Source organism: Primulina huaijiensis, unplaced genomic scaffold (genome assembly GCF_012295235.1).
Source record: "Primulina huaijiensis isolate GDHJ02 unplaced genomic scaffold, ASM1229523v2 scaffold32625_ERROPOS102951, whole genome shotgun sequence".
NCBI classification, from domain to species: Eukaryota; Viridiplantae; Streptophyta; class Magnoliopsida; order Lamiales; family Gesneriaceae; genus Primulina; species Primulina huaijiensis.
The window spans coordinates 1,537-102,951 of NW_027357650.1; the positions used below are offsets into that span (position 1 = coordinate 1,537).

Sequence of the window (101,415 nt, forward strand, 5' to 3'; positions counted from 1 at the left end):
ATTTATGATAAGAAAAGTTTGTATCCGATCGCCAAGATTTTCGGTAATCCCGTTAAGGTTGATGAGATTACTGCTGATGGTTCCCGAGGTTCTTTTGCTCGGGTGTGTATTGAGATGGATGTACTTCAGCCTCGTCAGGAGAAGATTTGGGTAGGCTGGGGAGATCATTGTCAGGTTGTTGAGGTCATTTACGAGAGGGTTCCTTATTTCTGCTCTAATTGTAAGATGTTGGGTCATTCGCTTGCTTTTTGTACTAGGAATGGTCAGCCATTTAGGTCGCGGTGGCGTGAGCCTCAGCGTCAGGCTGATCAAGCACCTCAGTCTTCTGATCAACAGCACCAGGGTCCACGTCCTCATGGTAAGGGTATTGTATCGGATTCCCCACTTCAGACTCCTAGTCAGCCGTCTCAGGGTGTTACGTCTGATCAGCCACCGTCCGGTGATACTGATTTTATAAGGCATGTTTCTACGCGTACACGACGTCGGCCTGTTCTGAGGAAAGATCCGGCTCGGCCTATTTCTACGAAGAATTATTATGAGATACTGCAGGATATTCCGACTGAATCTGGTCCCGGTGAGTCTTCGGGTACTGTGAAACCCCGTAGCCAAAAGTTTAAGAGTCTTCTTAGTAAGCTTGCGGCGGAGCAGAGACTCTCGGCTCAGGCCAATGATCTTGGTGAGGTCGTGTTGTCTTCTGCTGCAGTTGTTCCTGTTTCTACGGTCGTTCCAGTTCCGGTGGTTGAGGTTGTTCCTGTTGTTCATCATTCTCTGGTTGATCTTCCTGTTCCTACTACATTGCCTTCATTTGATTTGGGTTCCGAGAGTGTGGGCGGTGCGGAGGCTATGGTGCTTTCTTCTACCACTGCATGTTTATCTTTACCTCTCCCTGGACGTACGCGCTCTCAGCAGAGAAGGTATTACCGATCTAAGGCGCTTCAGTCGAGTTTGCCCTACGGGCGTCCTCCTGACTCCGGTTGATCTTGTTTTTTCCGCCTTTCTTGGGCGTTCGGTGGTGGGCGTTCACTGCAGAGTTCTCCTTGCCCACCCTTTTGTCTTATTTTGTTTGATATATTCCGGGGCACCCACTGGTTTGTTGGCTGTTGTTCTGATGTTTTTCTGGCTGCCCTGTTGTAGTATGTCTTTATTTATGTTTTGATGTTGTCATTGTATAGCCTTTTGCGGAGGTCTTGGCCTAGTCCCCCTCCCATTGGGTGTTATTTGTGCTGCTCTTTGGTTGTATAAAAATAAAATAATAATTTAAAAAAAAAAAAACCCTAAACCCTAAACCCTAAACCCTAAAACCCTAAACCCTAAACCCTAAAACCCTAAACCCTAAACCCTAAACCCTAAACCAAAACCCTAAACCATTAGCCCCCAATATTTTTTCTCTCTAGTGAATAGTGCCCCAAAAAAACCCATATTTACGCCCAAAAATCGCCGCCAGTACGGCCGGCCTTTCGCCGCCGGTTCCCGGCCGGTTCGCCGGTCCATCTGAAACGCCTAGTCGAGGCGACCAACATACTCAAATTTCAGCTCAATCAGAGTTGATTTGCCCGTCCAATTTTATGTCTGAAGATACGAATTTTCCGGCCAAAAAGTCGTCTCCGACGCCTTCAACTCAGTTTTTTGCAAATGATATACCGTTGGATTCGTCTCTTCAAGAAGAGTCTCCTGTTCAAATTTCATGCCAATCGGCGTTGATTTACCCTTCCGATTTAACTTCCAAAATGCCGACAGCACTGTTCATGAGAGCGCCGCCCACGATTTCGCCGATTCCGGCTCGCTCCGACCTCCGTTCGTCAAACCAAGGCCCGATCTGGATTGCCCACTCCAAGACGCATCCATTGGTTCCGTTGCCGTCGTCTGATTCAACTCCGGTGGACGGCAATTTTAGATCTACGAATGCACATCCTGTACACACGCCTTCGCCGGAGTTTTGCTTCAATTCAGCCGCCGTCGCCGGGCCAAAATTCAATTCCTTTGGTCAGATTACTCCTCACGTTATGGGTCATCGTCTGATGTCTTCAATTTCGGGAGATACATTGCCGATCATAAACGCCCAAATTGGTGGATTTGGCTCGAGTTCATCACCGAGTTCACTCGATTTGGGGTCACTTTCTTCCGGTTTTCAGGGTTTGGTGGCCGGTTCCGAGTTCCCTTCATGTTCGCCGGCCGACGGCTGCTCTCCGTTACCGTCGGTCCGAGTTGACTCGGTTGAGTCACCCAGTTCACCCAACCGAGTTGACTCGGCAGTTGGCATTTCTTGTTCTCCTGTTCGTGTTGCTCCGAAGGCTGTTTCTGTGCGATCTGTTCCTCCTACGGTTTCTTTTCGAGACATTTTGAGTCGTTCGTCTCCACCTTCACAGGATCAGACCTTTGCTGATGTTGTTGATTCGATGGATGAGGTGCCTGCTCCAATTGATCGTGATGGGATGCCAGGTATTTTATTTCCGGATCATGTTATTTCCTCCCTCTCTGCTCCTTTTAAATTTGCATTGGTAGGGCGCATATCTGGGAACCGGGGTTTGCCCCCGAATAAGGATATTTTATCTGCTCTTTCTTGCACTGGTTTGCTGGGCTCCCACACTGTTAGATTTCTTCCTCGTGGGTCTATGGTTCTTAATCTTTCTTGTGCGGAGGATTATTTGCAGTTTTGGGAGAGGCCTGAGATTTCCATTAGGACTGTGGTGTTTCAGTTTTCTCAGTGGGCCCCGGAGTGCAAGTATGAGGTGGATTCTTCTATTGCCCCGGTTTGGGTCAGGTTTCCTGATCTACCTCTTCACCTTTATGATAAGAAAAGTTTGTATCCGATCGCCAGGATTTTCGGGAACCCCGTTAAGGTTGATGAGATTACTGTTGATGGTTCTCGAGGTTCTTTTGCTCGGGTGTGTATTGAGATGGATGTACTTCAGTCTCGTCAGGAGAAGATTTGGGTAGGCTGGGGTGATCATTGTCAGGTTGTTGAGGTCATTTACGAGAGGGTTCCTCATTTCTGCTCTAATTGTAAGATGCTGGGTCATTCGCTTGCTTTTTGTACTAGGAATGGTCAGCCATTTAGGTCGCGGTGGCGTGAGCCTCAGCGTCAGGCTGATCAAGCACCTCAGTCTTCTGATCAACAGCACCAGGGTCCACGTCCTCATGNTCGAGGTTCTTTTGCTCGGGTGTGTATTGAGATGGATGTACTTCAGTCTCGTCAGTGGAAGATTTGTGTAGGCTGGGGTGATCATTGTCAGGTTGTTGATGTCATTTACGAGAGGGTTCCTCATTTCTGCTCTAATTGTAAGATGCTGGGTCATTCGCTTGCTTTTTGTACTAGGAATGGTCAGCCATTTAGGTCGCGGTGGCGTGAGCCTCAGCGTCAGGCTGATCAAGCACCTCAGTCTTCTGATCAACAGCACCAGGGTCCACGTCCTCATGGTAAGGGTGTTGTATCGGATTCCCCACTTCAGACTCCTAGTCAGCCGTCTCAGGGTGTGACGTCTGATCAGCCACCGTCCGGTGATACTGATTTTATAAGGAATGTTTCTACGCGTACACGACGTCGGCCTGTTCTGAGGAAAGATCCGGCTCGGCCTATTTCTACGAAGAAGTATTATGAGATACTGCAGGCTATTCCGACTGAATCTGGTCCCGGTGAGTCTTCGGGTCCTGTGAAACCCCGTAGCCAAAAGTTTAAGAGTCTTCTTAGTAAGCTTGCGGCGGAGCAGAGACTCTCGGCTCAGGCCAATGATCTTGGTGAGGTCGTGTTGTCTTCTGCTGCAGTTGTTCCTGTCTCTACGGTCGTTCCAGTTCCGGTGGTTGAGGTTGTTCCTGTTGTTCATCATTCTCTGGTTGATCTGCCTGTGCCTACTACATTGCCGTCATTTGATTTGGGTTCCGAGAGTGTGGGCGGTGCGGAGGCTATGGTGCTTTCTTCTACCACTGCATGTTTATCTTTACCTCTCCCTAGACGTACGCGCTCTCAGCAGAGAAGGTATTACCGATCTAAGGCGCTTCAGTCGAGTTTGCCCTACGGGCGTCCTCCTGACTCCGGTTGATCTTGTTTTTCCCGCCTTTCTTGGGCGTTAGGTGGTGGGCGTTCACTGCAGAGTTCTCCTTGCCCACCATTTTGTCTTATTTTGTTTGATATATTCCGGGGCACCCACTGGTTTGTTGGCTGTTGTTCTGATGTTTTTCGGGCTGCCCCGATGTAGTATGACTTTATTTATGTTTTCATGTTGCGATTGAATAGCCTTTTGTGGAGGACTTGGCCTAGTCCCCCTCCCATTAGGTGATATTTGTGCTGCTCCTGGGTTGTATACAAACAAAATTTTTATTAAAAAAAAAAAAAATTTAAAAAAAAAAAAACAAACAAACAAAAAACAAAAACACCAAACCCCAAACCCCCACCCCCACACCCCAAACCCCCAAACCCGTAAACCCTAACACCCTAAACCCCTAACCCCTAACCCCTAAACCCAAAACACAAAACCCAAAACCCCAAACCCCAAACCCCAAACCCTAAACCCCAAAACCCCAAACCCCAAACCCCAAACCCTAATACCCTAAAACCCTAAAACCCTAAACCCTAAACCCTAAACCCTAAACCCTAAACCCTAAAACCGTAAACCCTAAAACCGTAAACCCTAAAACCCGTAAACCCTAAAACCCTAAACCCTAAAACCCTAAAACCCTAAACCCTACACCCTAAACCCTAAACCCTAAAACCGTAAACCCTAAACCCAAAACCCTAAACCCTAAACCCTAAACCCTAAACCCTAACCCCAACCCCAACCCCAACCCCTAAACCCTAAACCCTAAACCCCTAACCCTAAACCCTAAACCCTAAAACCTAAAACCCTAAAACCCTAAACCCTAACCTTAAACCCTAACCCCTAAACCCTAAACCCTAAACCATTCGCCCCCAAAAAATTTTCTCTCTAGTGAATAGTGCCCCAAAAAACCCATTTTTTCGCCCATAAATCGCCTCCAGTACGGCCGGCCGTTCGCCTCCTGTTCCCGGCCGGTTTGTCGGTCCATCGGAAACGCCTCGTCAAGGCGACCAACATACTAAAATTTCAGCTCAATCGGAGTTGATTTGCCCGTCCAATTTCATGTACGAAAATTCGAATTTTCCGGCCCAAAAGTCGTCTCCGACGATTTCAACTCATTTTCTTGCAAATGATATACCGTTGGATTCGTCTCTTCAAGGCGAGTCTACTGTTAAAATTTCATGCCAATCGGAGTTGATTTGCCTGTCCGATTTACCTCCCAAAGTGCCGACAGCACTGTTCATACGTGCGCCGCCCACAATTTATTCGATTCCGGCTAGCTCCGACCACCATTCTTCAAACCAAGGCCCGATCTGGACTGCTCACGCCACGACGCGTCCATCGGTACCGGTGCCGTTATCGGATTCTTCACCAATTGACGTAAATTTCAGATCTAATATCTCGCCCCTCCAAACCCTCGCTGCGCCGCCTTGTTCCGTCGATTGCGCCGCCGTCACTACTCCAAATTCAAATTCCTTTGTACCGTATACTCCTCAAGACATGGGTAACCCTTCGGTGTCTTCAATTTTTGGAAATACATCTCCAAGCGAAAAAGCCCAAATTAGAGTAAGTTCATCGATTTCAAGCGAGTTTCCCGTCGATTTCGGCCGTCTCCCGACCGATTCTTTCCGTTTCACCACCGGTTCTGTGCTCCCCCCACCTTCGCCGACCCACGCTTCAGCTCCGACCGGTCGCCGCCGAGTCAACCCGGCCGAGTTACCGAGTCCACCCGCCAGCACAGCTCACCCGACAACTCGCACGACGTCTACCGGCAATACAGGTACTTTTCTTTCACCTACCGTCTCTTTTAAGGATGCTCTCACGCCTCCCTCTCCCCGATCTATTAAAAAAAGTTTTGATGATGTTCGACATGGTATGTCTGATATCCCAGAACCGATTTACGTCAACGGGAAACCAGGGATTCGGTTTCCCGATTCAGTTATTTCATCCCTGACAGCTCCCTACAAGTTTGCCCTTGTTGGTAAAATCAATGGGAATCGGTCGATTGTTCCTAATTCTTCTATCTCTGCGTCCTTGGCGACCATTGGATTCTCGCGACCTTATGATTTAAAATTCCTTCCTCGTGGTTTTCTTGTCATTATTCTATCTTGTGAGGAAGATTATGCGCGTATATGGTCGCGTGGATCCATGCACATCGGTCCTCTCAGCGTTCGGTTTTCCAAATGGACCCCTGAATTCCAGTTCCAATCGGAATCTCCTATTGCCCCAGTCTGGGTCCGCTTCCCTGAACTCCCTCTTCACCTTTTTGACAAGAATAGTTTATTTGCGCTAGCAAAAATTATAGGGAACCCAGTTAAACTTGATGATTTTACTGCTGATGTATCCCGGGGTGCCTTTGCCCGGGTTTGCGTTGAAATAAACGTTTTGGATACTCCAATCAAACAGATCTGGGTGGGTTGGGGAGAACATACTCTGGATATCGATGTTGTTTATGAAAAGATTCCATACTACTGTACTGATTGCAAGATGCTGGGGCACTCTACTTCTGTTTGCTATTCTCATGGCAAGAATCCTAGGTCGCCTCGTCCCACTCGATCCAACGCCTCTGCCTTTCAGCCTCCCCAAGAATCAAAGGGACCCCAACCAGTTTCCTCCCCTTCTTCTTTCCCTTCTGAGGTTCCCTATCAGAAGGAGGGTCTCCTGCCTACCCATATGATCCGCCTTTGAGGCCTCAGGCTCAGGCAAGACATGCTGTTAGACGACACCGTCGTCGGAACAGAAGATCTGCACAGCCTGCTTCTTCCACTCCATTACACGCTTCTGAAAATGCCTTCGAGGTTCTTAGGAACTTGGACGAATGTGATTCACTTGCTTACCCTCCACCTGTTCAGGTCCCTCAGGAGGTTGATAAACAGTGTTCTGAGCATACCCCAGCTTCAACTTCGATTCCCCTTGTCATCCCTCACCTTGTTGTCAGTGAGACTTCGATTCCTAGCCCTGTCCAGTCATCCATCTCGATTAAATGTGCCCCTCTAGCTCAGCCATGTGCCAAGGAGGCGGAGGAGGAGGATGACGTTATCTTTGTGGATTGTGCGGGGGATCTCGGTTCCCCACTGGTCGGTGTTCCCCTGGGTGTGGATCAAATTCCTCTTTGCGTGGAAAATCATAGCAGCCATTCCATCCCTTCTAGTCCCTCTTTTCAGGCTGATGTCTCTTCCACACTTCTTGTGGACTTAATTTCCCAGCAAGGATTAGTCTCCTCCGAGATCAATCTCTTGGTTTCTGAGTCAGAGAGGGATCATGACATCCAGTCACCCCGCCGATCTGCATCTTGTGATGCTAGGAACTCTGTCGATCTTGATAGGGACTCCGACATGACGGATCCCACCAAAAAACGTCCGCTGTCCCGAGTCTCTGACAAGTCAGCGAAGAAACGGCACCCCTCTCGTGGTCGTTCCCCATGAATTGCCTCATTTGGAATGTTAGAGGTCTTGGGAACCCGGGATCTCAACAACGGCTACATACCTATGTTAAACAACATCGTATTAAAGTCCTAGTCGTCTTGGAGCCCATGATTCCGCTTGATCAGCGTTTCATTTCCCGTAGGTTAGGATTTCGCAGTGTCATTTCTAATATCTCTGGGCACATTTGGGTCTTTTCTTCTGAGGATGTTAACGTTGAGTGTGATCTTGATCATGTCCAGCTATTACACGTCCGTATTTCTGCTCCTTTCCTCCCTTCTGTTCTCTTTTGCTCCTTTGTCTATGCCAAATGTGACTATATTGAAAGGCGCGATCTTTGGGCTTCGTTGCTCCATATCAAACCTGAAGTGGGTCCTTGGCTTGTTGGGGGAGATTTCAATATTGTTCGCGATGCCAGTGAGTGCCTTGGTACTTCTGGTGGGCGACGTCTCCCTATGGATGATTTTAATGAGTTCGTTCTTGAGTCTGGATTAGTTGATGCTGGGTTTGAAGGGTCGTCCTTCACCTGGACGAATAAAACCATCTGGAAGCGTCTTGATAGAGTCTTCGTTTCGACTGACTGGTGTGATCATTTTCACTCTATCCGAGTCCAGCATCTTCCTCGTATTGTCTCGGATCATTCCCCCCTCCTTATTTCCACCCCCATTAGTGCTCGCAGGCCGTGTTCCTTTCGGTTCCAGAGCATGTGGACGAGACACCATAATTTTCTTCAGACCGTGCGATTGAACTGGCACAATCCCTGTCATCTGACAGGTATGACTCGGCTCTTCGTCAAGCTCAAGCGCCTCAAAAGTCACCTCAAATGGTGGAATCAAGATGTCTTTGGAAACATCTTTGATAAAATCACTGATGCTGAGTTCGCTGTGAAACTCGCTGAAGTTGCTTGTGAGACTGATCCATCAGATTTGCACTGGACTCGCTTATCCAAATGCAATGAAGATCTTGCTAGAATCACTGCCATGGAGGCGGATTTTTGGAAACAAAAAGCTGCCTGCAGATGGTTAGAGGATGGTGAGAAGAACACCAAACTCTTCCATAATATGGTCAAGAAGAGGCGTGTGGTCAATAGGATCTTTCGTATCTGGGAGGATGGGGTCTGTCTCACTTCTCCTGCTCTCATTCAAAGCTCCGGTACAGCCTTCTTTCAGAACCTGCTTAATGGAGAGCCTTCTGTCCTGAGTTGTCCTGATTTTTCTGACTTCACTCCTCTGATCTCGGATTCAGAGAACCGTTGTCTCACTGCCGACCCTTCCTTGGAAGAGGTTCGTGCTACAGTTTTTTCCATTCATCCGGATAGTGTTGCAGGACCCGATGGGTTCTCCTCGACTTTCTTCCAGCACTGCTGGGACATTATCAAGCAGGATGTTCTTGATGCGGTTTTGGATTTCTTCCATGGGTCCCCGATGCCCCAGGGCTTCACTGCCACCACCATAACTTTGATTCCGAAAGTTGACGGGGCTCAATCCTGGTCAGATTTTCGTCCCATCAGCCTTTGCAATGTCACGAACAAGATCATCTCAAAATTGCTTTATTCTCGTCTGTGCAAGGTTGTCGAGAAGATCATCTCACCGAATCAGAGTGGTTTTGTTCCTGGCCGGATTATCTCTGACAATATCCTTCTTGCCCAGGAACTTACACATAATCTCAATCTTCCCTCTCGTGGGGGTAATGTCATTATCAAGTTGGATATGGCCAAGGCATACGACCGGGTCCAATGGCATTTTATCCTCCAAATTCTCAGTAAGCTTGGCTTCTCGGCTTCTGTAGTTGCTATGGTATCGGCTTGCATTTCCCATTGCAAGTTCTCTTTGAATATCAATGGCACCCCCGCCGGTTTCTTCAGTTCCTCCAGGGGTCTCCGTCAAGGAGACCCTATTTCTCCGCTCCTCTTCATCCTGGGGGCGGAATATCTCTCTCGGGGGTTGAACCGCCTCTCTTTACAGTTCCCGCATACTCGTTTTCGATCAGGATGCGACACCTTGGTCTCCCACTTAGCCTATGCTGATGATATCATTATTTTTGCTAACGGCGGGTCCAGTGGCATACGTTGCATTATGGATTTTCTTGGGCATTATGCCAATTGCTCGGGACAGATGGTCAATGCTTCTAAGAGCGCTATTTTCCTTGCTCCTAGTTGTCCTGAGCGTTCTAGACTTCGACTTCTTCGTTTGACTGGCTTCAGAGAGGGACATCTTCCCACCAAATACCTTGGAGTTCCTCTTTTCCGAGGAAATCGCAAGTGTTCTCTTTTTGAGCCCATTCTTAAAGCCGTTCGGAAGAAATTAGAAGGTTGGGATTCCCGCACTCTGTCTCCCGGGAGTCGTATGACTCTAATTCGCAGTGTGCTCCTTTCTCTCCCCATCTATCTCTTCCAGGTGATCCATCCTCCTTTGGCGATCATCGAGAGACTTGAGCTGATTTTCAATGGTTTCTTATGGGGGTCTCGACCTCTTGAGAAAAAGTGGCATTGGGCCAGATGGTCTCGTGCTTGCCTCCCCGTCTCAGAAGGGGGCCTCGGGTTCCGCAAGTTGAAAGACTTGGTCGATAGTTTCTCGATCAAGTTATGGTTCAGATTCAGGCAGGGCATTTCCCTCTGGGCGAAATTCCTCATGAATAAGTATTGTAGGGCAGAGCATCCATCCTATGTCCCCATCCGGGGGCACATTTATCCTACGTGGCGCAGAATGCTTCAGATTCGGTTTAGAGCAGAGTATGGCATCCGTTGGCGGGTCGGCATCGGGGACTTATCCTTTTGGGATGACGCCTGGTTCGGCGACGCACCTTTATCCACTCTGCGTCAGGTCCGTGGTGATCGTGGTACTCGCGTCTCCTGCTTCTTCTTGGATGAGGGGTGGGACTTTGATAGGCTCTCATTGGCTGTTGGCCCAGCACTTGCTGAGGATATTACCCTGATTCCTATTGCTCAGGGGGAGCCTGATGTTGCTCGTTGGACTCTGAGCCCTGATGGCGCATTTTCTTTTCGTTCTGCCTGGGAGTCCGTTCGTGCGAGAGATGCCATTCAAGACATTCTTACCCCCTGTTGGGGTAGCTGGCTGAGGCCCACTATGTCTTTCTTCCTTTGGAGATTTTGGCATAAGTGGCTTCCTGTTGATGAGGTGCTTCAGCAGCGTGGGGTTACTTTGGTGTCTCGGTGTCAATGTTGCGACATGGCCGAGACCTTTTCCCACATATTCATCGATGGTCCCATTGCCCGTTCTGTATGGCATTACTTTGGGGCCATCTTCAGGGTTCGTATCCCTCGAACCCAAGATTTTAGTTTCTTTCTTAGTGCTTGGAAGAAGAACCTACACTGGTCACCTGGTGGACATGTGGTAGAGTTTCTCCCCTTCATCATTATGTGGTTCCTTTGGACTGCTAGAAATGATGCCAAGCATCGACAGTTGCCTATCTCTGCGGCAACTGTCAGATCCCAAATCACTTCTTACCTTAAACTGGCTCATTCTGCTCATATTATCAAGCCTAGCCATTGGCTGGGCTTCTTTTATGCTGCCAGTCTCATGGGCATCTCGGTGCATCATCGGAGAACCCGCAAAATGACGATTGTCAGATGGCTTCGTCCCCCAGCGGGTTGTTTCAAATTGAATGTGGATGGGAGCTCTCGAGGTAATCCTGGTGATTCTTCAGCTGGTGGCATTGTTCGGGACTCGTTCGGCAGGATCATCCTCTCCTTCAATGAGTTTATTGGTGCCGGGACCAATGTCAGAGCCGAGTTGTGGGCCGTTTGGAGGGGTCTCCTTATCTGTACTGATTTCAGCCTTTTTCCTCTGTGGATTGAGACAGATTCTCAGATTTCTATCCAGACTCTCAGATCTAGGAGGTGTAGTTGGCAGGTAGACCACATTGTTACCAGGATTGTTTGTCTTTTGAGGGGTCGACAGGTTCATATCTCCCATATCTTCCGTGAGGGGAATTCGGTGGCGGATGCGTTGGCACTGGAGGCTCATACGCATAGGCGTTTTTCTCTAGTTCTAGGATCCTCCCTCTCCACCCTTGTTTACACCTTTGCCCGATCTGATCTCTATGGGCTCCCCTATCTCAGAGCCAGATGATACTCGCCTTTGTACCAGTTAAAAAAAAAAAAAAGAAAGAAAGAAAAAAGTGTGGGTGTGTCTGTGTGTGTAGGCGTTTGTGTGTGTGTGTTAAGATCTTGTTTTTCTGGGTGTGTGCGTTTTTTCGTGTGTTTTTCGTGTACTCTTATTTTTGCAGGTGTGTTGTTTCATTGGATGAGCTCGGACATCTGTCTTACTTCCGGTGCTCTGGATGCTCTCTTTTTGCTCCAGCTGGTGCGTCCACTCTTGGATTCGCGGTTACTATCGGTTTTCATACTTGGGGCGTTGACTATTTGCCCCAGCTATTTGTTCTATCATCTCCTGGGTATCTCAGCGGTTCCTCAGTACCAGACTATCGAGATTCACTTTGGATGTTGAGCTGGATCAGGGCTGCATGGCTTCTCCTTGTCCACTGGGCTAGTTGGATGATCTGTTTTTCACTTTTATATGATACTTCAGTGCTAGGGGGTCCATACATTCTCATTGTCTGCGGGTCTTGGTTTTTAGATGGGCCAGCCACTATCTCTCCTTTGCGGCCTTTGGATTCTCGTGATGTGGATTATGTTCTATACTTTTCCTGCGTCCATTGCTGGCTATGGGTATTCTCTCTTGATTACCTCTTATATCAGAGTTCCAGTCATGCGTGGACTTATGACTTTAGTCTTCGATTTGTTTTGATTTATCTACCGCTGCTCTTTTATGTTATTTCTATTTTGCGCTTTTCCTAGTTGTTAATTTTTGGCACATGTATTTGCCAATCTAGTTTATGTTTTGTTTTTATGTGTTGTCGGACTAGCCTTTCGAGAGGTCTTGGTATAGTCTCCTTCTCTTTAGGTTTTATCTTGTATTTCTTNCTAACCCCCTAACCCCTAACCCTAAACCCTAAACCCGAAACCCCTAACCCCGAAACCCCGAAAACCCCTAAACCCCCGAAACCCCAAACCCGAAACCCTAAACCCTAAACCCCCGCATCTGGCGGTGTTTTCCGTTAAAAAAAACCCTAAACCCTAAAACCTAAACCCTAAAACCTAAACTTACCCGTTAATAACATACCTTTTTGACAAGTAAGATGCTAGTAATTATTTTATATCAACTCTTCGAACTTCGATCACGCTACAAAGTTCATACATACTCATCGTTATTGTATTTAAATTGGTTTAGCTTAATAAACTAAAACCTTTTTATCACGGTAAGTAAATTTAAAAGAAATTTTCACTAAAAGTTATAAAGGTTTTATGTAAATATATTGACTACAATACAAAAATTTTTGAAAGAAAAACTGACTTAAAATATATATGATCTATATCCTGTGCGTTAAAGATTATCATAGTCTTGGTTAATAAATTCTCCATGAAATCCAAATATTAAAATTTCATATTTAACAGTTAATATGACTTTAACGGTTTTTTTAAGTAAATTAATAAAAAATAATAATAATAATAATAATAATAATAATTAGGCTGAATAATTACCTCAACACTACAGTGGAAGGTTGAAAAAAAAGACTAGGCTTTTGTGACTTCTGAAACGAATCGTCTTTCTTTTTATAATAGGATTGAGTCTAGTATATAAGGAACAAGTAGTGTCTAGCCTTCATCATTACAGAGACAAGTAAATATTTTGATGGGACTAATTTTTGGTTATTTATTATTTAATTTCCTTTTTTCTTTATATATATATATATAAAATATTTCTTTACAAATGTATTATAATATTTATTTGCATTAATACGTGTGTGTGTATATATATATAGACGTGTATCATATATATAGTTAAACAATATGTATCAATAATCAGGGGCGGATCTAGGATTTCCACTTTGTGGGAGCCGTTTAAAAAATCGAACAAAATATTAAAGAGGAAAAATAAAAATTTCATTGGTTATATTCAATTAAACATAAACAATACGTTTTTAACAAGAAAATTTCTAACTAAAAGGAATTCAACGTTCCTTAAAATTTTCAAAGTTTTCACTAATAGTATTTATACAAATATTTTTAGCAATTTATCTTTCAATAAATATCATCAATGCATCCGAGAGAAAATCATCCTCCATTTTGCTCCGAAGTCTACTTTCGACGATATTCATAACTGAGAATGACCGTTCTGTAGTAGTGGTAAAAACTGAAAGAGTCGGCACAAGCACGATCAGTCTAAAAACAAGGTCATATGTAGCAGCTTTTTTAGTCTTCACCAACCATTGACACACTCGAGAAATAGTTGAAAGACTTTTGTAATATGACCCTTTGACTACATTATGCTCATAGTGCTTTAACTGCATTTCTAACCGTTCTTTTTCTTCACTAGTAAAATCTTGTGGATAAAATTTTAAAACCAATTTGCATATATCCAGATATTTCAATGAATCACTTGCATTTTGAGGATTTAAAGCAGAAATAAGCATGAGTAACTCTATCGCATTTTCACTAATACGCACATTAATTTATTGCATTTGTGAATCTATCGTGGCATAAAAAAAGTTTATCCTATAATGATGCTCAATGGTGAAATTGCCTTGATGACGGACTCGACCTCGCTTATCAACATATTGAGCACTAATAGGTGATAAATTTAAAAGTAGTAAAATATTAAAAAAATTAAAAGTAAATCAATTATTAAAAAGGAAAAAAAATCTAAGATTGAAATTGATGATTCGAACCCATGTTTACACGTACAAAAACTCTTTCCTTACCATCAATTAATTGTCCCACCACAATTATATGTATATATATACTCAATTATATATACATCCACAGCCGGCAACAGCACTCGGACAACGTAACTTGTATATACTCAATTTTTCAAAAATCAATATAAACTAAAAAAATGACAAATTTTTGGGGGGCTGTGGCCCTTGTTGGCCATAACATAAATCCGCCCCTGTCAATAATTATATGTGTGTGTGTGTGTGTGTGTCAATAATTATATATATGTGTATATATTTATATTATGATAAATATTGGGGTCTTACAGGGAAACTTTTTTTGCGCTTCCCTTGTCATCAGCTTCTTGCCTTGCACACCTCTTCTCTTCTTCCTATAATTTGAATGAAAACACGTAGCGCTTAGTGGAAAAAACAGCAATCAATCTGAGTTTGAGGTAGAGTTGAGATAACAGCACACCAAACAGTAACAAACCAAGAAAAGGGTGGAGTGAAGTCATTTGCCTGAATGCATTGAAGGTATAGTTTATTGAAAGTACGGAGAGTTTCGGTGACCATGGTGTATATTGGTGGACTCGGCAATGACATTGCGAACCACAGGAGCAGGGTCTGGCATTTGGAGCTTTCTTTTGTTAGGGATCTTGCTCATTTTGTCTCGCGCAGTGGTTTTTTTCAAAGGATATATTCTGGAACTGGCAGTCGGAAACCTCATCGTTGCAAAGGAGCACCATGGTGGCGGAGGGTATGTTTGAAATTTCTCAAGGTTCTCTGAAAATTTTCGGAGACCTATCCTCTATCTCACTCAATTGCGGTCATAAATGCTTTGCTTTCTCGGGAGCGGCGATCCATTTTCCTTTTTTAATTAAACATAAACATTTCTTTTCTGTGCTGACTGTGCACAAGGTGATTATTTAAGTAGAAAAATTAATTTATGTATTATTGATTAAATGCTAAATTGATACATAAATTTTTGTTAATGGTCTAACTAATTACGATATTTATTTACTAAAAACTGTATTTTGTCTTTTATCATACAAAATGCACTGATAATTATTGTTTTAAGTTAAGAATATTTTTATATTATATTTTAGAAGTAACAAAACTTGGTTAAAATTTTGATTTATACATAGTTTTTATTATACTAGATTAGATAGATTAAATAGATTTTACATTTTTTTGAAAAGATTATCATTTAAGTATTTTTAAATAAATAAATTGCTCATACAAAAATAATTTTTTTATTTATATATGAGAGTTTATATGTACAATCTATTTTAAATAAATTGAGAACAAATNAATAATTATGTGTTGTAGTTGTCTATCAAGTTAAGCCCAAAATAGAGTGATCAACTAAGATTTCTAGTTATTGGGCTTTAATGAATATAATAGGTCGTGGGTCTTTAATGTGTAGAGACTTAAGTGTAATTTCTGTTTTTATAATGGGCTAAAACAGAAATATCATAAGAAAATGATAAACATTATCTATATATATATATGTCATGGTCCCCAAATCACACTCTATCACATTCTCTATTATCTTCCCATTAAGAAAATAGTTTAGAAGAGAAAACTAAAGTATTCTATCAAGGAAAGAGCGTGTAGATCTAGAAGATCAAGACACATTCTAAAGAATTCAAGATTATGGCTTCAGGTACGCTTTTGCTTAAGTTTTCAGTCAAATTCTGAATAATTTAGCATGATAGATTCTACGGTTTATGAGTTTTCCCAAACAAGTGGTATCAGAGTCACTCATGCTTGAATCATTGAGATTTGTTTAAAGTTTTGGATATTATTTGGATCCAGATCTGGAAAAGAAAATTTTGTTTAAAACCTTTTTGATATAGTTTCAGATCTGAAAAATATTTTCATATGCTTTCAAATCTGAAAAATATTTTGGATGAAAATCAAATATTTTAAAATTTCAGTTTTGGTTGAAAATTTTAAAGTTTTGGTATAAGATTTCGATTCTCCTTCCAGTTTTGTTCAACAAAATATTTTACAGGAAAACAGAAAATTCGGGTAAAAAAATACGGATTCGGGTCGGGCCGTACGGAATTTCGAAAATAGAAATTTAAAAACGTTATTTTTTTCGGTTCGGGTTTATTCGGTTAAGGTTAAATATTTAATTATTCAAATAATTATAAGGTTATATGTATTTTTAAAATAGATTAATTGAAATAAAATGTTGCCAAAGTGACTTCTTTATGGAAATTAATTTTATTTTGAAATACAAAAAGATTTCGGTATATGCGATTTATATGAACATTGATCGGCCCAAAAGAATATTAATATTTAATATAATTACACATGTTCTTGTGGTGGTAAACATGTGATAGTTGTTCGATTTTTCATGTGAATAATAAATCGGCCCAAAAAAAGATTGTTATTTGACATGATAGTTACTATCAGTGTTTGACTGCTGCACCAGGATATCACTTACAAGTTAATCTTTTGTCCAAAGATGAAACATTAATGGAGTGCTCGATATTATGTTTGTGGGGTTTACATTATTTGAATTTATTGATTATTTTATTTGGATATTTCGTTGAGCATGTATATTTGGTTTTTTGTTCTCTGTTCAGATTTGACTCCTGCAAATATTCATTCCAACATAAATTATATTCCTATGTTAAATGGCTCGAATTTTAAATCGTGGCAAGAGAATTTATTGATAGTTCTCAGAGTCATGGATTTGGATCTTGCGATAAGGGTTGGCTCTCCTCCCGTCATTACGGATAAGAGTACCTCTAATGAAAAGATGGAGTTTGAAAGGTGGCAGAGGTTGAATCGCATGTGTATGATAATTATGAAGAGGGTTATTCCATAAACATTCATGGGTACAAAGTCTAATGACATTGCTATGGCTAAGGCTTTCCTTCAGGACCTCGAAAAGAGGTCTGCGAAAAGTGAAATTGGTACACTTTTGACAAACCTGGTTTTAATGAGGTACAAAGATAAGGCCAAGATCAAGGAGTACATTATGGAAATGTCTCATCTTGCTTCAAGGTTGAAAGCACTGAAGCTTGACCTCTCTGAGGACTTGCTAGTGCATCTGGTTTTGATATCTCTTCCTCCTCAGTTTAACCGGTTCAAGGTGAGCTATAACTGTCAGAAATATATTTGATCTCTAAATGAGCTCATCTTGCACTGTGTTCAGGAAAAGGAAAGGTTGAAGCAAGAAAAGACAGAAAGTCCTCATTATGCCTCTGTCTCGAAGGATAAAAGAAAGAAAAAGAAGGATAAGGAAGCTATGGATACACAGCCTCCGAGAAAAAAACAGAAGAATCCCAGTGATTCTCAAAGTTCTTGTTATTTTTTCGGTGGCGGTGATGGGCATATAAAGAAGCAATACAATAATTATCACGCTTGGCATGTTAAGAAATATATGCTTTTGAATATGGTTTATTCTGAGGTTAATTTAACAGTGGCTAGACACACGTGGTGGATAGATTCCTGTGCAACAACTCACATCAATGTGTCACTACAACAAAAATAGTTTTTCGCAGCGCACTATTAACGGCGCACATTAAAAGCACGCCGTTAATAGTATTATTAACGGCGTGCATCCATACGTGTGCTGTTAATAATATTGCACTTGACAGTATTAACGGCGTGCAGTAAAGGCACGCTGCGGAAAGTAGTATCCGCAGCGTGCATTTATGTGTGCTGTAAATACTATATACTTTCCGCAGCGTGCTTTTAATGCGCGCCGTTAATAACATATACATTAACGGCGTGCAGTCAAAGCACGCTGCGGAAAGTAATATTATATACTATCCGCAGCGTGCAATAATGGGCGCTGTAAATTTAAATGTGTGATTTTTAAATTAGCGACGGGTTTTTTATAACCGTCGCTAATTTACATTTGCGACGGTTATTCAGAGACCGTCGTCGATCTAAAATCGGCGACAGTTAAAAAAGATTCCGTCGCTGTTAGCGACGTGTTTTATATAACCGTCGCTAATAGACGTAAAGCAGCGACCGTTATATAAAAACCGTCGCTACTGGCGACGGTATAGTGGATAACCGTCGCTAATAGTCGCAAATTGTCTATAAATATCCGATTTCCGTTCAACTTTCTTCCCCACCACTTCACAACACTTAAATTTTTTTTCTCAAATACGTTTTTAATTTCGATCTAAATAAATTTTTTTTTTCAATTTTAGGTTTATTTTTTTAAGTGTTAGTAAAGCTCATCAGTCAATTTATTATAGTTGTATTGTAATTTTTTTAAAATTAATTAAATTACAAAAAGTACAAAACCGTCGCTAAATTAAATTTCGTCGTTAATTTAGCGACGGATTGTAAACTGTCGCTAATTTAGCGACGGCATTCTCAGTTTCAACTCGTCGCTAATGGGCGACGGTTGTGTCAAAAACCGTCGCTAATATTTAGATTTTTTTGAATATTTACAGCGTGCATTGCACGCTGCGGATAGTTGTATTAACAGCGTGCATATGCACGCCGTTGATAGTAATATTAACAGCGTGCAAATGCACGCCGCGGATAATCTTGAACTTTCAACGGCTTGCAACTTCGCAGCATGCAATGCGCGCTGCGGAAAGCCCGTATGCGCGCTACAGAAAGCCATTTTTGTTGTAGTGTGTCTATGCAGGGTTGCCTGGATTGCCGAAAGCCAAGTGATGCTGAAAGATTCATCTACGTTGGTGATGGAAACAAAGTCGAAGTTGAGGCAATAGGAAAATTTAGATTATTGTTAAAGACTGGAATATATTTGAATCTTTATGAAACATTTGTTGTACCGTATTTTATACGGAATTTGATATTCATTTCTGCATTGGACAAATTTGGTTATTCTTGTTCTTTTCGAAATGGAATATTCAGTTTGTTTCTCGATTCAAAATTGGTTGGTTCAGGTTCTTTATCAAGATACGATAATCTTTATTCGTTGAATGTTATTGCTTCATTTAGTGAATCCCTGCAAACAAGCAGAGGCACTAAAAGAAAATTAACCAATGAGAATTCAGCTGCATTATGGCACAAAAGATTGGGTCATATCTCTGAAAAGAGAATAAGGATACTTGTGTCAGACGAAATTCTCAAACCTTTAGATTACACATATTTTAATAATTGTGTTAATTGTATAAAGGGAAAACAAACTAACAAAAAGAGATTTGAAGCCAACAGGTATTCAGGCATCTTAGAACTGATACATACTGATATTTGTGGACCATTCTCTTAGGCTTCTTCGAATGGTCAACAGTATTTTATAACTTTCATAGACGGTTTTTCAAGATACGGTTTCATTTATAATGATAATTGAGAATATAAATTAATTTTTAGAAATAGATATGAAATTTTTTTGAAGTAAAGCTAAGTTGGGAATTATAAACTAATTTTAATTATTTAATTGTTTAAATACTAGTATTGCTACATTTGAACTAAAAAATATTGATTTTGAGAATTTTATTTTATAAGTCGCAAGTTTTAGAAATTTTAAAGCCTAAATGGTTATTTTGGAATTTTAGGCTAAAGTGTTGGATTTTTGGAAATAATTATGATTTGATGTGAAATGATGGTTTGCCACGGGTTTGGATTCGTCAGGATGCCCTTAAAATAATTATTGTGTTATTGTAATTTTTTGGTTGAGTTACGCTCAAACTTATATTGTTATGACATTTATATCGACGTGTAAGAATATTCAGTGGATATTGTTTGTTATTATGTTACTAGAATGTTTTATCTGATGCATTCATGCATTAATTGGAATGGCATAGCATGTCGAGCTTTGACTTTTTTGATGATACTTTATGTTGATTCTGTTCAGATATACTAAGTAATCAGGTAGACGAGTAGGATAGGATTAGTCATATTAACATATGACATCTAGGGACGAGTGGCTTTGCAAATTGCATTCCCGATGTACATGCATGGACGAGCGATGATTTGATGTCGCATTCCTGGTACGGGGTACTCTATTTTCTTTTATGTTGTGATTGTTTTTATGCCATAACGGGTTATCCAAGATGATGTGTTTTTTTTTTGAAATTTTTGGGATATTCTACTTATGAGGAGATCATGTCAAAAATTTTGTAGGCCATAAAGAAAAATTTTCAAATAGTTTATGTCGTTTACGTTAATTAATCATTGTTGATTGGTCATTATATGCTATATAGGAGCACGTCTTCATAGTTGGTTTTAGAGCGTACACAGAGATACTCTCAAATTAGAGTATATGGCACTCGAGTATAGACAAAAGTAGAATGATTGTGTCGTGTTTGATTACTTGCTCGTACTTGTTTATATGCTTTTAGTTATTTGACTTAGCATCGTTAGAGCTTGCAGTTGATTAAGTTTTGACATTTAGTTTAGTATTTTATCCATTAGTTTAAGTTTTTGTTTTTCTTATCTATGTTGAACCGATTATTTTATTTTTGCACTAGGATTAGATACTTATGTCTTTTATATAGAATTTGGAGGTAGGGACAGAAAAGGAAAAGGAGATCATATATCCGTTTGTCAATTTATAAATAATTCATATACCAATTAAATTGTTTACTATAGTTCATATACAAAACAAATCAATAATTTGTGTATCAAAATTAATTTTATTTTTAATAATAATAGAGGTAAGGTAAGGTTCGGGAAAAAGGTAAAATAAATTTTTGCGGATTTTACCAAATGCTTTTGAAAAACAAAGCTCGATATTATAAATAGAATATAAATATTTTGCCTTAATAAATAAATCAGAAATCCATATAGTATTGTAGTGACCTCCTCCTCCTCCACTCCATCGCCTTACGTTCCGCTGCATCTTCTTCGCCGGCAGCTGCTGATTTCCCCGTTAGTCATGGAAGTGAAGAGTATTGATTGAATTCTTTTGTCTCATTGCTATGAAATTCAGCCAGCGTCCAACTCATGGAATTTTATGATCTCATTGCCAGTCCGTTTTTCTTCCCCTCTCCACATGCCGAATTTCTAGATTATTTTGCATTTAGGGTCAAATCTGTTTTTTTCCCCGAAAAAAAGGGTTATCCAGGTTTTACATTTGTGTGTATTCTCCATTCCCAAATCAGCAGTGATAAATTAATAATCTCTTTGTTGTGTAGTTGATTGGTCTGGTGGAAGAGCATGCATATGTTATAGACTAAAGTCACCATAGAGGCGAGACATGTTATTTTTTTATGTTTTGAGTTTGATTTGATTTTATTATTTATTTTGATTCATTTATTGATGCCGTTAATCATGTGTTCTTTTAATCTGATCAATTAAATTGCATATTTGTTAGTTAATAAAAAACCAAAAGGCGGTAGATTAATATTTGTTTCACTACATCAATCAACACATGGTTAAACCGACTAAAAATAGTATTCGTTTCAATACGCGACTTTAGGTCGAAAAACTTAAATTCTCTGAGACTTAATGCGATTGAATCTTATTAAATTCATTTAGAAAAAAATTAGACTGTAAGATTTAATTAGGTTTACTAATTCGAGAAATCGTTTAATAAATAATTTTGAAAATTTTGTCGTGAATTAAATAATTAATTTATTGAATTTGATACATATATTATAAACTTGTCTCGGTACCGTTATACACCTTAGTCACTTTTAAAATTTTGAATTTTCATCTAAATTAACCTTCTCTCGTCTCTAGTTTGAATTTTCTTAGCTTTAGTTAATTTATTTTAATTTTTTAAATAATTTATCTCGTCTCACTTGAATTTGATTAGCCTAAATTAAATAAAATAATTCATATTCTAATAATTCTAACAAGCGGACTAGGTCAAGTAGTAATAATTTGATGATGAGTCCAAGTATCGTACCCACATAAATCAACTTTAAATACAAGAATATGAACACTATTTCTTAATTTAGACTATTCAAATTCAAGTTGTTGATAATATTGTAGATATTTTATTTTTAAAAAGTGAAACTTCATCTCTATCAAGATTTGCCCAGATTTTTTTCCTAAACTTTAAGATTTTCACATTTCACATTATGTACAAAATAACAGATAACAATATCATATAAGCATGAATGTGATGATCGATACTTTCCTAATTCAATCTTAAATGTAACGGAATAATGCTACATATACAACCAAATTTGTACAACAATTCTTACAACACAAAAAATTCAATATAAAAATTTCATTTATCAACATCTCATGACAAATTCAATATTAAAATCTCATGATATAATAACAAAATATCATGATTTAATTGTTGTAAATATCGTTGTACGATATTTTGGTTGTACATTTAACATTATTCAATGTAACGTTCCAGGTTTTGTCCCAAAGATTTTTAAAAAAAAATTCAAAGTTAATTTTTCTATCTATTTGATAGATAAAACTAACAGGAATAACTCACGCGTGATGCATATGATACAGGTACGTAGAATGGTAAGCGAAAATAATAATTGAGAAGAATGAGTAAGCGAAGGCAGCTTGATGGAACAAACTTTTGGGCTAAACTTCACTTCTTTGCCTTAATCTTGCGCTTAATTGCACTCCTACTCCTACATAGTAATCTGATGCGCGATCCCTAATGTGAGTCCATTGGCTACCTGTTTCTTCCATGTGGAGTTAGGGGCAATTAAGGTTTCGACACGCGCGGAGGAAGCTAACAGGGTTGCACGTTTAGTTGAAGACGTCCATGCTCTTTTCCTGAAAAATGAGAAATGATATAATAAATATATGTGTGTGTGTGATCAGCCTGGGCCAAACAAGCCAATCTCAAACACCACGTTCATTTTTGTTTTCTTCAAACCTCCAGCCCCACCCTTCTTCCTCCAATTACTCTCCCAAAAAAAATGTACATGTCTGAAAAACCCCCACAACAAGACTCCATCGATTTCTACAACAATAAACAAGAATCCCACCCCACTAACAACATGATAATTCAACTCCCCCCTCACCTGCACCTCCTCACTGATGGACCCGACACCACCGCCGCCACCATTTCCAGCGGCGGGGATGACACAATCAATACGCCGGCTGCCGCCAATAACCCATCGTCCTCATCTGCTCCCAAGAAAAGAGCCGAGACTTGGATTCAAGAAGAAACCCGGGCCCTTATATCTCTCCGTAGGGAGATTGACTCTCTGTTCAATACCTCCAAATCCAATAAGCATTTGTGGGATAATATATCCTTGAAGATGAGGGAAAAAGGGTTTGACAGATCCCCCACTATGTGTACCGATAAATGGAGGAATTTACTGAAAGAGTTTAAGAAAGCTAAGCAGAATCATGATGGAAACGGAAACGGAAATGGATCTGCTAAGATGTCTTATTATAAGGAAATTGAAGATATTTTGAGGGAAAGGAGCAAGAATGGTCCTACCTGGAAGAATCCCATACCTCATACTAACGCTGCTGCTGCTGCTGCTGCTGCTGGTTCTAAAGTTGATTCTTTTATGCAGTTTGCTGATAAAAGTATTATTTTTCGTTTCCTTGATATGAAACTCCTCTTGTTAATTTTTATGCTTAATGTTTTAGAAATGGAAACATGGAATGTGCTATTCTACAATTTTTAGGGCTTGTTGTTTGACCCAATTTGCAGTGTTTCGATAATGTGGATTTTGTTTATGTATTTATGGAGTTCCTAGTCGCAAAGGTGTCTGCTCTTGGTGTCATCGCTTGCCACAACAAGAATTTAGTTTTGTGAGTAGTATTGCTCAAGTGATGTACTCGGCACTTACTTTGGGTGTGTTATCTACATACTCTGTTTATCTGTATCCTTCACCTGCGTATTTTATGGGAAGATCATGTTTAGTAATCTCTTATTTTCAAGTTTCTGCTGCTATGCACAGTTGAAAATTTTCTAAAGACATGATTTGATGTAAATTTTTTGGAAATTATCCTTTTGTGTGTTTATGAAAGAAATGAATGGATTCGGGCATTTCAAGTGGTAGGTATGTGTATGCTCGAGACCGAGCCCATGCATACAATTGCCTGTTTCTTATGGGACTTTTTTTGGTTGTTACAATTTTGGCATAAAATAATTCTTGGAAACCAGTTTTTGTTGCATTTTGATTTTATTTCACAACCTTTTGATAATGCACTGTCTGGTTTTCATTGTTGGGAGTCATGGAAACGGGTATGAAAGAATTCTCCAATATTTTCTAGAATAATTTGCAAGTGTCCATATGTGGAATAATTTATCCATGTATATATTGACAATTCCCTACCTTCAACAATCGTACAATATATGTGTTGAATCTTGGTATTAAATTTGGTTGGGAATCTGTTTTGCCTTTCCATGGATGTGTTGTCCTTCGATTGTACATTTTATATTTATTATTCATGAATTTTGTTTCTTATCTAACAAAATCACGTCCAGGCTATTTGGGGTGTGTCCTTGATTTCTCCATATTCATTTTTTAATGTTAAATACCCGTGAACATTTATTGGTTAAAGACATTTTTCCTATAATTTCAGATCTTTCTATATCTGGGTCAATTGATCCAACTTATTTGGCTACTGCAGGTATTGATGATAACAATCTTACTTTTGGACCTATGGAAGGTGTGTTTACCAATCAAAGGCTTTTAGTTTGACGCGTTTAGATTAAAAACTTACTCGTAGTTGAATTTTGGTGGTTAATCATATATGATATCTGCATGTTAGGCGTTAAGACATGCAAAGAGTTCCATGTAATTTGATTGTTTAACAAAGTCTGTAGTAATTGTGTGGTTTTATCACACAAGATGAGTAACTCTGTTTGAAGGATGCTATCATAATGATTTGGATTCCAACTTAGCTTACTTTACTTCATGAGATATTGAGGTTTGTTTGATGATACAAGGAGTCAGGTTCATCTCTTTTCTGTGAGAGCATATTCATTAAAATGTAGAATTTAGTAAAAAAAAAAATTGACCGACTTTGCCAAAAAGAAGGGATTGATTGTTTGTCTTGTCTCTGACATTCTTCCCCATAGATGGCTGAAGTGTTTTGGGTTTAATGAACTTCCTGACATTGTCAAACCCTACCCTAGAATAAAGTGATAATTTTCAGTTATTCCATGATCATTGTATAATATTGATAGAAAATATGTCATGTTTCATTTTCATCATGATTATTAAAGTTTGCAAATTTTTTTATGAATACTGAAAAAAATTATGAACTGTCAAAGAATTAGCACAGATTTGTTACTAAGTTATGCTCTTTTAACTTGTTTTAATATATTGACAGCGTAAATATGTTATTTTCATCAAGGTTGTCTATTGAGACAATTCTGATTATAAATGGAAGAAATTTAGGTAGACCTTTTGTATACAGCTAATGGCAGGTCAACCCTCAATTTAGAAAGACGTTTAGATCATGATGGACACCCTCTCGCCATCACGACGACGGATCCTGTTGGAGCAAGTGGTGTTTCTCCTTGGAATTGGAGAGAGACTCCTGGAAATGGTTAGTCAGCAAAAAGAATGTGCATAACCTCTGAACGTTAAATATATTAGAAGTTGTGTGTCCATTTATAGTTCTCTGTGTTTTAAGTAGTTACAGTTCCTTGACAGTAAAATTGGAAGTTGAGTGTCCATTTATAGTTAGGATTTTTTTGCTGTCTGATTATTATATTTTTCGGCAGGTGAACAGAGTAACACTTATGACGGGAGGGTTATAACCATAAAGTTGGGGGATTATTCTAAGAGGATAGGGATTGATGGGACTGCAGATGCCATCAAAGAAGCCATCAAATCTGCTTTCAGGTTAAGGACGAAACGTGCATTTTGGTTAGAGGATGATGATAATGTAGTTCGAACTCTTGACAGAGACATGCCTTTGGGAAACTACACTCTTCATGTTGATGAAGGCCAGTTGTGTGCAACATTTTCCTGTAACTCTTGAATAGTGTCACAGTTATAGTACTGTTAATATAAACTTACAAAATATATTCCTGACTTTGCAGGCCTCACAATAAAAGTTTGTTTGTACGAAGAGTCGGATCACTTGCCAGTACACACTGAGGACAAAACATTTTACACTGAAGATGATTTTCGTGACTTCCTGTCCCGCCGCCGGTGGACCTGTTTGAGAGATTTCAATGGCTACCGGAATATTGATACATTGGATGAGCTTTGTCCGGGAGCTGTATACCGTGGTGTCAATTAAGGACTGACCACAAACTGTTGTGGCCCTTAGATAACAAATGGATGGGAGGTGTGATTGACTCTGTGTGTGATTTGCTAAGAAACTCTAGGCAGTCATGTTTACAAAAACACATTTGCAACTGTTTGTCCCATCCCAAGGATTTGTACAAATATTTCTTACAAGCTGCATGCAGCATATGCCGACCAATGTACCCACTGCTCCAAAAAGCGGATATACCTGCATGTCATACTAATTGTGCAGCTAGCACATACCATCTATCGACGAAGAAATAACTGCAAAACTAAGATTACCTCAGGCCTCATCCATCCACCCATTTTCTTGAGAATAACACGCACACCCTTTATTTACACGGAAAATGTGTGTTATCTTAAATATGTGCCCAAGAAAATGGGATTCAGAATTTGTCTAGTTTCGTTGGTCCATTCCATATGTTTATTGTTTGAATCCCGCTAATGAGAGAGAATTTTCGTGCACCCAAAATGTGACGATTATTGGTCGTTAGTATTTTTTTTTTCTGCAGTAGCTCTCATTTTATTTTTTTCTAGTAACGGAATGTGGGTTTCTAGCTGTAGAATTTCAGTTAATAAATGACATTCATGGCACAAATGTTGCGAAGGTGTTATTTATATTTCATTTGTTGTCATTTACACTCCGTTTGTGAATAAATTTTACGCGGTGTTTAGATATCACAAATTATATTTTCATGTAGATTTGCTCACATTCCATGTTGCTGGGGAAATTATAAAAAATTATGGTTTTTTTAAAAGTCTCGATAGTTCAAAAGTTTATAAAATGAGTTATAATATTGAAAAAGTTTATTTCCTACCTGACTTTTTTTAGTGTTAATGTAATTTTAAAAAAATGTCTTGATAGTTTAAAAGTTTATAAAATGAATTATCATATTCAAAAGGTTTATTTCCTACCTAACTGATATTTTTTAGTGTTAATGTAATTCCATTATCAAAATAACATGTCTACATGGACACCTTTTGTCAAAAATAAGGGAATACATTATGATACACTAAATTCCTCCTAAGCTGCATACATCCACAAACCATAGTATACACTACTTGGTTAGCTGTTTTTGGGAAATATTAAATTTTGATCCTTATTGGTTGGAGAAAGGGATGATGAAAGTTGGTTGGAGAAGTGGATTCTAATTTTCTCAGCATGAGTTCCTCAAAACTACTAGTATTATAAATTGATCGTCCAGTTTCAAAGTTATTTTCATTATGTTTTTTATATTTATGAACACAACTTTATTTTAATGCATTTCAAAAGAGAAATCCGTTTTCTCTAAGAATATTTTTGTTTTTAGTGAATAAAAATATCTTATACCTTGACGATCTATTTTATTTATTTAAACCATTATTATATGACCTATTTGAAGTTGTGTCATGGTATGTACATTATGCATTATTATTTTCGTACATAAAGGGTAGACCTAGCCAAGGGTCGGGTCAAAACCATACCAAAATCAGAACTGGTCTGTGGTCAATGGGTTTGATCCAGAACTGTGGCCGGAACCGTCCTAAGGCGGTCTGGTTACGGTTTATGGTTGTAAAACCCATCGACCCTTCAGTTGGATGGGACCCAGACTGGCTGGTTGACCATTGCAGTTTTTTGTCCGAAACTTTTTCTATAAATAACCCCACCCCATTCATATTTTTCTCACAATTTCTTCTCAATATCTAATTCTCAATTGTTTATTGATTATCAAAATATTAAGTCTCGATTTTTGGTTTATTGTCACTTGTTGATTTATTTTCATAATTACTTCAATATCATATTAATACAAATGGTCAGAGCCGATCAAGACGTAGGGATGGCAAAGGAATGGAAAAAGACATCATGACACCCGAGTTTGAGAATCGCGATTTTTCTTCATTCAATGTCGATGACTATTATCTCAAATTTCCGATGAGGAATGTCAAAAACGTGGACAAGAAGCTCAACAAACACGTCATCATCAAAGTCAAGAAAGTATGAGCAATCGGATGGTGCCTAAAAGTAAAACTCGAGCGGTGCCTCGCAAGACATCCGATATCTTCACCAAAAATTTCGAAAAGACGACGCTTCTCTCAGGTGATATGCAAGCCAAATGCAAATGTTGTTCAAAACTTTCAAATGTCAACAAGGAGGTGGTTATGAAAATTTGATGTCATACATGGAGAAAAACCATCCGATGGAAATTGGTATTGATCGTTCTCAAACTCAAATTTCGGCATTCTCTTCTCAATCGGGTAATGATTCTCAACTTCTTAAATTTGACGAATCTAAATTTAGAGAAGAAACAGCTACATTTTGTATGATGGAACAACTTTTTTTTGGTTTTAGTGATAAATTATCTTTTGAAATTTGGCTTTCTACAAGTCCTAATCCTTCTATAGACATATCCCACGAAAAAATTTCAAACGCACACTTAAATTAGTCGTTGATAAAAAAAATAATTAAAGAATTTTCTAGTTTAAATAATAAAATTTCTTTGTGTTTCTATATTTGGTGTGATCATTAGTAAAATTGTTCATATATAAGTACTACATTTCAATGGATTGATAATTCTTGAAACGTTAATAAAAGATTGCTTGCATATAGATATTTGAACAAAACACGCACGACACAAAAACTTATATTTGTTATTTTAGAATAATGTGATCTAACTTCTCAAGTTTTTTCCATTTTTTTTATAATGCTAGTACACATACTTCTAGTAGTAGTGGGCTTATTGAAATATGTAAATCATCACTATGTGGTAAAATTTTTCATATTAGGTACACATGTTCTATTTTAAATTTGTGTGTTTAAGATTAACTAAAAAATTTATCATCACATATTCAACCAATTAGGAATGCAATTCATTATTTATGGACGCATCCCCAAGTTATGAAACATTGAGACAAATTTTGCAAAATAAATGGTATGATATCTAAACTGTTTTCACGAGACGTTCCAACTAGTTGAAATTCAACATATAAATTGTTATTATTGTCTTTTGAATATAAAAATTATTATGTATGTTTTTCGTCAGCGTGTTCAAACTCGTGATATTTATTTGTTTTCAAATCAATAGAACATTACAGTATTTGTGAAATTTTAAAAGTTCTTAATTATACAAGTGACCAATTATCTGATATTTATTATCATACTTCTCATTTAGTTTTGACACATTGTTGAAACATTGCATGCATCTTTATTGAACATATTAAATCTAATGATGATGTTTTAGTTCAATGTATTTATGTCATGAAAGAAAAATAAGAAAAATATTTTTTGCAAATTCCTGAAATATTTTTATGTGCTTTTGTTTTTGATCATAGACTTAAATTAGAGGATTTACAATAAATGTTAATTATATTATAAATATTTAGACTATGTTAAGGAAACGGTTCCTGATATCTCATTGGTTTTTTAAATATTAGAACTCATTTATATGATATTTATAATGAATATAACACCAAATATGGTGAATAAATTGTTCCGCATGAAACATAATCCACTACTACTAGTAATATTATTTCTAAACTTATTAAAGCACAAATTTTATTAAAAGAACGAACAAAACGTCCACGAGGATCTTCAAGTTCCGGTAAAGAACTTGAGAATTATTTTACCACTACTTTTGATTTTAAAGATGCAGATATGGAAAATTTGGACATTTTGCGATGGTCATGGCAAAAACCACAAATATATCACGTTTTGTCTATAAAGGCAAAAGAAATTCAAGCTTGCCTCGTTTCAACGGTTGCAATGGAGCAAAATTTTAATATTGGAGAAAATGCATTGGATGAGAGATGTTCTAGTTTAAGCTCGAAAAATTTGGAAGCCCAATGCTTGGTCAATGATTGGTCAAAGGTCGTTAGCCAAACACAACATATTAAAAGTGATGAAGGAGACCAAGACGAAACCAAGGGAACGTCCGGAACAACGACGAGAGGAAATGCGAGTGAATATGCTTGAACATAATGGAATGTAATATATTTTTTATATAAAACGTTGTAAGTTGAAATGTAATAGAACTTTTATTGAAAAAATGTAATAGATTTTTTATTGAGATAAGAAATATTCGATAGATTTTTATAAGTTCAATTGTGCAAGCTTTATTTTTTAATTTTTTTTTCTATAAATGTTTTTTTAAAAAAATATTTTTTAAAAATAAAAATGTTGAATCGAACTAGGAACCGACAAGTAACAGGGCCTGGACCTGAACCGTTGGTTCCGTCACTCAACCATAACAGACCATGGGCAGACCGTTTAAGGGTCAGGGTTTTCTCGACCCAGAGGGGTAGCTGCTAATAGTATTTGATTATATATATATATATTAAAGAAATATTAAATGTGCTAGAAAAATTCTAATATTTATACAAATAACACTTTTCCGGCGGGAATTAAGTATGTTACAATATTTGCGATTTAATTTGTTTTTAGTTCAGGAGACGTTCATGCCAAATATATATTTCATTGGCCATTTGCAATTTTATACCCCTCGAAAACCAAATAATTTTCCCTGAGAAAATTGCATTTAACCCTCATAAAAAGTCAAAGTTGCATAATGCCCCTGTAAAATAGTGTTTAACCCCTATGTTTTCAAAATAGGAGTCCACAGAAACAAATTCACATACTTCAGATAATATGCAGAATACAATTTCATTCACTTCTTATATCAAATTGCGTTGTCAGCATTAGAGATTTTTTTTTTTTCGAATATCGAGTACCTGACATGATAGGTCCGGTAAATTTTTTTTAGAAAAAACACGTTCGGGCCCAATTATTAATTTCATGTTGGTGTCGATTTTTTCAGTACCCAATCGGTTATTGAGACCGAACAAATTTCATAGATTTTTTGTTGTTATCATGCAATGGAGGATTCTATTTTATTTTTTTTTTTGCTATTTTTATGCCTAAAATCTAACCTATTTTTTTTCAGCTACCTGAAAGTCGGATGGTGAATTTTTTTCAGTTCATATTTGGGTAGTAAAAATGCTTCCGATAGTTACATAAAATGTAATTACTTTTACAATTTAGCTTAATAAAGTCTTCAAATAAATAACTTTAAATAGGCAAAAATGAGTAATAGAATGAAGCTAGATAGTTTTTTTTCTTTCAAATGTAAACAATTCATATTACATTATTTGAATATATTTAATTATTTTACTATGTTAAATTGTAAAGTTTATAATAATTTAAATTAACAACATAATCAATATAGGAGATGAATAAATGTTAAATTTTAAAACTTAATAATTTATATTTACAAAACGATCAATATAAAAAATAATCAAATTACAATTTATAAATATGATATTTGTCTTTTTTAATACAATGAGGTGGATAGAGAACTCGAATGAAAACTCCAAGGCGTATCAGCATCTCACTATAAAGTGCCTATCTGATTAAGTCCACGCCCTGTCTCGAGTTCATTAATAGCAATCAAATGTGCAATATCATCCGCATGAGCATTCTTCAATTCACCGTTGCGTTTACATGAAGAACCAATTCGTTAATAGCAATCAAATGCGCTATATCATCCGCATGAGCATTCTTCAATTCACCGTTGCGTTTACATGAAGAACCAATTCATTAATAGCAATCAAATGTGCTATATCATCGTGTGAGCATTCTTCAATTCACCGTTGCGTTTACATGAAGAACCCACAATATTAACTGTGAAAGTTAATATATCAAAAAAAATGTTGAATAGATGTCACATTTTTTTATGTTGCAACTAAAGCCAATTGTAACCAATGAGCAAAGCAAAGAACATTATAAGCACTTTTATAATCTTTTACAATCAGATCTTGTAATCCATTAAACTCCCACTCATATTACTAGTATCATCATAACCTTGACCTTTAATAATTTTAACATCCAAATTGTAGTGACGTAAAACAGAATATAGCATTCTTTAAAGTCAAAGCGACAATATCAGATACATGAACAAGCACAAAAAGACGTTCTTGAATGAATCCATTAGTGTCCACATACCTCAATACTATAGACATTTGCTCTCTTTTTGACTTATCTCCAACTTCATCAACAATGATGCAATACTTTACAACTCCAATTTGTTCATGAATTGCATTTTTTACTCTCATTGAAAGCACGTGAAGTATTTGTTTTTGAATATCATGACTTGTATATTTGGCATTTTTTGGAGCTCTCGCAATTGCCTTTGAAATATCATCATTGTACATGGTTAGCAAATCCAAGAATTCAACAAAATTACCACGATTAGACGAACTAGATTTCTCATAATGGCATCTAAATGGAATTCCCTGAAGTGCAAGCAATCTTACCACATGTATATAAGCCTTTAACCTAAGACGATTATTTGCAACTTGTTCAACATTAAAGTTATTGAATCTCTTTGATATATGTTGTGGTTAGTTCATTAAATCATCACATGCCTTTTCAGCATTACGATGGGGTGAATATACAGTATCTTTCCCTATATGATCTAAGAAAGCAAAAGCTTTTCCATTTCTAACTTTCTTCCAATTATCAAATCCATCAACAATAAATGAATTTTGATTTGAGCATCCTAAAGGCTTGTTGAAAATAAAACATGGAAAGCAATAAAACTTATCTTTAGCAGGTGAATACTCCAACTAAAGAAATTGCTCACACCAAGCGTACTGAAATCTTCGAGAGTGGCTAAATGAAATAAGATAATATATAAATATTAATAAATATATTTTTTATAGCAAATTTTTTGAATTTTTAAAAATGACAAAATTTTTATACATATGAATCTTCCCTCGAAAAACAGAAAACCAAAGAATCAATCAAGAACCCTGGCCTTAGTGTCCTTATCCCCAAAATCTCCATTTAGGGTTCCCAAATGTTCGGAGCGCAGTCCTCGTCCTCCGCCACCACGGCCTTCGGCACCCCCGGATTTGGGACATCGCTCTTTTCGACACCTTTCTCTCAGCAATCTCATCCTCAGCACCAGCAGACTCCTTCGATATTTCAGACTCCTCAACTGCAGCAACAGCTGCAAACTCCTTCGATTTTCCAGACCCCTCAGCCACTGCAAAGCTCCGGAACCCCTTTCGGATTGGCGAATCCATTTAACACAGCCGCTCAATCGCAGGTTACTCCTTTCAATAATGCTCCGCCTGCATTTCAGTTTTCTAATTCGCAGCTGACTACGCAAATGGCCCCCGTCGCCCCTCTCCCATTCTCACTCCCTGATCGTGATATCCAAGTGAGGATTTTCCTATTTATCATAGTTCATCTACTGTACTAGTTTGTTCTTTAGCTATTCATTATACTTCTCATTTTCCCTCCCCTCTTTGCGATGTGCCTTATATTTTAGGCCATTGTGGATGCGTACAAGGAAGAACACGGGAACCCCAAGTATGCCTTTAAGGTATTGTTTTGTCTGAGAATAGTGGTTTTTATCAACATTCCAAGAAGTTCTAGTGCAGTTTTTGTGTAATTATATTGGCATCAGACTTTTAAGTGTAAATGCCAAGTTGGAGTTGTCTAGCTTTGCAGCTGATCATTCTCACTTGTAAAAGATTGCATTTTGTTGCTTGAAATCGTATCCTCGAAGTAAAGTGGAGTTAATCTGTACTGATATTTTGAACGTGCATTTCTATAGCACAGATAATATTCCAGCCTTACGTTTAATTTTCCACTTTTAATGTCTTTTTGGTGAAAAATTGACATTAGTTTGACCATTTTTTAAATTACACTGTTGTTGTTGATTTTGCAGCATCTATTGTATAGTGTGACTGAACCTCAACAGAGGATAAAGCCTGCAGGTGTATCAGATGTAAGTGTTGTTTAATCACTGAACTTTTAGATATTTTTATACTTCATTGATTATTTCAAATATATTTTTACATATGAAAGCTATAGGCAAAGTTTAGTAAATTGTTTGGCTGGATGCCAGATTTTGTGGGCAGATGCAATGGGGAAGCTGGAAGGCATGGAAAGTTCCCTATGGCCCCAGCTTGTGCAGGGGTTTAAAGATCTTTCCAACCGTCTCAAGGTACTTGAACTGGTTTTGATTAATCTTGAATTTGAAATTAGTTTCATAGGGTGCATTTAGTGTCCTGGCTCACAGGCCTGAATAGCAAGCTCGATTCATAATCAATCAAAGTTGAAATTTTTGAACTCGAATTTAGTTATAGTTGGATCAGATAAAACTATCCTATTCATCCTACTTTTGGTTTGATATTTAAGAGTCTAAGACCCGGCTTTAATACTGAAGCTATTATACCTCCCATGTTACTTATCACACCCTGCCGATGTGACAATTAATTCTCTTCCTTCAATTTCTCGACATAGTCTCACTTTTTTTTGTTATTTAAATAACTAGGCTTCAAAAATCTGGACAAAACTCTAGAATTTTGCTATTTGAAAGTTTTTTGAACCTGAATTTAGCAAGTGAGATTCTTCAATACAGATGAAATCCTGAATTCTGGCTGTAAGGAAGGATTTTTTCCTAAAAATATTCATGAAATTGATCCCAAGGCAACTCGTTCTTGCTGCCTTTTTCAGTCTCCTTTGAACAACTCGTTCTTCCACCGGGAGTTTTTGTGCTTGCAGATTTCATGAAGGTAAACTGGGCAACGGTTCTACGGTGGAAGTGGTGGGCCTTCTTGACTTAGCCCTGGGATCTTGGAGATGAAATTATTCTTGTAAACCGCAAAAAATTCACCATTGTTGTAAGTTTCACAAGAAAAATGGAGGATGAGGTATAAGAATGAACTTTGCAGAGGAGAAACCAAGAAAAAAATATGGTAGGTGGGAGACGGGAAATCATAGATATTGGAAAAAAAAGAAGAGCAAACATAAGGAGAGAATGTGAAATGGGAAAGAAATTGAATAGTGGAGGTCATTTTGGTAAATACAAAAAGATACACAAAATCAATTTATTCGATAAAATTATACCAAACACCATATATTTTGTCATACTATTATATTTATTTCTATATTTCAATTTATTATCTATCTATTATATTTATTTCTATATTTCAATTTCTTATCTATCTTTCAGTTATCATACCCTCCAAACCAAATTGTACCTAAATGGATAATAATACATATCTATTTGTGTAGTAATAAATCTCATTTCTTACCAAAAAGAAATGTAGAATAGAATATGTGAATGGATCATGAGGAGAAACATGCAAGCGCCAAGGTAAAGATGAAAGATTTTTTCCTTTGAAATCTATTGTACTTTATTGGATGGAAATACTTCATAGACACAAATGTTCTCTGGTTTGTGATTTCATACATGTTTTATCAAATTTATTTGCTTGCGCGTCATGTTGTTTGTTCTTTGGTTATCGTAATTATGACCTTTTATCATTGAATCTCATTTTATGATGGTGCAGCTTCAAGACGAAGTCATTCTTTCAGATTCAGAGAGACTGAGGATGACTCAGAACAATGTCAAGATGGTGATATCTTGTGTCCTCTCTCTCACCCCTCCCCCTCTCAGTGTGAATCTCTCTGATTATATTTACACAGCTCCAAAGGCATTTTCAAGCTGACACCCTTCCTTGGATTCAAAGGATGCAACAAAAAGAGCAAGGTCTACAGAGGCGCCTTTTGAGGGTGGGAATAATTTTGTGGAGCTCTATTCAATAGTAGTATTATTTTTTAACAGCATTTCATTGCAGCCTGGACTGTTTCTAATTATCATCATATTTTGAAAAGTTTGGTGTGCTGAAATAAATAAACTCGATTATTAACACTAAAAAACTTGCTTCACGTTTTCTCATTTAATCGTTTGGTTAATGCTGTTATTTGTTTGGGACAATCCAAGCCAACTGAAACTAGTTTGTACTTCAAAGGATTGTGTCAGAGACCATTAGGTTCCATACTGTAATATGCTTTGCATCTGGTCTATGCAGTTAATGAGAATAATCGAGTCACTAGAGGGTAAAGGCTGTAGATTGCCTCTAATGAAAGGGGAAGCAGAATTGGCAGAGAAGCTGGCCATGATTACAAGACAGGTTGTCTTTCTTTCTATCTATCTATCTACACACACACACACACACACACACACACACACACACATGTATACGCGCGCGAACATCAGGAAGGGGTCGCCTATTTAGATTCGCCTACCCATACTGTTCTATCTCCAACTATATCCTCATCTATGATCTATCTATCTCCAACTGTATCCTCATCTATGATCTATCTATCTATCTACATAAATATATTCTGATTTTAAGCAAAGCTTTTCTGTTTTAGAATGAATGTGAAGATTTATCTCTCTGACTAATGAATGTAACCCACCAGTTAAAGGGATCTGGAGCAGAACTAGTGAGAAGAGTCCAGAATCTGCTTGCTTTATCCCGCCTTCAAGCGGATGGGCTAAATGGTGGCTCGCTTTATTTTCCAGGATCAACCAAAATTCATGAACAAAGTCTTGCCGAGATGCAGGAGGTTCGGTGGCTAATATTCTATGCTGATGTCAAGCTCGTTTTCTTTTTTTTTCTGTTGGGCTGAAATTTAACTTGAATTATATTTTGACAATCTAAAGAGTATTATCTTGTTGGTGTTCATTATTCTTTTCGAATATAAATTTTATATTATTTTGTATTTGTTTTTTTTGTGGGATAGATGTTGCAACAGCAGACTGTGGCTATTGCTGGGCTTGGCAACGTGCTAAAGCGAGACATACGAGATACGGAGATTATAATGGCTGAAGATACAGAAATGTCTCAAGACTAACGCATTCCCCTTGAAAGTTATGTTTGTATTTTTCTTTAAACTTTATCTTGGTTTTCAATTTTGCTCGAATTGACCATTATTTCTATAAGCGGTTGCGAGTTACTTGACGCGTATGGAATTATATTACATCCTTTAAAATTGCCCTATCCAATATTGAGGTCCGACATACTTACATTGTGTTTAGTACAAGGGAATGAGGAATAAAATAGACGCTCATAAATCGTTCTCTTTACTAAGTTGTCATGGGTCTCATGTGAGTGCCTATTTTCATGTCAATGAATATTTCAAATTCATGGGATTTGTCATTTCATGTATTTTGTTCCCGCTCCCCATTCTTTTCTATCTACAAAATTGTGTTTTTTTTATCAACCTAAATTTTAGCGTGTGGTCTTTTTGTTATCAAATAAATAAATAATAATCATAATATAATAATTAAAATAATATATTATGAATATTAATTATTCATCATCATTATTACAAGGATAAATAAAATAATAATAATAATCAAGAGTAATATATTATGAATATTAATAATTCATCATCATTATTACAAGGATAAATAAAATAATAATAATAATCNATTAATAGCAATCAAATGTGCTATATCATCGTGTGAGCATTCTTCAATTCACCGTTGCGTTTACATGAAGAACCCACAATATTAACTGTGAAAGTTAATATATCAAAAAAAATGTTGAATAGATGTCACATTTTTTTATGTTGCAACTAAAGCCAATTGTAACCAATGAGCAAAGCAAAGAACATTATAAGCACTTTTATAATCTTTTACAATCAGATCTTGTAATCCATTAAACTCCCACTCATATTACTAGTATCATCATAACCTTGACCTTTAATAATTTTAACATCCAAATTGTAGTGACGTAAAACAGAATATAGCATTCTTTAAAGTCAAAGCGACAATATCAGATACATGAACAAGCACAAAAAGACGTTCTTGAATGAATCCATTAGTGTCCACATACCTCAATACTATAGACATTTGCTCTCTTTTTGACTTATCTCCAACTTCATCAACAATGATGCAATACTTTACAACTCCAATTTGTTCATGAATTGCATTTTTTACTCTCATTGAAAGCACGTGAAGTATTTGTTTTTGAATATCATGACTTGTATATTTGGCATTTTTTGGAGCTCTCGCAATTGCCTTTGAAATATCATCATTGTACATGGTTAGCAAATCCAAGAATTCAACAAAATTACCACGATTAGACGAACTAGATTTCTCATAATGGCATCTAAATGGAATTCCCTGAAGTGCAAGCAATCTTACCACATGTATATAAGCCTTTAACCTAAGACGATTATTTGCAACTTGTTCAACATTAAAGTTATTGAATCTCTTTGATATATGTTGTGGTTAGTTCATTAAATCATCACATGCCTTTTCAGCATTACGATGGGGTGAATATACAGTATCTTTCCCTATATGATCTAAGAAAGCAAAAGCTTTTCCATTTCTAACTTTCTTCCAATTATCAAATCCATCAACAATAAATGAATTTTGATTTGAGCATCCTAAAGGCTTGTTGAAAATAAAACATGGAAAGCAATAAAACTTATCTTTAGCAGGTGAATACTCCAACTAAAGAAATTGCTCACACCAAGCGTACTGAAATCTTCGAGAGTGGCTAAATGAAATAAGATAATATATAAATATTAATAAATATATTTTTTATAGCAAATTTTTTGAATTTTTAAAAATGACAAAATTTTTATACATATGAATCTTCCCTCGAAAAACAGAAAACCAAAGAATCAATCAAGAACCCTGGCCTTAGTGTCCTTATCCCCAAAATCTCCATTTAGGGTTCCCAAATGTTCGGAGCGCAGTCCTCGTCCTCCGCCACCACGGCCTTCGGCACCCCCGGATTTGGGACATCGCTCTTTTCGACACCTTTCTCTCAGCAATCTCATCCTCAGCACCAGCAGACTCCTTCGATATTTCAGACTCCTCAACTGCAGCAACAGCTGCAAACTCCTTCGATTTTCCAGACCCCTCAGCCACTGCAAAGCTCCGGAACCCCTTTCGGATTGGCGAATCCATTTAACACAGCCGCTCAATCGCAGGTTACTCCTTTCAATAATGCTCCGCCTGCATTTCAGTTTTCTAATTCGCAGCTGACTACGCAAATGGCCCCCGTCGCCCCTCTCCCATTCTCACTCCCTGATCGTGATATCCAAGTGAGGATTTTCCTATTTATCATAGTTCATCTACTGTACTAGTTTGTTCTTTAGCTATTCATTATACTTCTCATTTTCCCTCCCCTCTTTGCGATGTGCCTTATATTTTAGGCCATTGTGGATGCGTACAAGGAAGAACACGGGAACCCCAAGTATGCCTTTAAGGTATTGTTTTGTCTGAGAATAGTGGTTTTTATCAACATTCCAAGAAGTTCTAGTGCAGTTTTTGTGTAATTATATTGGCATCAGACTTTTAAGTGTAAATGCCAAGTTGGAGTTGTCTAGCTTTGCAGCTGATCATTCTCACTTGTAAAAGATTGCATTTTGTTGCTTGAAATCGTATCCTCGAAGTAAAGTGGAGTTAATCTGTACTGATATTTTGAACGTGCATTTCTATAGCACAGATAATATTCCAGCCTTACGTTTAATTTTCCACTTTTAATGTCTTTTTGGTGAAAAATTGACATTAGTTTGACCATTTTTTAAATTACACTGTTGTTGTTGATTTTGCAGCATCTATTGTATAGTGTGACTGAACCTCAACAGAGGATAAAGCCTGCAGGTGTATCAGATGTAAGTGTTGTTTAATCACTGAACTTTTAGATATTTTTATACTTCATTGATTATTTCAAATATATTTTTACATATGAAAGCTATAGGCAAAGTTTAGTAAATTGTTTGGCTGGATGCCAGATTTTGTGGGCAGATGCAATGGGGAAGCTGGAAGGCATGGAAAGTTCCCTATGGCCCCAGCTTGTGCAGGGGTTTAAAGATCTTTCCAACCGTCTCAAGGTACTTGAACTGGTTTTGATTAATCTTGAATTTGAAATTAGTTTCATAGGGTGCATTTAGTGTCCTGGCTCACAGGCCTGAATAGCAAGCTCGATTCATAATCAATCAAAGTTGAAATTTTTGAACTCGAATTTAGTTATAGTTGGATCAGATAAAACTATCCTATTCATCCTACTTTTGGTTTGATATTTAAGAGTCTAAGACCCGGCTTTAATACTGAAGCTATTATACCTCCCATGTTACTTATCACACCCTGCCGATGTGACAATTAATTCTCTTCCTTCAATTTCTCGACATAGTCTCACTTTTTTTTGTTATTTAAATAACTAGGCTTCAAAAATCTGGACAAAACTCTAGAATTTTGCTATTTGAAAGTTTTTTGAACCTGAATTTAGCAAGTGAGATTCTTCAATACAGATGAAATCCTGAATTCTGGCTGTAAGGAAGGATTTTTTCCTAAAAATATTCATGAAATTGATCCCAAGGCAACTCGTTCTTGCTGCCTTTTTCAGTCTCCTTTGAACAACTCGTTCTTCCACCGGGAGTTTTTGTGCTTGCAGATTTCATGAAGGTAAACTGGGCAACGGTTCTACGGTGGAAGTGGTGGGCCTTCTTGACTTAGCCCTGGGATCTTGGAGATGAAATTATTCTTGTAAACCGCAAAAAATTCACCATTGTTGTAAGTTTCACAAGAAAAATGGAGGATGAGGTATAAGAATGAACTTTGCAGAGGAGAAACCAAGAAAAAAATATGGTAGGTGGGAGACGGGAAATCATAGATATTGGAAAAAAAAGAAGAGCAAACATAAGGAGAGAATGTGAAATGGGAAAGAAATTGAATAGTGGAGGTCATTTTGGTAAATACAAAAAGATACACAAAATCAATTTATTCGATAAAATTATACCAAACACCATATATTTTGTCATACTATTATATTTATTTCTATATTTCAATTTATTATCTATCTATTATATTTATTTCTATATTTCAATTTCTTATCTATCTTTCAGTTATCATACCCTCCAAACCAAATTGTACCTAAATGGATAATAATACATATCTATTTGTGTAGTAATAAATCTCATTTCTTACCAAAAAGAAATGTAGAATAGAATATGTGAATGGATCATGAGGAGAAACATGCAAGCGCCAAGGTAAAGATGAAAGATTTTTTCCTTTGAAATCTATTGTACTTTATTGGATGGAAATACTTCATAGACACAAATGTTCTCTGGTTTGTGATTTCATACATGTTTTATCAAATTTATTTGCTTGCGCGTCATGTTGTTTGTTCTTTGGTTATCGTAATTATGACCTTTTATCATTGAATCTCATTTTATGATGGTGCAGCTTCAAGACGAAGTCATTCTTTCAGATTCAGAGAGACTGAGGATGACTCAGAACAATGTCAAGATGGTGATATCTTGTGTCCTCTCTCTCACCCCTCCCCCTCTCAGTGTGAATCTCTCTGATTATATTTACACAGCTCCAAAGGCATTTTCAAGCTGACACCCTTCCTTGGATTCAAAGGATGCAACAAAAAGAGCAAGGTCTACAGAGGCGCCTTTTGAGGGTGGGAATAATTTTGTGGAGCTCTATTCAATAGTAGTATTATTTTTTAACAGCATTTCATTGCAGCCTGGACTGTTTCTAATTATCATCATATTTTGAAAAGTTTGGTGTGCTGAAATAAATAAACTCGATTATTAACACTAAAAAACTTGCTTCACGTTTTCTCATTTAATCGTTTGGTTAATGCTGTTATTTGTTTGGGACAATCCAAGCCAACTGAAACTAGTTTGTACTTCAAAGGATTGTGTCAGAGACCATTAGGTTCCATACTGTAATATGCTTTGCATCTGGTCTATGCAGTTAATGAGAATAATCGAGTCACTAGAGGGTAAAGGCTGTAGATTGCCTCTAATGAAAGGGGAAGCAGAATTGGCAGAGAAGCTGGCCATGATTACAAGACAGGTTGTCTTTCTTTCTATCTATCTATCTACACACACACACACACACACACACACACACACACACATGTATACGCGCGCGAACATCAGGAAGGGGTCGCCTATTTAGATTCGCCTACCCATACTGTTCTATCTCCAACTATATCCTCATCTATGATCTATCTATCTCCAACTGTATCCTCATCTATGATCTATCTATCTATCTACATAAATATATTCTGATTTTAAGCAAAGCTTTTCTGTTTTAGAATGAATGTGAAGATTTATCTCTCTGACTAATGAATGTAACCCACCAGTTAAAGGGATCTGGAGCAGAACTAGTGAGAAGAGTCCAGAATCTGCTTGCTTTATCCCGCCTTCAAGCGGATGGGCTAAATGGTGGCTCGCTTTATTTTCCAGGATCAACCAAAATTCATGAACAAAGTCTTGCCGAGATGCAGGAGGTTCGGTGGCTAATATTCTATGCTGATGTCAAGCTCGTTTTCTTTTTTTTTCTGTTGGGCTGAAATTTAACTTGAATTATATTTTGACAATCTAAAGAGTATTATCTTGTTGGTGTTCATTATTCTTTTCGAATATAAATTTTATATTATTTTGTATTTGTTTTTTTTGTGGGATAGATGTTGCAACAGCAGACTGTGGCTATTGCTGGGCTTGGCAACGTGCTAAAGCGAGACATACGAGATACGGAGATTATAATGGCTGAAGATACAGAAATGTCTCAAGACTAACGCATTCCCCTTGAAAGTTATGTTTGTATTTTTCTTTAAACTTTATCTTGGTTTTCAATTTTGCTCGAATTGACCATTATTTCTATAAGCGGTTGCGAGTTACTTGACGCGTATGGAATTATATTACATCCTTTAAAATTGCCCTATCCAATATTGAGGTCCGACATACTTACATTGTGTTTAGTACAAGGGAATGAGGAATAAAATAGACGCTCATAAATCGTTCTCTTTACTAAGTTGTCATGGGTCTCATGTGAGTGCCTATTTTCATGTCAATGAATATTTCAAATTCATGGGATTTGTCATTTCATGTATTTTGTTCCCGCTCCCCATTCTTTTCTATCTACAAAATTGTGTTTTTTTTATCAACCTAAATTTTAGCGTGTGGTCTTTTTGTTATCAAATAAATAAATAATAATCATAATATAATAATTAAAATAATATATTATGAATATTAATTATTCATCATCATTATTACAAGGATAAATAAAATAATAATAATAATCAAGAGTAACATTAAATAATAATAGTAATAAAAAAATACTAATATTAACAATAAAACAGCAATAAATATTTTTAAAAATAAAAATGATGTCGTGGTTATTGAAAAATATGTTCGAATTGATTTATAGTGGGATATAATAGATTTTGTTAGCAATTTGAGTTGTTCACATAAAGCAAAGACAGTAAATTTGTTGATATACAAACTCATTGTACATTTGACTTTGTATGGTCCGAGTTGGGCATGACAGAATCATATATCCAGCGAGAACACAATGAATTAGTGTTATGCAAAACAATGTCTTATATCATATGTGTATAAAATCGTTTTTTAAACCTGTAAAGCAAAGTGATACCTTCACAGTTATCTCTTGAACATGCAAAAGCTAACTCTAAGTTATCAATGTTGATGGATCAAGGGATTAGGTGGCGCCAAGAACATCACATTATGAAAGATAGATTATTGTGATGCTCGTGTCCCACATGTGTTATAAAAAGTAATTTTAAATTGATTAATAATGAGTTACAATAGACTCTTTTAACAACTTTAGGTAACAACTTTGTTAAGCAATGACGAGACAACAGTTGTGTTTGTACAGGTATGAGCCCATGATGTGACAATAATAAAAAGAATATTATTATTATAATTTAATATTAATAACAACAACAATAAAAATAACTATTATGCTCTTCCTAACAATATTTTCTCGGGTGTGTCTGTCGTATAGGGTTTGGCTAATACGGTTTACATGACTAGCATGGTTTACAGACTATTGTACTAATTCGGAGTTTGCCCAGTGCACACCAAAGATAGCGACTGCGGGTTCTCACATCATAAAATAATAATATTTTTAGGGAAAAATGAAATTTTGGCTTGATATATTTGTTTTTTTTTTTCGATTTTGGTCCTATATCTTTTAATTTTTGCTGTTGTAATTTAGTCATTTTTCATCAAAGTGCTAACATGATATTGTACATGTCAGCGTCATGTCGGTGTCATGTAATCGACACATCAGCGTCGTGTCGGAAATATGACTAAAATTGCAGAAGAAACAAAGATAACAAACTAAATAACAACAACAATAAAAATAACAATTAGGCTATTCCTATCAGCATTTTATCGGGTGAGCTTGTCACAAAGGGTTTGGCCAGTACGGTTTACCTGACTAGCATGATTTATACACTATTGTACTAGTATGAAGTTTACCCAGTGCGCATCGAAAGTAACGACTGCGGGTTCTCATATCATAAAATAATAATATTTTTAGGGAAAATGAAATTTTGGTTTGATATATATATTTTTTTCGATTTTAGTCCTATATCTTTTAATTTTTTTTGTTGTAATTTATTCATTTTTCATCAAAATGCTAACATGGTACTGCACATGTCTAGGTCATGTCGGGATCACGTAATCGATACATCAGAGTCATGCAGAAAAGATGACTAAAATGCAGAGGAAACAAAAATAGCAAACTATAACTAAAATTCGGCAACACACAATAGATTAAAAACAAGTAAGAAAATTATCAGTTTATTAGATCTATCGTATCATGGATTTTAAAGAGATTATTAATATAGTAACAATACCAATTTGTCGAGATTGTGACGTATCTACCTACATAGTACAATCTCACAAATGAACAGAGAAGGCAAACATAATAGTCATCGCCCTTGGCGTACCCTACCTAATTTACGGAGATTTTGAAGCAATTTTTTCGCCATCAGTAATATATTATAAACATTCTCCTTCCTCGTGCTCTTCACTCAGTGGCGACTCTCGGTTCTTCTCGTTTCCTTCTCCACTCCCCTTTATCCAACACACTCAGATCCATGGCTGCCTCCGTCGCCGGATCGGCTCTCGTCTCCTTCAGTTCGGCCAGAATTTCTCACCGTAGAATCGCTCATTCCCACCAGGCATCCTCCCCGATGAAACTCCCAGGTTCATTTCACGTGCAAAGCAGATCCCTCAGCTCGTTTTCATCCACAGGTACTTTCCTCCGTAATACTGTGTTTGGTATGCGGGGTGCATTTTTTCTTGGAATTAGGAGGATGGTTTGGGGAATTTTCGGAAACATAGATATTATGGAAAAGATGTTTTAATCTTTGTGGCTTAATGTCATCGACTGAAGAATACGGATGATTGACCATTTTTCTTTTTAGTTGCCAATGCATAATTCAAGAAGTTTACGGGTTAGTGTTGTTAGGACCGCGATATTATTGAAAAGAAAACCGATGTAAGGTTGAGGCAAATAAAGATTTAATTTTGGTTAAACTGAATCAGAGCATAACACTGAGGAAAACCGTGGTTAAATGTGCTGATGTAATATAATCGATGGTTTTCTATTTTTGATTTGTAAGACTCATAGTTGGCAAGTATAGACGATGGTTGCTGCTGTGACACCGACTCCAGTTCCACGGCCATTTCATGGAATGTCACCGCTCTTCCATGCAGTGTTGTAAAAGATAACTCTAAAATATCAAAAAATATATATTACAATAAATACAAAATTAAACATATTTTATGATGGATACAAAAATTAAAGAATCACATTCTAATCCCCAAAGATGGCGCTGGCAATCCTTAAAGTAGATTCTCGATTTTCCGTGATCATTATTACCTCATTCCTCAATCAACTATATTTATTATTTATGTTGAGACTAGATCCATACTCAAATACACGATAACTAAATTTCAGTTGTTGTGGATGAAAAAGCGATTTTCGTGAATTTTACCAGTTCGGCAGTTCCATACTGAGCCTAATACCCATTCCGTCGGTTATATGACCTTCCATGTCAAATAACGGCAGTTCTGCTGTCTGCCACACTCTGTTTTGTACATAAGCCTTTATGAGCATGGACTACGGAAGAGAAACATCTGTTCCCATTTTATGACCGCTATCTCGAACCATGGTAAAGCTCAGATATTGAGAATTCATCCGTAAGGTGGAGGAAAAAAAACTCGTCCTCTAATCAGTAGACTATTTTATTGTACGTGATTCATCTATAATAGTTGCATGTTTAATTCTTTGTCCTGATCATTATGATTCATCTTTCAGCAGTGCACAGTTTTAATCCTCTGTCCTCATCAGTCAATATCTTTGTAGGTATAAAGGCGCAGGTTGCAACTGTCGAACAAGCAAGTACTGAAGCGATACAAAGTGTCGAAGCTCCTGTTGTTGTTGTCACTGGAGCTTCTAGGGGAATTGGAAGAGCTGTTGCCTTGGCAATGGGGAAAGCTGGCTGCAAGGTTGGATTCTCTACATCTATTATATACATAACAGTTGGTGAATAGGCGCACTATATCAGCTTTCAAACAGCAATATCTTGTGGCTATGTCATATTATGATTTCATGTGCTGTGCTTTTACTTCACCTTTTCTTAAAATTGACAATGTATTATCTACCGCAGGTTCTTGTTAACTATGCGAGGTCATCAAAGGAAGCAGAAGAAGTTTTGAAAGAGGTGAAGCTGCCATCTATGTGTATGAACTGACATTTCGTTGATATTTTGTCTTTCTACAAATGATCTAAACATCTTTCTGATTGTTCCAAGTTAATTATATCGAAAATTACAAATATAAACACTGTGAACCTGGAATACTAAATTTCCCATCACCACTTCTTAGGATGTGCTCTCACACATGGCCACTGGAGTTATTAGTAATATCGTACCCAAATCAACCCAACTCAAATCAAATAATAAATATGTAGTAGCACTTTCCCATGGGGAGTTGTTAATTTTATTGTGCTAAAAATAAAAACAATGATATCATACTATCAACAGAAAGCCATCGAAGAGAGAAAATGTAACTTCCATTAATCTCCAGAATTGATACAATCGAGAAATTGAAATCTAGTTACAAGGAATGAATGAAGCTAATCCTTATATATGTGTGCTAATGTAAGCTGTCTGTCTAAGCTACTAAATAATTAACTCTTATGATCTCTAATACTCCCCCTCAAGATGAGGAGTGAATATTATGAGCATCCATCTTGTTTGACAAAATTCATAACCAAATGGCAGCAATGACTTTGTAAGTAAATCTGCGAGCTGGAATTCTGAGGACACATGCTGAATTTTGATGGTGCCATCTTGAAGTTTCTCAAGAACAAAATGACTGTCGAGTTGAATAGGGCCATAGGCTTAGTTCTCTTGTGGAAAACTGAATTGGAGGCGATGTGAATGGCAGCTGGCAGCTATCACATAACAAAGTAGCTGGTTGAGGACTCATAACACCCAGTTCCTTGAGAAGAGAAAGAAGCCGCACAATCTCACAAGTTGCATGGGCCATTGAGGATTCTCAGCCTCTGCCGATGAACGAGAAATGGTCTGCCGTTTCTTAGATCACCAGGACACTAGGGAAGATCCAAGGAAAACACAAAATCCAGATATAGACTGTCGAGTGTCGGGGCAGGATGCCAAGTCAGAATCTGAGAAGAAGTTTAGCTTAAGATCGTAAGTGGAACTGTAGAAAAGACTTTGACCAACTGTCCTCTTTATATATCTCATAACTGAATAAGCTGCTTCCATATGAGTAGTCCGTGGCTTAGAAATAAATTGGCTCAACCGATTCACAGAATATGATAAATCTTGTCGCGTGAAAGTGAGATATAAGAGCCTCCCAACAAGCTTTCGATAAACAAGAGGATCTGTTAACAGATCACCATCATCTTGGGTGAGTTTTAGATTCACATCCATAGGAGTGGACCTTGCTTTACAATAAAGAAACCCCGTATCTGTGAACACCTGCAATGCATAATTGCGTTGTCAAATGGAAATGCCACGAGAAGAACAGGCAACCTCGAAGTCCAAGAAATACTTCAAGTGTCCCAAATCTTTCAAACCAAATTCTTTGTCAAGCAGCACCTTCAACTCATGTGGTTGACTCTCATCATTAGTGGCGATTACAATGTCATTCACTAGACCAATAAAGCCATGAAAAAATTGTCACGACTGCGAAGAACCAAATAACTATCTACTTGACATGGGTTAAACCCAAACCAAGTAGAGTAGTCGAAAATTTGGCAAACCATTGGCGAGATTTTTTTTTTTTTTTGATAGGAAACATATTTTATTAATTAATAAATAGAGTTTACATTAAGTGGATAAGAAATCCGCTCTAAATAAGGTAGATTAAACCATTTTTTTTTGGATAGGAAACATTACTTATATTAAATTGCAATGGAAATAAAATTGTTACAGATGTAACGGATGAGTAATCCGCGACAGTAATCTATGCTAGAAAACAGATATCAAGACAGTACAAACTTCCAGTCCCTAACAATATCTGAAATGAAAAAATGATTATACTCCTTGAGCCTCGTTGTCCAATTTGCAACCCTGAATTTGATCAACTCCCATACTTTTTCCGCGGAAGCAAACTCGTCTTTGAATATTCTGTTATTCTCTCGAGCTTTATCGACCAAAAAGTGCAATGAATGATCAAAAACCAGAATCTGTTAGCTTTTATCCCTGCTGAAAATCCGGGCTCAATAATGAACATGTTTTGTGCCATTCTCGGAAAGATCCACTGAAAACTCAACTCTTGCATGACCTTTATCCATATTCCTCGCGTAAAAGAACAATGTACTAGTAAGTGATCCTGATTTTCTCCATGGTTTTGGCATAAAGTGCACCAATGCGGACATAAAGCACAGCTTGGCCATCTTCTTTGGACTGAGTCTGAAGTAGGCAATTTACCCAAAGCCACAACAATGCGTGTCCCCGTCCGTTCCATCCCAAAGAAAATCCCTCATAAGTTTTTTAATCTTTTTGGCCACTTGCTTCGGAACTTTAAACAAGGACATGAAATACGATGGTAGTGCGCTCAACACTGATTTAATCAAAGTAAGTCGACCCCCCCTCGATAGGAACGCCTTTTTCCAACTTGATAATTTTTTTGCCATTTTCGATACGACAGGTTCCCAAAATTCTAAAGTCGTAGGCCTACCTCCCAACGGAACCCCAAGATACTTAATTGGCCAGTCATCTTGTTTACATCCAATTGCTTGAGCCATACCAACCACTTCTTCTTCCCCAAAGTTAATCCCCAACACCACACTTTTTTCAAAATTTATCTTCAAACCCGATTTCAGCCCGAATAACTTGATTATTTGCACTAAAGCCATGACATGCGATTCGGATTGGGCAAAGAACGTGTCATCCGCAAATTGGATATGCGAAATTTCTATGTTTCCCTTTCCCACTACAAATCCTCTTATTTCGTTCGATACCCTTGCTTTGTCAACTAACCTCCCCAAGACATCAACGACTAGGTTAAAAAGAAAGGGGGATAAAAGATCCCCTTGTCGAATGCCTCTCTCCCCTTTGAATTTTCCCCTTGGTTTGCCGTTGATAAAAATTGAGAATGAAACATTAGACACACACCCTCTGATCCACCTCCTCCATCTGTCTCCAAAACCCTTCTTTAGTAGCATGTAATCAAGAAATCTCCAATCGACGTTGTCGTAGGCCTTTTCCAAATCAACTTTAAGTACCCAACCTTTCTTCTTCTTCCTACGGTACTCCTCAACCACTTCATTGGCCACAAGGCAACAGTCCAGAATCTGTCTCCTTTTGATAAAAGCACATTGATTTTCTGCAATTGTACCACTCAATACTTTCTTCATTCTATTTGTCAAGACTTTGGCTAATATCTTGTACAAGCTCGTTGTCAAGCTAATTGGCCTAAAGTCGTTGACTCTGATTGCATCTTGTTTTTTCGGGATGAGACAAATATATGTTTCATTTGTAATTCCATTAACAACTCATCCTTCATAAAATTCAGCAAAAACCTTCATCAAATCCCCCTTAACCGTGTCCCAACTCTTTTGGAAAAAGGCCAAAGTGAAACCATCCAGACCTGGAGCTTTGCATCCATCACTTTCAAACACCGCTTTTTTGATCTCTTCCTGCGAAAAAGGCATCTCCAACTCCCTTGCTTCGAGCGTATTCAAAGGGCACCATTCCAAATCATCAAAACCTCCCCCAACTCCTTCCGACTTCGTATCCAATTTCTTAAAGTATTTTACAATGTTTTCTTCTATCTGTCCTTCGTCGTTGACCACTGACCCATCCTCCAACTCCACTTTATCTATAGTCGCTCTACTCCTTCTGTTATTCAACAAAGAGTGGAAAAATTTTGTATTTTGATTTCCTTCCCTCAACCATCTCACTTTTGTTTTTTGACTCTCCATTTGGAATCTCTTAAAAGTCAAATTTTCCACTTCACACCTTACGGCTCTTCGTTCAATCTGTAAGTCCTCAGTCCATCCTCCCTCAGCTTCTAACTCATCCAATTGATCTATCCTATGGTTCAACTCCGCATATCTTACACCCACATTTCCGAAAACCTCTTTATTCCAGCGGGAAATTTCCACTTTCAATCTTTTCAGTTTTGTCATAAATTTATACCCTTCCCATCCTTGAGTGATTCCCTCATTCCACCATGACTGGACCAAGTTTAAGAAATTGTGATGTGACAACCAAACGTTCTCGAATCTAAACGGAGCAGGACCCCATTTCGACTTTGTGGTATCAAATATCACCGGACAATGATCCGATGTAATCCTTGGTAGCACACTTTGTCTGAAATTTGGGAAAATGTCCCTCCATCCATTAGAAATGAGATATCTGTCTAATCGGCAACAAATCGGATCATCCCTCAAATTTGACCACGTAAACTTGGCATTCAAGAGAGGTGGATCATGAAGTCCCAAATCTCCTATCAAACTGTCAAAACATAACATACTCGTGGTATTTGAGAGGCTGTTCATCTTTTCTCCCGTATTCCTGACCACATTGAAATCCCCACAAATAGAGCTCAATCCTGCTAGTTCATCCCAGAAACTTTCCCTCTCTCTAGGCTTGACCGGTCCGTATATAGCAGAGAACCACCAGTTAATGTTGTCATTCAATCTAATTTCGATCGACACCGAGAACTCCCCTATCAAGTTATTTCTGACCACCACCACTCTCGGATCCCACATCACAAGTATACCTCCTGATCTCCCAACCGAAGGTAAACAGACCCAATCAACAAATCTAGACTTCCATATACTAGTCACAAACCGCTTATCAACATGTTCTTTCTTTGTTTCCAAAAGCACCACGACATCCGGATTTTCCTTCCTTATGACCGTTTGGACTAGCTCTCTTCGTTTAGTCGCCCCTCTTCTGCTGATATTCCAAGAGAAAAGCTTCATAACAAAATTTGTGGACCCCTCGAAGAAGAAACTCTCTCGTAAATAACTCCACACTTTAACCTATTTAATTCTCTCTTCATAGGACCTGTGAATACCTTAACCTCAACCCCACAGTTTCCATCTGCACAAACTTCCAGGATTTCCTTTGCAACACGCCCAGTCTCCTCCACCTGTAGCCCATTGGAAATATTCCTCTCGGAACCCGACAAGACATCTACCCTCTTATCCCCTCCTCCTATTAGACCACTAGACAACCCCAGAGCCGAGAAAGATGACGGTAGAATTGTATGAAGTTTGAAAGAATGGTTTAGGAATGAAGAATGAAAACTGGTTAGTACCTGTCCCATTGTAGATTTTGCATTTGCAGGTGGATTTGGCACGGTGTGTGGCAAAGTCCTCTTAGGTGACGAGAACATTTCTTTCATTACTGCTGCCTCTACCACACAATTCATAACCTCCTCTGACCGCACTGTTCCTTGGCTATCATTATCCGAGAGATCAAGTTCATTGTCCAGCAAATCATCTTGTGAGTCTTCAAATTCCACTGTTATTCTGTCCTCTGATTCATGTACCCCACAATTCGTACTGGCTTCATTGTTACCGAAATGTGAGTCTGGCTTCTCAACATCGCCGCATCCCTCTTCTATCCAAACACTTCTTCTTTTATGTTTTCTGCAGTATACATTCCCATAAGAAGGCAGTATATGAGTGCTGGTTTCATAACCTGGCAGTAGAAGATTGCTGGTTTGATAACCCTCCCTGTTTTGCTTCTCCTCATCGTCTCTGTTATTCATAGATTGGATTGGCGAACTTCTGAATTTTGATGCATCTTTTGGGGATACTTCCGCAGTATGTTGTACACTTTTCCCCCCTTCTGTTGAGATGATGCCCCCTTGTAACCTGTTGATCGCTGCTGTTGTGCCTTCGAATGTGTTGAAACCTGCGCACCTTCCATCCTCTCCCCGCTGTCCCCATAAGTATCTCGAGACCTCCCGGCTTCCTTGTTCATTTGTTGATCCCGTATAACCCCCTCGTCTATATTTCCTGTGATATGACATCTTCTGGTATCCAAAACTCCTCTCTGTTCCTTGTGGATATTTCTGTTGCCCCATCCCGCCAAAGTATTCTTCCCATTCACCACAACTTGTGCATAAGTTCGGCGTTGGTACTGCTGATATGCTATTGGATCAAAGGATTCTACTTGAATTCTTATCTCTATGTTCCCCCCTTCCATCGGAAAGTGCATCCTACTCTGGATAAACCCTCCTTCGATGCCTTTAACCTTAATCTTGGCTGCTTCCAAATTACGAAAGAATAGTGTATCATCACTAATGTCCAGCAAGCCCCCGCAATATTCCCCGATGATTTTGATTGTATCCTTTGACCATAGGTTCCAAGGTATCCCATAAATTAGAATCCAACTGTTGCAACATTGCACTACCCTATCTGCCTTGTTAACATCCGGTCTCCACTCCTCAAACTCCAAAGTCACCCCGTTGTCGAAAAATCCTCTTTTCAGCTTGATGTAGTATGCTAACTCTTCCGAACTGGACGGCCACCATGCGGCTTTGTTGGCTTGAAACGGAAAGACCTCAACCAAATTATTTGTAGCCTTCCCAAGGACTTGTTGATTAGTTCCCAAGAGATATTCACCCTTCCTTTGGTAACAACAACTGCTTCATGCCACTTCATCTCCTTCATTTGCTTAACACCCATGTCCGTAACTCTTTGGTTTAGACTCCTTCTCTATTGCTCTAGCATACTGTTTAACAGATTTGTTTCGTAACGGGTAGAGGCCACTATGAAAAGTAGGTTGATGGTTCTTCCTCTGATAATTCCTTGACAAAAGCTTCCCCAAAATAAACGAAATCTTCTTCCAGCCCCCTGATTTATATCCGCTGGGCACGATTGTATTTTGCTTTCTACCCCTTGTACTGAATTTGGACATCTCGATGAAGCTTCCACGTTTATTATCAAATTTCTGCAACGTAAAAACCGCATTCCTTCCCCTATATCGATAGAATTCTGTTTTTGGAAAAGCGTTGTTGACGAAATCATTGAATCTTAAGGTTATCCATCGTGCCTCGTCTCGATCAAAGTCCATCATAAAGCTCGACTTCCTGGTTCTCTCTTCCCACCAAATCGAACTGCCCCCATTTCCCACCCGCAGCGTGAAGATTTTGTGTTCAATGTATATCACTTCATCACAAGCTGTTATCCCAGATGTCATCGTAGCATGCGTTGTTGACGAGAATGTCTTATATCTCTGTGTAACCTTAAACCACCCCACCCGCAAAGAAATGTACCTTATTTGTGCGCGAAAATTTCAGAAAAACATGTAGAGATGTTTTCCGGTGACCAGAGAACGGCACCGGTCGCGGTGAGGATTATTATTCAACAAAGAAGGAGAATCACGAGGCGCTGTGAAGGGGAAAAGGTTGGCCGCGTGTGTGAAGGTAACAGAAGGGAGAGAGCATTTTTAAAAAATTCTTTCTCTAGGGCTTTTTTCTTTTTTCTTTCCTCAACTTTGATTAGATTAAACCATATTACAACACCATAATCATGCCATTACAATTTTCCAGTCCCTAGCTAAGTCTGCAATACTAAGGTGCCGATATTCCTTCCGTGTCGTCGACCAACTCGCAACCCTGTATTTTATTTTATCCCAGACCTCGTCGACTGACTCCGACTTCTCTTCAAATATTATCGTATTCCTTTCCAACCAAATGGACCAGGATATACAATGAACAATCATAATCCAGAACGTCAGATGTTTTCGTCCAAATTGCAAACATGGTTCCATAATAAACATCTCCTTTGCCTTCTCCGGAAGAACCCAAACCAAATCCAGCTCTTTCAATGCCTGCTGCCAAATTTTTGAAGCAAAAGGACAATGAAGTAGTAAATGGTCTTGACTTTCCTCATTTCTTCGACACAAACAACACCATTGTGGACTTAATACATAGGCCGGCCATCTTCTTTGCACTGAGTCGTTAGTTTTTAACTTCCCCAAAGCCACAATCCACGAAAACACTTGAACCTTCGTTGGGACAGGAATTTTCCAGGTTTGTATGCCAGATTTGGTGGTAAAGAGTCAAATACTTACCCTGTAGAAATGCATTATTCACATCGAGTTGAATGAATGACCAATTATGGACAACACTTGAGCCAACAAAACCTTAGTTGTGACCTGCTTGGCCGCATGAGAAAAGGTTTCAAGGTAATTGATGCCCTTTTGTTCTGTATAACCTTTCGCAACGAGGCGTGCCTTGTAACGATGGAGTGCCATCGGCCAGAAACTTAGCTTTGTGGACCCATTTACAACCAAAGTTTTAACAAGAGGAAGAGATACAATACTCCAAGTCCCATTACTCTCCAAGGCTCGCAACTAATCGGCCATATCAAGTCTCCACTCATGAAGAGCAGTAGCCTGAGAGTAAAATTGTGGTCTCGAGGACAAAAGATACACTATCGATGTGGATGAATTGGAACTAGAAATGGCAATATAACAAAGATAATCATACAGATGAGAAGGTGCTATATGAACACGCTGGCTTCGAGGGGGATGGGAAGATTTGGTGGCATCATTGCCAGAAGAAATGCCCGAAGGATGAACTAGAGATCTTTGGGAGGGCTGAACATTCTCAAAGAATGAATCTACCTCACAAGAGGAGTGGGGTTGTTCTTTAAATGGGAATATGTCCTCATGAAAAACCACGTCTCGAGAGATATATATCTCATTGGTGGTAAGGTCAAGGAGCTTGTAGCCTTTGTAAATTGTAAAACCAAGAGGATAACCAACAAACACTGACTTAATGGTTCAGGGAGTGAAATTCGATCGAGAATGAACAAGTGTAGAATCGTAACATAAGCACCCAAAAATCTTCAAGCGTGCATAGTTCGGTCATAGGTGGTTTGGAAAACAAGGGCGTAAAAGGTGTCCTATGGGAAAAGATGGGAGATGTGGTTCGATTTATCAAGTACACAACAGTCAACACATAATCAGGCCAGTAAACTAATGGAATGTAGATTGGAATAAGAGAGCACAAGCTACATTCAAAATATGTTGATGTTTGCGCTCCACAACAGAGTTTTGTTGTGTCCGTGCAACAATGAATGGTAAGAAACAACGCTGGCTGAATTAAATAAATCAGTAAAGTTCAATTCAGGTGCATTGTCTTACTGGACTGATTTAATGCAAGTTGCAAATTGTGTGTGCACCAACTGGCAGAAATTTGAGAACACTGTGGCTACCTCGGACTTGGTTTTCAACGTATACACCCTAGTAAAATGAGTGCAATCATCCACAATCGTCAAAAGGTATTTAAAACCTTCGACATTAATATGGGAGAATGGACCTCAAATGTCAATATGCACAAGCTCAAAAGGTTTTTAAGACGCGATTATTTGAAGGAAAAGGTAAATGTTTTTGCTTGGACAAATGACAAATAGTACAAATGTACAATGTTTTGAGTTTTCATTATCAGGTTGAAAATGCAATACATCTTTTGATTATAGAAAGTTTGGTAAAGGATGGATGACGAATGACCCATCCTAAAGTGCCACAAATCAGTCTTAGAATAAGAAACATTACAAACCGTTGGTGTAGGTGTAGAGTTGGAATCAAGGAGGACATAGAGATTGCCAAGTTTTATACCTATCCCAATCCTCTTGCTCCTGCGAGGTCCTGAATTTCACAAAAGGGGGAATTGAACATAACAGAACTAGGAGTGTGTTTGGTGAGGGAACTAATAGACAACAAATTGAACTGGAACTCGGGAACAAAAAGAACATTATTGAGGACTAAATCAACAGATAAGGACACCGTTCCAGCATGTGTGAGTCTGTGACAAGAACAGTCAAATCTTTTGGTAATTTAATTGTGGAAGATAAACGCTTGTGTGTGTGAAACAAAGACAGAGAACAACAAATATGGTATGTGGCTCTGGTATCTAAAATCCAATGATCGGGATATATCAGTAGAAGATGGAAGAAACGAATTTATACCAGGAAAACATGAGACGGAAGGCTCAGGCTGCTACAATTCCTGAATGGAGGCAGAATTAAGATGCATCTGAGTTGTGAGGAACTGATGAGTTGTTTAAACTGATCCGAACTCAAGGTGGCTCCCAAGGGACCAGCTCCACTAGGGGAATAATCAGCATTTTTACATGCATTCACTGCCCCTTGGCTGTGATTTGTGGCTTGTATTTGGGATGGCTGGGAGGATATCCATGCAACTTGTAGCATTTGTCCACTGTACGACCTGTGAATTCAAAATGAGAACAAACAGGTTTGTCACGCTTACCTCCTCGGGAGTTCGATTGATGCTTCACGACTGCAACTGTCGAAGGAGGGGAAGAAAGAAGGTGTGAGGAGTAATTCATGGTCCTGGTAAGGTTGAGAGTGGTCGATCTCTGCCTCTCCTGCCTAACCAAATAAAATATCTTCGAGATAGCTGCAAAAGGATCCAACATTAAGATTTGCGCTCTAGTTTGAGAGTAGGACTCGTTTAAACCCATGAGGAACTGTATAATGCATTCCTGGTTCTGAAATCCTCTCCATTCCTTCGTAGAACCGCAATTACAGACAGATACGGATTGGAAATCTTTCAACTCGCCCCAAAGCGTCCTTATCGAGTATAACATGCACTCACATGCGCTCAAGAGCTTCTTAATCTGGAATATGAGGCTATGAGAGGAAGTGAGGAACATTGCTTTGGTGGAATCAATCGCAGAGATCGATCACGTTTCACGAGCAGTAGGAATGTATATTAGGCAGTATGCAATTTTTTGAGGCACCAAATTTATAATCCATGAGATCACAATGCTGTTACACCACATCCAAGAACCAAACAACAAATCGTCCATCGAACGCTTAGCAATAGAGCCATCAACAAATCTAATTTGTTCTGAGCAATCAACGCCATTGTCATTGCTCGAGACCAGGTATTGTAGTTAATACCAGAGAGCTAATGCGAGACAAGAACCAATCCTGGATGGTCGCAATTCGGAAGGTAGTAAGGACTACCGGAATCCTCAAAAACTGGCTGAGAAATCGGAAGAACCAGTGGATAATTTGCTTTAACCACGATCAAATGTCAGATTGGAGAAGGGGTAATTCAAAGCGAAGAGAATCAGATTCACGGAGCGGATTGGCTCTCTGCCGAGAAAATGAAATCTTGTTACAAGGAATGAATTAAGCTAATCCTCATGTATAATGTAAGCAGTCTATCTAAGCTACAAAATGATTAACTCTTCTAATTTGTAAAAAATAAAAACAAAGTGATTTTTCTGATTTAAATTATAAGAAAAAATTAAAAAAAATTCTAGCAAATAAACTAATTAGCGTGCAATCAAAAGTAAATCTATTAAACTAAGTAAGAGGAAACTAAACGTGGTTTCGATCAACTCCACCATTCGAACATGTTACTTGATCATCAATACAATAGTGTTAATTTATATTTTAATATCCAGACTATCGGAAATTCAATTTCCATGTTGCTTTATTTTTAGTTAAATAGAAACATGTGCTCTAACTAACGCTTATCAGTTAAACGATGCCATGCAAGGTATAAAGATTTAATTTAATAATAGCATAAAAAATTAGCAAAAATGATGAAGCTAAACAACAGAAACACAAGCAGTTGCATTTAATCTAGTCAATTGTTTTCCTTAATAATTAATAAATTCAAAAGTAAAAAATTGTTAATTGTTAGTTGTTTCACAAATTAGAGTGATTAAACAATTACAGATTTAATATCTTATTTAGCAATAGATTAAACAAATAAAAACTAGTAAACGGTCAGACAATCAAATGAATAATCATATAAAACAGAAAAACAATTTGATATTCAAATATAAATCAATCAGATTGTACGCAAACTTCAAATTTCACAAGGTAATAAAATTCCAAAGTTTTGTCTTCCTCAACCAAAAATTAAAGTTTACCCATGCAAAGGCATAAAGTCAAACTATAAAATATAAATATGAAAGCAAAATTACAACTCCAGAATAAAAGTGCAAAAAGTTCCTAGGTTCAAAGTAAATCCCTAGACTAAAAATAACCTTCTCCTTATATTTCTATTCCTTTCGGTATTTTCTGGTGCTTAAAGTCTTCGAAAATCAGGTAGAAGAATAAAATTCTTTAATGATGGCTTCCTAAAATATTGAGATTTTGTTGAGCCTTCCGATGTGCCGAACTCGTGCAAATGCATATCTTCTTCCGCTGTTTTGACTCGATTTCATTACTTTCGCATGTATACATTCAAAATTCATGAATGAGAACTATAAAATCAATTTGAACAATTGAACTCTTCCAAATCTCAATAAATTAACTCAAATAAATATGTTGAAACATAAATCCATTAGCCACTCGCTTGTGCTGTCAATGTAAATTTCGTGTGTAACTGAATTTTAAATTGATGTTTAAATTGATATTATCAGCATGCGAATGATATTTTATATCTATGAATACAATTGTCTTATCACTTATGGTGCACTTTTAAAATGGAAGATGATGTTGATTGCAATTTCTTGCAGATCGAGGCATCTGGTGGACATGCGATCACATTTGGTGGAGATGTCTCAAGAGAAGAAGATGTCGACTCTATGATTAAAACTGTGAGAGGCGCCTCCTATTCTGGACTCTTTATTTTATATTGTAGAGATCATTGTTCCAATGATATGTTATGGGATGTTTGCAGGCAATCGATGCATGGGGAACTGTTGATGTGTTGATTAATAATGCTGGTATTCAAAAGTTCTACTTTACTTTGGTGCAAACTATTGTTTTGCCTTTTCTTTTTCAGAAAAAAATTCTACAATTTCAGGTATTACTAGGGATTGTTTGTTGATGAGAATGAAGAAATCTCAGTGGCAGGAGGTCATTGATATAAATCTCACTGGAGTGTTCCTATGTACACAGGTCAGATTTTTTACTCTGACATGTGGATAGGGTGCCTATATTTTATATTAGTAAATAATCTGAGAATTTTAATATCTGCAGGCAGCTGCAAAAGTAATGATGAAAAAGAAAAAGGTATCTTTTATCATTTAGTGAGGGTTGTTTAGGGGGGTCTAGGCCCAGAGGAAAGGCAATCTTGAAATTAAGTGCTTAAGCAGAACCTTTTGCTTTTGAATCTGTTTTCTCTGAGTTACAAAAACTGTTGTGTTCGAATGTTTTACATCAGGGTTCAAAATATTTACTGTTGATTTTGCAGGGAAGGATCATAAACATTGCTTCAGTTGTAGGTCTTGTGGGCAATGTTGGGCAAGCCAATTACGCGTCTGCAAAAGCAGGGGTAATTGGATTTACAAAGTCCGTGGCCAAGGAGTATTCAAGCAGGAATATCACTGTGAGTTAGCTAGCTGGTGTTTTTCTTCTTGGTATTACAAGCGATGCAAGCTGCAACGAGTTTTAGCTTTTGGAAATTACATTGATATTGAAGCTTAAATTTTCAGGTAAATGCGGTTGCCCCTGGATTCATTGCATCGGATATGACCGCTAAACTTGGTGCAGACATCGAGAAAAAGATTCTGGAGAGCATCCCATTGGGTTAGTTTTGTATTTTTTCATTTTGACATGACAATTTTGTACCGGGATTGAGAACACACTTTGTTTTTTTTCCTTTCTAGTAATAACCTAAATTTCTTATTAATATAATAAATTTTAAATGTACAAGTGAAGGATAAGATATCTTCTAATCCATCTGACACGAACCCCTAAAACATATTGCAAGACCCATAGACTGTAGGGTCTTTACCCGAACCACTACTAAACAGATTAATAAGCATGCAAAATTTAAACTTGATAACAATTAAATAGCGGAAACCAAATAATTTAATCATCTTACAACCCAAACGAAAAGATAACAATAATCTCAGCCTTAAACGTTAATACAACCATATCGAAAGCATAATTCTGCACGAGAATACGAGAAACCAAATAAAATCTCCACTGGATCACCACCGAAAACCCAACTGCTCTAGCCACTCCCTTGGCCATCCGAATCGTCCAACCTAAGACCTGCCATGTAGAATGGGGTGCCCGAGTTGAAAACAAGGACGTGAGCGACAATCGCTTAATACGAGAATGTACAAGTATATAAACTAATATGATGCATGTGAAATGCAATATGCTCAGATATCAAGGATCAAGTCAAGAATCTAATGCTCAGTCTAGAGGCGCCTGAGTGCGTAGTCTCTAATCTGTCCTAGGCATGTTTTGGTTCTCAGACTCATCATCAAATCGTGGACCTACAATGTCTAGGGTTATCAGAACCCGCGTATCCCATCGGACACTGGAGCTCTCGATGCCTAACCGTCCACAATACAGAACAGGGCCCCAAGGCCCAACGTGATATGTCATGCATAACATGCAAAGGCAGTAAAACATGTATCATGCAACAAATAAATATATAGCATATAAGTGTGTATACTGCGCTTGGATATCTCAGTCAGTACATCACGTACCTCACTAAAACAATATGACAGAAGCTTATTCGTCTGAACCTAGACAATACCAACATAATGAAATCACTATCAAACCAGATCCTGAATTACCAAACATGTTTCAAAGTTCTTCCTAATGATCCTTAAATCACTATTTAAGGCTTTATGATTATACCTGCATCCGTCGTCAGTCCGCTGATGATGTCTCGATCTGCGTGTCCCGTTTTACCGACCCTTCCTCGAGTCGAAACTAGCTCCGAAGCTTCTTGATACTAAACTTCCCTAGAAACTAGCTAGAAAACCTAAGATATATGTCCAAAATCAATCTTAGCTGACACATGTTATAATCTCATTTGTCTAGTTGGATTTCTCGGGTTAATGTAATTTGAAGTAGATTGGATTGTTCATTTTAAATTCGGTGGATCCCGACAGGTTGATCCCGAATTATCAATTCCTTAATAATGCTTAATTAACATCTTTTTAATCATCTCTTAATTATTACTTAATTCAAAATAAGGATTCGGGTCATTACATCCTCCCTTCTTTACAAAGATTTCGTCCTCGAAATCAGAACTGAACTACAAATACAACTTAAAAAAAATAAAACTCATGATTGCGAAGGTATAATTCAAAACAATTGTGGATATTCTGAGCGCGTACGACTCTCTAACTCCCAAGTCGCCTCTGCAGTACCTCGGCGTTGCCATTGCACTACAACAAGTGGAATGGACTTGTTTATGAGTTTATTCTTTTTCCTACCCAGGATTAAGAGCGGCTACTCGACATAAGTCAAGTCTTCTTCAAGTTGAACATCTGTCAGATCAAGAATGTGCGATTCATCTGCTACATACCGTCGTAGCAACGATACATGAAAGATATTATGAATGTTGAATAGATACGGCGGTAAAGCCAATCGATACACCAAATTTCCAACACATTCCAAAATCCCGAAAAGTCTGATGAATCTTGGAAATCTCATCACTCTGTGGAATGGTGAAACTTTAAGGAGAACTTTTTCCCCTGGCTGAAACTGTAGGGGTTTACGCTTGGTCTTTGCGTAACTCGATTGACGATCTCGTGTAGTTTTAATTATCTTCAGCACAAGCGCGTAACATATCCTCGAGTGTTTGAATAGTCTTCTCGGACTGATCATCGGTATCTGGATGATAGGCAGTACTCAGACTCAATGTCGTTCCCGACGTTTTTTGAAAACTTCCCCAGAACCTTGAGGTATAGCGCTATACTTATTGGTACACCATGATATTTAAGAATCTCTTGGATGTATAGTCTTTGCCATGCGATCAAAACTATATTACCGACTATACAGAATGAAATGTGCTGACTTAGTCAGTTGGTCTACAACTCTACCCAAATGACATTACAATTTTTAGAAGACAACGGTAAGTGGGTGACAAAATTCATCGTCACATGCTCCCACTTCCATTCAGGGATAGGAAGATTATAAAATAATCCTTCTGGTTGTTGACGTTCAGCTTTCACTTGCTGACAAACCAAACACTTGGCTACAAATTGGTAAAAAAATTTCTTCATACATTTCAACCAAAACTTGGTCTTCAAATCTTTATACATTTTCATGTTTTCAGGGTGGATCCTCAACTTACTCCTATGGGTTTGAGATAAAATCTCGTCTACTAAATTAGAATATTCTGGAACTACAATTCCTTCCGACAAACACAAGGTTCTATCTATTCGAAATGCAAAGTTAGATGCGTTGTCTCCATTAGCTAAACTTGCTAACTTTTTCACCTTCGCATCAGAAAACTGAGGTCTTCGATTTTGGCATACAACGTCGGTTTAGATAAAATGCTCGTTATTCGAATGTTTTTCATTCATTTTTTATGACGGAAGTGAAATCCCAGAGAACAACAATCTTGGATTAATCTTGACATGAAACTTGTCTGAAGTGTAGATAATCTCACTTTGCGAGTTAGAGCATCGGCTGTAAGATTCGCTGATCTTGGATGATACTTGATTTCGCAATCATAATCCTTTAACAAATTCATTCATCTTTTTTTGGTGCATATTCAACTCTGTTTGAGTGAAAATATATTTCAAGCTCTTGTGATCCATAAAAATCTTAAATCTCTCTCCGTAGAGAACTAGAGATAATGTCGCCAATTCTTCAGAGCAAACATAATCGCTGCCAATTCTAAATTATGAACTAGATAATTTTCTTCGTGCTTCTTCAACTGACTGGATGCATATGCAATCACATGACCATTTTGGGTTAAAACACCCAAGTCTTTGAAGTGATGCATCAGTGTACACAATGTACCATCCTGATCCAGTGGCAGAGCTAAAAATGGTGCAGTTGTTAAAGCGTTGACGCAGTTCATTGAAACTATTTTGACAATCATGTGTCCATTCGAACTGCACATTCTTATACGTCAGCTGTGTCAATGGGTTGGCAATTTGAAAAAATCCCGAGATGAATCTCCACTAATAATCTGCCAAACCTAGAAAACTTCTTATCTCTTGAGCTGTTTCCGGTCGTACCCAACTCAGGTCATTACACAAACAAACATGACAACAAACACTTCCATAAAAAAGCTAAATCAACAAAGACTTACACCATGATAGAAAACTTGGAACCGAGTGCTTATATCTGAAGCACGAACCAAAGCCATGCATTTAAGATGAACTTGGATCCGATGCCTATGAAGAGGTAAGAACCTTGGTACAATTTTGTAGACACCACACCTCATGCACGTGTACACGAGAATGATAAGCCAGATATGAAACACCACAAGGATCGCACAATGATAAGTTCCTTTGTTGGAGAAGAATAGAAGGGATAACTCTTAAATTTAATATTCAAACTCAAAATATGAATTTCATTCATATAATCTTGCTTAAAAGCCCTATATGCAAGAAAACCAATTTCTAGTTACAAAACAGGCCTAAAGCAAGGCTTAATTGAGCCCGTAAAATATAATATCTAATGATTATGAAAATAAAAAGAAATAATCAAGAATTAGACCCAAAAACTAACGAAGAAGGCCTTTAATTAAATTAATTCAATTAAGTTAAATAATTTAAACTTCCAACCGTAGTCTTTTAACTTCCAAGCTCGCTCAAACTCTAACGACTTGACCCAATTGATAAGTATCAGCACCCTTGATTGTATTTTATTTTGTGCATGGTCCACGAGCAAGATCACATCATTCTCCCATTCTTAAAAAAAATTGTTGTCAAATCTTGACAAGAACCGGGATCAAATTTGGGTGACTTTTAAGTTTTAAGCCATCAATGCAAACCTTCCATGAACAAGTAGATAGACTTTCTCAAGTTGGTTTTATCTCTTTGTTAGGCATCTCTACTTGAGCTTGTTGCTCATCCTTATTTTCTTCATCATTAAACCCTTTTTCTGGTGTGCTTTCTTTCCTTTATTCCCCCTAATCTTTCCCTTCCTTTTCCACTAACTCATGCTCGTTAACTTTTTCATGGCTTTCAAACGATGTTCTTTTCTCCTATGTTCTTCAATACCATCACGCTCTTTCAACGTCTAGTTGGATTTCTCGGGATAATGTAATCTGAAGTAAATTGAGTGATTTATTTTAAATTCGGTGGATCCCAACAGGAATCATTTCTTAATTAGTATTTCATTCAAAATAAGGATTCAGGTCATTACACAAACAAACATGACCAACAAATCCATAAAAAAACTAAATCAACAAAGACTTACACCATGATAGAAAACTTGAACCGAGTGCTTATATATGAAGCACGAACCAAAGCCATGCATTTAAGATGAACTTGGATTCGATGCCTATAAAGAGGTAAGGTGGACTTAATGAAGGTGTTCGCTGAATTTTTTGAAGGAGGAGTTAATGGCATTACAAATGAGATATATATTTGCTTCTTTCCTAAGAAACAAGACGCGATTAAGGTCAACGGCTTTAGGCCAATAAGCTTGACAACAAGCTTGTATAAGATATTAGCCAAAGTTTTGACTAATAGAATGAAGAAAGTTTTGAGCAGTACAATCGCCGAGAATCAGTGCGTTTTTATCAAAGGGAGACAGATCCTAGACTGTTGCCTCGTTGCCAATGAAGTGGTTGAGGAATATCGCAGGAAGAAAAAGAAGGGTTGGGTGCCTAAGGTTGATTTGGAAAAGGCGTATGATAACGTCGACTGAAGATTTATTGATTTTGTGTTACAAAGGAAAGGTTTTGGAGATAGATAGAGAATGTGGATCAGGGGGTGTGTATCTAATGTTTCATTCTCAATTTTTATCAACGGAAAGCCGAGGGGAAAATTTAAAGGGGAAAGAGGAATTTGACAAGGGGATCCCTTATCCCTTTTTCTTTTTAATCTAGCCGTCGACGTTTTGGGGAGGATGGTCGACAAGGCAAAGGAATTGAACGAAGTAAGATGATTAGTTGTGGGAAGGGGAAACTTAGAAATTTCGCACATCCAATTTGCGGATGATACGTTGTTTTTGGTACAATCAGAAAGGCATGTGATGGCATTAGTGGAAATAATTAAGTCATTCGAGCTTAAATCGGGTTTGAAAATTAGTTTTGAAAAAGTTTTGTGTTGGGGATTAATTTCGAGGAAGATGAAGTGGTTGGTTTGGCACAAGCAATTGGGTGCAAAAAAGATGATTGGCCAATTAAGTATCTCGGGGTTCCATTGGGAGGTAAACCTACGACTTTCGAGTTTTGGGAACCGGTCCTATCAAAAATGGCGAAAAAACTATCAAGTTGGAAAAAGGCGTTCTTATGAAGAAGGGGTCGACTTACTTTGTTAAAATCGGTGTTAAGCGCCTTGCCCTCTTACTACATGTCTTTGTTTAGAGTACCAAATCAGGTGGCAAAAAAGATGGAAAAATTGATGAGGGATTTCTTGTGGGATGGAGCGGACGGGGATAAGCATTGTCATGCTGTTGGATGAGAGCAGGTTTGTAAACCCAAGGACAGGGGAGGACTGGGATTGGGAAATATTTGTTTGAGAAATAGAGCATTACTAGGGAAATGGTGGTGGAGAGGTACAAGGGAAAGGGAGACGTTGTGGAAAAATGTTGTAAAGAGCATTTATGGTCTTCAAGATAATGGGTGGGACTTGGGATTGGCCAGGAACGCGACGTTTAGAAGCCCTTGGAAATTTATTTCTCGTTCTTACCCGGCATTTCTTCTTTTGAGTAGGACGATTTTAAGAGAGGGCAATATCATTCGGTTCTGGGAGGATGTTTGGGGGGGAGGGGGTACTTCGTTCCAAGAACGAATTCCGTCTTTGTTTAGGATTTGGACCGAGAATAATAAACCTATCCGTAGTTTTTTAGAGGTTGTCAATGTAGGAGTCAGTCAAACTTATCGATGGGACGTGCGTTTTTGAAGACATCTTAATGATATTGAGCTGGGGGAGTTTGCTACTTTAGTGGGAGTCCTAGATACAGTTGGTTAGAGTTGGGAACAAAGGATTTCAGGGTTTGGTTGGGTGATTCATCGGGTTTGTTCTCCGTCCGATCTTTCTACGATTCTTTCTTCCCCATTGATAACTTCCCCCGTTTTCTCATTTTATGATCATATCTGGAAAGTACCTATCCCGCAAAAAGTTCAATTTTCTCGTGGATTTTGGCCTTGGGAAAACTCCTTACCTCAGGCTCGGTGCAAAGAAGATGGCCAACCTGTGTGTTAAGTCCGTATTGGTGCACTTTATGCCAAAACCACGACGAGAATCAGGATCATTTACTGGTACGCTGTTCTTTCTCCAGAGGAATATGGACAAAGGTGATGCAAGAGTTGCGATTTTTTTGGATCTTTCCGAGAAAGGCACGAGACATGTTCATTATTGAGCCCGGAATTCCAGCAGGGATAAGAGTAAAGAGATTCTGGTATCTGATCATTCATTTCACTTTTTGGTCCATCTGGCTTGAGAGAAATAACATAATATTCAACGACTCGCCTGCCTCCGTCGATAAAGTATGGGAGATGATCAAATTCAGGGTAGAGTTCAATCATTTTTCTATTTCAAATGTGGTTAGGGATTGGAAGTTTGTATTGTCTTGAAGATAGTGTCCTGTTTACTTTGAATCCGCGTATTACTCATCCGCTATCTCTGTAACACCACCATTATTATAATATAGAAGTATTGTTTCCTATCAAAAAAAAAAATATTCAAACTCAAAATATTAATTTTATTCATATAATCTTGCTTAAAAGCCCTATATGCAAGAAAACCAATTTCTAGTTACAAAACAGGCCTAAAGCAAGGCTTAATTGAGCCCATAAAATATAATAACTAATGATTATGAAAATAAAAAGAAATAAACAAGAATTAGGCCCAAAAACTAACAAAGAAGGCCTTTAATTAAATTAATTCAATTTTAAACTTCCAACCGTAGTCTTTTAACTTCCAAGTCGCTCAAACTCTAACGACTTGATCCAATTGATAAGTATCAACACCCTTGGATAGTTGTATTTTATTTTGTGCATGGTCCACGAGGAGGATCATATCATTTTCCCTTTCTTGAAGAAGATATGTCGTCAAATCTTGACACGAAACTGGATCAAATTTGGTGACTTTTAACCTATCGATGCAAACCTTCCATGAACAAGTAGATAGAACTCTCTTAAGTTGGTTTTATCTCTTTGTTAGGCACCTCTACTTGAGCTTGTTGCTCATCCTTCTTTTCTTCATCATTAAACCCCTTTTCAGGTGTGCTTTCTTTCCTTTCTTCTCCCTAATCTTTCCTTTCCTTTTCCACTAACTCATGCTCGTTAACTTTTTCATGACTTTCAAACGATTGTTCTTTTCTTCTATGTTCTTCAATACCATCATGCTCTTTTACTATTTTTTCTCCTCTTTCTTTTCTATCCCTAACTCACTCTCTTTGCTTTCACTCACTTTTGATCTTTTTTTCCACATTTTTTTCCACTCTCACAAAGTCCCCATAAACTTCCTTTGGACTCAAAAGGAACTTCCTTTTCTTCCATCCTTGATGAGTGAATATCGACTCTTAATTCGATCATGTGTAACCATTCTTTCTTCATGCCACGACTTAACAAACATAATGACTAGCAGCTTGGTGAAACATCGCAAAGTACTTAATCTTTGTAACTCTGAAAAGAGAAAAACGACTCACTTGATTAGTTACTTCAGTTTTATCACAATTATTTAATCACTGCAATTTATATGGTCTTGGATGCATTATGGTAGGCTAATTCAGCTTTTCACCATCTTCATGCTTGCAATACTTGTAATTTGTATTGATAAAATTATCAATATTCATAGTGCAAGATTTATCTTTTACGTGGCATCGGGTGTGAAAAAGGTTGTCATCATACCAATACATACATCTAACAACTAAGGTGAGAAATCTTACGATTGAAGGAAAGTGTGTTGGAAAGGGAGACTTTGGGAAATATTAGAAACAATCTAAAAAGGCAAGAACTTTTCAAAATCTTTCTTTTTAGAACCTCTTTAATAAATGTGAATCTTTTTATTATTATTTTTTAAAATTTTTTATAGATGGAAGAAAAGAATTTTATAGAAAACAACAAATAAAAAACTGAGACTCAAAATAAACAAAAAAACGAGACGAGGACAAACAATAAGGATAGATATGGTTTAAACGACTTTGATTTGGAACTGGTATCTGATACCACATGATGCAAACCCTGAAAACATGTTGCGAGACCCAGAGACAAACATGATAAACAAATCCACAAGAAAGCTAAAATCAATGAAGACTTAATATAGGTTGATGCTATCCTTTTTATAAAGGACTAAATGTGTCTTCTTTGCGATCTTTGTCTAGTTGTTTTGGATTTTTCTCCCTTTCCCTTGTATAATTGGTTTACCACAAGGTCTAGCTTATGTTTTAACATCTCTGTGTTCTATGTTCTTATATTCAAGTGACACATTAGTTAAATGGAAAACCACGATATCTCTGTTACAAGTATAATAATTTGAGGATGAGTTTGGCTTTGAAAAATATATCATAATATCATTTTAAGGGAACATTGTTGCGTTTCAGAAGCAATGATCGTAATATTTGTGCTTGAGCACTGATTCATAGATGAGTTTTTCATGCTTCTTGCTATACCGTGCATAATCCTGTTAAGCAGCATTACCTCAGATCTGCGAAGAAATATTATTAGAAGGTTTAACTGTGATGCTAACCACTGGCTAATATCAAATCCAGGAAGGTATGGCCAGACGGAAGAAGTTGCTGGGCTTGTGAAATTCTTGGCCCTCAATCCTGCTGCAAATTACATCACTGGACAGGTTTGCTAAGCATTTTCCTTTTGGGTTTGTAATGCAATATATCTCACAAGTTGTATTACTTGGTAATCCCTAGTCTCTGCTATTTGTTGCATTTACAGGTGGTAACCATAGATGGTGGTATGGTGATGTAATTAGAGAAACCGATCTTGGTTTGCTTGTCCAAATTAATGAAAGTACTTGCTCTTCTTATGTGTTTTGGCTTGACATAGTCTTAAATAAGGTGGTCTCATGATGAGGTGGTGCAAGTTTTGGTTGTAGCTGGTTCTAATCGACTTTTGAAGATAATTTATGTGGGATCAGAAATGAACTAAATCGTGTTTGCAGTAGCAAAATTGAAGGCAACATTAGCCTATTGGCTCGCTCTGGTCATTATAAATTTATAATTATGTTGACTGTAACATTAAAAAAAGATAATTTGTGGAAATGTATCGAACTAATTTATTTCTCAATCCCCCTGCTATTGTTGATGGAACTATTTTGATGAATGAACCACAGTTTCCTGCTTCTCGAGAAACAGCAGACCAAATATCAAATGCTAGAGACGCATCAGAATGCATTATATGCAATCACATGAAGAGGCCTTTTTCTCCTAGAGTATTGGTTTTAATAAGCATAGAATCTGCCAAGAAAATACAACTGATGCAAACCCCAAAAATTTCCAAAATGGACGAGAAACAATTAAAACTGCACAAACGAATAGAAGAAAACGGGTCTCCACTTTCTCCAATGTTGATGAAAGGATGGTGTAACAGTAAAATTGATCACGTGATTTAATTTATGAGCTGAAAATGATTTTGAAAATTGAAAAATACCAAAAAACTTGCAAAATTGGCTCTCTTGGAGTCGAGTGTCTCAAAACAAACATGCTTGCTGTTTAAATGGACTTAAAAATCCAAAAACATGATCAGAGTGATGCAACCAATCAGACCCATATGGTGTAGTCGTCTTCATTCAACAAATAAAGTTTACGGTCCCCTACTTCTCTTAAGCCTGAAGGTTAGTAATTTTTTTCATGAATTATGTTTTATTTTCATTCCAAATCTTCTTTATAAATGCACATTAATATTTATATTTGTGGATTAATCTACCAAAAGATCATCAATGAAAATGAAATTTACTTGTGATATGAGTACTGTAGTATGCTTAGATATCGTGTTAATTAAATATATAACTAAAGCACACATAACATGATTTGAATTCTTTCATTAGTTATAAATGAATTATGAGTTTTATATAAATTTTATGTGTGACTTATGTAATTAATAAGTAGATAGTCTAAGGAAATAAAATAAATTGTGGGTAGAGCTTGAATGTTTGGGCCGTTGAAAGATGAAATTCGTAATTGTTTGGATTTTTTGTCCTTTGATTTTGTAGTTTGTTATTTCGACTCAAAGAATTATTTTATTTTGTAGTTTCTACAATTATAGAGACTAAAAGTGTAGGAATATTTAGTTAGATGCTTGTTAATTTGATTTATATTATATTAGAAATTAAAACTTGCAAGTGATTGGTGATTTGGTTCAGAAAATACTTGTCTTTAATTTATGCAAATTACAAAACTATAATTTTTTATTCCTTGCGATACTGTTTGTTTTGATTTTATATGTTAATTGAGAATGATTGATTTTGTTTTAAGTTTTTTTAAAAATTTAATACATAATTTAATTTGTTGTTGATTGAAAATTTTGATAATTATTCATTTTTAATCACTTGTAGATATAACAAAAGGAAATTTAAAATGTCTCCTAAATATCGATCTGGAGCTCAAAAAAGAAAAATGAGACAAAGGGAAATGTCATTAATTCAAAGTCAAGCCGGAGATATTAATAAATATTTTAGTAGAACTAGTATAACAGAAAGAGAGAAATTAATGAATAATTTGTTGATTGAAGAACAAAAAAATCACAATGGATATGAAGAAGTGACTGAGGCTGGAAATTTGAATGAATCGACTGAAGAATTAAATTTGGGTGATTTATATGACAATGAGGAATTCTATTTGGGTGAATCGAACGAAAACTTAGAAGATGACTCTCAACATGAAGATTCTAAAACAAGGAGTGATGCTGAGACCTTAACACTATATGATCTTGAGAGTTTTGAGTTTTTGCGTGGAATGATAATCTGGTATAACTTGTTACATGCAATAAATGTTGTGAGTAAGTTTATTCAATCTGAAAAAATGGATATTGATATTGCGATCGTTCTTGTTCAAGGAATTGTTCAATTTCTTGACGAGTTTAGATAAGAATTGTGAATGCAGCAAATATAAGCTAGACAAAGAACAATGGTCATTCAAGATGATTCCATTCTTTTCGCATAATCTCCAATCCACTCAACTCCATCATGCATATTCTTTATTTTTTTTATTATTTCTTTCAAAAGAAATGAGGCGTACGATATCTAGGTTCCAATCCTTGAGTGATCATATCCCTGAAAAGCTGGTAAGCTAAATCGCAACTTTTTTTCTGCACAGTCCACGTATCAATAATGAGTATGTTGCTAAGCAATTTTGATATGCTGCTTTGTGCCCTGACAGGCACATATTAGTTTGCATTTTTGTTGTCATATATCTCATTGTTACTATTTTCAACATGCTTAATTGACACATTTTTGTGTGATTTTATTGTAGAAAGAAGTTTTCTACTCTTGCGATAAATTTGGGCTAAAAAGTGTGATTTTATATCACAATTAAATTTGCCGATATGATCTTAGTGGGAATCGCGGAGCAGAAAAATTCAGAAGATGTTTTTGGATAAGGCGTGATCACGCCTTGTGAGTACTCCTCGGCTGCCTAGTGAGGATTGAAGAATTTTTATATCAAGGAAGAATACTAGATAGAGTTTTTTCCATAAAAAACTCTATATTCTTGGAAGATATTTTCTAAGTATCTTTTAATTTAGTGATTAGGTTATAATTATTAGATTATTGAGCTTTGATATTTTTTGTGGACCCATTTTTCTTTAGAATAACCTACCAAACGTGAGGTAGTGAGGGGCTGAATCATTGCACAAGAAAAGATTTTCTCCATCCTCTCCAAAAATCTCACGTGAAGAGTAGAAAAGAAAGGGCTCAAGGATTTTCTCTCCAATTTTCTAGTCTGGTTTAAGGGTTGTTTTTTACTGTTTAATTTATCACTGTGAGGTATTCGTTCTTAGATTTAATATTCTTGTTATTTCAAGTATTTGTCGATTTATGATTTAATTATACGAATATTGTATATCGATTAATCTGAAAATTTAATTAGATATATGATTTTCTACTGCTAACCATAAATTCAGTGATCCGTAATTGTCATGAATGATTGGTACACGAGTAGCATAGATTAGATGTGTTGTGCTATCATAATATATTTAATCTATATAAATCAACAAAACTGAATTTATCAATTGCAGCTATCTCGATTGTTAAATTTCAGGATTAACTGTTTTCACAAATCTAAAAGCTATCGTTAATTAATATGGAACGCTATCGTGCCCAGTTAGTTGCTGATAAGTTTTGACGGGATGCTGGGTTCGGTCAATTAATTTAGGAAAACACATGAATTTTAGCGGCTATCCCTATAATTCTAAGGTTAATTGCTTGGAACAACTTGAATAAATTATTTGTTTGCCGATGAACAATGATATAATTAAATAGTAGAACTCCCTTGAATCAGATCTTTCTCGTATTAAATTCTTCATTTTAGTCTAGTAGATTAATTATCATTTAAATTTATTATTTTCATTTTTTGGATAAATTTAGTTTAGTATTTTATTAAATTCATATTCCAAAATCCGCCCTTTATTTACATTTTGCTCGGAAGAAATAAATACCCCGTTCCCTGTGGATTCGACCCTGCTCACCATTACACTAATTTTATTTAAAGAGTAGGAATTTAAGTTTGGTGGCACAACGACAGCACACCAAATTTTGGCGCCGTTGCCGGGGAACGGTGCAAGGTTAATTTTTTTCGAGTTTTTTTTTATTTTTTTACGCTTTGTTTTTATCTTATAGGTGATTCATTCATCGAGAAAAGAAGAATTTGAGAATTTTTTGTTGTGAAATACTTCGAGATGTTTCATCGACAAGTATTCACAAGTTTTGCCCAACAAACCGAAGAGCCGTTCTACGCAGCATGGGAAAGATTCAATTATTTAACAACAACATTCAGGAATCATGATTTTTCTAACTATGTTCTTATTCGACTTTTCCTTAAAGGTTTGGATGCAGTTACATGAAGATGGGTATTTAATGGAGCACTGACAACTGGTAGTCCATTATTTAGTCGACATGAAGACGATGTGATATATTTGCTAAATGATATGGCCGACTTTGACTACCATCAGTATTGGAATCCTTCGCTGCAAAGTTGGAACCACCAATACTCTCCAGAAATTAGCCACTCTGATTTTACATACCAACCTTTCGAGCATAAAGAAGATGAGGGATATAGTCTTGAAATAATTATAAGTCGTTTGAATGATATGGTAAACAAGTGCGTGGCATTGAATGAGGAAACTATTGAGCCTCAGTCTGAAGAAGTTTTGGAAGAAATATCAAACGAAGATGAGGCACCAATGAAGTTGAGAGATGAACAAGCTCCTGAGACTATCGATTTGAGCTTGTCGATAATATTATCATACATACATATAGGAGATTCTTGTCTTTCTCCATTGCCGATTTCAACAGATTTTGTTCTTCAAGAGCCAACGATGATATTCTCATCCCATGCCTATTATTTAAAGTCACGTTTTGTTGAGGAGACGAGCTTACATTGCATACATCAAGCCAAACTTGAGGGCACATGGAACCAAGACCCATATGTGGTGTTATATGACACCTACTTTGGGCGTCAGCCGCTCTTTGATGAGTGCTTCTGAGGGTCAAGCTGACGACTAAAAACCAAGCGCTTTTGGGAGGCAACCCAAATTTTTGTTCTTAATATTTATAGTATTGTTACTTTTGTGCAGAAGAGGTCTTTTTACANGACCCATATGTGGTGTTATATGACACCTACTTTGGGCGTCAGCCGCTCTTTGATGAGTGCTTCTGAGGGTCAAGCTGACGACTAAAAACCAAGCGCTTTTGGGAGGCAACCCAAATTTTTGTTCTTAATATTTATAGTATTGTTGCTTTTGTGCAGAAAAGGTCTTTTTACAAGACGTGACCACGCCTTATAAAGAAACCATTTCTGAAAAAAAAAAAAAAATATTGGCATACATGCAGTAGATGTTTCCTAGCAAGGCGTGATCACGCCTTGTGAGAAAATATCTTCTGATTTTGAAAAAATTTTGCCCTATACGCAGAAGATGTCTCTTAACAGGGCGTGATCACGCCTTATAAGAAAACATCTTCTGATGTTGTCTCAAGGCAAATAAAAATTTTTTTTTTTTTAAAAAAAAGAATTTACTTTTATTTTATTTAATCCTATTTTTTCTCACCTCTTTCACATCTTCTCTCAGCAGCTTCCATCATCGATCCACAATGTCCTCCGCCACAACAATATAAAGCTTTGCTATACGATGCTCAACAAATTTCAGGGGAGTTCTCTAACTTCCCTTGCGTTTTTACTGTCTGCATTGTGTATCTACTTTTTGTGTCATTGAGAACATTGCCACATATAGGTGTGGGAGGGGGTATATAGCCTTATTTCTCGTTTCAATTTCTATTTTTCTCATTTTTTTGCATGTTTAATTGAAAAAAAAAGTAAGGTAGAGTGAAGTTGTTTGATCCATAAAGCATTTAATGTTTATTCGTTATCTCTCTCATTTGAATCTTGAATGCCTCTGATGCGAGTTTATGAAAAAAAAATTAAACTGATGTTTTCTTTGTATACAACTGTTTTTGCATTCTTACTACTACATTTGTGGGTAGTTGCTCCTGATGATATGGTGAAATGATAAGTGTATGGGGTCTAGCACACATACCGTTTTCTTTGGTGAGCTTTGAGCCTATGAGCAAACATTCTATCATGCTCTATTTTATTTGATTGTGTGTTGGTCATGCATTGTTTATTTTTCTAGAACTTGCATTGTTATACATGTCTTTGTTGATACCTTGTGATGGATTAGAGGCATAAACAAAGTAAAGGGCATTAGGTTCAAACCGTTTTCTTTCGCATTATCAGTGCCGTTCTTTTGAGCCTACCCTGATTCATTTACCCTTAGTGAGCCAAGTTCGAGCCTGAGCCTATTCGTTGGAAAATAACCACGTTACAAGCCATGATAAATCCCTTTTGTTGGTTATTCCTCTATTTGAACCTTGAACTAGAGAATCATACAAATTTTTCGCATTTAGCATCACTTTGAGCCAAGAAAATGCAAATTGTTAAGATCGAGTGATTGATGCTCGAAGTCGTTGTCTAAAAAAAAAAAAAACTCCTTGTGCAAAAAAAAAAAAAGAGAAAGAGAAAAGATAAAAAAAAATGAAAAAGAAAAAAAAAAAGAAGGGGAATGAGAAGGAAAATAAGAGCAATGAAGAAAAAAATGCTCTTGGATGTGATAATAAGATTGAAAATGTTATTGTTAGCTGGATACAATTGTCGTTGTGGAAAGTGTGTATGTGTTCTTCAGTTCCATAAACCGTTGTTGCTTCTTTCCTACCTTACCTCTAGCCACGGTACAACCCATGTATAGCCCTTGTTTGTGCATTTTAATCCATTCACTTGGTGGAGGATGTGATATATTTGCAAGCTTATGGTAAAAATTTTCAGTGTTTTGATATGAGAGCTCCTTGATACATACCTAGACACTTACGAGTGAAATGAGCGAATCCTGTGAGGAGTGTTTGGACCCTGTGCATTTTTTATTTCTACACATTCGGATGGAAGCAATTGTTCATGATGTTGGTATGTTAGGTGCTTAAAAATAAAATTGCTTTGGTGCATGACAAAATATTTAGGGGATAAGTAAATGAAGCAGAAAGAGGATAATGAGTTGAGATAATGAATTAAATTCTTTTATGCTTGAGGACAAGCATGGTTTAGGTGTGGGAGATTTGACAGGCGCATATTAGTTTGCATTTTTGTTGTCATATCTCTCATTGTTACTATTTTCAACATGCTTAATTGACACATTTTTGTGTGATTTTATTGTAGAAAGAAGTTTTCTACTCTTGCGATAAATTTGGGCTAAAAAGTGTGATTTTATATCACAATTAAATTTGCCGATATGATCTTAGTGGGAATCGCGGAGCAGAAAAATTTATCACAATTTATTCTTTGTGGGAATCGCGGAGCAGAAAACTGAAATTTAACAATCGAGATAGCTGCAATTGATAAATTCAGTTTTGTTGATTTATATAGATTAAATATATTATGATAGCACAACACATCTAATCTATGCTACTCGTGTACCAATCATTCATGACAATTACGTATCACTGAATTTATGGTTAGCAGTAGAAAATCATATATCTAATTAAATTGTCAGATTAATCGATATACAATATTCATATAATTAAATCATAAATCGACAAATACTTGAAATAACAAGAATATTAAATCTAAGAACGAATATCTCACAGTGATAAATTAAACAGTAAAAAACAACCCTTAAACCAGACTAGAAAATTGGAGAGAAAATCCTTGAGCCCTTTCTTTTCTACTCTTCACGTGAGATTTTTGGAGAGGATGGAGAAAATCTTTTCTTGTGCAATGATTCAGCCCCTCACTACCACACGTTTAGTAGGTTATTCTAAAGAAAAATGGGTCCACAAAAAATATCAAAGCTCAATAATCTAATAATTATAACCTAATCACTAAAATTAAAAGATACTTAGAAAATATCTTCCAAGAATATAGAGTTTTTTATGGAAAAAACTCTATCTAGTATTCTTCCTTGATATAAAAATTCTTCAATCCTCCCTAGGCAGCCGAGGAGTACTCACAAGGCGTGATCACGCCTTATCCAAAAACATCTTCTGAATTTTTCTGCTCCGCGATTCCCACTAAGATCATATCGGCAAATTTAATTGTGATATAAAATCACACTTTTTAGCCCAAATTTATCGCAAGAGTAGAAAACTTCTTTCTACAATAAAATCACACAAAAATGTGTCAATTAAGCATGTTGAAAATAGTAACAATGAGAGATGTGACAACAAAAATGCAAACTAATATGCGCCTGTCATGCCCAATTTGTACTTATCGTTTAGGTAACACTCACTTAGTAAATGCATAATTTAAATATAATTCATCATGTTTAATATGTGAGTACCATCTCAGCGATGAACACAAATGTGAGAATAGTTGGCGGACAATAAATCAAAACTACATATGCATTTATGTATATTATTTTAAAAAGTTTAGGGAATGAAAAATCAATGTAATTGTAAAAATTACCCATTTAATGTTGATATTCAGACATATTCCAATCGAAAATATAAGAGGGTGCAAAATGTTTACTTTAATTTGATTTGATGGTGGAATCTGGTATAGTGTGCCAAATTGGCTGTATTAGAGGGTGGAAGTTGTCACACACCCTTAACTTTTTTTATTTTATCATGATAACAGTAATAGTAAATTAATAGTAACAACAACGATCAAGATGATAACAACCCAACTATAATAATAGTATAATTAGTATTAAATAATATATATTGCAAGTTGTCAAACACCCTTAACATTTTTTATTTTATCATGATAACAGGACTAGTAAATTAATAGTAACAACAACGATCAAGATGTTAACAACCCAACTACAATAATAGTATAATTACTATACATACATACATACATATATATATATGTATGTATTGCTTCTCCTAAATATATAAGTGAGAGGTGTCAATTATCTTATACACATGCCATCATATCCTTACTTTTGCTTATAAATACAATCATTCTATCATATCAATAAATTGGTCGGAAAGTCATCGGTTATAACAGAGATGTTGTTCCTGGTGTTGAGTAGAATCCATGCATATCAATAAATTGGTCGGAAAGTCATCGGAAGCGCTTATTTTCCGGTAGAAAATTTGCTGGTGTTGAGTAGAATCCATGCATATCCATAACTCTTTATTTAGGTTTCGGTTATAACAGAGATGTTGTTCCTGGTGTTGAGTAGAATCCATGCATATCAATAAATTGGTCGGAAAGTCATCGGAAGCGCTTATTTTCCGGTAGAAAATTTGCTAGCCATCTAGTTTAAAAATTCAAATTCTGGGTAAATTATGTTGTTTTTCTCGAAAAACTTTTTATACAGAAATGTAGATATTTATGAATGGAGTCTACCCGAAAAATATCGACCGCGCATGGTGTCAGAATCGCCGTCACACGCCGCCACGATGACCGGAATTTTCGTGTCCGAATGTTTCCGCACTTTTTCTAGACTATAATTACAAATTTCAAAGCTTTCGGACTGGTCTAGGAATTTCTATAAATTTTGGAAGAAAAACAAAATCAATTTCCACAAAGTTTTGGGATGGTTAACTTCAATTTTGATGTTTCTGGATTTCAATAATGCATGCAGTTTCTGAACTTAATTATAGAGAAGAAAATGTTGAACATGATGCCAAATATGCTCAATGTTCAGTCAATGGCCGAAAACAGTGGCGAAAGTCTCCTTTTTTGTGTCGGAAAAACCCATAGTCGACCAGTCTGAAATATAAGATCTAGATAAAATGAACATAGAATTTGAAAAAACTTTCGATACAAAAGTCATAGCACTTTACAAAATACGTCTACTATGAAAATTTCAGAATTTTTAGAATTAATTTCGAATCATTATGATTTTTCTCGTAATTTTAAAGTTGTGTCCTAGCCCAAATTTAATCAAGATATGAACTTAGGCAAATCAATGATCGAGGAATCTTACTGACATATGAATTATCACAAAATTGATAAATATAGGATTATCGAAGCAATTGGATTGTCAAAGCAAACCACTGAATAAGATAGAAAGATGAGGTTTATTATCGGTTTTATTTAAAAATGACTTGTTTGGCATTTGAATTAAAATTTATCGTAATTCTCTCAACTATTAGATTTTCCATAAACTGCAATATATTGAATAAATCGAACTATATATGATCACCTTGATTTATCTTTGACTGTTTTATGTACTTGATTCTTGGTAAAATAAATGAGATATTATTGAAAACGAACGACTGAATGGAGCCGAGACAACGGTCATTGTACCGGATTTTTAGTCCACTGGACAACGTTGCTTAGGCCCGAAAAGTGAGTCGAATGGACAAAGAGGTCAAATCCGGGTATATGGTTCATCTGAACAACGTGACTTGGGTCTGGAATCGTAAGTTCACCTTGGCTCGTACTAATAAATCGGTATTCTACATGAGTATGTGGGGAAAAGTGATACACCGAATAATGGTGGGAACCACCTCTTTAGCCTGCATATCCATTCTAGAATCGTGACAGTCATGACATGATACTTCATTGTCTCTTTCATTGCAATACAATCTAAATTATTGATCAAAATCTGGATATCAACACGATTTATTTGTAATAAAATGGGTTAATTCGTTAGATTGTACAGTACTGCAATTGTAAAATAAAATAAAGTACGATTGTGTAGAACAGCGTCAGTGAATTTAAATAAATTGTAGTAACGTTTTCGTTATTATATCGAGTTCATCAGTTGGGGCCCATAAAGATAATATTATAATTAATATTTTTGTGATATATTATCTTATATATATCTATAAAGAAAGAAAAAGTCCGAATCTCTTGCACTTTTATATTTAAAAATATTTAATGGTGATTAGATCTCATGTGCGACGATCTCAATGATCTATATCTGTGATACAGGTCGATCTGATCCATAAATGTAGTAAAATATAATAATTTTAACATAAAAAATAATATTTTTCACTCAAATCAGCATATATTACATAATATTTCTTAATAATATAAATAACAAAAAATAATAATTTTGCTATGAAAAATAATACTTTAAACATAAAATGTAATGCTTTTCATGTGCCGAACATTTTTGACTCAAATCAGCATATATTACACAATATTTATTCATAACATAATTAAAAAAAATGATATTTTGGACATAAAAATTAATATTTTTTTATAGTCGAGTCGGTCGGAGATTTGTCTCAAAAGTTGAGCGTATAAGACAATATGACAAGAGTTTTTATGTTTAACTATAGGGTTGAGCAAAATCTCGATATAACCGAAATAACCAACCAAACCGAATGAACTCGAAATTTCGGTTTGGGTAAATCGGTAGAATGTTTTTTTAAAAAAATTATCGGTTTAATTGTTTCGATCTTTTTTTTGAATTTAAAAATGGATTAAACCGATTAAAATTTANTTCTTAAGAATTTGAGAGGTATTTATATGTGAGAGGAGGAGCTAAAAGAGGCAATCATCATCATGACCATATTCATGATGATCCTTTAGTTCTGACGTTACGAGTCTGAAATTGCTCCATTATGTTGTCATTTACATCAAGAATTCAGCTGTTAAAAGTGCTAAATATCGGGTCAAAAGATTGCTGAAAGTTTGCTTGTATATTTCAAAATTTGACTGCCAATGCTTAAATTTTTGAGTGGGTCTCATGTGAGACCGTCTCACGGATCTTAATCTGTTAAACGGGTCAACTCTATCGATATTCACAATAAAAAGTAATACTCTTAGCATAAAAAGTAATATTTTTTCATGGATGACCCGAATAAGAGATCCGTCTTACAAATACAACCCGTGAGACCGTCTCACACAAGTTTTTGTCTAAATTTTTGGGCTGAGGAGAATGCTCCGGCTTTGGAGAAAATCAGTCGACTAGTATTTATTGATAAATGTTCCTTTTTAGATGTATCATTAAGATAATGTCATTAAGGTAACTTCAAATTTCATTTATGTTGTATTGCAAATTAAATGTGGTTGATTTTTTTAAAAAAATTAAAAATATATTAGTTTATTAATATATATTTTTTTATGTCTTTTAGAATTTTCAGTTTGTAACAATTAGCTTAAAAAGAATTAACAAACGAGCCCAATAACAATCATGTTTCTTATTCTTACAGACGAAATCTTAAAATATAGATTGGCGTCAAATTCAAAGCCAATAACAATTATTCTGCTTTTCATTCTCCGACCCACACTGTGAAACGAAACGATGATTTCAATATTTTTGACTCACCTATGACTTCTACGCATAGCACAAATCTTTTTCGTTTCTCCAAGAAAATATATTCGATTATGGCTACAAAAACTACTTCTACTGCAACCACATCAAAACCTCAGAAACTGCAACCTCAGAAGCAGGCGATTACCGAACAAGAGAAGCGGATCGAAGAGGTTTTATCATTTCCAATCCTTTTGTCCGACCAGATTTCGGAAGCCGTTAAAGAATCCGAGTCTTTCAAGTTCGAGTGCTCTGAGGTTGGCAAGAAAGTCGAACGCCTCTGCCAGATGCTCCGCTCCGCCGCGCGCCTTGCATCCTCCACCACTGCTGGAGCTCCATTCTACGACCGCCCCCTCCGCCGTATCGCAATGGACGTGTCCAAGAATCTTGAAAAGTCACTAACCCTAGTCAAGAAATGCCGACGGCGCAGCATCCTACGCCGCGTGGTCATCATAGTGTCCGCCACTGAATTCCGCAAACTCCTCGGATTCCTCGACTCCTCTGTTGCTGATATGACATGGGTTCTCTCTATTTTCGAGGCCGGTGGCGCCGGTGGAGGTATCAGCCTTACTTTACCCCCCATTGCCAGTAACGACCCTATAATTTCTTGGGTTTGGTCTTTTATTGCTTCTTTACATATGGGTCAATTGCAAGATAGAATCGAGGCCTCAAATGAATTAGCTTCATTAGCTAAAGATAATGATAGAAACAAACAAATAATAGTTGAAGAAGGTGGAATTTCACCTTTGTTGAAGCTGTTAAAAGATAGTTCATCAGCTGAGGCGCAAATGGCCGCTGCCTCTGCACTTCAATACTTAGCAAATGACGGGGAAAGGGTCCGAGCAATAATTGATGCTTTAGGGGTTCCAATAATTGTTCAAGTTTTAGGAGGTTCATCAATGAAAGCACAAGCAATGGTTGCAAAATTGGTAGCTTCAATGGCCGAGCATTGCCATCTTGCACAAGAGGATTTTGCTCGAGAGAATGTGATTAGGCCACTCGTTACCTTATTGTCGTTTGATTTATTCATGGACGACACTAAGCTAAAAATTGGGAAGCAAAGCATACATTCTATCATCCAGATTAACAAGGAAATGGAGAAGAAGAATTTGTACAAGCCGGGATTTGGGTCGTCTTTATCTATGCAATACTCAGAAGGAAGCAGCAAGGGAGGGAACCATAGGAAGGATAGGGAGAATGAGAAACCAGAGGTAAAACTCACTCTGAAAATTAGTTGTGCTGAAGCATTGTGGATGCTTGCTAGAAATAGTGTGCCAAATAGTAAGAGGATAACAGAGACAAAAGGGTTACTTTGTTTGGCTAAGCTTGTGGAGACAGAAGAAGGTGAACTGCAGTATAAATGCCTGATGACGATAATGGAGATAACTGCTGCAGCAGAGTCAAATCCTGACCTCAGAATGGCAACTTTTAAGACAAATTCACCAGCTGCAAAGGCAGTTGTCGATCAGCTGCTAAGGATGATCAAAGATTCTGATAATTCAAGGTTACACATAGCGGCTATAAGGTCAATAGGCTCATTGGCTAAAACCTTTCCGGCAAGGGAGACAAGGGTGATCCGTCCGTTGGTCGAGCAACTGAGGAACAACAATCAAGACGTGATGGCAGAAGCTGCTAAATCACTTGGGAAATTCGCTTGTCCTGAGAATTTTCTGTGTGTTGAGCACTCAAAGACTATTATTGATTTTGGAGGCGTTCCGCCTCTAATGAAGTTGTTGAGGGGAAATGAGAAGACACTGTTACATGGATTGGTTCTTATCTGTTACCTCGCCATTCATGATGGTAAGAATGAGGATTTGGAACGAGCAGGAGTTTTGAATGCCTTCGAAGGGTTGGACCGTGCAATTGTCGCCCAACATCCTGAACTGAAAGAATTGATATCCCTAGCGATATATCATCTTAGTGTGTTCCACCAGTCTCACTCTGGTTTACTTGCTCAACGACAGTTTTAAGCTCTGTAGATTCCCCGATGTGATTCATGAGATCATAACGCATATAAAGAGTTTTTAAAGATTGTTGCCATGCTATTCAACGCCATATCATGATAGCTTCTAATTTTATTTGAGTTAGTTTTGTGGTCCTACTTTTTATGTTCTATTCTTGAAGTGGATAATTTACATTTTGGAGGAGCAGATCGATCAGTTTCTGCACGGTGGTTAATTACTGTGGTGGTTGCTGAATGCTGCTTATTACGTTACCTAAAATGGATTGTACATAATATGGTTTAGAGGATATATTTGGCGCACTCGAGTGAGATGCTAAAATTTTAAAATCTTTCATCGGAGAATCACACTTGAATTCATGATCTATGTTATACTGTAAAATTGATCAAAGAGCAAATAAAATATTTATTATTTTCGGTAGTCATGGGAAGGAAGAACAAAATGCATCAAAAGATCAATAATGTAGGAAACTGGTAAATTTGACATGCACGCATCTTATTTATCCAGGAACAGACAATCAGATCTCCTTGAGGATTTTATGGGATAAAATCTTAATCTTTTTTTGAACTATGTTTTTCTTTTTCTACCTGGCTCATCGGAGCTAAATATAAATTTAATATTTTTGGACGGCCTTTCCTTTTCTGCTTGAGCTACTGGAGCTAAAATCTCCATTAAAAAAAAATAAAAAAATAGAAGAACTCAACCGAGCTACAGCACTGGTGGGCATTAATGTGGCTTAGCCCTTGCACATTGAGCCCAAAAAAAAAATTATAGAAATATTTTTTTTACTAAATAGCATATCTTTATATTGTCTCTATCAAATTAATAAAAAAAAGTAAATTATCGTAGTAATAGTTAAGTTATTGTGGACTTTTAAAACTCTAAACTAAACATCTTACATAATATGCTATGTAGTTTCATTTTTCTTTTTGAAAAAACTTATCGTACATTAGTCATTACTATACAATCATAAGAAATTGCTTTTAAATAAATAATTGAATTGTTAAATATAATAACTTTTATAGTAATTTTACTGATGGTCAATGCAAATAAATTATTTTTAAATAAATAATTGAATTGCTAACAATAATATTTTTTATAGTAATTTTACAGATGGTCAATGCAACTGTAGAGATGGTGTTTATAATCAAATGAGTGATGAATAGATGGATGATAGATTTGTGTCTGTGTTAGATAAATAAATATTTATAATAATTGATAATGACGCTACTGTGCAAAAATTTCAAAATATGAGACTCGAAAAGATCAATTATAACATCTAAAATCTGATTATCAATATCTTTAATTTTTGAATGGAAAAAACACCCATTTCATGTTCGGTATCAAGATTTCTTACTGTAATGGCAAGAATTGCTACAATAACTTAGACGACGTATCATGTAAACGATCAATACATTTCTTTGGCAAATCTCTAGCTAGTACGATATATCACCATGCTTCGGAAGTTGACCATAAGTCCCATCTGCAGATATTAACAAATAATAGTTACGATCATTGTGGGCAAATANGGAGTTGCGAATAATTGTGCAGGGACATTTGGACTCAGTGATATGGAAGAAACCTTGTATATCTCCTCTACCGTCTGCAAATAAATAAAACATTGAAATCAAGTGACAATTTGCTTCTCGTGAATAAAAAATAGGAACCAATCTAAGTCGAGTTCACCATTGAGCAAGCTACTTCATCAAGATCGTTCAAAGTTTCTTCAAAAAATTAGTTTGGATACATTATATTCAAACCTTTGGATAAGTATTGGTCATCTCAAAGAAGCCATCACGTTGCCCACATCCGCCCCAGTAACCTTTCGAGACAGTGTGAAAAGGAACAAGCTGGACCTCCTCACTTATGGGTGGTCCCATGTCCATTAAAACTTTTCAAGCTCAACAACTGAAAAATGCCAGCTTAAGCAATATTCAAGCCAATTACCGGGAGTCGGGACGCTTTTAAAATCTTATAATCGGAACTAATCAATACCTTCTTCACACTTATGAAGGTAGGCTCATCTTGATAAATATTCTGCTGGTATACTTCATAGCCAAGCAATATCAGATTGTTCTCGTAACAGAATTTTAATATTTGTCTAAGATTTGCTTCACTAAGACACTGTCCAGTAGGATTTCTTATTAGAATAGATGTCTTGTAAGTCAACTGTTGGCTAAAAAATTTATTAACTCAGTTGTAAAGAATTTATTAACTCAGTTGTGATAAACATTCTTTACTTTAATATAATTTATATTTCATGCTTTCTTTTTACTTTATCTACATATCCATGTTAAAAACATAGAAAGACTTTGATTATACTTTAATGCAAATGAATTGTACTTCGATCTTGAAACTCATTTGTAAACACCGTATATTCTAAATTCGTTCTTTCTCGATATAGCAGCCTAAAAACAAGGATAAAGGCCGCTTGAGCTTGAGACTAGTATATGTGATGTTGTGTATCGTGTTTCATAATAAGGGTATAGAGATGTCTAATCATGCTGATGGGTAATCATATGATGATTATACCAAACAATCATCCCTCGGACTTTCCAAGTGGTTATCATTCATCGAGATGAAAATTCCGTGATTATGATTGTACATCATTAATCCTTACAACCCGGGACAACACTGAGTCTCTACATATTAAGATTGTGCTTTGACTAGTTTACCGACTCTGCGAGGGTCACAAGGTGGCGAAGTTGGGTGAAATTACGACACGTGTAGGAGCCAGTGCAGTGTAGTCTGGAATTCACCTCTCACCTATGGATTGCAGATTTGATCGGGATATATGATATGAAGGGACCGTACTGTACGTTAATCATAACCGATTAGTTCTTGCAGCATTATCAATGATACATAGGGAATCATTAGGCGATGCTACTAGATGCTCTTACCATGATTCGATAGGTTTAATCAAAAAATGATTTCTGACATTCTCATGATCAAATGTTGGTACATAGAAAGAGGCAAATTAGGGTAATCCTCAATAAATGTTGGTACTCGTTACAGTTGGTATCAGAGACGACCTCTCCTAGTACGGTGTGGTTCGGAGACGAACCAAGCTGAAGCTGGTGGGCATGTGAGGCCCGGGGCCGAAGAGGGCGGGGGGTGATCGCCGGTGCCATGAGGTTGCACGGACAATGAATGGCTCCTGGCAGGCTTCTAGGCGGAGAGAACATGAATGAACCGATCTTACACCGGAAAGAAGGGGATTTCGAAACTATTCAATGTAATGGACTGTACAGTTGAAAAGGGCTTATAAGATTTGATATGTACTACTCATACCAATAAGATGCATTTTCTTTTCGGTAGCTCATCACATAAGAACTCCAAAATTAAGCGTGCTTGACTTGGGGCAATTCTGGGATGGGTGACCTCCTGGGAAGTTTCCTAGGGTGTGTGTGACTGAGGACATAAGCACGCTGAAAAGACTCGTATTGGTACAGTGAAGATAGTCGTCGAATCTGGGGCGTTACATTGTCAAAAATGCAAAAGGAAAAAAGCAACCCACATTAAAGACAGAACACTTGGCCATTTACTATTTTGTCTTGTGCAATATGACATTAGAAAATGGGCATGTGCAGGACCAATGTTGGCACAAAAATAGACAAGCAAATTATGCAGAGGAGGAACAAGAGGCAAATTTTCTCATGGCATATCAGGAAGTCTACTAACTATATGTGGTTCTTGGATAGCAGGTGTTCAAATCATATGACATGATCAAAGACATTATTTAAAGAGTTGGATGAGTTGTACAAGATAAAAATAATGCTTGGAGATGATAAACAAATGCAAATGGAAGAAAAATGTACTATAGCAGTAAATGATGGTCATGGTAATGTTAAACTCCTTTGTAATTTCTATTTCATTTTAGATTTAACTCAAAATCTCTCAAGTGTTGGGAAACTCATGTTAATGGGTATTCAGTTTTGTGAAGAGCAGGGGTTGGTTTCCTGAGGTTTCAAGCTGGTCATTGTTGTTATGTGAAGAAACTTTATAATTCTTATATTATTCAACTACTATACGTGATATTAGGAGCTTATCTGGAAGAGATTGAAAAACTCAAGAAATAGTTACCAAAAGAATTTTCTATAAAAGAGGGTGCTGCAAAACAAATCTTTGAAATGAGGATCATACGTTTGCGGTAACAGTCACAATGCCATTCGTTTAGCAAAAAATCATGTTTATTATGCTAGGACGAAGCATATAAAGGTTCGGTACCATTTCATCAGATACATACTGGAAGAGAATCTTGATGCTTGAGAAAATTCTTGGAAGTAAGATTCCAAATGATATGCTCATGAAGACAATAACCACTAAAACTGAAGTTTTGTTCGACTTTATTTGGATTCCATGGGTAACAAAGGAGATATGTTGCATTGATGGTATGAAGATCTTCAATTATGAGAAATTTTAGATGAGATGGGTCATGGTGATTGGAAAAAAAATTGTTGTCAATGATGTTTGGTGGTGGCTGACACAAATTGTCAAATTTGGTTGCTAACAAAGTGTGAAATAATTGTTGCATGCAACTTGACCGAAGAAAAAAAAAAATTTGTGGCACAATCTTTCACATGCACGACGAGCTCTATAAATAGAGCTTCCTCACTCTCGGTTTATGCATCCCAAGAACAAGAGAGCAAGTACATATACAAAGAAGAAAAATATTGAGTGTTCTCTTGTGTGAGTTAGAGAAATTATTTTCTCGGTTATACTCGAGTTAGAGATCGTGAGATATTGAGTATTTGGTTGTATATACTTGTAATTTCTCCCTATATCAAAAGATTTATTGTAGCTCCGTGGACGTTGTCTATGTTGGGTAAAAACACGTAAATCTTTGTGTTCTTTTTTATTATATTTCCTTATTTTTGGTATTATATTATCGTTATGATTTCAATCGCTTTGATATATTCTACAACATTATTCGCTGATGTGATACTACGATATATAGTTTTTCCAAAGGTCAGAAAACTACAATTCCTTTTAACCTTTATTAATAACTTGATTGTGATACTTTTTCCATCAGTCCCACTTTACATCAATCATAAAACAAGTTTTTTTAAAAGATATAACTCGTCAAAACACTTCCTCAAGACAAAATTTGTCCACCTGATGAAAAATTTCTTGCTACGCCTATGTTTTGGATGGTGGCATGTCATCCTCATATAGATCAGCAGCATCATGCATAAGATGATGATATTTTGTTCATGCCTACCACGCCATATTTTTAACGCAAAGAGTAACCTCTCGTATGTTTAATTTAAAAATGTGTTTGATTTAGTTAATACCAAATTATAATTTAAAAATGTGTTTGATTTAGTTAATACCAAATTATTATATGTGTTAGCGCGTTTGAGAAATTGGGTGGCAAATGAAGATGCTGGCTAGTCTACGTCACATTCAAAGTTATACAACTGATCTTGAGGCTTGATCGAACTATATCTCAGGAACTCATAGAACTGTACATATTCTCTCCATTTTAATTTTGGTCCGGATTTTCCCAAAATTGAGGTGAGATGTTTTTCCATCATCAATTCCCCATTTGCACAACTGATAATTGATATATGTAACAGCAGGGTTTCTTAACCCATCTGTCTTTTATTCAAAGAAAGTAAAAATAAATAGTTGTTTTATTTGTACTAATAATAATGCATTCTACCAAGCCACCAACCAATATGTAAATTTTTCACTGTTGTGCTTAAGTGATATATTTGATTTTGGAATATGAGAAAGATTTGATTCGAGTAATGAATTTTAAATAACACATATCTTAAGTAAATTTGAAATTCATCATAATAATTACTAAAATTGTTTAAAGAACAATATTGGATTTGTGGGATGAATCCACGCACAACCCAAATGTATATTCATCTATATTTCTCGGGTTTGATTTGATTTTGTTCCCCGAGGATTCAAGTGGAATTGTTCTCCACCATCTGTTAAGCGAAGAACATGATACATATTGGGTGTATCTGTCTGTATTTGAGTTTTGTTTTGACTCACTAAACCTCTTGCATTTGTCTTTTATGAATTTCCCATATTTATGATTGTTAGAGAAAATATGGTATGGAATCTATCAAACCAGAAATTGTATCGGCTTTGAGGCGTGAAACCACTTTCTTTAAGGTAATATTTGCCCCCACTATCAAGTTGTTGTTGGAAATAACAGCCAAATTACCTCATGATACAACAAAGCCCTTAGAGATAAAAGCAGCACTCTTTTATCTCCCCCAAAGAATGTATATTGAAACAGAGGATTATTACTTGATAAGAAGAACTGAATTATTGTGTTTTATTCAATCCATCGGCTCTCATTATTATAGGCAAATTCTTTAACCAACACAATCCTTAGTAAAAGTTGCTTTATCATTAACGTTGGGTCACATATCAAACCATCACAACTGTTGGTAAAAAACATCTATCAATTTCCAGAGGACATGTCCCATGCCTATTAATAATTAAGATAACTAAATAATTGATAAAATAGCTATCAATTCTATTATCATTATTATTTCCTTTAATAACCTTTACATCAATATTTGTAAAGGCCCGTATTTCGTATTCATAATTTTGCGGAATTTTTAAAAATTTTCTAAATAAATAAATAACTTGCCCAATTTATAAAATAAACATGTAAATAATTTTAACTTTAAAATAACAGCGGAAGCAAATATTGTTTTCAAACAACAATTTAAAAATAATCCAACGTATTAAAACTGAGTTTGAATAATAAAAGGTGCATAAATTAAAACCTGAGGTCCTCGGGTTTACTACTGCTGCCACAAGATCGCTCACTGGTCTACGCCCTCCGTCTCGACCTCATCAGTACCTACAACAATCAAGTCTAGTGAGTCTAAAGACTCAACATGTATATATCGTGAATAACAAGTAAATATATCATAAAATCGCATGCAACGTAAAAATTTAGTATCGTAAAGCGCATGGTGAAAATCGTATCATGAATAATTATAACTACGTGCATATCTGAAAATCATACGTAAAAGCTTTGCTCAATAGAGCTCTGTCATGTCATATCATAATTTTCTGGTAGAGATAATGTTTCTAAGCAAGTGGCCCATAACATAACGTAAGCGCCTGATCAGACTAAACCACAGTATACTGGGCGGTAGAGATCAATCACAGCCCTTGGACTGGATGTCCGTACCCATACATAATCATAAACCGGTCGTAAGTCACCGGGTGGAGAGGTCCTCGGTTGCGCCTACCGACTTCCAAACCCATAAGCATAAGATGGTCACAAGACATATCGCATATATCTCAAAAATAAACATTTTATATTTTTATGCACGTAATATAATTAAAACCTTATTTTTACCGGATGAGTTGGATCGCTCCCAGGCTTGCTGCGACTTAACTGTAATATGTAACACATGCAAATAAAATCATCTTTACTTAAATTTGACAACAGAACCAAAACTCAACAATAGAACAAAAATGAGACTATTATGACCAACCACTTGATTTTTAATCATGGTATCGTACCAAATCGAACCAACATTAAACCGACGTTTAACCATGATTAAAAATACCCCAAACATACTGAAAAATATGCATAAGAAATGTAAAATATGAAAATAGGTGAATGGAATCCAAAAACATAAAACACTCTTTCGAGAGTCATTTTGGCACCTTTCACCGTAAATTCTCGTACGACCTCTAAACTCGACCAAATCAAGAACGGCCAAAAACATGACCTTCCTAACTCATTGAGGTACTGTCCAGTCCAAGGCCATGGGCTAAAAGCCAACCAAGAACTCAGAAAAACCTCCTGAACCGAAATGAAAGTTGCTGTCAAAATACAGCAGTAGCATTTTATGTGTTTGTGGAGTAAACTCTGAAAATAATGACCATTGGCTTGAACCACCAACCCAAGACTCTTACCAACATCCTAAGGCATGGCTTGAATCATGGCTAAGGGCTAAAAGCCAACCACGACCCTAGAAAACACCTAGGACAATTACAGCACCCAACCGAGAATACAACTTTCTGTGTAGTGTGATGTATTGACTTGTTTTACTGTCTTGGGTCGTTCCAATGGCCATTTGATTGACCATGGCTCGATCTAGACATGATGGAGTGTTGTATGAACCATGGCTATGGGCTAGAAGCCAGCCACAATCTAAACCCCACCCAAAAACCGAAAGTGTACACACACAGAAAATGAAGGAACCGAAGTGCACTTGTGTAGTTGCTGTGATGTTTTTAATGGATCTGTGAATTAAACCGTGAAAGAACGATTTGGTCACGTCTTAGACATGATAAGGAAGAGTTCTAACCATGGCTACAGTCTCTAGGACAGCCAAGATTCGAACACCATCCTTAACCATTCCATGACAGAAATCATGCCTCATTTCTGCACTTAAATATAAAGTTGCTGTCATTTCTTTGTTTGTGCGTGTATGGATGTAAACCAATGAACCAATAACACCCTAACACACTCTAAAACATTCCTAGAAGCAGCCTTGAGAGCCTGGAATCGAAGCAACCCCTGAAATCAACAAAACATTACAAACGTGAAACATGAACACATGGCCGAGAACCTGTGCAGATTTTTAGAAATTGTTGCTGTCAAATTTCGATTTTACCTCATGAATCCTGAACATATAATGTTTAAAAATATTTATAGGACTTGATTGAAGAGCAAAGAAACAATATATACATGCCTGGAATTTGTTTTGAAGAAAACAAACCAATACAACGAATACTACGTGACGGCACGGAGTTGGGTTCCTCTTTTTGTTTCAGCTGCTGTTCACGATTATTTTGCTGATGTTCTCTTCTGTAATTTCGAAGGTGAGGTTGTGGGGAATGTAGGTGAGGAAGGTGAATGATTTAATAGGTGTTAAAGGTGACATTATATGCCTTAAAATGAGAGTTACAAGTGAAGGAGTGGAAGGGACTTTGAATGGTTTTTCATTCCTCCTTGCTGGCCGATTCTTTTCCTCCCTTTTTCTGCATGATTTCGTTTATTTGCTAGCATGATTGGTTAAGGAAGAATCAAGGTGTATTATTGTATTTGAATTCACTAATAACTAATGGGTTAAAGGTGAGGAATTGCATTCACCTTAAAAGCTATTTAAGGGTGGCTTGAATGAGATTTACTAAGCATTTGAATTTGCTTAAGGAGTTGATTAAATTTCTACTAATATTGCATGGTATAATGTTGATTAAGTCTTGTATTTTAAATTCTTAGTGTTTTAAATACCATTTTATGTTTTAGTGAATTAACAAATTAAATTAGAATGAAATCTTGCATGGCATTGCATGGTTTAAAATTTAAGTATTTAAATGCTATGTTTAATTTCTTGACTATATTATACCTAGATTAATTTATCCCCACTTGTTTACATATTTTAATTTAAGCTTTAATTAAATATTGAACCTAATAGGATTTATTTACTAACTTGATTCCAATTAATTTAATAAATCCTAAAACATTATTTTTCTTTAAATTAAATTATTCCTTGACTTAGATTAAATTTAGGAATATTTTTCTTATTATTAATCTTATTTCTAATCTCCAAACTCCGGTCCGTCCTCGCGTATTTAACTGAAAAGATAAAACTAAACTTTTGCATTTAAAATAAATAGTTATGACTTGTCAAATATCAAAATGAATTAGACCCTTCATATATATATATATATATATATTAATCATTTTTAAATTTAAATAGTAATAATTATGCATGGCTTATACGTAGTCTGATTTTCGGGTCGTTACAATCTTCCCCCCTTAAATTGAATTTCGTCCCCGAAATTCGCTAATCCTCGATAATCCAAAAGTTTAGATTCTTAATTCTATTATCCCAACAATCCACGCTACCGCTGCGCTACTCTGATAAAAATTAAGTCATAGGCTGTCCTTACGTTTCTTCAATCCTAATTAGATTGCCTACCAAAAATCTCATTTGCGAATCGCAACTTAAAACGACTTATGGTAACTTAGCTTTACTTTACTATGACCTCGAATTCTGACTTTTCTCATCGTTCCCAATATTAGAATTGGTGGTTCAAACTTATCATGTCTTACCTTCCTTATACTATACCCGTAATGTTCAACGACCTATTACATTAGCATTTACGCAGTTCAACTTAAAGACTCTTAGCACCAAAGGTTACTGATCAACTTCTATCCTCGGTGATACACTTAAAAGTTAAATCTTATCTCAGCTCCATAACAAAATTAGTCTAAGATCCTTGAATCGAATCTTTATCTTACAGCCCAAACTTATATAACTTAACTATTTACGAGTATACCCCAAATATAAAATTGTTGCAAATCTTAAACCTCAAATAACGTTAATCCATAAAACCCAATTATACAACATCGACCTTCTACCAATATTTTAAAGCCCTTCAAGTCTCAATTATATGCTTAAACCATTTTCTTTCCAATTACAATATAATTGAGGCCTAAGACTCTGGACTTTCCTCATTGAAACAAATGTCGCATTCTTAAGTATCATCAATGCTTAATTAAGTCTAGTGTATAAAACTTAATAAGTTATCTCATGTTAGCGATAAACTTACTCTAATAATTCAACTTCGCTCATATCACCCATAGAGTTCTAAAATTCCCATATCAAGATTTCGGATTTCTTACTCAATTAAAATCTTAATGTTAGTTCATTGGTACTCTATGTTGAACGCCTCTAATTCTCTTTTTGTTTTTATTTCACCCAAAACTTATGTATGAACACCTATCTTATAAATCTTGAAATTCAAGCTTATGCAACCCAAATAATATTAGATAGTATAACTCCAGCCCACATATCCGCTTAGTCCTAAATTTCTTAATGACTTTCAAAATTCCTCAAGATAAGGTGTCTAATTCAATTCTTACATGCGTCTATCGAGTAACCTAACCATCCATCATACTCAACTTTCTAGAAAAATCAAATTCCCCCAAAGGTATAATTTTAATTGTTAAGATCCTGGTTAAAACTTACGACACATCAAACTTAAATTCCCAAAAAAATTCGCTAACTCAATGTTTACTCTTATAACTTAGCTAACCGATAAATTTTTACTTTAACTTGTCGTCACTTTAAATTCTTAATTTTCCACGACGTTATATCACCAACGCTTAAATTTTCAAGCCCAAGATTTATTCATCCTACAGTGTCCTTGATTGTCATTGCTTATAATATTATAATCCAGCTATTTCGAGGTTCTAATCATCTTTCCAAGCTTAAATTACCGAAAATTCTTATCATTTAAACCGTTCAATTCTCACGTACTACTAGATAAGTTCTCAAATTTCCTAAGATTTTAAAATTAATTCTTACTTTCCTCGAATATTATCCAATTTTGCCCTAAATCTCAAAAAATTCCACAATTAGCCATGAGTCCTCAGTATTCCCAATTTCATTTTATAGATTTCCCGTATCATAAGGTTCAATAGTCTTAAGTTTATTAAACCCAAAATTAATTCCCATAACACGTCTTACATTTCTATAAATACTTAAAATCCCAAGTGTTCCTCAAAATTTCGCATTTAATCCTTAAAATTTTGAAAATTGCAACCTGACCCTTACAGTTCTCCAAATTTACATTTTGGTCCTATAACTCTTCGAAATTTGCATCATTGTCCCCATGAAATTTTCCATCTTTACCTCATTAAACTTTTAGATTCTCGAACTCGAAATTTAATCCCAAAATTTGGTAAATTCGAAAATAGTCCCTTAGAATTTTGTTTTGCACTTAGGTCCTCAAATTATTAGTAATTACAATTAGGTCTTTAAAATTCTCAGTTCCTGCAATTCAATCCTTAAATCCAACTATGTAGAGCATGCATCCTAAATACATTCTCATAATTAATCTTACATTTTCATAGATACTTAAAATCCTCAAATTGTACATTTATAATCCTAAAGATTGTCGTAGTCTTCGAATCGCTATTGCTTATATGAAATCCTCAAAAATTTACTCGACTAGCAACCAAGAACCATCAATAAATTCTTAGAAATTCTACAAGTCCCAAAAGCATTCATAATTTTCAAGATTAACTTATGACCCATAAGGAGGACATCAGTACTACTGACCAAAAAAATTAATATAGTCAAATCATTTTCAACTTCTCCTAAAGCCCAATATTTGAATTCTTAGACATTTCCAATTCCAAACGTAACCAACATGCATAATTACATTATTTCTTTAAATTTAAATAAATACTGCATAATCAAAATCTGAACGTAAAATATTTCATGAAAACATGCTGTTAAAATATTTCATGCTTTAAACAAAGTGTGTGAACGTAAAACTTACAGACCGAAGGCGTGACTTCATGAGCTTCTCGAGAGCAGTAGTAGTACAATCCTTTACAAGATCATAGGCTCTGATACCAACTGTAAAGGCCCGTATTTCGTATTCATAATTTTGCGGAATTATTAAAAATTTTCTAAATAAATAAATAACTTGCCTAATTTATAAAATAAACATGTAAATAATTTTAACTTTAAAATAACAGCGGAAGCAAATATTGTTTTCAAACAACAATTTAAAAATAATCCAACGTATTAAAACTGAGTTTGAATAATAAAAGGTGCATAAATTAAAACATGAGGTCCTCGGGTTTACTACTGCTGCCACAAGATCGCTCACTGGTCTACGCCCTCCGTCTCGACCTCATCAGTACCTACAACAATCAAGTCTAGTGAGTCTAAAGACTCAACATGTATATATCGTGAATAACAAGTAAATATATCATAAAATCGCATGCAACGTAAAAATATAGTATCGTAAAGCGCATGGTGAAAATCGTATCATGAGTAATTATATCTACGTGCATATCTGAAAATCATACGTAAAAGCTTTGCTCCATAGAGCTCTGTCATATCATATCATAATTTTCTGGTAGAGATAATGTTTCTAAGCAAGTGGCCCATAACATAACGTAAGCGCCTGATCAGACTAAACCACAGTATACTGGGCGGTAGAGATCAATCACAGCCCTTGGACTGGATGTCCGTACCCATACATAATCATAAACCGGTCGTAAGTCACCGGGTGGAGAGGTCCTCGGTTGCGCCTACCGACTTCCAAACCCATAAGCGTAAGGTGGCCACAAGACATATCACATATATCTCAAAAATAAACATTTTATATTTTTATGCACGTAATATAATTAAAACCTTATTTTTATCGGATGAGTTGGATCGTTCCCAGGCTTGCTGCGACTTACTACTAATATGTGACACATGCAATAAATCTTAACTTGCACAAAACTTGACAATTGGACCAAAAACGAGACGATTCGGACCAACAACTTGATTTTTAATCATAGCATGTACCAACCCGAACAAACATTAAACCGACGTTTAACCATGATTAAAAATACCCCAAACATACTGAAAAATATGCACAAGGACTGTAAAACATGAAAATAGGTGAATGGAACTCAAAACCATAAAACACTCTTTCGAGAGTCATTTTGGCACCTTTCACCGTAAATTCTCGTACGACCTCTAAACTCGACCAAATCACAAACGGACAAAAACACGACTTTCCTAACTCATTAAGGTAGTGTCCAGTCCAAGGCTATGGGCTAAAAGCCAACCAAGAACTCAAACCACCACCAAAACCGTGACCCAAAGCTGCTGTCAAAAAGGCAGCAGTAGCAGCTTGTGTGTTTGTAGTAAAAATTCTGAAATTAATGACTATGGGCTTGAACCACCGCCCAAGGACTCTTACTAACATCCTAAGGCATGGCTTGGACCATTTCTAAAGGCTAAAAGCCAACCACAAACCAAGCCATCACCTAAGACAATGCACAGCTCAAACCGAGAATACAACTTTCTGTGTAGTGTGATGTATTGACTTGTTTTACTGTCTTGGGTCGTTCCAATGGCCATTTGATTGACCATGTCTCGATCTAGACATGATGGAGTGTTGTATGAACCATGGCTACGGGCTAGGAGCCAACCATCATCCATACAAACACTAGAAACTCGAAACTCACTCACACAGAAATATGAAGAACCGAAATGCACTTGAATTGTTTTGGTAAAATTTTTATGGATCCGTGAACCCAGCTTTAAAAAAATGATTTGATCACATCCTAGACATGTTAAGGTAGTGTTCCAACCATGGCTACCGTCCCTAGGACAGCCAAGATTCGAACACCCCCTTAAACCACTCATGTAGCCAAAACCGAGACTCACTTTTGCTGCTAAAGAATAAAGTTGCTGTAATTTCTTTGTTTGTGTGTGTATGGACTTAAAACACTGAACCGAAAACACCCTAACACGTTCTAAATTATGCCTAGAAGCAGCCTTGGCAGCCTGGAATCGAAGCAACTCCTGAAATCAACAAAACATCTCAAACCGTGAAGTTGGAAATCAAATGAGTTGAGAAAATCTGTGCAGATTTTTACTTGGGAACTTGCTGTCAATTTCGTGATTTTTGCTTGAATCATGGATATATAATGGTTTAAAAATATCTATAGGACTTGATTGAAGAGCAAAGAAACAATATATACATGCCTGAAATTTGTTTTGACACAAAACAAATCAATACGACAAAGACGAGCGGCGGAGTCGGAGTTGGATTTCCTTTCTTATTTCTGTGCTGTTTTCACGATTTCAACAGCTGGTTCTTTCTGATATTTCGAATGTAAGGGTGGGGGAAGGCTAGGTAGGGAAGGTGAATGATATAAGAGGTGTTAAATAAGTCTTGAATTGCATTTAGTTGAGAGTTACAAGTGAGAATTTGAATGGGAATTGAATTGTTTCTTCACCTTGCTGTAGCTGCTATTATTCTTTTATTCCAGCTACTAACTCACGAATCTAAGCTGCTATTTTCTGATATTTTTCAAGGGTGAGAGTGTGGGTTTGCTAGACAATGAAGGTGAGTGTTAAAAGGTGTCATTATATGCATTAAGGTGGGAGTTACAAGTGTAGGCTTTGAATGCAATTTGAAATGATTCTCATTCCTCTTGCTAGCCGATACATTTTCTCCTTCTTGCTGTCTATTCACGTTTATTTGCTAGCAATATGGGCTGAGGAGCTTCAAGGAGAATTATGGTGCATATATTACCCATAACTATGGAGGTTAAAAGTGAGAAATGATTACACTATGAAAACCATTTAGTGGTAAATTTGAATGAGGTTTACTACAATTTTTGAATTGTCTTAACCAAATATTATTACTACTTCTTGCATGGTATAATAGTGTTTTAATCTTGCATTTTAAATTCTTAAGGTTTAATACACTCATTATATATATTTTTAATGAATGACAAATTAATTTAGAATAGAATATTGCATGGCATGCTTGACTTAAAATTTAAGTATTTAAATGTTATGTTTAATTTCTTAAATATATTAAGCCTAAATTAATTCCTCCCCAATTGTTTACACATTTTAATTTTTAGCTTTAATTAAATATTGAACCTAAAAGAATTTATTTAATAACTTGGTTCCAACTAATTTTAATAAATCCTAAAACATTCTTTTCCTTTAAAATTAAATTATTCTTTGACTTAAATTAAATTTAGGAATATTTTTCTTATTATTAATCTTATCTCTAATCTCCAAACTCCGGTCCGACCTCGCGTATTTAACTGAAAAGATAAAACTAAACTTTTGCATTTAAAATAAATAGTTATGACTTGTCAAATATCAAAATGAATTAGACCCTTCATATATATATATATAAATCATTTTTAAATTTAAATAGTAATAATTATGCATGGATTATATGTAGTCTGATTTTCGGGTCGTTACAATATTACAACCTATATTAAAATCTAACAATCCCCAACTAATTAGGTTGTAATGCTGATTAACTTATCAAACAAATATACAAGTGAACAAATTGAAGAAGGTATCTTTCGATTTAAACCTGCTTCTATTACAGATATTTCAAAATTATAATGGAATTACTGGTAGCTCAAACTTTAAACCAAGATTCTTCAATATCATAATTAGAAATATTGCACATATACATTTTTCCTGTTTCAAAACATTCACAGTTAGTTTAGCACCATTTAATGGCCTTGTGCTACAATCCTGTCTTCATGAACATATACAAGAATATATTTCCATTCTTGCTAGAAGCAGCACCACTCCTCTATGTTCATATAGGTGAAGTTTAATAATCTTTTATCTTGTTATTACCCATTAAACCTTTAATATTGTGGAAATAATAGGAAAGTTTGGGTTCCTATTACTGGTGACAATCAAAATGATTTTAGACCCATCCCTACTGCAGTATTTTTAATCATATCCCTCGAGAGTGCTTTAGTGAATGGATCTGCCATATTATTATTAGACTTTACATAAACAACGGTAATTATACCTTTCGATATTAGTTGTTTAATATAATCATGTCTCAGGCTAATATGTCTAGATTTTCCATTATATATTTTACTAAATGCTCTAGACATAGTAGATTGGTTGTCACAATGCAATAACATTGCCGGCATTGGTTTTGGCCATAACTCTATATCCAACAATAAATTTCTAAGCCATTCGGCTTCTTTACTCGCAGCTGCTAATGCAATAAATTCTGATTCCATTGTCGAATGAGTTATACATGTTTGTTTCTTAGAAGCCCATGAGATGGCTCCTCCACCTAAAGTAAATATCCAGCCAGAAGTTGATTTATTATCACTTATATTCGTTATCCAACTTGCGTCAGTGTAGCCTTTAAGAACAGCTGGAAAATTATTATAGAATAAACCAAAGGATTTTGTCCTTTTGAGATAACCCAGCACCCTAGCAATAGCTTTCCAATGTTCTACACTAGGATTACATGTATATCTGAAAAGTTTGCCAACTGTAAAAGCTATGTCATGTCTAGTGCAATGCATATCATACATTAAACTACCAATTGCACTTGCATAATCAATTTGACTCACGGATCTTCCAAAATTTTCAGATAGTTTACAATAAACATCAAATGGGGTGTTTGCTTCTTTAATACCCAAATGACTAAATTTTTGAAGCACTTTCTCAATGTAGTGAGATTGACATAAGGCATAACCCTTGTTGTGTTTCTTCACTTTGATGCCTAAGATAGTATCTACCTCACCCAAATCTTTCATTTTGAATTGAGATGTTAAATACTTCTTAGTTTCATTTATTCCTTGTATATTTGTACTAACAATTAACATGTCATCTACATATAGACATATTATAACTCCATGATCCTTTGAGAATTTTGTGTAAATACACTTATCAGCATTATTATGATGAAATCCATGTGATAAGATAATTGAGTCAAATTTCTCATGCCATTGTTTAGGAGCTTGTTTTAATTCATACAAAGATTTGACTAATTTGCAAACTTTCTTTTCATTTCCTGGCAACACAAACCCTTCAGGTTGTTCCATGTATACTTCTTCTTCCAAATCTCCGTTTAAGAAGGCTGTTTTAACATCCATTTGGTGTATATATAGATTATATATTGATGCTAAAGCAAAAATTATTCTAATGGATGAAATTCGTGCAACTGGTGCATATGTATCAAAATAATCTATTCCTTCTTTTTGTTTAAACGATTTTGCCACTAGTCTCGCTTTAAATGTATGTATAGATCTATCAGTATTCAATTTCTTTCTAAAAACCCATTTACAACCAATAGGCTTAGAACCATAAGGTAGATCTACCAACACTCATGTATTATTAGATAAAATAGAATCTATTTCATCATTAACCGCTTCTTTCCAGAAAGCAGAATCTCTAGAGTTCATTGCCTCATGAAATGTTTTTGGATCTTCCTCGACATGTAATAAAATTGGTATTTTGTTTAGTAACATATCTCTATTCCCTTCTACTAAGAATACTATGGCTTGTGAAGATATAAAATCAGAACCAAAATTCTTTTCTTTCTTAGCCCTCTTACTTTTCCTTATTTCACCAAGAATTTCAATAGTTTTCCTTTTATTATTGTTAGAGCTATTAACTATACTTGTATCCATTGTTGTAAAATATTTATCAAGTCTTGGTTCTGGACACTCATTAGAATCATTAAGAAATTTATTCTCAATAAATTCTACATCCCTAGACTCCACAATTACGTTTGAGTCTAAATCCAAAATCCTATATGCCTTGGAATTTTCTGTATATCCAACGAAGATACCTTTTAAGGCTCTTGGTCCTAATTTAGAGCCCGTTTGGTATCAAAAATTTTTTGATTAAAAAAGTGCTTTTTTAAGTTGGCTTTTAAAAGTGCTTTTTTAAGTAAAAGTTGTGTTAATATTGTGTTTGGATGAATAGATAAAAAGCACTTTTTAAATTAATAAATGTGT

At 36.4% G+C, this 101,415-nt stretch overlaps 7 protein-coding genes across 9 annotated transcripts; 6 read left to right on the forward strand and 1 right to left on the reverse strand.

The window, feature by feature from the left end:
• Positions 1 to 7,563: 7,563 nt before the first annotated feature.
• Positions 7,564 to 20,007, forward strand: LOC140968181 (uncharacterized). The gene is made up of 7 exons (XM_073429060.1): positions 7,564 to 11,420; positions 11,702 to 11,869; positions 14,726 to 14,948; positions 17,088 to 17,300; positions 17,364 to 17,618; positions 18,822 to 19,354; positions 19,995 to 20,007. Exons 1-7 carry the CDS (start codon positions 7,564 to 7,566, stop codon positions 20,005 to 20,007), a joined length of 5,262 nt encoding a protein of 1,753 aa, XP_073285161.1.
• Positions 20,008 to 22,896: 2,889 nt separating this feature from the next.
• On the forward strand, positions 22,897 to 26,585 carry LOC140968185 (trihelix transcription factor GT-4). The gene is made up of 5 exons (XM_073429064.1): positions 22,897 to 23,605; positions 24,659 to 24,697; positions 25,451 to 25,582; positions 25,761 to 25,985; positions 26,082 to 26,585. Exons 1-5 carry the CDS (start codon positions 22,984 to 22,986, stop codon positions 26,282 to 26,284), a joined length of 1,221 nt encoding a protein of 406 aa, XP_073285165.1. The 5' UTR covers positions 22,897 to 22,983; the 3' UTR covers positions 26,285 to 26,585.
• A 5,487-nt stretch (positions 26,586 to 32,072) lies between these two features.
• On the reverse strand, positions 32,073 to 33,109 carry LOC140968183 (uncharacterized). The gene is made up of 4 exons (XM_073429061.1): positions 33,026 to 33,109; positions 32,689 to 32,829; positions 32,267 to 32,556; positions 32,073 to 32,184 (listed from the first exon to the last, which is right to left on the reverse strand). The coding sequence occupies exons 1-4, from the start codon at positions 33,107 to 33,109 to the stop codon at positions 32,073 to 32,075; spliced, it is 627 nt and encodes a 208-aa protein (XP_073285162.1).
• LOC140968179 (nuclear pore complex protein NUP54-like) lies at positions 33,050 to 37,322 on the forward strand. Of its 2 annotated transcripts, none has more exons than XM_073429055.1 (9): positions 33,050 to 33,488; positions 33,600 to 33,653; positions 34,002 to 34,061; positions 34,182 to 34,280; positions 35,632 to 35,697; positions 35,768 to 35,854; positions 36,154 to 36,255; positions 36,548 to 36,694; positions 36,872 to 37,322. In XM_073429055.1, the coding sequence occupies exons 1-9, from the start codon at positions 33,123 to 33,125 to the stop codon at positions 36,980 to 36,982; spliced, it is 1,092 nt and encodes a 363-aa protein (XP_073285156.1). In that variant the 5' UTR covers positions 33,050 to 33,122; the 3' UTR covers positions 36,983 to 37,322. The 2 variants fall into 2 exon arrangements, with proteins under 2 accessions (XP_073285156.1, XP_073285158.1); XM_073429057.1 differs by having other exon boundaries at positions 33,050 to 33,374.
• Positions 37,323 to 38,751: 1,429 nt separating this feature from the next.
• On the forward strand, positions 38,752 to 43,024 carry LOC140968180 (nuclear pore complex protein NUP54-like). Of its 2 annotated transcripts, none has more exons than XM_073429058.1 (9): positions 38,752 to 39,190; positions 39,302 to 39,355; positions 39,704 to 39,763; positions 39,884 to 39,982; positions 41,334 to 41,399; positions 41,470 to 41,556; positions 41,856 to 41,957; positions 42,250 to 42,396; positions 42,574 to 43,024. In XM_073429058.1, exons 1-9 carry the CDS (start codon positions 38,825 to 38,827, stop codon positions 42,682 to 42,684), a joined length of 1,092 nt encoding a protein of 363 aa, XP_073285159.1. In that variant the 5' UTR covers positions 38,752 to 38,824; the 3' UTR covers positions 42,685 to 43,024. The 2 variants fall into 2 exon arrangements, with proteins under 2 accessions (XP_073285159.1, XP_073285160.1); XM_073429059.1 differs by having other exon boundaries at positions 38,752 to 39,076.
• Positions 43,025 to 44,826: 1,802 nt separating this feature from the next.
• LOC140968184 (3-oxoacyl-[acyl-carrier-protein] reductase 4) lies at positions 44,827 to 69,446 on the forward strand. Its single transcript, XM_073429062.1, has 11 exons — positions 44,827 to 45,172; positions 46,290 to 46,432; positions 46,594 to 46,647; positions 58,931 to 59,011; positions 59,095 to 59,140; positions 59,221 to 59,315; positions 59,397 to 59,429; positions 59,611 to 59,745; positions 59,852 to 59,945; positions 69,012 to 69,094; positions 69,193 to 69,446. Exons 1-11 carry the CDS (start codon positions 45,016 to 45,018, stop codon positions 69,223 to 69,225), a joined length of 954 nt encoding a protein of 317 aa, XP_073285163.1. The 5' UTR covers positions 44,827 to 45,015; the 3' UTR covers positions 69,226 to 69,446.
• An 11,646-nt stretch (positions 69,447 to 81,092) lies between these two features.
• On the forward strand, positions 81,093 to 83,555 carry LOC140968186 (uncharacterized). The gene has a single exon (XM_073429065.1). It carries the CDS (start codon positions 81,192 to 81,194, stop codon positions 83,142 to 83,144), a length of 1,953 nt encoding a protein of 650 aa, XP_073285166.1. The 5' UTR covers positions 81,093 to 81,191; the 3' UTR covers positions 83,145 to 83,555.
• Positions 83,556 to 101,415: the final 17,860 nt, after the last annotated feature.

What these genes read in the sequence shown, in the direction of transcription:
- LOC140968184 (XM_073429062.1), top strand. Translation starts at nt 45,016, where the DNA reads ATGGCTGCCTCCGTCGCCGGATCGGCTCTCGTCTCCTTCAGTTCGGCC. An exon ending in TCGACTCTATGATTAAAACT is followed by an intron (nt 59,012 to 59,094) that starts GTGAGAGGCGCC and finishes GGATGTTTGCAG; the next exon opens with GCAATCGATGCATGGGGAAC. An exon ending in TCTGGAGAGCATCCCATTGG is followed by an intron (nt 59,946 to 69,011) that starts GTTAGTTTTGTA and finishes TATCAAATCCAG; the next exon opens with GAAGGTATGGCCAGACGGAA.
- LOC140968183 (XM_073429061.1), bottom strand. Translation starts at nt 33,109, where the DNA reads ATGGAGATTTTGGGGATAAGGACACTAAGGCCAGGGTTCTTGATTGAT. An exon ending in CCCATCGTAATGCTGAAAAG is followed by an intron (nt 32,557 to 32,688) that starts GCATGTGATGAT and finishes CTTGCACTTCAG; the next exon opens with GGAATTCCATTTAGATGCCA. An exon ending in CAAATGTCTATAGTATTGAG is followed by an intron (nt 32,185 to 32,266) that starts GTATGTGGACAC and finishes TTGACTTTAAAG; the next exon opens with AATGCTATATTCTGTTTTAC.
- LOC140968181 (XM_073429060.1), top strand. Translation starts at nt 7,564, where the DNA reads ATGATTCCGCTTGATCAGCGTTTCATTTCCCGTAGGTTAGGATTTCGC. An exon ending in CTCAGTTTAACCGGTTCAAG is followed by an intron (nt 17,301 to 17,363) that starts GTGAGCTATAAC and finishes CACTGTGTTCAG; the next exon opens with GAAAAGGAAAGGTTGAAGCA. An exon ending in TGAATATGGTTTATTCTGAG is followed by an intron (nt 17,619 to 18,821) that starts GTTAATTTAACA and finishes GTGTCTATGCAG; the next exon opens with GGTTGCCTGGATTGCCGAAA.
- LOC140968186 (XM_073429065.1), top strand. Translation starts at nt 81,192, where the DNA reads ATGACTTCTACGCATAGCACAAATCTTTTTCGTTTCTCCAAGAAAATA.
- LOC140968185 (XM_073429064.1), top strand. Translation starts at nt 22,984, where the DNA reads ATGTACATGTCTGAAAAACCCCCACAACAAGACTCCATCGATTTCTAC. An exon ending in GAGAGAGACTCCTGGAAATG is followed by an intron (nt 25,583 to 25,760) that starts GTTAGTCAGCAA and finishes ATTTTTCGGCAG; the next exon opens with GTGAACAGAGTAACACTTAT. An exon ending in CACTCTTCATGTTGATGAAG is followed by an intron (nt 25,986 to 26,081) that starts GCCAGTTGTGTG and finishes CTGACTTTGCAG; the next exon opens with GCCTCACAATAAAAGTTTGT.
- LOC140968180 (XM_073429058.1), top strand. Translation starts at nt 38,825, where the DNA reads ATGTTCGGAGCGCAGTCCTCGTCCTCCGCCACCACGGCCTTCGGCACC. An exon ending in TCCCTGATCGTGATATCCAA is followed by an intron (nt 39,191 to 39,301) that starts GTGAGGATTTTC and finishes CTTATATTTTAG; the next exon opens with GCCATTGTGGATGCGTACAA. An exon ending in ATCTTTCCAACCGTCTCAAG is followed by an intron (nt 39,983 to 41,333) that starts GTACTTGAACTG and finishes ATGATGGTGCAG; the next exon opens with CTTCAAGACGAAGTCATTCT.
- LOC140968179 (XM_073429055.1), top strand. Translation starts at nt 33,123, where the DNA reads ATGTTCGGAGCGCAGTCCTCGTCCTCCGCCACCACGGCCTTCGGCACC. An exon ending in ACCCCAAGTATGCCTTTAAG is followed by an intron (nt 33,654 to 34,001) that starts GTATTGTTTTGT and finishes TTGATTTTGCAG; the next exon opens with CATCTATTGTATAGTGTGAC. An exon ending in GTCTTGCCGAGATGCAGGAG is followed by an intron (nt 36,695 to 36,871) that starts GTTCGGTGGCTA and finishes TTTGTGGGATAG; the next exon opens with ATGTTGCAACAGCAGACTGT.